We start from the raw sequence: 144179 nt of genomic DNA on the forward strand, positions 1-144179 counted from the left end.
CAGTAGTGGGTGTTGTGGCAACTGTTGGAAAGGAACAAACAGAAACAATCTCAATGAATGTGGGACCCTGTTCCTGCATTGGTGTCTCGGGAGTGTGAGGGTCAGGCTGAACACAGCTATGGGCTCAATTTTAAATCTCCTGGGTGCAGATGGCCTTGGGAATGGAACACTTGAACGACATCACTGGTTCCTGACACCTCCTTTTTATTCATTCCCGGAATATGGGAGTCACTGGATGGGCCTACATCTTCTGCCCCAGAACACTTCAACCCCAGGGCATCAATGTGGACTTCAACAGTTTCCTCATTTCCCCTTCGCCCACCTCACCCCAATTCCAAACTTCCAGCTCAGCACTGTCCCCGTGACTTGTCCTACCGGCCTATCTTCTTTTTCACCTATCCACTCCACCCTCCTCCCTGACCGATCACCTTCATCCATTGTACTCTATGCTACTTTCTCCCCACCCCCACCCTCCTCTCATTTGTCTCTCCACCCTTCAGGCTCTCTGCTTTTGCCTGTAACGTCGATTTTACTGCACCTTGCATGCTGCCTGAACTGCTGTGCTTTTCCAACACCACTAATTCAGGGCCTACATTTATTGCCTGTCCCTAATTGCCCTTGAGAAGGTGATGGTGAGCTGCCTTCTTGAACCCACATTTCCTGGAGGGACCCTTTTGATAAGGTCCCTCAGAACAGGCTCATGGGTAAAATTAAAGCACCTGTGGTAAGGGGGGAGTATATTGACACGTGTTGGGAATGGGTTGACAGACGGGAAACAGGGAGTTGGAATAAATCACGAAAACAGAATCTGCTGGAAAAGTTCAGCGAATGTGGAAGCAGCTGTGGAGAGAAATCAAAGTTAATGTTTTGGGTTTGGTGATTCTTCCTCTGAACGGATGGGATCAGGGAATAATATCGGTTTATACACAGAAGTTCGGGTGGGGGGAAGGGGGACCGGGGTAAACGATCGGTGGAATGGATCCCAAAGAGAGAGAAGAACAGTTGAGCAGACAGAGGAGTGGATAACAATCTGGCTGGGAGGGTGAGTAGCTGTCCATGCAGACTGTTAATGGTCGTGTGTAACAGCAGACTATGGTGTTTGGGGTAGGGGGATGGGACAAGGGGAGGTCAGGCCCTAAAATTATTGAATCACAAGCATCGCCGTGATTTTCAATGTTCCACAGATAGCTGCTCTCGTCATATCCCCCGATCCACACTTAGTGCCATGTGGTATCACATGGACATTCACAACCTTTCTCTCCAACATCTTGGCAACATTCTTGCTCAGGGATTCACCACTCCACACGTCCACTTCATCCTCGGGCTCATTTGCCACGGGAACCAGAAATGGTTTCTTTTCCTTTTGGTCATCAAGGCCCATAACTCAGGGATACCTCTGGCCTCCTGCAGCCTTCCAGCCCCTCCATTTCCCTCTGATTTCACCCCCTCCCCCAACCTTACCTCCTGCTGGGCATTCACCATCCTTTCTGATCTTCCACTCTCTGATGATGAACACTCTCTCCTCAGCAAAGTTCTCAGCTTTATACCTCTACGTCCCCACCTTAATGAATTTTGGGCAAGACATGATGTTGAACTCTTCTTCTGTTGTCATCTCCCATTTCTTTGGCCAAGAATTCTCTTCCCATTCTGGATGCCTCTTCACCCAGCTCCAACATTCTTCCTTCATCTGGATCCCTCTCTCAGGTATCCCATCTTTTCATTGAGAACTATCAACGTGACATTGGTCATTACAATGTCTCTGTGCCCCTCACCCAATCCAACCTAACCCCCTCCAAACTGACTGCACTCTGTACTTCGATCCAACCCTGACTTTGTTATTAAGCCTGCTGATAAGGGTGGTGTTGTTGTAGTGTGGCGTACTGACCTCCATGACACATCAGGCCATTGTATCGATGATAGTCACTGACCTCATTTCAATGTCCCCAAGCCACACAAAGCTCACTTCCACCTTCCAAACATCCACAAATAAGAGTGTCTGGGCAGACCCATTTGTTCAGCATGCTCCAGCCCACAGAACTCATCTCTTCCTACTTTGACTCAGTCTTTTCTGCCCTTGCCCAGTACCTGCCCATGTACATCCATGAATCCTCTGACACTTTACACCAGTTTTGGAATTTACAGATTGCAGGTTCCAGCCACTCCCCTTTGAACGTCCATCCCTCATCAGAATGGTCTCAGAGCTCTCCACCTCTTCCTGAAGCAAAGGCTTAAACTGCACCCTCCCTGCCTACCCCACCACCAACCTCCTCTACTTAGCCATGCTCCTCACCCTCTACAACCGATTTTTTAACTCCTCGAACTTTCTTCTGGGCAAAGGGGTGACCATGGTTACCTGCAAGGGCCCTACTTATGGCTTTCTCTGAAACATGGAACCATAGAAGACAGGAGCAGGAGGAGGCCATTCAGCCCTTCGAGCCTGCTCCGCCATTCCTCCAAATCACGGCTAATCCTCAGTCGCCTAATCCTGCTTTCTCCCCATAACCTTTGATCCCATTCCCCCCAAGTGTTACATCTAGCTGCCTCTTGTATACATTCAATGGATTGACATCAACTCCTTCCTGTGGTAATGAATCCCACAGGCTCACCACTCTGTGGGTGAACAAATGTCTCCTCATCAACATCCTAAATGGACCCCCGAATCCTCAGACTGTGATGCCCTGGTTCTGGACACCCACCATTGGGAACATCTTCCCTACATCTACCCTGTCTAGTCCTGTTAGAATTTTAAAAGTCTTTATAAGATTCTCCCCTCATTTGTGTGAACTCCAGTGAAAACAATCCCACCTGAGTCAATCTCTCCCCATTCATCAGTCCCACCATCCCCAGAATCAGCCTGGTAAACCTTCATTACACTCCCTCGACAACAAGAGCATCCTTCCTCAGAAAAGGAGACTAAAACTGTACACAATCTTCTCAGCGTGACCTCAGCAAGGCCCTGTATAACTATAACAACACATCCCTGCTCCTGGACTCGAAACCTCTCGCAATGAAGGCCCACATCCCATTTGCCTTCGTTACCGCCTGCTCCACCTGCAAGCTTACCTTCAGCAACTGGTGCACAAGGACACCCAGGTCCCACTGCACACTCCCCTCTCCCAGTTTACAGCCGTTCAGGTCATAATCTGTCTTCTTGTTTTTGCTTCCAAAGTGAATAACCTCACATTAACTGCACCCACCACTGATTTGCTCACACACCCAACCTATCCAGATCATGGTGAAGGGTCTCTGCATCCTCATAACAGTTCACCCTCCTACCCAACTTGGTATCATCTGCACACTTTGAGATGTTCCGTTTCCTTCCCTGATCCAGATCATTAATACATATTGGGAATAGCTGGGATCCTCGCACCGATCCCTGTGGCACCTCACTAGTTACTGCCTGCCAATGTGAAAAGGACCCGTTAATTCCTACTCGACATTTCCTCTCTGCCAACCAGTTTTCTATCCATCTCAATACACTTCCCCCAATCCCATGGCCTTTAATCTTGCACAATAATCTCTTATGTGGGACTTTGCCAACACTTTCTGAAAGCCTAAGTATACCACATTGACTTGCCCACCCCCCCTTGTCAATTCTACTAGTGACATCTTCACAGAATTCCAACAGCATGCTGACTCTGTCTGATTCTGTAACTGCTTCCTAAATGCTCCGCTATATAATCCTTGATAATGAATTTGGGAATTTTCCCCATCACCAATGTAAGGCTTCCTTGTCTATAAATCCCTGGTTTCTCTCTATCTCCCTTTTTCAATATTGGATTGATATTAGCTACCCTCCAATCTGCACGGACTTCTCCAGAGTCTATCAAATCCTGGAAGATGACCACCAATGCATCCAGTATTTCTACAGCCACTTCCTTAAATACACTGGGATGGAGATTATCAGGCCCTGGGGATTTATCCACCTTCAATCCCCTCAATACTCCCAGCTTCATTTCTCTACTAATATCAATCTCCCTCAGTTCTTCCCTCTCACTAAATCTTGCATTCTCCAACATATTCCTGGACTACTTGGAACATTCTTTTTTCCAGTCCTACTCCAGTCTCCACCCATAACTCTTTCTCCAACATATTGATGACACCATTGGTGCTGCTTCCCTCTCTCATCCAATCTTGCTTCCAATTTCCACCCCACATACACTTTCACTGGGTCTATCGCTGACTCCTCCCTTCATTTCCTCAACATCTCTGTTTCAATTTCTGGGGATAGACCGGCCACCAATATCCACTATAAACCCACTAACTCCCACACCTCTCTGGACTATACAGCCTCGCACCCTGCTTCCATCCTTCCAGCTCCTCCGTCTCTGTTGCATATGTCCCGATGAGGTCAACTTTGACAAGTGACCTTCTCCCTCAACTGACAGGGTCCTCAATCAGACCCAACTCATCTCCTCAACTTCCGCCCTCACACTCTGCCTTCCCTCCATCAACAGCGACAGGGTTCCCCATGTCCTTACCCACCATCCCATCCAGAAGATCATCAGCCGCCATTTCTGCCACCTCCAGTGAGATGCCACCACCAGACAGATTTTCCCCTCCTTCCCTTGTCTGTCTTCTGCAAGGACTGTTCCCAGTGACACACCCTGATCCACTCTGCCTTCACTCCCAACAGCCACCCACAGCCTCTCGGCACTCTCCTCTGCAACAGCCAAAGGTGTAACACCTGCCCATTTCCCTCCTCCCACCTCAGTATCCTAGAGCTGAAACACACCTACCAGGCGAAGTAGCGACAGTGATAGGAGAGTCAATGGTGAGAGGAACAGACTGGAGACTCCGTGGTTGCAAGCGAGACTCCCGGATGGTGTGTTGTCTCCTGAGGGCCAGGAATCGGGACATCTCGGATCGACTCTACAGGATTCTAATGGGGGAGGGAGAGCAGCCAGAAGTCATGGTACACATCAGTACCAATGACAAAACTGGGAAAAGGGATGAGGATGTGAAAAGTGATGATAGAGAGTTCGGCTGGAAGCTAGTAGGCAGAACAAGCAGAGTAGAAATCTCAGGATTGCGACCAGTGCCAGGGGCTAATGAGGTGAGGAACAGGGAACGAGTGCAGGGCTGGTGTAGGAGGGAGGGCTTCAGATTTGTCGACCATCGATATACCTTCTGGGGAAGGTGGGACCTGTACAAGGTTTTGTAGACCTCAATCAGGTCCACCCTCAATCTCCATCTTTCGAATGAAAATAATCCGACTCGACTCAACCTCTATTCGTAGCTAGCACCATCCATACCTGGCAACATCCTGGTGAACCTCCTCCGCACCCTCTCCAAAGCTTCCACATCCTTTTGGTAACGTGGCGACCAGAAAAGTATGCAGTATTCCAAATGTGGCCAAACCAAAGTCATATACCACTGGAAAGTGACCTGCCAACTCTTGTACTCAACACCCCATTAATGGTAGTTGTCTTTTTCCTTGGATGGGAAATTTCAGGACTAGGAAGCACATTGTTAAGGTGACAGGAGAGAGGTTTACAGAAGACTCTTGTCATGGGAGATACACAAACAAAATGGCCTAAAGTTGCAATCAATGAAGCCAAAACTTCAGAGAAAGCCATTGAAAGACTGAGGGAGATACTTGTGAGGTTTGTTTACCCAGAACAACTTGTTAGTGATCATGGTCCACCATTTTTATCACAAGAGTTTATGGATGAGCTGAAGTCGAATAAAGTTCAATATATCTGACCAACATTTCCTCATCCAGCCACTCAAACATGGTTTGGCAGGAAGATTTGTTCAGACCTTCCTTAAAGATAAACATTCCTTCAAGGTAATTCCAAACCAAGAATCACTTTCCAAAAGACTGAGATAAATTTTGTCAGCATACTAAAGCACAGCATTAATTCAAGATCCACAAGTCATTGAACTGAAGAGAGACCTGGATATACCAGAGGACAGAGCAGTAACTGAAGCATCTCAGGGCGACAGTACCTTAGTAGAGAATACCATCAACTTGTCTAAACCTCAGAACATTCAGTCAACTCAGGAACAGACAACAGATGATGTTCCTCACACACTCAAAACACTTGAGATTAAGATTTGGAGGTGCCAGTGTTGGACTGGGATGTACAAAGTTAACAATCACACAACACCAGGTTACAGTCTATCAGGTTTATTTGGAATCATTAGCTTTTGGAGCGCTGCTCCTTCATTAGGTAGTTGTCAACAGTCCTTTATATTGGGGAGACAGAACGCCTCCTTCCAGAACACTTCAGAGAACAACTCCATGATACCTGCACTAACCAAACCCACCGCTCCGTGGCCAAACACTTCAACTCCTCCTCTCACACAGCAAAGGACATGCAGGTCCTGGGCCCCGCCCATCGTCCATCGTCACACCCTAACCACCCGACACCTGGAGGAAGAATGCCTCATACATTGCCTTGAGACCCTCCAACCCCACAACATCAACATGGATTTCACCAGTTTCCTCATTTCCCCTCCCCCCACCTTATCCCAGATCCAACTTTCCAACTTGGCACCACTCTCATGACCTGTTCTACCTGTCTATCTTCCTTGCCACCTATCCCATCCATCCTCCCCTCTGACCTATCCCCATTACCCCCACCTCTATCTATCTATCACAATCTCAGCTCCCTTTCCCCCAGCCCTACCCCCCCGTCCCATTTACCACATCACCCCATCGGCTTTCAGCCTCATTCCTGATGAAAGGCTTTTGCCTGAAGCATTGATTCTCCTGCTCCTTGGATGCTGCCTGACCTGCTGTGCTTTTCCAGCACCACACTCTCGACTCTGATCTCCAGCATCCGCAGTCCTTAGTTTTGCCAAATCAAACATCTATCCCTAACCTCAACAAACATCATGTCCCTCTCCTCGGGGAATACTCATCCCTCTCCTCGGGGAATACTCATATAAAGTACTTGTTAAGAATCTCTCTCCCACTTTCTCAGATTCTATGCATATCTTTCCTCCTTTATCCTTGTGTGGGCCAACCCTTTCCCTAGTTACCCTCCTGCTCTTTATATACGAATAAAAGGTGTTGGGATTTCCCTTAACCCTGTTTGATAAGATATTTTATGACCCATTTTAGCCCTCTTAACTCTTCATTTCAGATTGGTCCTACTTTCCCGATATTCTTCCAAAGCTTTGTCTGTTTTCAGTCCCCAAGACCTTAAGTATGCTTCCCTTTTCCTCTAAGCTAGTCTTATTCATTTCACCTGCCATCCATAGTTCCCTAATCTTGCCATTTCTATCCCTCATTTTCACAGGAACATATCTGTCCTGAACTCTCATCAACCTCTCTTTAAAAGCCTCCCTCATATCGAATGTGCATTTCCCTTCAAACTGCTGCTCCCAATCCACATTCCCAGCTCCTGCCGAATTTTGCCATAGTTGGTCTTTCCCCAGTTTAGTATTGTTACTTTAGGACCACTCTCGTCTTTATCCATGAGTATTCTAAAACTTATGGAATGGTGTTCAGTATTCCCAAGGTAATCCCCTACTGAAACTTCAACCACCCAGCCGGGCTCATACCCCAAAAGTAGGTCCAGTATGGCCCCGTCCCACACTGGGGCCATACATACTGCTCTGGAAAATCCTCCTGAATGGTCCTCACACATTCTGGGATACTTAGTTACCAGTAGTGCCCTTCCCTCAACCACGTCTCAGTAACAGGAATAACATGACACTCCCAGGGACTAATCCAAGCCCGACATTCATCCCCTGTACCTACTACATTTCTCACATTAAAACAAATGCACCTCTGAGCACCAGTCCCTTTGCGTTCATCATCTGCTCCCTGCCTACTCTTCCCTGAGTCATGCTGACTTCATTGTCTATTTCCTTACAGGTTTTAATTACTACCTCCTTCCTGTCCGGCCCATGTGGAGACCATCCAATTTGTAATAGTCCCACCTCCCCCAGAACCGGTCCTAATGTCCCAAAGATCTGAACCCCTCCCTCTTGCACCATCTCTCAAGCCACACATTCATCCTGTCTATTCTTTCATTTCTACTCTGACCAGCACGTGGCACTGGTGCCAATCCTGAGATTACTACCCCTGAGATCCTATTTTTAACTTGGTTCCTAACTCCCTAAACTCTGCTTGTCGGACCTCATCCCATTTATTACCTGTATCATTGGTGCCTATGTGCACCACGACAGCTGCCTGTTCACCCTCCCCCTTCAGAATGTCTTCCAGCTGAACTGACACATCCCTGACCCGTGCACCTGGGAGGCAACATAACATTCGGGAGTCTCATTTTGGACCACAGAAATGCCTAGCTACTCCCCTTACAATTGAATCCCCGATGACTATAGCCCTTCCACTCTCTTTCCCACCTTTCTGAACAGTAGAGCCAGCCACGGTGCCATGGACCAGGTTACTGTTGCCTTCCCCTGGTGAGCCATCTCCCCTAACCGTATCCAAATTGGTGAACCTGCTTTGGAGGGAGATGACCACAGGGCACACCTGCACTGCCTTCCTGCTCTGTCTCTGCCTTTTGGTCACCCATTCCCTTTCTCCCTCAGTAATTCTAATTTGCGGTATGGCCATTTCACTAAATGTTCTATCCATGACCCCCCTCAGCATCGCGGATCCATCAGCAGCTCCAGAGCCATCATGTGGTCTAACACAAGCTGCAACTGGACTCACTTCCTGCACATAAAGGAGTCAGGAACATCAGCCGTGTCCCTGAGCTCCCACATTCAACAAGAGCAACAGAACATGGATCTGAGATCGCTTGCTATTTTTTATCTTAAACTTCACTTAATCACTTGGGCGGCACGGTGGCACAGTGGTTAGCACTGCTGCCTCACAGCGCCAGAGACCCGGGTTCAATTCCCGCCTCAGGCGACTGACTGTGTGGAGTTTGCACGTTCTCCCCGTGTCTGCGTGGGTTTCCTCCGGGTGCTCCGGTTTCCTCCCACACTCCAAAGATGTGCAGGTCAGGTGAATTGGCCATGCTAAATTGCCCGTAGTGTTAGGTAAGGGGTAGATGTAGATGTAGGGGTATGGGTGGGTTACGCTTCGGCGGGGCGGTGTGGACTTGTTGGGCCGAAGGGCCTGTTTCCACACTGTAAGTAATCTAATCTAAAGTAATCTAATCTAACTGTCACCTCAAATAATAGATAAACAAACTAAAACCGTTTTACCAATTGCACAACTTTAAATTTAACTCCCTTTGCCTCTCCTCGGCCCATTGCCTATTAAAATCCCTTTATACTCTGAGGTAACCTTCGCTGTCCACTACACCTCCAATTTTGGTGTCATCTGCAAACCTGCTAACTGCATCCTCTATGTTCATATCCAAATTGGTTCCATCCACACTAACCCCATTTCCCTGCACTTGGCCCATATCCTTCTAACCCTTTCCTATCCATATATTTGTCCTAGTACCTTTTAAATGTTGTTAATGTCCCCACTTCAACCACTTCCGCTGGCAACTCATTCCATATGCGTACCACCCTCTGTGCAAAATCATTGCCCCTCAGGTTCCCTTTTATCCTTTGCCCTCTCACCTTAAACTGATGCCCTCTAGTCCTTGATTCCCCAGCCCTGGGTAAAAGACTCAGTGCATTCACCCTAACCATGCCTCTCATGGTATGAATAAACTTCCATAAGAACCCCTACAGTCTCCTCCTGCTGGAAAGAAAAAAGCCTGAGCTTATCCAATCTCTCCGTCTAATTCAGACGCTTGGGTCCTGGCAACATCCTTGTAAATTTCTTCTGCACTCTTTCCAGTTTAGTAACATCCTTCCTGTAGTAAGGTGACCAAAACTGAACACAATCCTCCAAGTGCAGCCCCACCCATGTCCCGCATAACTGCAACATAACTTTCCAACTTCTATACTCCGTGCCCTGACTGACTACAATCCTGAAGGCCCTACCATTCACCATGAAACTCCTACATGGATTTGATTTTCCATAATGTAAGACCTCTCACTTATCTGTACTAAACTCCATTTGCCATTCCTTGGCCCACTTCCCCAGCTGATCAAGGTCCTGCTGCAATTTCTGATAACCTTCCTCACTGTCCATGATACCTCCTATTTTAGTCTCATCAGCAAACTTACTAATCATGCCTTGTACATTCTCATCCAAATCATTGATATCGATAACAAACAGCAATGGGCCCAGCACTGACCCCTGAGGCACTGCCCTAGTCACAGGCCTCTAGTCTGACAAGCATCCTTCCATTATTACCCCCTGCTTCCTCCTATCAAGCCAATTGTGGATCTAATTTGCTGGCTCTCCCAGGATCCCATGCGATCCAACCTTCCAAAGCAGCCAACCACATGGAATCTTATCAAAGGCCTTCCTGAAATCCATATAGAATACATCGGCTGCCTTGCTCTCATCAACCTTACTGGTCACTTTGTCAAAGAACTCGAATAAATTTGGGAGGCATGATCTCCCACACACAAAGCCATGCTGTCTAATCCAAATCAAACCCTTTCTAAACAGATGTTAACCTTATTGGTCTGTAGTTCCCAGGCTTTTCATTGCAGCCCTTCCTGAATAAGGTCACAACACTCACTCCCCTCCAGTCTTCTGGGACCTCACCCGTGGCTAATGATGATGTCAAAATATCAGCCAGGGCCCTCGCAATTTATTAGGAGAAAGTGAGGAATGCAGATGCTGGAGATCAGAGCTGAAAAATGTGTTGCTGGAAAAGCGCAGCAGGTCAGGCAGCATCCAAGGAGCAGGAGAATCAATGTTTCGGGCATGAACCCTTCTTCAGGAAGGGCTGCAATGTATTCTCTCGCCTCTTGCAGCATTCCTGGATTGATAGGACCAGAAGACTTAGAGAACATAGAACAATACAGCGCAGAACAGGCCCTTGAGGATTTGAGCTATCGGGAGAGATTGAATGGGCTGGGGCTGTGTCGGACGCTGAGGGTCACATTATGGAAGTTTATATAGTTATGAGGCACATGGATAGGATAAATAGGCAAAGTCTTTCCCCTGAGGTCAGGGAGTCCAGAACTAGTTATGGCTGTCTATAAAACATGGAACCATAGAAGACACGGGCAGGAGGAGGCCATTCAGCCCTTCAAGCCTGCTCCACCACTCCTCCCAATCACGGCTGATTGTCCAACTCTGTCGCCTAATCCTGCTTTCTCCCCATAACCTTTGATCCTGTACAAGGTTTTGTAGACCTCAATCAGGTCCACCCTCAATCTCCATCTTTCCAATGAAAATAATCCGACTCGACTCAACCTCAGGGAGGAAAGGGTCGTGTGAGGGAGCCGTGGTTTAATAAGGAGTTGGAATCCCTTGTTAAATGGAAGAGGGCGGCCTTTGTAAAGATGAGGCGTGAAGGTTCAATAGGGGCGATTGAGAGTTATAAGGTAGCCCGGAAGGACCTGAAGAGAGAGCTAAGAGCAGCAAGGAGGGGACATGAAAGGTCCTTAGTTGGTAGGATTAGGGAAAACCCTAAGGCTTTCTATAGGTATGTTAGGAATAAAAGAATGACTAGGGAAGGAATAGGTCCAATCAAGGATAGTATTGGGAAGTTGCGTGTGGAGGCTGAAGAGATTGGGGAGGCACTGAATGAATACTTTTCGTCAGTATTCACTCAGGAACAGGACATTGTTGTCGATATGAATACTGAGGCACGAATAAGTAGAATGGATGGCTTTGAGATATGTAGAGAAGAGGTGTTGGAAATTCTGGCAAGGGTGAAAATAGATAAGTCCCCTGGGCCTGATGGCATTTATCCTAGGATTCTCTGGGAAGCAAGGGAGGAGATTGTAGAGCCATTGGCCTTGATTTTTGTGTCCTCTTTGTCTACAGGAGTAGTGCCAGAGGACTGGAGGCTAGCAAACGTGGTTCCCTTGTTCAAGAAGGGGAGTAGGGATAATCCTAGTAACTATAGGCCAGTGAGTCTCACTTCTGTTGTGGGCAAAGTCTTAGAGAGAATTGTAAGGGATAGGATTTATGCACATCTGGATAAGAATGATGTGATCAAGGATAGTCAGCATGGTTTTGTGAAGGGCAGGTCGTGTCTCACAAACCTTACTGAATTCTTTGAGAAGGTGACTAAGGAGGTAGATGAGGGGAAAGCGGTAGATGTGGTATATATGGATTTTAGTAAGGCGTTTGATAAGGTCCCCCATGGTAGGCTACTGCAGAAAATACAGAGATATGGCATTGAGGGTGAGTTGGAGGTTTGGATTAGGAATTGGCTGGCTGGAAGAAGACAGAGGGTAGTAGTTGATGGCAAAGGTTCATCTTGGAGTGTCGTCACTAGCGGTGTTCCGCAAGGATCTGTTTTGGGACCATTGCTGTTTGTCATTTTTATAAATGACCTGGAGGAAGGGTTAGAAGGTTGGGTGAGCAAGTTTGCAGATGATACGAAAGTCGGAGGAGTTGTAGACAGTGAGGAAGGATGTGGCAGGTTACAGCGGGATATAGAGAAGCTGCAGAGCTGGGCAGAAAGGTGGCAAATGGAGTTCAATGTAGCTAAGTGTGAGGTGATTCACTTTGGTAAGAGTAATAAAAAGATGGATTACTGGGCTAATGGTCGGATACTTGGTAGTGTGGAAGAGCAGAGGGATCTTGGTGTCCATGTACACAGCTCTCTGAAAGTTGCCACCCAGGAAAATAGTGCAGTGAAGAAGGCATATGGCGTACTGGCTTTTATTGGTAGAGGAATTGAATTCCGGAGTCCTGAGGTCATGCTGCAGTTGTATAAGACTCTGGTGCGGCCGCATCTGGAATATTGTGTGCAGTTTTGGTCGCCATACTATAGGAAGGATGTGGAGGCACTGGAACGGGTACAGAGGAAGTTTACCAGGATGTTGCCTGGTATGGTAGGATGATCCTATGAGGAAAGGCTGAGGCACTTGGGGTTGTTTTCATTGGAGAAAAGAAGGTTTAGGGGTGACTTGATAGAGGTGTACAAGATGATTAGGGGGTTAGATAGGGTTGACAGTGAGAACCTTTTTCCACGTATGGAGTCAGCTATTACAAGGGGGCATAGCTTTAAATTAACGGGGGGGAGATATAGGACTGATGTTAGGGGTAGGTTCTTCAATCAGCGAGTCGTAAGTTCATGGAATGCCCTGCCAGTAGCAGTAGTGGACTCTCCCTCTTTATGGGTATTTAAGCGGGCATTGGATAGGTATATGGAGGATAGTGGGTTAGTGTAGGTTAGGTGGGCTTTGATCGGCGCAACATCGAGGGCCGAAGGGCCTGTACTGCGCTGTATTCTTCTATATGTTCTATGTTCTATGTTCTATGTTCTATGTTCTCTATTCGTAGCTAGCACCATCCATACCAGGCAACATCCTGGTGAACCTCCTCTGCACCCTCTCCAAAGCATCCACATCCTTTTGGTAATGTGGTGACCAGAAAAGTATGCAGTATTCCAAATGTGGCCGAACCAAAGTCATATACCACTGGAAAGTGACCTGCCAACTCTTGTACTCAACACCCCGTTAATGGTAGTTGTCTTTTTCCTAGGATGGGAAATTTCAGGACTAGGAAGCACATTGTTAAGGTGACAGGAGAGACGTTTACAGAAGACTCTTGTAACGGGAGATACACAAACAAAATGGCCTGAAGTTGCAATTGATGAAGCCAAAACCTTCAGTCTACAGGATTCTAAATGGGGGAGGGAGAGCAGCCAGAAGTCATGGTATACATCAGTACCAATGACAAAACTGGGAAAAGGGATGAGGATGTGAAAAGTGATTATAGAGAGTTAGGCTGGAAGCTCGTAGGCAGAACAAGCAGAGTAGAAATCTTAGGATTGCGACCAGTGCCAGGGGCTAGTGAGGTGAGGAACAGGGAACGAGTGCAGGGCTGGTGTAGGAGGGAGGGCTTCAGATTTGTCGACCATCGAGATACCTTCTGGGGAAGGTGGGACCTGTACAAGGATGACGGGTTACACCTGACCTGAGGTGCACCAACATCCGGAGTAGGATGTTTGCTGGAACTCTTTGGGAGTTTGGTCGGGGTGTGGCAACCTGAGCTCTGGATCAGATGATGGAGAAGGTCGTGAACAGCCAGAGACAGAGAGCAGAGAGTCTGTGAGGAGGGGTAGACACTTGATCGGACAAAGATGCAGTCAGTGTGATGGGTTGAAGTGTGTCTATTTTAACGCAAGAAGTGTCAGGAATAAGGATGACAAACTGAGAGCATGCATCAGTACATAGAACTGTGATGTTGTGACCATTACGGAGACTTGGCTATCACAGGGACAGGAATAGTTGTTGGATGTTTCAAAAGGAATAGAGAGGGAGGTAAAAGAGGTGGAGGAGTAACATTGCTCATCAGGGACAGTATCACAGCTGCAGAGAGGGAGATCATTGAGGAGGGTTTGTCTACAGAGTCAGTATGGGTGGAAGTCAGAAACAGGAAAGGAGCAGGCACTTTATTGGGAGTTTTCTAAAGGCCCCCCAATACAACAAAGAGAACAACAACAAACATTACAGCACAGGAACAGGCTTCTTGCTATCCAGCCTGTCTATCCCTCTCACGGTTTTGTCGACCTCAATCAGGTCCACCCTCAGTCTCCATCTTTCGAATGAAAATAATCCGACTCGACTCAACCTCTATTCGTAGCTAGCACCATCCATACCTGGCAACATCCTGGTGAACCTCCTCTGCACCCTCTCCAAAGCATCCACATCCTTTTGGTAATGTGGCAACCAGAAAAGTATGCAGTATTCCAAATGTGGCCAAACCAAAGTCGTATACCACTGGAAAGTGACCTGCCAACTCTTGTACTCAACACCCCGTTAATGGTAGTTGTCTTTTTCCTAGGATGGGAAATTTCAGGACTATATAGATTAGATTACTTACAGATTAGATTAGATTACTTAGGGGTCACATTTTTAAGGTGACAGGAGAGAGGTTTGCAAAACACTCTTGTGAGGGGTGACCTTATGGAGATTTATAAAATCATGAGATGCATGGATAGGATAAATAGACAAAGTCTTTTCCTTGGGGTGGGGGAGTCCAGAACTAGAGGGCATAGGTTTAGGGTGAGAGGGGAAAGATAAAAAGAGACCTAAGGGGCAACGTTTTCACATAGAGGGTGGTATGTAGATTTCCATACACAATCAGGACTGGACAGACTCGATGCTGGGAGGGTGTTTCCCCAGGATGGGGAGACTAGAACCAGGGTCACAGTCTCAGGATACAGGGGAGACCATTTCGGTCTGAGATGAGGAATCAGTTCTTCACTCAAAGGGCAGGGAACGTGTGGAATTCTCTGTCACAGAAGGCCATGGAAAATATATGAGAGAGGGAGAGAGAGAGAGAATCAGAGAAATTTCCTCAATTTTAAAGGCTTCACAGGGTGGGGGGAGAAAAGGGAATGTGACATTTTGATTGAGGATTAGACATGATAATATTGAATGGTGCTGCAGGCTCGATGGGCCGAATGGCCTACTCCTGCTCCTTGTCTCGATGTTTCCCCAATACAGTTAGGGAGAGAGAGCCAGGGTTCTCACCCAAGGACACTGAGCAAGCACTGAGATGTTGTTGTGTGGACAATCTCTTCAACATTACACATGCTCTGCTTGAACTCCAGTTTTGAATCTGTCTGAAGTGGAGAGGGCCCTGTGAAAGTCTCATTGCCATTACCCAGCATTCCCCAGCCTGAGAATCCCAACATGCAATGGGCAGGAATAAACCATGAGACGACAGTGAGGACTGCAGATGCTGGTGATCAGAATCGAGAGTGTTGTGTCAGAAAAGCACAGCAGCTCAGGCAGCATCCGAGGAGCAGGAAAATCGTCATTTTGGCCAAAAGCCCTACATCACGAACCGCAGGGTGTAGATACAAATCAGTCATACATTCCCCAGACGGCAAAGACCATACACTGAAAGTATGGCATTTGAGAAGAGAAGATTACTTACCTGTTGTCTTTGCAATCGTAGCTGGAGCCTCTGTTGTGGGAATTGCAGTAGTGGGTGTTGTGGCAACTGTTGGAAAGGAACAAACAGAAACAATCTCAATGAATGTGGGACCCTGTTCCTGCATTGGTGTCTCGGGAGTGTGAGGGTCAGGCTGAACACAGCTATGGGCTCAATTTTAAATCTCCTGGGTGCAGATGGCCTTGGGAATGGAACACTTGAACGACATCACTGGTTCCTGACACCTCCTTTTTATTCATTCCCGGAATATGGGAGTCACTGGATGGGCCTACATCTTCTGCCCCAGAACACTTCAACCCCAGGGCATCAATGTGGACTTCAACAGTTTCCTCATTTCCCCTTCGCCCACCTCACCCCAATTCCAAACTTCCAGCTCAGCACTGTCCCCGTGACTTGTCCTACCGGCCTATCTTCTTTTTCACCTATCCACTCCACCCTCCTCCCTGACCGATCACCTTCATCCATTGTACTCTATGCTACTTTCTCCCCACCCCCACCCTCCTCTCATTTGTCTCTCCACCCTTCAGGCTCTCTGCTTTTGCCTGTAACGTCGATTTTACTGCACCTTGCATGCTGCCTGAACTGCTGTGCTTTTCCAACACCACTAATTCAGGGCCTACATTTATTGCCTGTCCCTAATTGCCCTTGAGAAGGTGATGGTGAGCTGCCTTCTTGAACCCACATTTCCTGGAGGGACCCTTTTGATAAGGTCCCTCAGAACAGGCTCATGGGTAAAATTAAAGCACCTGTGGTAAGGGGGGAGTATATTGACACGTGTTGGGAATGGGTTGACAGACGGGAAACAGGGAGTTGGAATAAATCACGAAAACAGAATCTGCTGGAAAAGTTCAGCGAATGTGGAAGCAGCTGTGGAGAGAAATCAAAGTTAATGTTTTGGGTTTGGTGATTCTTCCTCTGAACGGATGGGATCAGGGAATAATATCGGTTTATACACAGAAGTTCGGGTGGGGGGAAGGGGGACCGGGGTAAACGATCGGTGGAATGGATCCCAAAGAGAGAGAAGAACAGTTGAGCAGACAGAGGAGTGGATAACAATCTGGCTGGGAGGGTGAGTAGCTGTCCATGCAGACTGTTAATGGTCGTGTGTAACAGTAGACTATGGTGTTTGGGGTAGGGGGATGGGACAAGGGGAGGTCAGGCCCTAAAATTATTGAATCACAAGCATCGCCGTGATTTTCAATGTTCCACAGATAGCTGCTCTCGTCATATCCCCCGATCCACACTTAGTGCCATGTGGCATCACATGGACATTCACAACCTTTCTCTCCAACATCTTGGCAACATGCTTGCTCAGGGATTCACCACTCCGTATGTGGGATATAAGTAAAGCAGTGTTACTTCTGCAATCATAATTACTTATGCAAGGTAAATGAACTCACATCAGTTTCATCCAAGAGCTGAGTCAACAAGAATGAAAACTATGTGAAGGAAATACATAATTGCTTCTGCATGAGCTGAAAATGTGCCTGTAAAGCATGATAGATGTTACAGACAAATAGATAAGGTGCTGTGAGGGCAGGGGTTTACGCTAATACACCTGTACAAACAGGAGTTATAAGCATCTATTTCCCGCTTCTGCAAAAACAAGAACAAACCACAATCAAGATGTCATGAGGTCATAAGGTCATACAAGTGAGGGAAATGTATGGTAGTTGTGGGATATAGGTAAATAGTGTTACTTTTACAATCATAATTACTTATGCAAGATGAATGCACTCACACCAGCGTATAATTGTTTCATCCAAGAGCTGAGTCAACAAGAATGAAAACTATGTGGAGGAAATATATAATTGTTTTTGTATTCGCTAAAATGTGCATACAAGAATGAAACGTGCCTGCGAACAATGGTAGATGTTACAGACAAATAGATAAGATGTTGTGAGGATGGAGGTTAAGCCAGATACGCTTGTACAAGCAGGAGTTATAAGCACCTGTTTCCCACTTCTGCAAAAACACAAAAACAAACCCCAATTAAAAGATCATAAGGATCAATATGGTTGGGGAAAGGGAGGAAATATCACAGGTGGGGGAAGTAGATAATAGTGAAGGAGGATATACCTAACAATGGGCCAGAGCAGGATGTGGTGAAATGGCCGAGTAAAACTTATACTTTGTTATGCACAAGGCCGGATAAGGCAAGAGATAGACAATAGTAATGGGCACTGGGTTGGGAGTGATGAATCCTATATAAGGTATGTACTGGCTAAACTCTGGGTGCCCTATTCTAGGCACCACACTTGCAAGCGAATACTAAACATACTGATTGCTTCAGATCTTGTCTCGGACTGAAATTATTGAAGTGAGTGAGCTTTGTTTCAAACAGTCGTGAAGGAGGATATACCTAACAATGGACTACAGACGGAGGTGGTCAAACGGCCTTGTGAGGCCAGAAATAAGCATTTTGTCACAGACAAGGCCGGATAAGGCAAGAGATAAACAGGGGTAATGGGCGCCAGTCTTGGAGAAGTGGGAGATGTAAACAGGGGAGGAGCAATGGGAGGAGAGAAGGGAAACAAACTACATAAATTGTGTACTAATTGAATTCAGTGTGTGTGTGTGACTGCCATTGTACACAGTAGACACCACGCCTCGCTTGCAAGAGCATAATAAATGATACTACTGATTCAGATCTTGTCTCAGACTGAAATTATTGAAGTGAGTGAGCTTCGTTTCTCACTCCGCACGTCCACTTCATCCTCGGGCTCATTCGCCACGGGAACCAGAAATGGTTTCTTTTCCTTTTGGTCATCAAGGCCCATAACTCAGGGATACCTCTGGCCTCCTGCAGCCTTCCAGCCCCTCCATTTCCCTCTGATTTCACCCCCTCCCCCAACCTTACCTCCTGCTGGGCATTCACCATCCTTTCTGATCTTCCACTCTCTGATGATGAACACTCTCTCCTCAGCAAAGTTCTCAGCTTTATACCTCTACGTCCCCACCTTAATGAATTTTGGGCAAGACATGATGTTGAACTCTTCTTCTGTTGTCATCTCCCATTTCTTTGGCCAAGAATTCTCTTCCCATTCTGGATGCCTCTTCACCCAGCTCCAACATTCTTCCTTCATCTGGATCCCTCTCTCAGGTATCCCATCTTTTCATTGAGAACTATCAACGTGACATTGGTCATTACAATGTCTCTGTGCCCCTCACCCAATCCAACCTAACCCCCTCCAAACTGACTGCACTCTGTGCTTCGATCCAACCCTGACTTTGTTATTAAGCCTGCTGATAAGGGTGGTGTTGTTGTAGTGTGGCGTACTGACCTCCATGACACATCAGGCCATTGTATCGATGATAGTCACTGACCTCATTTCAATGTCCCCAAGCCACACAAAGCTCACTTCCACCTTCCAAACATCCACAAATAAGAGTGTCTGGGCAGACCCATTTGTTCAGCCTGCTCCAGCCCACAGAACTCATCTCTTCCTACCTTGACTCAGTCTTTTCTGCCCTCATCTAGTCCTGTTAGAATTTTAAAAGTCTTTATAAGATTCTCCCCTCATTTGTGTGAACTCCAGTGAAAACAATCCACCTGAGTCAATCTCTCCCCATTCATCAGTCCCACCATCCCCAGAATCAGCCTGGTAAACCTTCACTACACTCCCTCGACAGCAAGAGCATCCTTCCTCAGAAAAGGAGACTAAAACTGTACACAATATTCACAGTGTGACCTCAGCAAGGCCCTGTATAACTATAACAACACATCCCTGCTCCTGGACTCGAAACCTCTCGCAATGAAGGTCCACATCCCATTTGCCTTCGTTACCGCCTGCTCCACCTGCAAGCTTACCTTCAGCAACTGGTGCACAAGAACACCCAGGTCCCACTGCACACTCCCCTCTCCCAGTTTACAGCCGTTCAGGTCATAATCTGTCTTCTTGCTTTTGCTTCCAAAGTGAATAACCTCACATTAACTGCACCCACCACTGATTTGCTCACACACCCAACCTATCCAGATCATGCTGAAGGGTCTCTGCATCCTCATAACAGTTCACCCTCCTACCCAACTTGGTATCACCTGCACACTTTGAGATGTTCCGTTTCCTTCCCTGATCCAGATCATTAATACATATTGGGAATAGCTGGGATCCTCGCACCGATCCCTGTGGCACCTCACTAGTTACTGCCTGCCAATGTGAAAAGGACCCGTTAATTCCTACTCGACATTTCCTCTCTGCCAACCAGTTTTCTATCCATCTCAATACACTTCCCCCAATCCCATGGCCTTTAATCTTGCACAATAATCTCTTATGTGGGACTTTGCCAACACTTTCTGAAAGCCTAAGTATACCACATTGACTTGCCCACCCCCCCTTGTCAATTCTACTAGTGACATCTTCACAGAATTCCAACAGCATGCTGACTCTGTCTGATTCTGTAACTGCTTCCTAAATGCTCCGCTATATAATCCTTGATAATGAATTTGGGAATTTTCCCCATCACCAATGTAAGGCTTCCTTGTCTATAAATCCCTGGTTTCTCTCTATCTCCCTTTTTCAATATTGGATTGATATTAGCTACCCTCCAATCTGCACGGACTTCTCCAGAGTCTATCAAATCCTGGAAGATGACCACCAATGCATCCAGTATTTCTACAGCCACTTCCTTAAATACACTGGGATGGAGATTATCAGGCCCTGGGGATTTATCCACCTTCAATCCCCTCAATACTCCCAGCTTCATTTCTCTACTAATATCAATCTCCCTCAGTTCTTCCCTCTCACTAAATCTTGCATTCTCCAACATATTCCTGGACTACTTGGAACATTCTTTTTTCCAGTCCTACTCCAGTCTCCACCCATAACTCTTTCTCCAACATATTGATGACACCATTGGTGCTGCTTCCCTCTCTCATCCAATCTTGCTTCCAATTTCCACCCCACATACACTTTCACTGGGTCTATCGCTGACTCCTCCCTTCATTTCCTCAACATCTCTGTTTCAATTTCTGGGGATAGACCGGCCACCAATATCCACTATAAACCCACTAACTCCCACACCTCTCTGGACTATACAGCCTCGCACCCTGCTTCCATCCTTCCAGCTCCTCCGTCTCTGTTACGTATGTCCCTTTGACAAGCGACCTTCTCCCTCAACTGACAGGGTCCTCAATCAGACCCAACTCATCTCCTCAACTTCCGCCCTCACACTCTGCCTTCCCTCCATCAACAGCGACAGGGTTCCCCATGTCCTTACCCACCATCCCATCCAGAAGATCATCAGCTGCCATTTCTGCCACCTCCAGTGAGATGCCACCACCAGACAGATTTTCCCCTCCTTCCCTTGTCTGTCTTCTGCAAGGACTGTTCCCAGTGACACACCCTGATCCACTCTGCCTTCACTCCCAACAGCCACCCACAGCCTCTCGGCACTCTCCTCTGCAACAGCCAAAGGTGTAACACCTGCCCATTTCCCTCCCTCCCCTTGAGTATGCAAGGACCCAAACACACCTTCCAGCAGCACTTTACCTGCATTACACACAAAATCGTCTATTGTTTTTGCTGCCGACAATGTGGCCTCCTCTGCATTGGGAAATGAAGTGTAGACTGGGGGACCACTTTACACATCTCTGATGTTCTGATTGCAAAAAAGACCCTGCGCTTCCACTTGCCTACCATTTTAACACCCCAGCCTGTTCCCTGGCCAACATTTCCATCTCAGGCTTGCTGCAGTGCTCCAGGGAAGCTCAGCATTAGCTGGAAGAACAGCACCTCCTTTTCCACCTGAGGATTCTGCAGCCTTCTGGACTCAACATCAAGTTCAATAATTTTAGGGCCTGACCTCCCCTTGTCCCATCCCCCTACCCCAAACACCATAGTCTGCTGTTACACACGACCATTAACAGTTTGCATGGACAGCTACTCACCCTCCCAGCCAGATTGTTATCCACTCCTCTGTCTGCTCAACTGTTCTTCTCTCTCTTTGGGCTCCATCCCACCGATCATTTACCCCATTCCCTGCTCCCCCCACCCTAACGTCCGCATATAAACTGACGGTTTCCCTGATACCATCAGTTCAGAGGAAAGGTCACTGGACCCAAAATATTCACTCTGATTTCTCTCCACAGATGCTGCCAGACCTACTGAGCTTTTCTAGCAACTTGTGTTTTTCTTTAATGTATTCACTAGAGTTTGATTTGAACACTCTAACAGGGTTGGACAGGCTTGATGCTGTAGAATGAGAATGACCAATGGGAAACAAAGCTGCAAGGTAACATCGGAGGGGGTGGATTCAACTGAATTGAAAAATATGAAAAAAATGAAAAGGAAGGAGAACTCAGGAGAGGTTATTAAAGTCTCCACCACACAAAACAGGACAGAGTCTTTGGAAAGGGTTAGGAATCAAACTCCAAACACACCAGGATAAACAAATAACAATCAGAAGAGGGACGGTCAATACAGGACTGAATGTGTTATATCTGAATGTGCACAGTATACAAAATAAGGTAAATGAGCTTGTAGCACAAATCAAAATTGGTAGGTATGATGTGGTGGGCATCACAGAGACGTGGCTGCAAGAGGATCAGGACTGGGAGCTAAATACCCCAGGATATACATCCTATCGAAAAGACAGGAAGGTGAGCAGAGGAGGTGGGGTTGCTTTATGAGTAAAAAATGAAATTAAATCAACAGTGAGAATTGAACTCGGGTCAGATGATGTTGAGTGTGTGTGGATAGAGTTAAGGAATTGCACAAGTAAGAAAACATAGAACAGTACAGCAGGGTACAGGCCCTTCAGCCCGTGATGTTGTGCAGGCCTTTATTCCTACCCTAAGATCAAACTAACATACATTCCCTTCATTGTACTATCTTCCATGTGCCTATCCTATGCTTAAATGTTCCTAATGTATCTGACTCTACTATCACTGTTGGCAGTGCATTCTATGCACTGACCATTCCCTGGGTAACGATCCATCTCTGATATCTCCTCTGAACATTCCTATAATCACCCTAAAATTATGTCCCCTCATGATAGCCATTTCTGACCTGGAAAATAAAACTCTCTGGCTATCCACTCTATCTTGTATATCTCCATCACATCACCGCTGAGCCTTCTTCACTCAAATGAGAAAAGCCCTTGCTCCCCCAACCTCTCTTCATAAGCCATGCCCTCCAGTCCAGGCAACATCCTGGTAAATCTCCTCTGCACCCTCTCTATAGCTTCCACATCCTTACTATAATAAGGTGACCAGAACTGAACCTAATATTCCAAGTGTGGTCTAAATTTGACTGTATAGAACTGCAGCACAACCTTGCAGCTCTTAAACTTAATCCCCCTGCTAATGAAAGCCAACACACCATATTCCTTCTTAACAATCCTATCAAATTAGATGGCAACTTTGAGGGATCTATGGACATAGACCCCAACATCCCTCTGGGCCAGCCAATTCTATATCCAGACAGCCAGATTTCCCTGTATCCCGTGCCTCCTTACTTTCTGAATGAGCTTCCCAAATGCCTTGTCAAATGTCTTGCTGAAACCAATGTACACCACATCCACTGCTCTACCTTCATCAACATGTTTTGTCACATCCTCAAAAATTCAATAAGGTTTCTGCCCCTCACAAAGCCATGCTGACTATCTCTAATCACACTATGGTTTTCCAAGTAATCATAAATCCTGTCTCTCAGAATCCTCTCCATTACTTTGCTCATCACTGAGGTAAGACTGACGGGCCTTTAATTCCCAGGGTTATCCTGTTCCCTTTCTTCAACAAGGGAATAACATTTGCCACCCTCCAATCATCTGGTACTATTCCAGTGGACAGTAAGAATGCAAAGATCATTGCCAAAGGCACAGTAACCTCATCTCTCTCTCTTCCTGTAGAAACCTAGAGCATGTCCTTTCTGGCCTGGGGGTTTATCTATCCTTACATTTTTCAACATTTTCAGCACATCCTCCTTCCTAATATCAACCTGTTCTAGTATATTAGTCTGTTTCATCTGCCCTCACAAATGACAAAGTCCTTCTCACTAGTGAATACTGAAGCAAAATCTCCCTGACTTCCTCCGACCCCAGACACAAGTTCCCTCCACTATCCCTGATCGGCTCTGCCTTCAATTTGGCTATCCTCTTGTTCCTCACATGTGTGGATTGCCTTAGGAGTTTCCTTAACCATACCTGCTAAAGTTTTCTCATGCCTCCTTCTAGCTCTCCTCAGTCCATTCTTCAGTTCCTTCCTGGTTGCCTTGTAACCCTCTAGAGCCCTGTCTGATCCCTGCCTCCTCAACCTTAAGTAAGCTTCCTTCTTCCTCTTGACTTGATGTTCCACATCCCTTGTCACCCAAGGTTCCTTCACCTTACCATCCCTTCCTTGCCTCAGTGGGACAAACCCATCCAGCACTATCAGCAAATGCTCCCTAAACAATCTCCACATTTTTGTTGTACATTTTCCTGAGAACATCTGTTCTCAATTTGGGCATCCCAGTTCCTGCCTAATGGCATTGTAATTTCCCCTCCCCCAATTAAATACTTTCCCAAACTGTCTGTTTCTATCCCTCTCCATGAGTATAGTAAAGGTCAGGGAGTTGTGATCACTAACACTGAAATATTGTCCCACTGAGAGATCTGACACTTGACCTGGTTCGTTGCCATGCACCAAATCTAATATGGCCTCCTGTCTAGTCAAAAAGGCAAAACTGAGGACTGCAGATGCTAGAGATCAGAGTTATGATTAGAGTGGTGCTGGAAAAACACAGCAGGTCAGGCAGCATCCAAGGAGCAGGAAAGTCGATGTTTCAGGCAGGAGCCTTCATCAGGAATAAGGCTGGAAGCCTCAGGGGTGGAGAGATAAATGGGAGGAGGGGAGGTGGGGCTGGGGAGAAGGTAGCTAAGAATGTAACAGGTGGTTGGGAGTGGGGATGGAGGTGATAGGTTGGAGAGGAGGGTGGAGCGGACAGGTGGGAAGGAAGATTGACAGGTGGTACAGGTCATGAGGATGGTGCTAAACTGGCAGGATGGAACTGGGGAAAGATGGGGGGAGGGCAGATGAGGAAACTGATGAAATCCACATTGATGCCCTGAGGCTGAAGTGATCCGAGGTGGAATATGAGGTGTTCTTCCTCCAGGTATCGGGCGGTGAGGGAGTGGCAGTGGAGGAGGCCCAGGACCTGCATATCCTCGGCAGAGTGGGAGGGGGAGTTGAAATGTTGGGCCACGGGGCGATGGGGTTGATTGGTACGGGTGTCCCGGAGATGTTCCCTAAAGCACTCTGCGAGAAGGTGTCCAGTCACCTCAGTGTAAAGGAGACTGCAGCAGGAGCAATGGATACAATAAATTACATTTATAGAGTCATAGAGATGTACAGCATGGAAACAGACCCTTCGGTCCAACCCGTCCATGCCGACCAGATATCCCAACCCAATCTAGTCCCACCTGCCAGCACCTGGCCCATATCCCTCCAAACCCTTCCTATTCATATACCCATCCAAATGCCTCTTAAATGTACCAACCTCCACCACTTCCTCTGGCAGCTCATTCCATACCCATACACCTTATGTGTGATAACGTTGTCCCTTAGGTCTCTTTTATATCTTTCCACTCTCACCCTAAACCTATGCCCTCTAGCTCTGGACTCCCTGACCGGATGGATATTTATCCTATCCATGCCCCTCATAATTTTGTAAACCTCTACAAGGTCACCCCTCAGCCTCCGACACTCCAGGGAAAACAGCCCCAGCCTGTTCAGCCTCTCCCTATAACTCAAACCGTCCAACCATGGCAACATCCTTGTAAATCTTTTCTGAACCCTTTCAAGTTGCACAACATCTTTCCGATAGGAAGGAGACCAGAATTGCACGCAATATTCCAACAGTGGCCTAACCAATGTCCTGGATACAGCCGCAACATGACCTCCCAACTCCTGTTCTATATACTCTGACCAATAAAGGAAAGCATACCAAACACCTTCGTCACTATCCTATCTACCTGCGACTCCACTTTCAAGGAGCTATGAACCTACACTCCAAGGTCTCTTTGTTCAGCAACACTCCCAAGGACCTTACCATTAAGTGTATAAGTCGTGCTAAGATTTGCTTTCCCAAACTGCAGCACCTCGCATTTATCTGAATTAAACTCCATCTGCCACTTCTCAGCCCATTGGCCCATCTGGTCCAGATCCTGTTGTAATCTAAGGTAACCCTCTTCCCTGTCCACTACACCTCCAATTTTGGTGTCATCTGCAAACTTACTAAATGTACCTCTTATGCTCGCATCCAAATCATTTATGTAAATGACAAAAAGTAGAGGGCCCAGCACCGATCCTTGTGGCACTCCACTGGTCACAGGCCTCCAGGCTGAAAAACAACCCTCCACCACCACCCTCTGTCTTTTACCTTTGAGCCAGTTCTGTATCCAAATGGCTAGTTCTCCCTGTATTCCATGAGATCTAACCTTGCTAACCAGTCTCCCATGGGGAACCTTGTCAAACGCCTTACTGAAGTCAATATAGACCCCATCTACTGTTCTGCCCTCATCAATTCTTTTGATTACTATTCAAAAAACTCAGTCAAATTTGTGGAAGTGCAGGTGAAACTTTGATGGATATGGAAGGCTCCTTTAGGGCCTTGGATGGAGGTGAGGGAGGAGGTGTGGGCACAGGTTTTACAATTCCTGCGTAGGAGGGGAAGGTGCCAGGATGGGAGGGTGGGTTGTTGGGGGTCATGGACCTGACCAGGTGATCACGGAGGGAACGGTCTTTGCGGAAGGCGGAAAGGAGTGGGGAGGGAAATATATCCCTGGTGGTGGGGTCTGTTTGGAGGTGGCGGAAATGTCGGCAGATGATTTGGTTTATGCAAAGGTTGGTAGGGTGGAAGGTGAGGACCAGGGGTTTCTGCTCTTGTTATGGTTGGAGGGGTGGGGTCTGAGGGCGGACGTGCGGGATGTTGACGAGATGCGTTGAAGGGCATCCTCAACCACATGGGAAGGGAAATTGCGGTCTTTAAAGACGGAGACCACCTGGTGTGTCCTGTGGTGGAACTGGTCCTCCTGGGAGGACGAGGCGGTGGAATTGAGAATATGGGATGGCATTTTTGCAGGAGGTAGGGTGGGAAGAGATGTAATCCAGGTAGCTGTGGGAGTTGGAGGGTTTGTAAAAATTGTCGGTGTTGAGTCAGTCATTGTTGATGGAGATGGAGAGGTCCAGGAAGGGGAGGGAGGTGTCAGAGATGGTCAAGGTGAATTTAAGGTCAGGGTGGAATGTGTTGGTGAAGTTGATAACAGCTCAATCTCCTTGAGGGAGCACGACGTGGCGCCAATGCAGTCATCAATGTAGCGGAGGAAGAGGTGGGGAGTGGTGCTGGTGTAACTACGGAAGATCGACTGTTCTACGTAGCCAACAAAGAGACAGGCATAGCTGGGGCCCATACGTGTGCCCATGGCTACTCCTTTCGCTTGGAGGAAGTGGGAGGATTCGAAGGAGAAATTGTTAAGGGTGAGGATCAGTTCGGCCAAACGAATGAGAGCGTCGTGGAAGGGTACTGTTGGGGACGTCTGGAGAGGAAAAACGGAGGGCTTGGAGGTGGAGGGCATGGGTGGTGTCTCAAATGTATGTGGGGAGTTCCTGGACTGGGAGGGGCGGGGGGGGTAGGACAGTATCAAGGTAGGTGGAGCTGAGCTCGGTGGGGCAGGAGCAGGCTGAGACAAACCATTATTTTCCAGACCATACAGAACCTCACCAACTTCAGGAGATCTCCCAACCACAGCTTCCAACCTCATAGTCTGGGAACCCTGCACTGCCCGGTTCTACCTCCTTCCCAAGATCCACAAGCCTGACCACCCCGGCCGACCCATTGTCTCAGCATGCTCCTGCCCCACCGAACTCATCTCTACCTACCTCGACACTGTCCTATCCCCCCTAGTCCAGGAACTCCCCACATACGTTCGAGACACCACCCACGCCCTCCACCTCCTCCAAGACTTCTAATTCCCTGGTGCCCAGAGCCTCACCTTCACCATAGACATGCAGTCCCTCCACACCTCCATCTGCTAAGACCAGGGCCCCCCCAGTCCTCCATTTCTTCCTCTCCTGACATCCCCAACAGTACCCTTCCACCGACACTCTCATTCGTTTGGCCGAACTGGTCTTCACCCTTAACAATTTCTCTTTTGAATCCTCCCACTTACTCCAGACCAAAGGGGTAGCCATGGGCACACGTATGGGCCCCAGCTATGCCTGTCTCTTTGTTGGCTACGTAGAGCAGTCGAACTCCCGTAGTTTTACCAGCACCACTCCCCACCTCTTCCTCTGCTACATTGATGACTGCATTGGCGCCACCTCGTGCTCCCGCGAGGAGGTTGAGCAATTCATCAACTTCACCAACACATTCCAACCTGACCTTAAATTGACCTGGACCATCTCTGACACCTCCCTCCCCTTCCTGGACTCTCCATTTCCATTAATGACGACCGACTTGACACTGACATTTTTTACAAACCCACTGACTCCCACAGCTACCTGGATTACACCTCTTCCCACCCTACCTCTTGCAAAAATGCTATTCTGTATTCCTAATTCCTCCGCATCTGCCACATCTGCTCCCAGGAGGACCAGTTCCACCACAGAACACACCAGATGGCCTCCTTCTTTAGAGACTGTAATTTCCCTTCACATGTGTTGAAGATGCCCTCCAGTGCATCTCATCCACATCCCTCACCTCTGCCCTCAAACACCACCCTCCAACTGTAACAAAGATAGAACCCCCCTAGTCCTCACTTTCCATCCTACCAACCTTTGCATAAACCGCATCATCCACTGATATTTCTTCCACCGACAAACAGACCTACCACCAGGGATATGTTTCCCTCCCCACCGCTATCCCCTTTTCGCAAAAACAGTTCCCTCCATGACTAACTGGTCAGGTCCACGACCCCACCCTCACCTCCTCCCCCCCGCCAAACAACCCTCCCAGCACTTTCCCCTGCCACCGCAGGAATTGCAAAACCTGCGCCCACACGTCCTCCCTCACCTCCATCCAAGGCCCTAAAGGGGCCTTCCACATCCATCAAAGTTTTACCTGCACATCCACTAATATCATTTATTGTATCCGTTGCTCCCGATGCGGTCTCCTCTACATTGGGGAGATTGGAAGCCTCCTAGCAGAGTGCTTTAGGGAACATCTCCGGGACACCCGCACCAATCAACCACACCGCCCCATGGCCCAACATTTCAACTCCCCCTCCCACTCTGCTGGCCCCCTCCACCGCCACTCCCTCACCACCTGACGCCTGGAGGAAGAATGCTTCATCTTCCGTCTCGGAACACTTCAACCCCGGGGCATCAATGTGGACTTCAACAGTTTCCTCACTTCCCCTCCCCCCACTTTATCCCAGTTCCAACCTTCCAGCTCAGCACCATCCTCATGACCTGTCCTACCTGCCAATCTTCCTTCCCACCTATCTGCTCTACCCTCCTCTCTGACCTATCACCTTCATCCCCACCTCCAGCCACCTATTACACTGTTAGCTACCTTCTCCCCAGCCCCACCCCCCTCACCATTTATCTCTCCACCCAGGAGGCTCCCAGCGTCATTCCTGATGAAGGGCTCCTGCCCGAAATGTTGATTTTCCTGGTCCTTGGATGCTGCCTGACCAGCACCTCTCTAATCTTTACTCCTGTGTAGTCGACCTATCTACATATTGAGTCAGGAACCCTTCCTGAACACACCTGAGAATATCTGCTCCAACCAAATGATTAAACTATGGATGTTCCAATCAATATTTGGGAAGTTAAAGTCACCCATGAAAACCACCCAGTTACTTCCGCATCTTTCCAAATATCTGCCTCCCAATCTGCTCCTCCGTGTCTCTGTTGCTATGGAGGGGGTCTGTAGAAAACCACAATGGGAGTTATCCACAAGCCTCCAAACAGTAGTTCAGGAGCTGGGGCATAGGATCCACCAGGAGATAGAAAAGGGGTGTAAGAATGGCAAAGTTACAGAGATCATGGGGATTTCAATATGCAGGTGGACTGGGAAAATCCGGTTAGTAGTGGATCACAAGTTAAGGAATTTGCAGAATGTCTATAAGATGGCTTCTTGGAACATTGTGGTGGAGCCACCCACTAGGGAACAGGGAATTGTGAATTGACTGTTGTGCAATATGACAGACTTGATAAGGGAGCTTAAGGTGAACGAACCCTTAAGAGGCAGTGACCATAACATAATAGAATGTACTCTGCAGATGGAGAGGGAGAAAATAGAATTACAGCTGAATAAAGGCAACGACAGAAGCATGAGGGAGGAGGTGGGTAGAAATGACTGGGAGAGAAGCCTAGCAGGAAAGACAGTGGAACAGCAATGGCAGGAGTTTCTGAGGATATTTCAGGAAACGCAGCAAAAATTCATCCCTGGGAAAAAGAAGCATACGAAAGAGAGGAGGAGGCAACCATGGCTGGCTGGGGAGGTCAGGGACAACAGAAGAGCAAAAAAGAAAAGCAGAAATGTGGTGAAGGGCAGTGAGAAACCATAGGATTGGGAAGCTTACAAAGACCAACAGAGGGCAATGAAGAAAGAAACAAGGAGAGAGGAGATTAAGTATGAGGATAAACTGGCCAGTAATATTAGGAAAGATTGTAAGAGTTCCTTTATTTATATAAAGGGCAAAAGAGAGGCAAAAGTGGAGATTGGGCAGCTGGGAAATGATGCTGGAGAGGAAGTAATGGGGAACAAAGAAATGGCTGAGGAGCTGAATAGGTATTTTGTGTCAGTCTTTACGGTGGAAGACATGAGTCATATCCCAAACACTCAAGCGAGTCAGGGGGGCGGGGGCAGAGATGAATACAACAGCCATCTCCAAGGAGAAGGTGCTAGAAAAACTGAATGATCTGAAAATGGATAAATCACGTGGACCTGATGGACTACATCACAGAGTTCTAAAGCTGAAGAGATTGCAGAGGCGTTTGTGGTAATCTTTCAGGAATCACTGGAGTCAGGGAGGATCCCAGAGGACTGGAAAATCATTAATGTAACCCCCATTTCAGAATGGAGCAAGGCAAAAGATGGGAAATGATAGGCTGATTAGCCTGACCTCACTCATTGATAAGATCCTGGAATCCATTGTGAAGGATGAGATTTCTGAATACTTGGATGTGCATGGTAAAATAGGGCAAAGTCAGCATGGTTTCATCAAGGGGAGGCCATGCCTGACAAATCTACTAGAATTCTTTGAGGAAGTAACAAGCAGGTTAGACCAAGGGGGAGGTGTGGGGGCGGGGGGGTCGATGGATATTATCTACCTAGACTTCAAGAAGGCCTTTGATAAGGTGCACCACAGGAGGTTGCTGAGTAAGGTAAGGGCCCATGGTGACAGAGGCAAGGTGCTAGCATAGATAGAAGCCTGGCTGTCTGGCAGAAAGCAGAGAGTAGGATAAAAGGGTCCTTCTCAGGATGGCAGCTGGTGACAAGTGGTGTTCCACAAGACTCAGTGTTGGGATCAGAACTTTTCACTTTATACATTAACGGTCTAGGTGAAGAAACTGTGGGCATTCTGGCTAAGTTTGCAGATGGTACAAAGATAATTAGAGGGACAGGTAGCATTGAGGAGGTGGGGAGGTTGCAGAAGGATTTGGACAGGTTAGGAGAGTGGGCAAAATGGCAGATGGAATACAACGTGGGAAAATGGGAGGTCATGCAGTTTGGTAAGAAGAATAGAGGCATGGACTGTTTTCTAACTGGAGAGAAAATTCAGAAGACTGAAGTGCAAAGGGACTTGGGAGTTTGAATCCAGGATTCTCTCAACATAAACTTGTAGATTGAGTCAATAGTTAGGAATGTTGTTATTCATCTTGAAGAGAATCAAATGCAAAACTGGAATGTAATTCTAAGGTTTTATAAGGATCTGGTCAGACCATATTTAGAGTATTGAGGGCAGTTTTGGGTCCCATATCTCAGGATGGATGTATTGGCCTGGTGTGAGTCCTGAGGAGGTTTGGGAAAACGATCGCAGGGATGAAAGGCTGACTATATGAGGAAGGTTTATACTCAATGGAGTTTTAAAGCATGATGGGGGATCTAATTGAAACGTACAGAATACTGAAAATGGCCTGGACAGAGTGGGTGTTGGGAAGATGTTTCTATTGGTCGGAGAGACTCGGACCCGAGGGCACAGCCTGAGAGGAAAGGGAAGAGCTTTTAGAACAGAGATAAGGAGAAACTTCTTCAGTCAGAGAGCGGTGAAGTGATGGAATACATTGGCACAGAATGCGGTGGAGGTCAGGTCATTCAGTAAATTTAAAATGGACATAGGTAGATTCTAGAATGCCAAGGGGATCAAAGGTTACAGGGAGAAGTGGGAAAATTGGGTTGAAAAGCCTATCAGCAATATTGAAAGATGGAGCATAGGAAATGGAGCATAGGATTTCTGCTCCTGTGCCTTATGGTCATATGTTGGGAGGGTGTTCTTCGGGATGGGGAGACCAGAAGCAGGGTAACAGTCTCAGGATACAGAGTAGACCGTTTTGGACTGAGTTGACCAATCAGTTCTTCACTCAAAGGACAGGAAACATGTGGAATTTTCTGTCACAGAAGATAGTGGAAGACAAGACACTTAAAATATATGAGAGAGACAGAGAGAGACAGAGAGGGAGAGAGAGAGAGAGAGAGAGAGAGAGAGAGAGAGAGACAGACAGACAGACAGAGATAGAGACAGAGAGAGAGAGAAACAAAGAGAGAGAGAAATTTTCTTGATTTTAAAGGCTTCAAGGGTTGTGGGGAGAATAGCAAATGTGACATTTTGATTGAGGACGAGACATGATGATATTGAATGATGCAGCAGGCGCAAAAGACCGAATGTTTAGATCAGGGTGGTGCTGGAAAAACACAGCAGGTCAGGCAGCTTCCGAGGAGCAGGAAAATCGACGTTTCGGGCAAAAGCCCTTCATCAGGAATAGAGGCAGGAAGCCTACAGGATGGAAAGAAAAATCGGAGGGGGGGTGGAGCTGGGGGCAAGGTAGTAAGGATGGAGGTGATAGGCCCGAGGGGAGGGTGGAGTGGATAGGTGAGAAAGGAGATTGGCAGGTAGGACAGGGCTGAGCTGGAAGGTTGGAACTAGGGTGAGGTGGGGGAAGGGGAAATGAGGAAGCTGTTGAAGTCCACATTGATGCCCTGGGGTTGAAGTGTTCTGAGGCGGACGATGAGGTGTTCTTGCTCCAGGTGTCTGGGGGTGAGGGAGCGGCGGTGAAGGAGGCTCAGGACCTCCATGTCCTCGGCAGAGTGGGAGGGGGAGTTGAAATGTTGGGTCACGGGGCGGTGTGGTTGATTGGTGCGGGTGTCCCAGAGATGTTCCCTAAAGTGCTCTACGAGGAGGCGCCCAGTCTCCCCAATGTAGAGGAGACCACATCGGGAGCAACGGATACAATAAATGATATTAGTGGATGTGCAGGTGAAACTTTGATGGATGTGGAAGGCTCCTTTAGGGCCTTGGATGGAGGTGAGGGAGGAGGTGTGGGCACAGGTTTTACAGTTCCTGCGGTGGCAGGGGAAGGTGCCAGGATGGGAGGGTGGGTCGTAGGGGGGTGTGGACCTGACCAGGTATTCCAAATGGCCTAATCCTGCTCCTTGTCTGGATGTTTCCCCGTTTTTATTCAGTTAGGGAGAGAGAGCCAGGGTCTCACCCAGACACACTGAGCGAGCACTGAGATGTTGTTGTGTGGTAATCTCTTTAACATTACACGTGCTCTGCTTGAACTCCAGTTTTGAATCTGTCTGAAGTGGAGAGGGCCCTGTGAAAGTCTCATTGCCATTACCCAGCATTCCCCAGCCTGAGAATCCCAACATGCAATGGGCAGGAATAAACCATGAGACGACAGTGAGGACTGCAGATGCTGGTGATCAGAATCGAGAGTGTTGTGTCAGAAAAGCACAGCAGCTCAGGCAGCATCCGAGGAGCAGGAAAATCATCATTTTGGCCAAAAGCCCTACATCACGAACCGCAGGGTGTGGATACAAATCATTCATACATTCTCCAGACGGCAAAGACCATACACTGAAAGTATGACATTTGGGAAGAGTAGATTACTAACCTGTTGTCTTTGCAATCGTAGCTGGAGCCTCTGTTGTGGGAATTGCAGTAGTGGGTGTTGTGGCAACTGTTGGAAAGGAACAAACAGAAACAATCTCAATGAATGTGGGACCCTGTTCCTGCATTGGTGCCTCGGGAGTGTGAGGGTCAGGCTGATCGCAGCTATGGGCTCAATTTTAAATCTCCTTGTTGCAGGTGGCCTTGGGAATGGAACACTTGAACGGCATCACTGGTTCCTGACACCTTTTTATTCATTCCGGAATATGGGAGTCACTGGATGGGCCTACATCTTCCGCCCCGGAACACTTCAACCCCAGGGCATCAATGTGGACTTCAACAGTTTCCTCATTTCCCCTTCGCCCACCTCACCCCAATTCCAAACTTCCAGCTCAGCACTGTCCCCGTGACCTGTCCTACCGGCCTATCTTCTTTTTCACCGACCCACTCCACCATCCTTTGGGGCGTCAGATGGAGGGGGGGGGGGGGGGGGGGGGAGGACTGTGAATTGTGAGGGAGGGGCAAGGAGCCTTCAAGGTGATTTCAACAAGTTGAGTGAGTGAGGGAACACATGGTAGATGCAGGACAACATGGTTCAATATGGAGTTAGACACTTCAGTGTGGAAATCAGAAAGGAAGGGAATTATTTAAACACTGATACCTTGGGAAGTCTGGATGGACAAAGGGGGCCCTTGGGCACCAATTAATGACAGTAGACAGCTAGGCACAGCCAAGCAATGAGGAAGGTAAATTGTATATTGTCCTTCAGTGCAAGAGGATCTGGGTTCAGAGGTCAGGATGTCTTGCTGCAGTTATACAGGTCCTTGGGGAGTTGCCTAACCCCTCCCCCCCCCCCCCCCCCCCCCCCCCCCAGCTATGAGAGACCTGCTGTAGAGGGAGTGCAGGATACTGAGGATGGTAGGACGGTCCCATGAAGAGAGATTGGTTCAACTAGCCCTGTATTCAATGGGGTCTGATTTAAACACATAAATGGGGCTGGACAGACTCGATGCTGGGAGGGTGTTTCCCCGGGGTGGGGAGACTAGAACCAGGGTCACAGTCTCAGGATACAGGGGAGACCATTTCGGCTCTTCATTCAAAGGGCAGGGAACGTGTGGAATTCTCTGTTGTAGAACGCTTTGGAGGACAGTGCACTGAAAATATATGAGAGAGAGAGGGGGAAAATTTTCTTGATTTTAAAAGACTTCAAGTGGTTTATGGAGAAAAGGGAATTTGACATTGTGCTTTAATTGAGAGCTGATGGTATTGAATTGTGCAGCAGGCACGAAAGGACTTATGGCCTACTCCTGCTCCTTGTCTGGATATATCTCCTGGGTCAAGATTAGAGTAGTGTGAGAAAGGCACAGCAGGTCAGGCAGCATCCAAGGAGCAGGAAAATAGACGGTTCGGGAAAGGCCCCTCATCAGGAATAAAGGCAGGAAGGCTCCAGGGTGGAGAGATAAAGGGGTCGGGGGGTTGGGGCTGAGGAGAATGTAGCAAAGAGTTGAAGAGCTTCAGAGCAGAGAAGATGACCTGGGTGGTCGCAGTGAGAGAGAGACTCACTGAGATTCTTTTGGAGTGAGGAGGAGAACTTCTTCTTTAAGAGGATTCACAGTAAGGTTAAAATTAACGACGGAAAAGTGAGGACTGCAGATGCTCGGGATTAGAGTCAAGATTAGAAAAGCACAGCAGGTCAGGCAGCTTCCGAGGAGCAGCAAAATCAACGTTCCGGGCAAAAGCCATTCATCTGGAATGAAGTCAGGGAGCCCCTGGGGTCGAGAGATAAATGGGAAGGGTATGGGGGTGGGGAGAAAGTAGCAAAGAATACAATAGGTGGATTGAGGTGGGGATGAAGGTGAGAGGTCAGAGAGAAGGGTGAAGCAGATAGGTGGGAAGGAAGATTGGCAGGTAGGACTGGTCATGAGGGCGGTCCTGAGCTGGAACATTGGTTTAGTATGCCGAATGTTTCTCCAATGCAGTTGGGGAGAGAGAGCCAGGATCTCACCCAGACATACTGAGCGAGCACTGAGATGTTATTGTGTGGACAATCTCTTCAACATTACACGTGCTCTGCTTGAACTCCAGTTTTGAATCTGTCTGAAGTAGAGAGTGCCCTGTGAAAGTCTCATTGCCATTACCCATCATTCCCCAGACTGAGAATCCCAACATGCAATGGGCAGGAATAAAACATAACCCTGGGTGTGGAAAGGCATCATTCATACATTCCCCATACAGCAAAGCCCATTGACTGAATGTATATGACATTTGAGAGGTTTGTTGGAGAAGATTACTAACCTGTTGTCTCTTCAGTCGTAGCTGGAGCCTCTGTTGTGGGAATTGTAGTCGTGGGTGTTGTGGCAACTGTTGGAAAGGAACAAACAGAAACAATCTCAATGAATGTGGGACCCTGTTCCTGCATTGGTGTCTCGGGAGTGTGAGGGTCAGGCTGATCACAGCTATGGGCTCAATTTTAAATCTCCTGGGTGCAGGTGGCCTTGGGAATGGAACACTTGAACGACATCACTGGTTCCTGACACCTCCTTTTTATTCATTCCCGGGATATGGGGGTCACTGGATGGGCCTGCATTTATTGCCTGTCCCTAATTGCCCTTGAGAAGGTGATGGTGAGCTGCCTTCTTGAACCCACATTTCCTGGAGGGACCCTTTTGATAAGGTCCCTCAGAACAGGCTCATGGGTAAAATTAAAGCACCTGTGGTAAGGGGGGAGTATATTGACACGTGTTGGGAATGGGTTGACAGACGGGAAACAGGGAGTTGGAATAATTGGGTCTTTGTCAGAGTGGCAGCCAGTGCCTGGTGGGGTACCACCTGGATCTCTGCTTGGCACCAGCTATTCACAATATATGCACATGACCTGGATAGGGGAACCAATTAAAACATTTCCAGTTTCACTGACAACACAAAACTGGGGGGGGGGGGGGGGACTGTGAATTGTGAGGAAGGGGCAAGGAGGCTTCAAGGTGATTTCAACAAGTTGAGTGAGTGAGGGAACACATGGCAGATGCAGGACAACATGGTTCAATATGGAGTTAGACACTTCAGTGTGGAAATCAGAAAGGAAGGGAATTATTTAAACACTGATACCTTGGGAAGTCTGGATGGACAAAGGGGGCCCTTGGGCACCAATTATTGACAGTAGACAGCGAGGCACAGTCAAGCTGTGGAAGTAAATTGTATATTGTCCTTCAGTGCAAGTTGATCTGGGTTCAGAGGTCGGAATGTCTTGCTGCAGTTATACAGGGCCTTGGGGAGAGCACAGCTGGAGGGTTGTGTGCAGGGTTGCCCACTCCCCCAGCTATGAGAGGACAGTCCTGCTGTAGAGGGAGTGCAGGTAGGGTCACTAGTCTGATACTGAGGATGGCAGGACGGTCCCATGAGGAGAGATTGGTTCAATTGGCCCTGTATTCAGTGGGGTCTGATTTAAACACATGAACAGGGTTTGGCAGACTCGATGCTGGGAGGGTGTTTCCTGGGTTGGGGAGACTAAAAGGGAGAGAGAGACAGATAGAGAGAACTTTTATTGAATTTAATGGCTTCAAACGTTCTGGGGAGAAAAGTGAATGTGAGGTTTTGATTGTGGAGAAGACATGATGATATTGAATGGTACAGCAGGCTCGAGAGGCCGAATGGCCTACTCCTGCTCCTTGTCTGGCTGTTTCCCCAATGCAGTTAGGGAGAGAGAGCCAGGGTTCTCACCCAGACACACTGAGTGGGCACTGAGATGTTGTTGTGTGGACAATCTCTTCAACGTTACACGTGCTCTGCTTGAACTCTCGTTTTGAATCTGTCTGAATTGGAATGCCCTGTGAAGACAATAGACGATAGGTGCAGGAGTATGACATTCTGCCCTTTGAGCCTGCACCACCATTCACTATGATCATGGCTGATCATCCTCAATCAGTATCTTGTCCCCATAATCCTTGATTCCATTATCCTTAAGAGCTCTATCCAACTCTTTCTTGAAAGTATCCAGAGACTTGGCCTCCACAGCCTTCTGGGCAGAGTATTCCATACACCCACCACTCTCTGGGTGAAGAAGTTTCTCCTCAACTCTGTTCTAAGTGGCCTACCCCTTATTTTTAAATGATGTCCTCTGGATCGGGACTCACCCATCAGCAGAAACATACTTCCTGCCTCCAGAGTGTCCAATCCAAGAAGAATCTTATATGTTTCAATCAGATCCCCTCTCAGTCTTCTAAACTTAAGCCTGACCACCCTGGCCGACCCATTGTCTCAGCATGCTCCTGCCCCACTGAACTCATCTCTACTTACCTCGACACTGTCCTATCCCCCCTAGTCCAGGAACTCCCCACATACGTTCGAGACACCACCCACGCTCTCCACCTCCTCCAAGACTTCCGTTTCCCCTGCCCCCAACACCTCATCTTCACCATGGATATCCAATCCCTCTACACCTCCATCCGCCATGACCAGGGCCTCAAAGCCCTCTGTTTTTTCCTCTCCAGACGTCCCCAACAGTACCCTTCAAACGACACTCTCATTCGTTTGGCCGAATTGGTCCTCACCCTTAACAATTTCTCCTTTGAATCCTCCCACTTCCTCCAGACCAAAGGGGTAGCCATGGGCACACGTATGGGCCCCAGCTATGCCTGTCTCTTTGTTGGCTATGTAGAACAGTTGATCTTCCATAATTACACCGGCACCACTCCCCACCTCTTCCTCCGCTACATTGATGACTGCATTGGCGCCACCTCGGGCTCCCGCGAGGAGGTTGAGCAATTCATCAACTTCACCAACACATTCCACCCTGACCTTAAATTTACCTGGACCATCTCTGGCACCTCTCTCCCCTTCCTGGACCTCTCCATCTCTATTAATGACGACCAACTTGACACTGACAGTTTTTACAAACCCACCGACTCCCACAGCTACCTGGATTACACCTCTTCCCACCCTACCTCTTGCAAAAATGCCATCCCGTATTCCCAATTCCTCCGCCGGATCTGCTCCCAGGAGGACCAGTTCCACCACAGAACACACCAGATGGCCTCCTTCTTTAGAGACCGCAATTTCCCTTCCCACGTGGTTAAAGATGCCCTCCAACGCATCTCGTCCACATCCCGCACCTCCGCCCTCAGACCCCACCCCTCCAACAGGAACAAGGACAGAACGCCCCTGGTGCTCACCTTCCACCCTACCAACCTTCGCATAAACCAAATCATCCGCCGACATTTCTGCCACCTCCAAACAGACCCCACCACCAGGGATATATTTCCCTCCCCACCCCTTCCCGCCTTCCGCAAAGACCCTGGTCAGGTCCACGCCCCCCTACAACCCACCCTCCCATCCTGGCACCTTCCCCTGCCACCGCAGGAAATGTAAAACCTGCGCCCACACCTCCTCCCTCAACTCTATCCAAGGCCCTAAAGGAGCCTTCCACATCCATCAAAGTTTTACCTGCACATCCACTAATATCATTTATAGTATCCGTTGCTCCCGATGTGGTCTCTTCTACATTGGAGAGACTGGGCGCCTCCTAGCAGAGCACTTTGGGGAACATCTCCGGGACACCCCCACCAATCAACCACACTGCCCCGTGGCCCAACATTTCAACTCCCCCTCACACTCTGCCGAGGACATGGAGGTCCTGGGCCTCCTTCACCGCCCTCCCTCACCACCAGACGCCTGGAGGAAGAACGCCTCATCTTCCACCTCGGAACACTTCAACCTCAGGGCATCAATGTGGACTTCAATAGTTTCCTCATTTCCCCTTCCCCCACCTCACCCTAGTTCTAAACTTCCAGCTCAGTAACTGTCCCCATGACTTGTCCGGACTTGTCCTACCTGCCTATCTTCTTTTCCACATATCCACTCCACCCTCTCCTCCTTGACCTATCACCTTGATCCCCTCCCCCACTCACCCATTGTACTCTATGCTACTTTCTCCCCACCCCCACCCTCCTCTAGCTTATCTCTCCACGCTTCAGGCTCACTGCCTTTATTCCTGATGAAGGGCTTTTGCCCGAAACGTCGATTTCGAAGCTTCTTGGATGCTGCCTGAACTGCTGTGCTCTTCCAGCACCACTAATCCAGAATTAAGCATATATAAACCCAGTTGCTCCAATGTTTCAGTGTAAGATAGTCCCACCATTCTGGGAATTGACCTCGTGAACCTACGCTGCACTCCCTCAATAGCCAGAATGCCTTTCCTCAAGTTTGGAGACCAGAACTGCACACAATACTCCAGGTGTGGTCTCACCAGGGCCCTGTACAGCTGCAGAAGAACCTCTTTGCTTCTATATTCAATCCCTCTTGTTATGAAGGCCAGCATGCTTTTAGCCTTCTTCACTACCTGCTGTACCTGCATGCTTACCTTCATTGACTGGTGTACAAGAACATCCAGATCTCTCTGTACTGCCCCTTTACCAAAATTGATTCCATTTTGGTAGTAATCTGCCTTCCTGTTCTTGCCACCAAAGTGGATAACCATATATTTATCCATATTAAACTGCATCTGCTATGTATCCGTCCACTCACCTAGCCTGTCCAGGTCACCCTGTATTCTCCTAACATCCTCCTCACATTTCATCCTGCTCCCAGCTTTGTGTCATCAGCAAATTTGCTAATGTTACTATTAATACCATCATCTATATCATTAATGTATATTGTAAAAGGGTGCGGTCCCAGCACTGATCCCTGCTGTACCCCCTGGTCACCACCTGCCTTTCTGAAAGGGAGCCGTTTATCACTACTCTTTGTTTCCTGTCAGCCAACCAACTTTGAATCTATGTCAGTATTTTGCCCCCAATAACATGCACCCTAATTTTGCTCACTCACCTCCTATGTGGGACTTTATCAAAGGCTTTCTGAGAGTCCAAGTACACTACATCCACTGGATCTCCCTTGTCCATCTTCAGAGTTACAATAGACAATAGACAATAGACAATAGGTGCAGGAGTAGGCCATTCTGCCCTTTGAGCCTGCACCACCATTCAATATGATCATGGCTGATCATCCTTAATCAGTATGCTGTTCCTGCCTTATCTCCATAACCCTTGATTCCACAATCCATGAGAGCTCTATCCAACTCTTTCTTAAACGAATCCAGAGACTGGGCCTCCACTGCCCTCTGGGGCAGAGCATTCCACACAGCCACCACTCTCTGGGTGAAGAAGTTTTTCCTCATCTCTGTCCTAAATGGTCTACCCCGTATTTTTAAGCTATGTCCTCTGGTTCGGCACTCACCCATCAGCGGAAACCTGTTTCCTGCCTCCAGAGTGTCCAATCCTTTAATAATCTTATATGTCTCAATCAGATCCCCTCTCAGTCTTCTAAACTCAAGGGTATACAAGCCCAGTCGCTCCAATCTTTCAGCGTAAGGTAGTCCCGCCATTCCAGGAATTCACCTCGTGAACCTACGCTGCACTCCCTCAATAGCCAGAATGTCTTTCTTCAAATTTGGAGAACAGAACTGTACACAGTACTCCATGTGTGGTCTCACCAGGGCCCTATACAGCTGCAGAAGAACCTGCAGAAGAACCTCTTTGCTTCTATACTCAATCCTTCTTGTTATGAAGGCCAGCATGCTATTAGCCTTCTTCACTACCTGCTGTACCTGCATGCTTACCTTCATTGACTGCTGTACAAGAACACCCAGATCTCTTTGTACTGCCCCTTACCCTAACTTGACTCCACATATGTAGTGATCAGCCTTCCTGTTCTTGCCACCAAAGTGGATAACCATACATTTATCCACATTAAACTGCATCTGCCATGCCTCTGATTACTCACCTAACCTGTCCAGGTCACCCTGTAATCTCCTAACATCCTCATCACATTTCACCCTGCCATCCAGCTTAGTATCATCAGCAAATTTGCTAATGTTACTATTAATACCATCTTCTATATCATTAATATATATTGTAAAAAGCTGCGGTCCCAGTGCTGATCCCTGCGGTACCCCACTGGTCACTGCCTGCCATTCCGAAATGGAGCTGTTTATCACTACTCTTTGTTTCCTATCAGCCAACCAACTTTCAATCCAAGTCAGTACTTTGCCCCTAATACCATGCACCCTAATTTTACTCACTAACCTCCTATGTGGGACTTTATCAAAAGCTTTCTGAAAGTCCAGGTACACTACATCTACTGGATCTCCCTCGTCCATCTTCAGAGTTACATCCTCAAAAGATTCCAGAAGATTAGTCAAGCATGATTTCCCCTTCATAAATCCATGCTGACTCTGACATATCCTGTTACTATTATCCAAATGTATCGTAATTTCATCCTTTATAATAGACTCCAGCATCTTTCCCACCACTGAGGTCAGACTAAGTGGTCGAAAATTTCCTGCTTTCTCTCTCCCCCCCTTTCTTAAAAAGTGGGACAATATTAGTCACCCTCCAATCCACAGGAACTGATCCTGAATCTATCGAACTCTGGAAAATAATCACCAACGCATCCACGATTTCTCGAGCCACCTCCTTCAGTACCCTAAGATGTAGACCATTAGGCCCCGGGGACTTATCAACCTTCAGACCTAACAGTCTCTCCAACACCGATTCCTGGGAAATATAAATTCCCTTCAGTTCAGGTCCTTCAGCCACTCTTACCTCAGGGAGATTGCTTGTGTCTTCCCCAGTGAACACAGATCTGAAGTACCAATTCAACTCTTCTCTCCTTTCTTTGTTTCCCGTAATATATTCCTCTTTTTCTGTCTTCAAGGGCCCAATTTTAGTCTTAACCATTTTTTTGCCTTTCACATACCTAAAAAAACTTTTACTATCCTCCTTTATATTATTGAGGAGAGAGTGAGGACTGCAGATGCTGGAGATCAGAGCTGAAAAATTCTTCAGGAATGAAGAAGGGTTTATGCCCGAAACGTCGATTCTCCTGTTCCTTGGATGCTGCCTGACCTGCTGTGCTTTTCCAGCAACACATTTTCAGCTCCTTTATATTATTGACCAGTTTACCTTCGTACCTCATTTTTTTCTGTTTATTTCCTTCTTCATAATCGTCTGTTGTTCTTTAAAAGCTTCCCAGTCCTCCGTTTTCCCACTTATCTTTGCTATGTTATACTTTTTCTCTTTTGACTTTATATGGTCCTTAACTTCCCTCGTCAGCCATGGCCACCCATGCCTCCTCCTGGGATCTTTCTTCCTTTTTGGAATGAACTGATCTTGCAACTTCTGCATTACACACAGAAATATCCGCCATTGTTCCTCCACTGTCATCCCTGCTAAGGTATTGCACCATTGAACTTTGGCCAGTTGCTCCCTCATAGCTCCATAGTTCCCTTTATTCAACTGAAATATTGTCACTTCCAATTGTACCCTCTCCCTCTCAAATTGCAGATTTAAACTTATTGTATTATGGTCACTACTTCCCAATGGCTCCTTCACTTTGAGGTCCCTGACCAATCCTGTTCGTTACACAATACCAGATCCAGAATTCCCTTCTCCCTGGTCAGCTCCAGCATCAGTTGTTCTAAGAATCCATCTCTGAGGCACTCCACAAAGTCTTTTTCTTGAGATCCAGTACCATCCTGATTCTCCCAGTCTACCTGCATGTTGAAATCCCCCATTACAACTGTAGTAACATCTTTGCGACAGGCCAATTTCAGCTCCTGATTCAACTTACACACTACATCCAGGCTACTGTTTGGGGGCCTGTAGATAACTCCCAAGGGGGTGTTTTTACCCTTAGTATTTCTCAGCTCTATCCAGACTGATTCTACATCCCCTGATTCTAGATCCCCCCACGCAAGTGACTGAATATCATCCCTTACCAATATGGCCACCCCACCCCCTCTGTCCGTCAGTCTGTCCTTACGATAGCACATGTAGCCTTGAATATTCATTTCCCAGGCCCTGTCCACTTGAAGCCACGTCTCAGTTATCCCCACAATATTGTATCTGCCAATTTCCAAAAGAGCCTCTAGCTCACCCATCTTATTTCTAATACTTTGTGCATTCATGTATCGTATTTTTAATTTGTTACTGCCCTCACCCTTCCCATCAACTCTTATTTCACTCAACCTCACAGCATGATCCCTTTCTGAGTTTTCTGCCTCATTGATACAGTTGTCTTTCTTGACCTCCCTTGTTCTAACTTTCCCTCCAATTTCCTTATTAGACATCCAGTTTGTACCCCCCCCCCCACCTCCCCGCTACTTAGTGTAAACGTAGCTGTGTTGCAGTAGCAAACCTGCCTGCCAGAATGCTGGTCCCCCACCTATTAAGGTGCAAACCGTCTCTCTTGTATAATTTATCCTTACCACAAAACATACCCCAGTGATCCAAGAATTTAAATCCTTGCTTCCTGACCAGTTCCCCAACCACACGTTCAAGTCCATTATCTCCCTGTTTCTGGCCTCACCAGCCCGAGGAACTGGAAGCAAACCAGAGATAACCACCTTTGACGTCCTGCTTTTCAGCCTTCTTCCTAGTTCTCCAAAGTCCCGCTGTAGTATGTTCCTCCTCTTTTTCCCGACATCATTTGTGCCGACGTGTACCACCACCACTGGCTCTTCACCTTCGTCCTTGAGGATTTCCTGCACTCTGTCTGTGATGTCTTTAACCCTGGCATCAGGAAGGCAACACACCATCCTTAAGTCCCGTCTGCTGCCACAAAAGCCCCGGTCAGTTCCTCTCACTATTGAGTCCCCTATTACCACGGCTCTGTGCGATGTCCGACTCTTCCGCTCTATCTCCACACCAACTTTTGATTGACAGACCTGGCCGCCTCGTGGACTGGCAGTGTCATCTGTCTCTACTGTTTCCAAAAGTTACATCCTCAAAAAATTCCAGAAGATTAGTCAAGCATGATTTCCCCTTCATAAATCCATGCTGACTCTGACCTATCCTGTTACTGTTATCCAGATGTGTTGCAATTTCATCCTTTATAATTGACTCAAGCATTTTTCCCACCACTGAGGTCAGACTAACTGGTCTATAATTTCCTGCTTTCTCTCTTTCTCCTTTCTTAAAAAGTGGGACAACATTAGCCAGCCTCCAATCCGCAGGAACTGATCCTGAATTTATCGAACATTGGAAAATGATCACCAATACATCCACGATTTCCCGAGCCACCTCCTTCAGTACCCTGGGATGTAGACCATCAGACCCCGGGGATTTATCAGCCTTCAGGTCTAACAGTCTCTCCAACACCATTTCCTGCCTAATATAAATTCCCTTCAGTTCAGGTCCTTCAGCCACTGTTACATCTGGGAGATTGCTTGTGTCTTCCCCAGTGAAGACAGATTTAAAGTACCAATTCAATTCTTCTGCCATTTCTTTGTTCCTGTAATAAATTCCCCCATTTCTGTCTTCAAGGGCCCAATTTTAGTCTTAACCATTTTTTTTTCTTTTCACATACCTAAAAAAACGTTTACTACCCTCCTTTATACTTTTGGTCAGTTTACCTTCGTACCTTATTTTTTCTCTGCGTATTTCCTTCTGAGTAATCCTCTGTTGTTGTTTGAAAGCTTCCCAGTCCTCCGTTTTCCCACTCATCTTTGCTATGTTATACTTTTTCCCTTTTGTCTTTATATCGTCCTTAACTTCCCTCGTCAGTCATGGCCACCCCTGCCTCCCCTTCCTTTTTGGAATGAACTGATCCTGCATCTTCTGCATTATACCCAGAAATACCTGCCATTGTTCCTCCACTGTCATCCCTGCTAAGGTATTGCACCATTGAACTTTGACCAGCTCCTCCCTCATAGCCCCATAGTTCCCTTTATTCAACAGAAATATTGTCACTTCCGATTCTACCCTGTCCAGATTGAAGCTTATTGTATTGTGGTCACTACCTCCTAATGGCTCCTTCACTTCGAGGTCCGTGACCAATCCTGTTCATTACACAACACCAGATCCAGAATTCCCTTCTCCCTGGTAGGTTCCAGCACCAGCTGTTCTAAGAATCCATCTCAGAGGCACTCCACAAACTCCCTTTCTTGAGGTCCAATACCATCCTGATTCTCCCAGTCTACCTGCATGTTGAAATCCCCCATAACAACTGTAGTAATATCTTTGCGACAGGCCAATTTCAGCTCCTGATTCAACTTACACACTACATCCAGGCTACTGTTTGGGGGCCTGTAGATAACTCCCATTAGGGTCTTTCTACCCTTAGTCTTTCTCAGCTCTATCCAGACTGACTCTACATCCCCTGATTCTAGATCCCCCCACGCAAGGGACTGAATATCATCCCTTACCAACAAGGCCACCCCACCCCCTCTGCCCGTCAGTCTGTCCTTACGATAGCACGTATAGCCTTGAATATTCATTTCCCAGGCCCTGTCCCCATGAAGCCACGTCTCAGTTATCCCCACAATATCGTATCTGCCAATTTCCAAATGAGCCTCAAGCTCATTCACCTTATTTATAATATTTTTAATTTGCTACTGCACTCACCCTTCCTATCAATCCCGATTTCACTTGACCTTACGGCATGATCCTCTTTTGAGTTTTCTGCTGCATTGATTCTGCTGTCTTTCTTGACTTCTCTTGTTCTAACTTTCCCTTTAACTTTCCCTTAAAACTTCCAGTTTGTCCCCTCCCCCCCTCTATTTAGTTTAAATGCAGCTGTGTTGCAGTAGCAAATCTGCCTGCCAGAATGCTGGTCCCCCACCTATTAAGGTCCAACCCGTCCTTCTTGTATAATTTATCCTTATCGCTGAACATACCCCAGTGATCCAAGAATTTAAATCCTTGCTTCCTGCACCAGTTCCCCAGCCACACATTCAAGTCCATTATCTCCCTGTTCCTGGTCCTCTCCAGCCCGAGGAACTGGAAACAAACCGGAGATAACCACCCTGGACGTCCTGCTTTTCAGCCGCCTTCCGAGTTCTCCGAAGTCCCGCTGTAGAATGTCCCTCCTCTTCTTCCCGAAGTCATTTGTGCCGACATGTACCACTATGTCTGGCACTTCACCTTCGTCCTTGAGGAATTCCTGCACTCTGTCTGTGATGTCCATAATCCTGGCACCAGGAAGGCAACACACCATCTCAAATCCCACCTGCTGCCACAGAAACTCCTCTCAGTCTTTCTCACAATGGAGTCCCCTATTACCACGGCTCTGTGTTATGTCTGACTCCTCAGCTCTGCCTCCACTCCAATTTCTGATTGGCAGACCTGACGTCTGTCTCTACGGTTTCCAAGAGATTCAAGCTGTTCCTGACAGGTACTTCTCCCGGGATCTCTTGCACTTGTCTCATCTCTGTCTTCCTCATCGTCTTCTCCCTTCTACTCTCTTCTGATATGCTGGGTGTAATAACCTTGCTGAAGGTCCTGTCCACAAAGATCGCGTTCTCTTGGATGAGCCTGAGGTCATCTCGTTCTTCCTTCAGTGCTGCAATATGCTCTGTCAGAAGCTGAACGTGTACACACTTTCCACAGTTATACGAGCCAGCTACACCAGAGTCCCTGACCTCCCACATCATACACGTAGTACATTGAATCAGCATGGCAGTCATGTCTTCACCCTCTTCAACTGTGGTCTAATCACTTCTCTCAACTTCTTTGTCCAAGACTCCTGAGCCAAAAACCTGCCCTTTTCTCAACAGACACTTCCCTCGACCCCCGGGTTTTGCTGCAAGTCTATGGACTTTTAATTTAGGTTAGAGGAGGCCCTACTGTGTAGGACCTGAGGCCTAGAACAAACCTACTCAAATAACACTCACCCACCTTCCCAACAGCCTCTGCACTCCAACTTCACCCCCTCCCAGCTCCCGCCGCTCTCTGCTGCAAAAAATCTATGAAAGTCTCATTGCCATTACCCATCATTCCCCAGACTGAGAATCCCAACATGCAATGGGCAGGAATAAAACACAACCCTGGGTGTGGAACGACATCATTCATACATTCCCCATACAGCAAAGCCCATTGACTGAATGTATATGACATTTGAGAGGTTTGTTGGAGAAGATTACTAACCTGTTGTCTCTTCAGTCGTAGCTGGAGCCTCTGTTGTGGGAATTGTAGTCGTGGGTGTTGTGGCAACTGTTGGAAAGGAACAAACAGAAACAATCTCAATGAATGTGGGACCCTGCTCCTGCATTGGTGTCTCGGGAGTGTGAGGGTCAGGTTGATCACAGCTATGGGCTCAATTTTAAATCTCCTGGGTGCAGATGGCCTTGGGAATGGAACACTTGAACGACATCACTGGTTCCTGACACCTCCTTTTTATTCATTCCCGGGATATGGGGGTCACTGGATGGGCCTGCATTTATTGCCTGTCCCTAATTGCCCTTGAGAAGGTGATGATGAGCTGCCTTCTTGAACCCACATTTCCTGGAGGGACCCTTTTGATAAGGTCCCTCAGAACAGGCTCATGGGTAAAATTAAAGCACCTGTGGTAAGGGGGGAGGATATTGACACGTGTTGGGAATGGGTTGACAGACGGGAAACAGGGAGTTGGAATAATTGGGTCTTTGTCAGAGTGGCAGCCAGTGCCTGGTGGGGTACCACCTGGATCTCTGCTTGGCACCAGCTATTCACAATATATGCACATGACCTGGATGGGGGAACCAATTACAACATTTCCAATTTCACTGACAACACAAAACTGGGGGGGGGGGACTGTGAGGAAGGGGCAAGGAGGCTTCAAGGTGATTTCAACAAGTTGAGTGAGTGAAGGAACACATGGCAGATGCAGGACAACATGGTTCAATATGGAGTTAGACACTTCAGTGTGGAAATCAGAAAGGAAGGGAATTATTTAAACACTGATACCTTGGGAAGTCTGGATGGACAGAGGGGGACTTTGGGCACGAGTTAATGACAGTAGACAGCTAGGCACAGCCAAGCAATGAGGAAGGTAAATTGTATATTGTCCTTCAGTGCAAGAGGATCTGGATTCAGAGGTCGGGATGTCTTGCTGCAGTTATACAGGACCTTGGGGAGAGCACAGCTGGAGGGTTGTGTGCAGGGTTGCCTACCCCCCCAGCTATGAGAGGACAGACCTGCTGTAGTGGGAGTGCAGGGAGGGTCACTAGTCTGATACTGAGGATGGCAGGACGGTCCCATGAGGAGGGATTGGTTCACCTGGCCCTGTATTCAGTGGGGTCTGATTTAAACACACAAACGGGGCTGGACAGACTCACTGCTGGGAGGGTGTTTCCCCGGGGTGGGGAGACTAGAACCAGGGTCACAGTCTCAAGATACAGGGGAGACCGCTTCAGTCTGAGATGAGGAATCAGTTCTTCACCCAAAGGGCAGGGAACGTGTGGAATTCTCTGTCACAGAAGGCCATAGTGGACAAGATACTGAAAATACACTAGAGAGAGAGAGAGAGAAATTTCCTCAATTTTAAAAGCTTCAAGGGGTGTGGCTTCATTGGGAATGTGACATTTTGATTGAGGACTAGACATGATGATATTGAATGGTACAGCAGGCTCGAAAGGCCGAATGGCCTACTCCTGCTCTTTGTCTGGATGTTTCCCCAATACAGTTAGGGAGAGAGAGCCAGGGTTCTCACCCAGACACACTGAGCGAGCACTGAGATGTTGTTGTGTGGACAATCTCTTCAACATTACACATGCTCTGCTTGAACTCCAGTTTTGAATCTGTCTGAAGTGGAGAGTGCCCTGTGAAAGTCTCATTGCCATTACCCATCATTCCCCAGACTGAGAATCCCAACATGCAATGGGCAGGAATAAAACATAACCCTGGGTGTGGAAAGACATCATTTATTCATTCCCCATATGGCAAAGCCCATTGACTGAATGTGTGTGACATTTGAGAGGTTTGTTGGAGAAGATTACTAACCTGTTGTCTCTTCAGTCGTTGTCGGAGCCTCTGTTGTGGGAATTGTAGTAGTGGGTGTTGTGGCAACTGTTGGAAAGGAACAAACAGAAACAATCTCAATGAATGTGGGACCCTGTTCCTGCATTGGTGTCTCGGGAGTGTGAGGGTCAGGCTGATCACAGCTATGGCCTCAATTTTAAATCTCCTGGGTGCAGATGGCCTTGGGAATGGAACACTTGAACGACATCACTGGTTCCTGACACCTCCTTTTTATTCATTCCCGGGATATGGGGGGTCACTGGATGGGCCTACATTTATTGCCTGTCCTAATTGCCCTTGAGAAGGTGATGGTGAGCTGCCTTCTTGAACCCACATTTCCTGGAGGGACCCTTTTGATAAGGTCCCTCAGAACAGGCTCATGGGTAAAATTAAAGCACCTGTGGTAAGGGGGAGTATATTGACACGTGTTGGGAATGGGTTGACAGTTGAAATAATTGGGTCTTTCTTGGAGTGGCTAGGTGCTGGGAGGCTGTTTCCCCTGGTTGGGGAGACTAGAACCAGTGTCACAGTCTCAGGATCCAGGGGAGACCATTTCGGTCTGAGATGAGGAATCTGTTGTTCACTCAAAGGGCAGGGAACGTGTGAAATTGTCTGTCATGGAACGCAATGGAGGACAAGGTACTGAATATATACGAGAGCGCAAAAAAGAGAGAGAGGCAGAGTGAGAGGGAGAGAAATAAATTTCCTTGTTTTTGAAGACTTCAAGTGGTGTGGGGAGAATTGGAAATGTTGCATTTTGATTGAGACATGAGGATATTGAATGGTGCAGCAAGCTCGATGGGCCGAATGGCCTCCTCCTGCAGTTTGGGAGATGGAGCCATTATTTTCACCTCACAGCACTGAACGGGCTCTGAGATACTGCTGTCTGACACAGAAGTGTATTTGTCCAGTTACTGCCTTTGCTTTTCAAGGTCATGTGTCTCTGGACATTGGAGTGTGTCCAGGAAAAGGTATCACAGAGCGAAATTCCCAGCTGACCTTGTGGGGGAGGAACCTGTGTGGGGGAGCTCACGGCACAGGAATAGACAAGGGCATCGTTTATACTGTGTAACCTTGCTGTAAGTCTACAGTCATGAGGAGAGTTGTTCTTTCTTGATTATATATGCGTCATTGAGATCTGTCTCAAGATTAATTTTTAAAATCATAAGCCATAATTACTAAATCACAGCTTGGAGCACTTTTTTTTAGAGCAATAAGGTGGTGCGAGTTTCTGCGTTTGTAGATTGTGAAAGAGCAAGGATGGCCTTTAGTAGAGTGATGTACCCTTCCTGTAAGCTGTGGGTTTTCAGGTAATCATATTCCTGATGATTATGTCTGCAGGAAGTGTCTTTAGTTGTGGATCCTATCAGATTGCATGGATCTGTTGGAGCAGTTTGATGCAGTAAGGAATTTACAGAGTGCAAAGGGGTATGATGGATAGCAGTTACAGGAAGGGAGAAAAGCTGCAGATACAATCAGGTAGATGGGTTACTGCCAAGAAAGATAGGAGAGGGAGGCTGGTACTGCAGGAGTCTTCTGTGGCTATCCCCACTTCAAACAAGAATGCTACTTTGCAAAACGTATGAGATGATGCACTCTCAGGGGAATGTAACACGACCAACCAAGTTTCTTGTACAAAGTTGAGCTTTGATGTATCGAGGGAGGTGTCAGGTTCCAAGCAATTGTTTCTGTGACCAGCAGAGAAAGATCAGAATGGTGTGTTGTTTCCCTGGTGCCAGGATCAAGGATGTCTCAGAGAGGGTGCAGAATGTTCTCACGGGGGAGAGGGGCCAGCAGGAGGTCATTGTCCACATTGGAACCAATGACATTGGAAGGGAAAGGGTGGAGATTCTGAAGGGAGAATATAGAAAGTTCAGCAGGAATTTAAAAAAAGAGGTCCTCGAGGGTAGTAATATTGAGATTACTCCCAGTGCTATGAGCTAGTGAGGGCAGGAATAGAAGGATCAAGCAGATGGATGCATGGCTGAGGGGCTGGTGCAGTAGAGAAGGATTCACATTTTTGGATCAATGGAATCTCTTCTGGGGTAGAAGTGAGTTGGACAAGAAGGATAGATTGCACCTGTATTGGGAGGGGAGTAATATACTGGCAGGGAAATTTGCTCAAGCTGTTTAGGAAGATATAAACTAGTAAGGTGGGGCAGGTGGGACCCAGGGAGATAGTGAGCAAAGAGATCAATCTGAGACTGGTACAGTCAGGAAAAGAAGCGAGTCAACAGTCAGGGCAGGCAGGGACAAAGCAGAGAACAAGGTAGGACTGATAAATTAACCTGCATTTATTTCAATGCAAGAGGCCTAACAGGGAAGGCAGATTAACTCAGGGCATGGTTAGGAACATGGGACTGGGATAGAACGGAGAGCATAGAACATAACATAGAATAATACAGCGCAGAACAGACTCTTCAGCCCTCGATGTTGTGCCAACCTGTGAGGTAATCTAAGCCCATCCCCCTAAACTATCCCATCATCATCCATGTGCTTATCCAAGGCTTGTTTAAATCTCCCTAATGTGGCTGAGTTAACTACATCGGCAGGTAGGGCATTCCAAGCCCTTACCACTCTCTGAGTAAAGAACCGACCTCTGACCTCTGTCTTGAATCTATCACCTCTCAATTTGTAGTTATGTCCCGTCGTACAAGCTGACGTCATCAACCTAGGAAAAGGACTCTCACTGTCTACCCTATCTTATCCTACGTTAGTTGTATGTCTCTATTAAATCCCCCCTTAGCCTTCTTCTTTCCAATGAGAACAGACCCAAGTCTCTCAGCCTTTCCTCATAAGACCTTCCCTCCAGACCAGGCAATATCCTGGTAAATCTCCTCTGCACCTTTTCCAATGCTTCCACATTCTTCCTGTAATGGGGCAATCAGAACTGTACACAATATTCCAAGTGAGGCCGCACTAGTGTTTTGTATAGTTGCAGCATGATATTGCGGTTCCGGAACTCAATCCCCCTACCAATGAAACCTAACACACCATATACCTTCATAACAGCACTATCCACAGGTGGTAACTTTCAGGGATCTTTGTAAATGGACTCCAAGATCCCTCTGCACATCCACACTACCAAGAATCTTTCCATTGACCCAGTACTCTGCCTTCCTGTTATTCTTCCCAAAGTGAATCACCTCACATTTAGCTGCATTGAACTCCATTTGCCACCTCTCAGCCCAATTCTGCAGTTTATCCAAGTCCCCCTGTAACCTGTAACATTCTTCTAAACTGTCCACTACTCCACTGACTTTAGTGTCGTCTGCAAATTTACTAACCCATCCACCTATGCCTGCGTCCAAGTCATTTAAAACAGTGACAAATAGCAGTGTTCCCAAAATCGATCCTTGTGGCACACCACTAGTAACCAGACTCCAGGCTGAATATTATAGCAATTACAGACTTTTTGTTTAGATTAGATTCCCTACATTATGGAAACAGGCAATTCGGCCCAACAAGTCCACACCGACCCTTCAAAGAGCTCACCCAGATGCATACTCCCACATTTATTCCTGACTAATGCCCCTAACACTATTGGCAATTTAGCATGGCCAATTCACCTGACTTGCACATCGTTGGACTGTGGAAAGAGACGGGAGCAAACCCATGCAGTCATGGGCAGAATGCGCAAACTCCACACAGACAGTTGCCCAAGGCAGGAATCAAACCCAGGTCTCTGGTGCTGTAAGGCAGCAGTGCTCACCAATGAGTCACCATGCTGCCATGTCTCTGGGAGGGACATGACTGGCAGTTTAATGTTCCAGGGTACAAATGCTATCAAAAGCATAGAAAGCGGAACAACAGAGCAGGGGGCATTGTGTTTTTGACAATGGATAGCATTACAGCTGTCCTTCTGGAGGATATTCCTGGGAATGCATCCAGGAAAGTTATTTGTGTCGAACTGAGAGATAAGACAGGGATGATCACATTATTGGGATTTTTGAATCCCTAATAGTCAGAGGAAAAGTGAGAAACAAACTTGTCAGGAGTTCTCAGCTATCTGTCAGAATTATAGGGTGGTTGTGGTAGGGGATTTTAACTTTCCAAACTTGCCATAGTGTTAAAGATTCACATAGAGAGGAATTTGTCAAGTGTATACAAGACAATTTTCTGATTCAGTATGTGGATGTACCTACTAGAGAAGGTGCAAAACTTGACCTACTCTTGGGAAATAAGGCAGGGCAGGTGAATGAGGTGTCAGTGGGGGAGCACTTTGGAGCCAGTGACCATAATTCTATTAGATTTAAAATAGTGATGGAAAAGGATAGACCAGATCTAAATGTTAAAGTTCTAATTTGCAGGAATTTTGCCAATTTTGACAGTATTAGGCAAGAACTTAAAAGCTGATTGGAGGCAGATGTTCACAGATAAAGGGACAGCTGGAATATGGGAAGCCTTCAGAAATGAGATAACAAGAATCCAGAGAAAGTATATTCCTGTCAGGGTGAAAGGGAAGGCTGGTAGGTATAGGGAATGCTGGACTACTAAAGAAATAGAGGGTTTGGTTAAGAAAAAGAAGGAAGCATATGTCAGGTATAGACAGGATTGATCGAGTGAATCCTTAGAAGAGTATAAAGAAAGTAGGAGTATACTTAAGAGGGAAATCAGGAGGGCAAAACGAGGACATGAGGTAGCTTTGGCAAATAGGGTTAAGGTGAATCCAAAGGGTTTTTACAAATACATTAAGGACAAAAGGGTAACAAGGGAGAGAATAGGGCCCTTCAAAGATCAGCAAGGTGGCCTTTCTGTGGAGCTGCAGGAGATGGGGGAGATGTTAAACAAGTATTTTGCATGAGGGTTTGCTGTGAAGAAGGACATGGAAGGTATAGAATATAAGGAAATAGAAGGTGACATCTTGGAAAATGTCCATATTACAGAGGAGGAGGTGCTGGATGTCTTGAAACGGTTAAAGGTGGATAAATCCCCAAGACCTGATCAGGTGTACCCGAGAACTCTGGGGGAAGCTAGAGAAGTGATTGCTGGGCCTCTTGCTGAGATATTTGTATCATCGATAGTCACAGGTGAGGTGCTGGAAGACTGGAGGTTGGCTAACAAGATGCCATTATTTCCGAAAAGTGGGAAGGAAAAACCAGGGATCAACAGACTGGTGAGCCTGACAAGTTGTGAACAAGTTGTTGGAGGGAATCCTGAGGGATTGGATTTACATGTATTTGAACAAAGAACAAAGAACAAAGAATAAAGAAAATCTACAGCCCAGAAACAGGCCCTTCGACCCTCCAAGCCTGAGTCAATCCAAATCCACTGTCTAAACCTATCGCTCAATTCCTAAGCATCTGTATCCCTCTGCTCCCCACCTCCTCGTGCATCTGTCCAGGCACACCTTAAATGAATCTACCCTGCCTTCCTCGACTACCTCTGCTGGCAATGCGTTCCAGGCACCCACCACTCTCTGTGTAAAGTACTTGCCACATGTATCCCCCTTAAACTTTTCACCTCTCACCTTTTAAACACATGACCTTTTGGTTATTGAATCCCTCACCCTGGGAAAAAGCTTATCTCTATCTACCCTGTCTATACCCTTCAAGATTTTGTAAACCTCAATCAAGTTCCTCCCCCATCTCCTTTTTTCTAAGGAAAACAATCCTAACCTACTCAACCTCTCTTCATAGCTAGCACCTTCCATACCAGGCAACATCCTCGTAAACCTCCTCTGCACCCTCTCCAAAGCATCCACATCCTTTTGGTAATGTGGCGACCAGAACTGTACACAGTATTCTAAATGCAGCCAAACCAAAGTCTTGTCCAATTTTAACATGACCTGTCAGCTCTTATACTCAATACCCCACCCGATGAAGGCAAGCATACTAAATGTCTTATTGATCACTCTATCCACCTGTGCAGCAACCTTCAGGGTACAATGGATGTGAACTCCCAGATCTCTCTGCTCATCAACTTTTCCCAAGGCTTTTCCATTTATAGTATAGCTTTCTCGAGAATTAGACTTCCCAAAATGCATCACCTCACATTTGCCTGGATTGAACTCCATCTGCCACTTCTCCGCCCAACTCTCCAGTCTATCTATATCATCCTGTATTAAGAACTCTAAGTTGGAACAGCATGATCTCCCCCACACAAAACCATGTTGTTTATCACTGATAAGGCCATTCTTTTCGAAATATAAATAAATTTTATCCTGTATTCCTATGCTTTCTGCTACTTCACTAATCTTCATGTCATCTGCAAATTTGCTGATCATACCAACAGTGACCTCTTCCAGATCATTTATGTATATCACAAACAACAGTGGCCCCAATACTGACCCCTGTGGAACACCACTGGTCACCTTTCTCCATTTCGAGAAACTCCCTTCAACGACTAATCTCTGTCTCCTGTAGCTCAACCAGTTCTTTATCCACCTGCTAGAACACCCTGCACACCATGTGACTTTACTTTCTCCATTAGATAGCAATGGGGAACCTTATCAAACGCCTTACTAAAGTCCATGTATATGACATCAACAGCCCTTCCTTCATCACTTTCTCAAAGAACTCTATTAAGTTGGTAAGGCACGACCTCCCCCACACAAAACCATTTTGTCTATCACTGATAAGCCCATTCCTTTCCAAATATAAATAGATTTTATCCCTCAGTACCTTCTCCAGCAACTTTCCCACCACCGACATCAGGCTCACTGGTCTGTAGTTACCCGGAATATTCCTACTACCCTTCTTGTACAGGAGGACAAATGAGCAACCTTCCAATCTTCTGGACTTCACCTGTGTTTAAGAATGCAATAATGACATCTGTCAGGGCAAGGAATGGCAAGGACTGATTCGGGATAGTCAACATGGCTTTGTGTATGGAAAACCATGTCTCACAAAATTGATAAGAGTTTTTTGAAGAAGTAACAAAGAGAATTGATGAGGGCAGAGTGGTGGACTTGACCTATATGGATTTCAGTCAGGTGTTTGACAAGGTTCCTCATGGGAGACTGGTGAGCAAGGTTAGATCTTACGGAATACAGGGCAAACTAGCCATTTGGAGACAGAACTGGCTCAAAGGTAGAAGACAGAGGGTGGTGGTGGAGGGTTGTTTTTCAGACTGGAGGCCTGTGACCACTGGAGTGCCACAAGGATCGGTGCTGGGTCCACTACTTTTCATTATTTATATAAATGATTTGGATGTCACCATAGGAGATATAGAACAAAGAACTGTACAGCACACGATGTTGTGATGAGCATTAATCTTAATCTAAGACCAACCTAACCTACACACCCCACAATTTACTGCCGTCCATGTGCTTGTCCAGCAGCCGCTTCAATGTCCCTAATGTCCCTGACTCTACTCCCACCGCTGGCAGTGCATTCCACACACCCACCACTCTCAGTGTAAAGAACCTACCTCTACATCTCCCCTATAACTTCCTCCAATCACCATAAAATTATGACCCCTCGTGACAGCCATTTCTGCCCTGGAGAAAAGTCTCTGGCGACCTACTCTATCAATGCCTCTCATTACCTTGTACACCTCTATCAAGTCACCTCTCTTCCTTCTTCTCTCCGAGCTCACTCAAACCTCTCTTCATAAGCCATGCCCTCCAGTCCAGGCAGCATCCTGGTAAATCTCCTCTGCATCCTCTATCAAGCATCCTCATACTTCCTATAATGAGGTGACCAGGACTGGGCGTAATATTCCAAGGGTGGTCTAACCAGAGTTTTATAAAGCTGCAGCAAAACCTCGCAGCTCTTAAACTCAATCCCCCTGTTAATGAAAACTAAAACACCATACACCTTCTTAACAACCCTATCAACTTGGGTAGCAGCTTTGAGGGATCTATGGATGTGAACCCTGAGATCCCACTATTCCTCCACACTGCCAAGAATTCTGTCTTTAGCCCTGTAGAACATAGAACATAGAACATAGAACATAGAACATAGAACAATACAGCACAGAACAGGCCCTTCGGCCCACGATGTTGTGCCGAACTTCTATCCTAGATTAAGCACCCATCCATGTACCTATCCAAATGCCGCTTAAAGGTCGCCAATGAATCTGACTCTACCACTCCCTCGGGCAGCGCATTCCATGCCCCCACCACTCTCTGGGTAAAGAACCCACCCCTGACATCTCCCCTATACCTTCCACCCTTCACCTTAAATTTATGTCCCCTTGTAACACTCTGTTGTACCCGGGGAAAAAGTTTCTGACTGTCTACTCTATCTATTCCTCTGATCATCTTATAAACCTCTATCAAGTCACCCCTCATCCTTCGCCGTTCCAACGAGAAAAGGCCGAGAACTCTCAACCTATCCTCGTACGACCTACTCTCCATTCCAGGCAACATCCTGGTAAATCTTCTCTGCACCCTCTCCAAAGCTTCCACATCTTTCCTAAAGTGAGGCGACCAGAACTGCACACAGTACTCCAAATGTGGCCTAACCAAAGTCCTGTACAGCTGCAACATCACCTCACGACTCTTGAATTCAATACCTCTGCTAATGAACGATAATACTCCATAGGCCTTCTTACAAACTCTATCCACCTGAGTGGCAACCTTCAAAGATCTATGTACATAGACCCCAAGATCCCTCTGTTCCTCCACCTGACCAAGAACCCTACCATTAACCCTGTATTCCGCATTCTTATTTGTTCTTCCAAAATGGACAACCTCACACTTGGCAGGGTTGAACTCCATCTGCCACTCCTCAGCCCAGCTCTGCATCATATCTAAGTCCCTCTGCAGCCGACAACAGCCCTCCTCACTGTCCACAACTCCACCTATCTTTGTATCATCTGCAAATTTACTGACCCACCCTTCGACTCCCTCCTCTAAGTCATTAATAAAAATTACAAACAGCAGAGGACCCAGAACTGATCCCTGCGGAACTCCACTTGTAACTGGACTCCATGCTGAATATTTACCATCTACCACCACTCTCTGACTTCGACCGGTTAGCCAGTTTTCTATCCAATTGGCCAAATTTCCCTCTATCTCATGCCTCCTGACTTTCCGCATAAGCCTACCATGGGGAACCTTATCAAATGCCTTACTAAAATCCATGTACACTACATCCACTGCTCTACCCTCATCCACATGCTTGGTCACCTCCTCAAAGAATTTAATAAGACTTGTAAGGCAAGACCTACCCTTCACAAATCCGTGCTGGCTGTCCCTAATCAAGCAGTGTCTTTCCAGATACTCGTAAATCCTATCCCTCAGTACCCTTTCCATTACTTTGCCTACCACAGAAGTAAGACTAACTGGCCTGTAATTCCCGGGGTTATCCCTATTCCCTTTTTTGAACAGGGGCACAACATTCGCTACTCTCCAGTCCCCTGGTACCACCCCAGTTGCCAGTGAAGACGAGAAGATCATTGCCAACGGTACTGCAATTTCCTCTCTTGCTTCCCACATAATCCTAGGATATATCCCGTCAGGCCCGGGGGACTTGTCTATCCTCAAGTTGTTCAAAATATCCAACACATCTTCCTTCCTAACAGGTATCTCTTCTAGCTTATCAGTCCGTTTCACACTCTCCTCTTCAACAATACGGTCCCTCTCATTCGTAAATACTGAAGAGAAGTACTTGTTCAAGACCTCTCCTATCTCTTCCGACTCAATACACAGTCTCCCACCACTGTCCTTGATCGGACCTACCCTCGTTCTCGTCATTCTCAGGTTTCTCACATACGCATAGAATGCCTTGGGGTTATCCTTGATCCTATCCGCCAGGGATTTTTCATGCCCTCTCTTAGCTCTCCTAATCCCTTTCTTCAGGTCCCTTCTGGCTATCCTGTATCCCTCCACTGCTCTGTCTGAACCTTGTTTCCTCAACCTTATGTAAGCCTCCTTCTTCCTCTTTACTAGACATTCAACCTCCCTCGTCAACCAAGGCTCCCTCACACGACCATTTCTTTCCTGCCTGATAGGTACATACATATCAAGGACACATCGTATCTGCTCCTTGAAAAAGTCCCACATTTCCACCACATCCTTCCCTGACAGCCTATGCTCCCAACGTATGCTCCTCAAATCCTGTCTTACAGCATCGTAATTTCCCTTCCCCCAATTGTAAAAACTTCTTTGTTGTGCGCACCTATCTCTCTCCATAACCAAGGTGAAAGTCACAGAATTGTGGTCGCCATCACCAAAATGTTCACCCACTAACAAGCCCACCACTTGTCCCGGTTCATTACCGAGTACCAAATCCAATATGGCCTCCCCTCTGGTTGGACAATCTACATACTGCGTTAGAAAAGCTTCCTGGACACACTGCACAAACACCGCCCCATCCAATCTACTTGATCTAAAGAGCTTCCAATCAATATTTGGGAAGTTGAAGTCGCCCATGACTACGACCCTGTGACTTCTGCACCTTTCCAAAATCTGTTTCCCAATCTGTTTCTCCACATCTCTGCTGCTATTGGGGGGCCTATAATAAACACCCAACAAGGTGACTGCACCTTTCCTATTTCTGTACTCAGCATTCATATTCAACCTTCCGAAATGAATCACTTCACATTTATCTGGTTTGAACTCCATCTGCCACTTCTCAGCCCAGCTTTGCATCCCGTCATTATCTTTTGTAGCCTGCAATAGCCCTCGACATTACCTACAACACCACCAGTCTTTGTGTCATCGGCAAACTTACTAACCCATCCTTCCACTTTCTCATCAACTCATTTATAAAAACTACATAGAGCAGAGGCCCAAGAACAGAGCCCTGCGGGACATCACTGGTCACCGACGTCCGGGCGCAGTACTTTCCATCCACTACCACTCGCTGTCTTCGTTCGGCCAGCCAATTCTGTATCCAGACAGCCAAATTTCCCTGTATCCCATACCTCCAAACTTTCTGAATGAGCCAACCGTGGGGAACCTTATCAAATGCTTTACTGAAATCCAAATTCACCACATCCACTACTCAACCTTCATCAACTTGTCTTGTGAGATCCTCAAAGAACTCAGTAATGTTTGTGAGGCATGACCTAGCCCTCACAAAGCTATGCTGACTCTCTTTCACCAAACTATGTTTATCCAAATAGTTTTCCAAATCCTATCTCTCAGAGTCCTTTCCAGAACCTTGCTTACCACAGACGTAAGACTAACTGGTCTGTAATTCCCAGGGATTTCCCTAATCCCTTGAACATAGGAACAACATTCGCCTCCCTCCAATCATCCGGTACTACTCCCATGGAGAGGGAGGATGCAAAGATCATCGCCAGAGGCACAGCAACCTCATTCCTCACTTCCTGTAGTAACCAGAGATATATCTGGTCCGGTCCCGGGGACTTAACTAACTTGATGCTCCCCAGAATTTCCAGAACATCCATTTTGTTAATATCAATCTGTTCAAGCCTATTAAGCATATAACTCAGCAGGGGAATGAGAAGCAAAATTGTAGTTCCAGTGTCCAGGAGGTGAGACTAGTGAGGTCAGAAATGAGTTTTGAAGGTCGCAAGAGTTCACCGGCAAGCAAGGAGGTGGTTTGGAGTGTGTCCACTTCAACACCAGGAATAACCATCCAGAATATGGTGGGTGATCTTGCAGCATGGGTTGGTACCTGGGACCTCAATATTGTGGCCATTTCAAAGACATGGGTAGAGCAGGGACAGGAATGGTTGTTGCAGGTTCCAGGATTTAGATGTCTCAGTAAGATCAGAGAAGGTGGTAAAAAAGGGGGAGTGTGGCATTGTTAGTTAAGGACAGTATTATGGTGACAGAAAGGATGTTTGCAGACTTGTCTACTGAGGTAGTATGGGCTGAGGTTAGAAACAGGAATGGATAGTTTTCTATAGGCCTCTGAATAGTTCCAGAGATGTAGAGGAAAGGAGAGTAAAGATAATTCTGGATTGGAGACAGAATAATAGAGTCATTGTAATGGGGGACTTTAACTTTCCAAATATTGACTGTAAATACAACAGCTCGAGGAGTTTAGATGGGTCAGTGTTTGTCCAATGTGTGCAGGAGGGTTTCCTGACACAGTATGTAGACAGGCCAACAAGGGGGCGAGGTCACATTGAACTTGGTACTGGGTAATGAACCCGGACAGGTGTTAGATTTGGAGGTAGGTGAGCACTTTGGTGATAGCGATCACAATTCTGTTATATTTACTTTAACAATGGAAAGGGGTAGGGATATAATACAGGACAAGAGTTATTGCTGGGGGAAAGGCAATAAGTGATTAAGAAGGATTTAGGATGTATCAGATGGGGAAGGAAGCTGCATGGGATGGGCACAATTGAAATTTGGAGCTCATTCAAGGAACAGCTACTGCAAGTCCTTGATAAGTATGAACTTGTCAGGCAGGAAGTGGTTGAGCCAGGGAGCCGTGGTTTACTAAAGAGGTTGAATCTCTTGTCAAGAGGAAGAAGAAGGCGTATGTTAGGATGAGACGTGAAGGCTCAGTTAGGGCACTTGAGAGTTACAGGTTAGCCAGGAAGGACCTAAAGGGAGAGCTAAGAAGAGCCAGGAGGGAACGTGAGAAGTCATTGGAAAATAGGAACAAGGAAAACCCTAAGGCTTTCTACAGGTATATCAGGACTAAAAGAATGACTGGAGAAAGATTAGCACCAATCAAGGATAGTAACAAGAAGTTGTGTGTGGAGTCAGGGGAGATAGGGGAAGCAAAGGGAATACTTAGATACAGGCTCCGATACCAGACGGGGTTGAGGTTCACAAGGGGGAGGTGTTAGCAATTCTGGAAAGTATGAAAATACTAAGTCCCCTGGGCCGGATGCAGAAAAGTGTGAGGTGATTCACTTTGGAAGGAGCAACAGGACTAAAGAGAACTGGGCTAATGGTAAGATTCTTGGTAGTGTGGATGAGCAGAGAGATCCCGGTGTCCATGTAAATAAATCCCTGAAAGTTGCCACCCAGGTTGAAAGGGCTGTTAAGAAAGCATACAGTGCATTAGCTTTTATTGGGAGAGGGATTGAGTTTTGGAGCCATGAGGTCATGCGACAGCTGTACAAAACTCTGGTGCGGCTGCATTTGGAGTATTGTGTACAGTTCTAGTCACCACATTATAGGAAGGATATAGAAGCTTTGGAAAGGATTCAAAGGAGATTTACTGGGATGTTGCCTGGTAGTGAGGGAAGGTCTTATAAGGAAAGACTGAGGGACTTGAGGCTGTTTTCTATAGAGAGTAGAAGGTTGAGAGGTGACTTAATTGAGTGCAAAAGATAATCAGATGGTTAGATAGGATGGACATTGAGAGCCTTTTTCCTCAGATGGCGATGACTAGGACAAGGGGACATAGCTTTAAATTGAGGGGTGATAGATATCAGACAGATGTCAGAGGTAGGTTCTTTAGTCAGAAAGCAGTAAGGGTTTGGAATGCACTGCCTGCAACAGTTGTAGACTCGCCAATTTTAATGGCATTTAAATAGTCATTGGATAGTCAAATGAACAAAAATGGAATGGTGTTGGACAGATATGCTTTAGATTGCTTCCACAGATCGGCACAACATCAGGGCTGTAATGTTCAATGTACTATGTTCTACTAACCTGGTATGGTCAGTAAGTTTGCAGATTAACCAAAATTTGAGATGGAGTGGACAATGGAGAAGGGACAATGGAGCAAAACCAATGTAGTGTACAAAATCCCATGCAAGGACTGCACAAAACACTACATCGGACAAACAGGAAGACAGTTAACGATCCGTATACACGAACACCAACTAGCCACGAAACGACACGACCAGCTATCCTTCGTAGCCACACACACAGACGACAAGCAACATGAATTCGACTGGGACAACACTACCATTATAGGGCAAGCCAAACAGAGAACAGCCAGGGAATTCCTAGAGGCATGGCACTCATCCACAGACTCTATCAACAAACACATCGACCTGGACCCAATATACCGGCCACTGCAGCGGATAGCTGGAACTGACAACCGGAAGCGGCAGAGACAGGCCACTATAAATGCCGGAGGAAACAGCACAGAAGCGCTTCACAGGAGGCTCCCAAGCACTGAGGATGTCACCTAGACAGGAGACGAAACGTTTGCAAGACAAATTCCCAGCTCGGCGAACAGAACCACAACAATGAGCACCTGAGCTACAAATCTTCCCCCAAACTTTGAAGGGTACCTTAGAGTACGATGATCAGATGGGCCAATGGGCTGAGGAGTGGCAGATGGAGTTTAATTTAGATAAATGTGAGGTGCCGCATTTTGGAAAAGCAATTCAGAGCAGGTCTTAGACATTAATGGAGAAGGTCCTGGTGAGTGTTGCTGAACAAAGAGACCTTGGAGTGCAGGTTCATAGCTCCTTGAAAGTGGAGTCGCAGGTAGATAGGATAGTGAAGAAGGCATTTGGTATGCTTTCTTTTATTGGTCAGAATATTGAGTACAGGAGTTGGGTGGTTATGTTGCAGCTGTCAAGGACATTGGTTAGGCCACTTTTGAAATAATATGTGCAATTCTGGTCTCCCTCAGAAGGATGTTGTGAAACTTGAAAATGTACAGAAAAGATTGACAAGGATGTAGCCAGGGTTGGATGGTTTAAGCTACAAGGAGAGGCTGAATAGGCTGGGATCACTTTCCCTGGAGCATCGGAGGCAGGGAGTGACTGCAGAGAGGTTTATAAGATGATGAGGGTGATGAATAGGATACATCGACATGATCTTTCCCTGGGATGGGGGAGTCCAGAGTCTAGGGCAGAGATTTTGGGGTGAAAAAGGAAAAATTTAAACAAGATCTAAGGAGCGACATTTTAACACCGAGGGTGGTGCGTATATGGAATGAGCTGCCAGAGGAAGTGGTCAAGGCTGGTACAATTGTAACATTTAAAAGGTATCTGGATGGGCATATGAATAGGAAGGGTTTGGAAGGATATGAGGCCAAGAGTGTGGTGCTGGAAAAGCACAGCCGCTTATCTACACTGCCAAGAATCTTACCATTTGCCCAGTACACTTTATTCCTTCCAAAATGAATCACCTGACTCTTTTCCACATTAAACTCCAGGTGCCACCTCCCAGCTCAGCTCTGCAGCTTATTTAACTCCCTCTGCAATATTCTTCTGCACTATCCACAACTCCACCAACTTTTGTGTCATCAGTAAATTTCCTAACCCATCCTTCTATGCCTTCATCTAGGTGATTTATAAAAAGGAGTTAGAGAATTGATGTTTCAGGCATAAGCACTCCATCAGGAATGAGGCTTGTGGGTCAGGGTTGAGAGGTAAAAGGTTGGGGGGGTGTGTAGCTGGGAAAGCAATAGGGAATGGCCATTTCGGTATGTTGATAGGGGTGGGGAGGGAAACATATCTCCCCACTAGGACTCCCTGGGAGGGTGGTGGAGTCTGTTTGCAGCTGGTGGAGCAGAATGGGATGTATGTGGAGGTTGTTGGGATGGAAAGTGAGGATAGGGAGGTTCTGTCCTTGTGGACATCGGAAGGGTGGGGTTCAAAGGCAGCAGTGAATGAAGTGGAGTGGACGCACTGGATGGCATCATCAACCACGTGGGAAGGGAAGCTGCGATCGTGGAAGAAGGAGGGACTTTCAGAGTTGGAATTGGTCTTCCTGGGAACAGATACAGCGAAGGCGGAGGGCAAATGGGACGACATTAACTTAGGCTATCTGGTCAGCATGGTTAAATTGGACAGAAAGTTCTGTTTGGGTGTTGGTACATCTCTGTGATTCCATAACTCTATTACTCTATGTTATTGTGTGGAAAATCTCTTCAACATTACACATGCTCTGCTTGAACTCCAGTTTTGAATCTGTCTGAAGTGGAGAGGGCCCTGTGAAAGTCTCATTACCATTACCCATCATTCCCCAGACTGAGAATCCCAACATGCAATGGGCAGGAATAAAACACAACCCTGGCTGTGGAAAGACATCATTCATACATTCCCCATACAGCAAAGACCATTGACTGAATTATTATGAGAACATTTGAGAGGTTTGTTGGGGAAGATTCCTAACCTGTTGTCTCTTCAGTAGTTGTCAGAGCCTCTGTTGTGGGAATTGTAGTAGTGGGTGTTGTGGCAACTGTTGGAAAGGAACAAACAGAAACAATCTCAATGAATGTGGGACCCTGTTCCTGCATTGGTGTCTCGGGAGTGTGAGGGTCAGGCTGATCACAGCTATGGCCTCAATTTTAAATCTCCTGGGTGCAGATGGCCTTGGGAATGGAACACTTGAACGACATCACAGGTTCCTGACACCTCCTTTTTATTCATTCCCGGGATATGGGGGTCACTGGATGGGCCTACATTTATTGCCTGTCCCTAATTGCCCTTGAGAAGGTGATGGTGAGCTGCCTTCTTGAACCCACATTTCCTGGAGGGACCCTTTTGATAAGGTCCCTCAGAACAGGCTCATGGGTAAAATTAAAGCACCTGTGGTAAGGGGGGAGGATATTGACACGTGTTGGGAATGGGTTGACAGACGGGAAACAGGGAGTTGGAATAATTGGGTCTTTGTCGGAGTGGCAGCCAGTGACTGGTGGGGTACCACCTGGATCTCTGCTTGGCACCAGCTAGTCACAATATAAGCACATGACCTGGATGGGGGAACCAATTACAACATTTCCAATTTCACTGACAACACAAAACTGGGGGGTTGGGGGAAGGTGGGGGGGACTGTGAATTGTGAGGAAGGGGCAAGGAGGCTTCAGGGTGATTTCAACAAGTTGAGTGAGTGAGGGAACACATGGCAGATGCAGGACAACATGGTTCAATATTGAGTTAGACACTTCAGTGTGGAAATCAGAAAGGAAGGGAATTATTTAAACACTGATACCTTGGGAAGTCTGGATGTACAAAGGGGGACTTTGGGCACCAATTCATGACAGTAGACAGCTAGGCACAGCCAAGCAATGAGGAAGGTAAAATGTATATTATCCTTTAGTACAAGAGGATCTGGGGTCAGAGGTCAGGATGTCTTGCTGCAATGATACAGGGCCTTGGGGAGAGCACAGCTGGAGGGTTGTGTGCAGGGTTGCCCACCCCCTCCCCCAAGCTATGAGAGGACAGTCCTGCTGTAGTGGGAGTGCAGGGAGGGTCACTCGTCTGATACTGAGGATGGCAGGACGGTCCCATGAGGAGAGATTGGCTCACCTGGCCCTGTATTCAGTGGAGTCTCAGGCAACTGTCTGTGTAGAGTTTGCACATTCTGTTGTGGTTCTGTTCGCCGAGATGGGAATTTGTCTTGCAAACGTTTCGTCCCCTGTCGAGGTGACATCCTCAGTGCTCGGGAGCCTCCTGTGAAGCGCTTCTGTGCTGTTTCCTCCGGCATTTATAGTGGCCTGTCTCTGCCGCTTCCGGTTGTCAGTTCGAGCTATCCACTGTAGTGGCCGGTATATTGGGTCCAGGTCGATGTGTTTGTTGATAGAATCTGTGGATGAGTGCCATGCCTCTAGGAATTCCCTGGCTGTTCTCTGTTTGGCTTGACCTATAATGGTAGTGTTGTCCCAGTCGAATTCATGTTGCTTGTCGTCTGTGTGTGTGGCTGCTAAGGATAGCTGGTCGTATCGTTTCGTGGCTAGTTGGTGTTCGTGTATACGGATCGTTAACTGTCTTCCTGTTTGTCCGATGTAGTGTTTTCTGCAGTCCTTGCATGGGATTTTGTACACTACATTGGTTTTGCTCATGTTGGGTATCGGGTCCTTCGTTCTGGTGAGTTGTTGTCTGAGCATGGCTGTTGGTTTGTGTGCTGTTATGAGTCCTAGTGGTCGCAGTAGTCTGGCTGTCAGTTCGGAAATGCTCCTGATGAATGGTAGTGTGGCTAGTCCTTTGGGTTGCGGCATGTCCTCGTTCCGTTGTCTCTCCCTTCGGCATCTGTTGATGAAATTGCGAGGGTATCCGTTTTTGGCGAATACATTGTATAGGTGTTCCTCTTCCTCTTTTTGTAGTTCTGGTGTGCTGCAGTGTGTTGTGGCCCTTTTGAATAGTGTCCTGATGCAACTTCGTTTGTGTGTGTTGGGGTGGTTGCTTTCATAGTTTAGGACTTGGTCTGTGTGTGTGGCTTTCTTGTAAACCTTTGTGGTGAATTCTCCGTTCGGTATCACATCTAGGAATGGGAGTTGGTTGTCCTTTTCTTCCTCTCTCGTGAATCAGATTCCTGTGAGTGTGGTGTTGATGATCTGGTGTGTGTTCTCTATTTCTGTGTTTTTAATTATTACAAAGGTGTCATCCACATATCTGACCCAGAGTTTGGGTTGAATTTGCGGTAAGACTGTTTTCTAACTTTTGCATTACTGCTTCTGCTATGAGTCCAGAGATCGGTGAGCCCATGGGTGTTCCGTTGATTTGTTCGTATATCTGGTTGTTGAATGTGAAGTGTGTTGTGAGGCACAAGTCCAGTAGTTTAAGTATGCCATCTTTGTTGATAGGTTCAACGTCCTGTTGTCTGTTATGTCTGTCCAGCAGGTTGGCTATTGTTTCTCTGGCTAGGGTTTTGTCGATGGAGGTGAACAGTGCACATTCTCCCCGTGTCTGCGTGGGTTTCCTCTGGGTGCTCCGATTTCCTCCCATAGTACAAAAATGTGCAGGTTAGGTGAATTGGCCATGCTAAATTGCCCGTAGTGTTAGGTGCAGGGGTAAATGTAGGGGATTGGGTCTGGGTGGGTGCGGTTTGGTGGGTTGGTGTGGACTTGTTGGGCCGAAGGGTCAGTTTCCACACTGTAATCTAATCTAAACACACAAACGGAGCTGGACAGACTCGATGCTGGGAATATTTTTCCCCAGGTTGGGGAGACTAGAACCAGGGTCACAGTCTCGGGATACAGGGTACATTAGAACATGACAGTGCAGTACGGGTCCTTCATTCCTCAACATTGTGCCCACCCGTGAAACCAATCTGAAGCCCATCTGACCTGAACAATTCTATTTTCGTTCATATGACTATCCAATGACTGTTTAAATGCCATTAAAGTTGGTGAGTCAACTACTGTTGCACGCAGTGCATTCAACTCACCTACTACTCTCTGAGTAAAGAAACTACCTCAGAAATCTGTCCTGTATCTACAACCGCTCAATTCAAAGCTCTGTCCCCTCATCCTAGTCATCACCAGCTGAGGAAAAAGGTTCTCACTGTCCATCCTATCTAACCCTCTGATTATCTTATGCATCTCAATTAAGTCACCTCCCAACCTTCTACTCTCGAAATAAAACAGCCTCAAGTTCCTCAGCTTTTCCTTGTAAGACCTTCCCTCCATACCAGGCAACATCCTGGTAAATAGGGAACTATGGAGCTATGAGGGAGGAGCTGGTCAAAGTTCAATGGTGCAATACCCTAGCAGGGATGACAGTGGAGGAACAATGGTGGATATTTCTGGGTAGAATGCTGAAGATACAGAATCAGTTCATTCCAAAAAGGAAGAAAGATCCTAGGAGGAGGCAGGGGTGGCCGTGGCTGATGAGGGAAGTTAAGGACCATATAAAGTCAAAAGAGAAAAAGTATAACATAGCAAAGATGAGTGAGAAATCAGAGGACTGGGAAGCTTTTAAAGAAAAACAGAGGATTACTAAGAAGGAAATATCCAGAGAAAAAATGAGGTACGAAGGTAAACTGGCCAAAAATATAAAGGAGGATAGTAAAGGCATTTTTAGGTATGTGAAAGGCAAAAAAATGGTTAAGACTAAAATTGGGCCCTTGAAGACAGAAACAGGGGAATATATTACGGGGAACAAAGAAATGGCAGAAGAGTTGAATTGGTACTTCAGATCTGTGTTCACTGGGGAAGACACAAGCAATCTCCCTGAGGTAACAGTGGCTGAAGGACCTGAACTGAAGGGAATTTATATTTGCCAGGAATCGGTGTTAGAGAGACTATTAGGTCTGAAGGTTGATAAGTCTCCGGGACCTGATGGTCTACATCCCAGGGTACTGAAGGAGGTGGCTCGAGAAATCGTGGATGCGTTGGTGATTATTTTCCAGAGTTCGATAGATTCAGGATCAGTTTCTGCGGATTGGAGGGTGACTAATGTTATACCACTTTTTAAGAAAGGAGCAAGAGAGAAAGCAGGAAATTATAGACCAGTCAGTCTGACCTCAGTGGTGGGAAAAATGCTGGAGTCAATTATAAAGGATGAAATTACGACATATCTGGATAGTAGTAACAGGATAGGTCAGGGTCAGCATGGATTTATGAAGGGGAAATCATGCTTGACTAATCTTCTGGAATTTTTTGAGGATGTAACTCTGAAGATGGATGAGGGAGATCCAGTGGATGTAGTGTACCTGGACTGTCAGAAAGCCTTTGATAAAGTCCCACATCGGAGGTTAGTGAGCACAATTAGGGTGCATGGTATTGGGGGCAAAATACTGATTTGGATTGAAAATTGGTTGGTTGACAGGAAACAAAGAGTAGTGATAAACAGCTCCCTTTCAGAATGGCCAGTGGGGTACCGCAGGAATCAGTGCTAGGACTGCAGCTTCTTACAACATATATTAACGATATGGATGATGGTATTAATAGTAACATTAGCAAATTTGCTGATGATACAAAGCTGGGTGGCAGGCTGAAATGTGAGGAGGATGTTAGGAGATTACAGGGTGACCTGGACAGGTTAGGTGAGTGGTCAGATGCATGGCAGATGCAGTTTAATATGGATAAATGTCTGGTTATCCACTTTGGTGGCAAGAACAGGAAGGCAGATTACTACCTAAGTGGAGTCAAGTTAGGGAAAGGGGCCGAACAGAGAGATCTGGGTGTTCTTGTACACCAGTCAATAAAGGTAAGCATGCAGGTACAGCAGGTTGTGAAGAAGGCTAATAGCATGCTGGCCTTCATAAGAAGAGGCATTGAGTATAGAAGCAAAGAGGTTCTTCTGCAGATGTACAGGGCCCTAGTGAGACCACACCTGGAGTTCTGGAATCCAAATTTGAGGAAAGACATTCTGGTTATTGAGGGAGTGCAGCGTAGGTTCACGAGGTCAATTCCTGGAATAGCGGGACTATGTTACACTGAAAGATTGGAGCGACTGGGCTTGGACACCCTTGAGTTTAGAAGACTGAGAGGGGATCTGATTGAGACGTATAAGATTATTAAAGGATTGGACACTCTGGAGGCAGGAAACATGTTTCCGCTGATGGGTAAGTCCCGAACCAGAGGACACAGCTTAAAAATAAGGGGTAGGCCATTTAGGACAGAGATGAGTTGAAACTTCTTCACTAAGAGAGTGGTGGGTGTATGGAATGGTCTGCCCCAGAGGGCAGTGGAGGCCCAGTCTCTGGATTCGTTTAAGAAAGAGATGGATAGAGCTCTCAAGGATTGTGGAATCAAGGGTTATGGAGATAAGGCAGGAACAAGATACTGATTGAGGATGATCAGCCATGATCATAATGAATGGTGGTGCAGGCTCAAAGGGCAGAATGGCCTACTCCTGCACCTATTGTCTATTGTCTATTGTCTAAATCTCCTCTGGACCCTTCCAAAGCTTCCACATCCTTCCTGTGATGCCGTGACCAGAACTGTACACAATTCTCCAAGTGCAGTCGCACCAGAGTTTTGTACAGCTGCAGCATGACCTCGTGGCTCTGAAACTCAATCCTTCTACTAATTAAAGCGAACACACCATATGCCTTCTAAACAATCCTGGGTGGCAACTTCCAGGGATCTATGCACATAGACATCGAGATCTCTCTGCTCATCGACACAACCAAAAACCTCCCATTAACCCAGTAATCTGCAACCCTGTAGCTCCTTCCAAAGTGAATCACCTCACACTTTTCCACATTAAACTCCTTTTGCCACCTCTCAGCCCAGCTCTGCAGCTTATCTGTGTCCCTCTGTAACCTGCAACATCCTTTGGCATTATTCACAAATCTACCAACAAAACTGCAAATTTACTAACCCATCCTTCTATGCCCCATCTCGGTCATTTATAAAAACGCTCTGGCCCCAAAACCGATCCTTGTGGTATACCACTAGTAACTGAGCTCCAGGATGAACATTTCCCATCAACCACCACCCTCTGTCTTCCTTCAACAAGCCAATGTCTGATCCAAATCACTAAATCACCTGCAATCCCATGCCTCTGTATTTTGTGCAGTAGTGTCCTTAGTGGGGAGATTAATGGGAAACCTTATTCAACGCCTTACTGAAATCCATAAACACCAGATCAACTTTTTTACCCTCATCCACCTGTTTGGTCACCATCTGAAAGAACTCAATAAGTTTTGTGAGGCACGACCTACCCTTCACAAAACCGCCTTTACTATCTCGAATCAAACTATTCCTCTCTGGATGATTATAAATCTGATCTCTTATAGCCTTTTCCAACATTTTACCCACAACCGAAGTAAGGCTGACTGGTCTACCCTCATTCACATATTTGGTCACCATCTCAAAGAGCTCAGTTCATCATTTATACATTCCCCATATGGCAAAGCCCATTGACTGAATGTATATGACATTTGAGAGGTTTGTTGGGGAAGATTACTAACCTGTTGTCTCTTCAGTCGTTGTCGGAGCCTCTGTTGTGGGAATTGTAGTAGTGGGTGTTGTGGCAACTGTTGGAAAGGAACAAACAGAAACAATCTCAATGAATGTGGGACCCTGTTCCTGCATTGGTGTCTCGGGAGTGTGAGGGTCAGGCTGATCACAGCTATGGCCTCAATTTTAAATCTCCTGGGTGCAGATGGCCTTGGGAATGGAACACTTGAACGACATCACTGGTTCCTGACACCTCCTTTTTATTCATTCCCGGGATATGGGGGGTCACTGGATGGGCCTACATTTATTGCCTGTCCCTAATTGCCCTTGAGAAGGTGATGGTGAGCTGCCTTCTTGAACCCACATTTCCTGGAGGGACCCTTTTGATAAGGTCCCTCAGAACAGGCTCATGGGTAAAATTAAAGCACCTGTGGTAAGGGGGGAGTATATTGACACGTGTTGGGAATGGGTTGACAGACGGGAAACAGGGAGTTGGAATAATTGGGTTTTTGTCGGAGTGGCAGCCAGTGCCTGGTGGGGTACCACCTGGATCTCTGCTTGGCACCAGCTAGTCACAATATATGCACATGACCTGGATGGGGGAGAAAGTGAGGACTGCAGATGCTGGAGATCAGAGCTGAAAATGTGTTGTTGGAAAAGCGCAGCACGTCAGGCAGATTCCAAAGAGCAGGAGAATCGACGTTTCCGGCATGAGCCCTTCTTCAGGAATGAGGAAAGTGTGTCCAGCAGGCTAAGATAAAAGGTAGGGAGGAGGGACTTGGGGGAGGGGCGTTGGGAATGCGATAGGTGGAGAGAGGTCAAGGTGAGGGTGATAGGCCGGAGTGGGGTGGGGGCGGAGAGGTCAGGAAGAGGGGAACCAATTACAACATTTTCAATTTCACTGACAACACAAAACTGGGGAGGACGGGGGGGGAGGACTGTGAATTGTGAGGGAGGGGCAAGGAGGCTTCAAGGTGATTTCAACAAGTTGAGTGAGTGAGGGAACACATGGTAGATGCAGGACAACATGGTTCAATATGGAGTTAGACACTTCAGTGTGAAAATCAGAAAGGAAGGGAATTATTTAAACACTGATACCTTGGGATACCTTGCCCCCCGCCACCACACCCCCCCCCCTCCCCCCCGCCCCCCCCCCCCCTCAGCTATGAGAGGACAGTCCTGCTGTAGTGGGAGTGCAGGGAGGGTCACTAGTCTGATACTGAGGATGGCAGGACGGTCCCATGAGGAGAGATTCGCTCACCCGGCTCTGTATTCAGTGGGGTCGCATTTAAACACACGAATGGGGCTGTACAGATTAGAATGGGTGGCACTGTGGTTCAGTGGTTAGCACTGTTGCCTCACAGCACCAGGGATCTGGGTTTGATTCCAGCCGTGGATGACAGTGTGCAGTTTGCACATTCTCCCCGTGTCTGTGTGGGTTTCCTCTGGGTGCTCCGGTCTCCTCCCACAGTCCAAAGATGTGCAGGTCAGGTGAATTGGCCATTCTAATTTGCCTATCGTGCATTAGTCAGAGGGAAATGGGTCTGGGTGGGTTACTATTTGGAGGGTCAGTGTGGACTGGTTGGGCCGAAGGGCCTGTTTCCACACTGTAGGGAACCTAAGCTAGAATCTAGGAGAATGTTTCTCCTGGTTGGGGAGACTAGAACCAGGGTCACAGTCTCAGGATACAGGGGAGACCATCTCAGTCTGAGATGAGGAATCAGCTCTTCACTCAAAGGGCAGGAAACGTGTGGAATTCTCTGTCACAGAAGGCCGTGGACGACAAGGCACTGAAACTCTATGAGAGGGGAGAGAGACAGAGAGAGTCATTTCTGCAATTTTAAAGGATTCAAGCGGTGTGGGGTGAAAAGGGAATGTGACAGTTTGATTGAGGATAACACATGATGGTATTGAGTGGTGCAGCAAACTCGAGAGGCCAAATGGCCTACTTGTGCTCCTTGTCTGGATGTTTCCCCAATGCAGTTAGGGAGAGAGAGCCAGGGTTCTCACCCAGTGATACTGAGCGAGCACTGAGATGTTGTTTGGACAATCTCTTCAACATTACAGCACAACACTGGCCTTTCTACCCTCAATGTTGCGCTGACCTGTGGAACCACTCTGAAGCCCATTTATCCTACACCTGAACAATTCCATTTTCATCCATTTAACTATCCAGTCACCATTTAAATGTTCTTCAGTTGGCGAGGCTACTACTGTTCTACACCTGACTACTCTCTGAGTAACAAAACTACACTTGACATCTGTCCTGATATCACTCCTCAGTTTAAAGCTATGTCCTCTTGTGCTAGCCATCACCATCTGAGGAAAAACTATCTAACCCTCTGATTACCTTATATGTCTCAACTAAGTCACCTCTCAAACTTCTTCTCTCTAATGAAAACAGCCTCAAGTCCCTCAGCCTTTCCTCACAGTAATGTCCCTCCATACCAGGCAACATCCTGGTAAATCTCCTCTGCACCCTTTCCAAACTTCCATATCCTTCCTATAATGCAGTGACCAGAATCGTTCACAATACTCCAAGTGCGGCCACCCCAGAGTTTTGTACAGCTGCAGCATGACCTCATGGCTCCGAAACTCAATCCCTCTACCGATAAAAGCTAATACACTGTTTGCCTTAGTAACAACCCTATCACCTGGGTGGCAACTTTCTAGGATCTATTTACATGGACACCAAGCTCTCTCAGTTCATTGACACCACCATGCATTTTACCATTAGCCCAGTAATCTTCATTCCTGTTTCTCCTTCTAAGGAAATCACCTCACTCATTTCTGCATTAAACTTGACTTGCCACCTCTCAGCCCAGCTCTGCAGCTTATCTGTGTGTCTACCTCAACGCCAGGTGTATCCAGAATAAAATAGGTGAGCTTGCAGCATGGATAGGTACCTGGGACTTCGATGCTGTGGTCATTTCGGAGACATGGATAGAGCAGGGTGAGGAATGGATTTTGCAGGTTCCAGGATTTAGATCTTTCATTAAGGACAGGGAGGGTGGTAAAAGAGGGGGAGGTGTAGCTTTGTTAGTCAAGGACAGTCCAAAGGTATCTGAAAGAACCTTTGACGAGGGCTCGTCCACTGAGGTAGTGTGGGCTGAGGTTAGAAACAGGAGAGGAGAGGTCACACTGCTGGGAGTTTTTTATAGGCCTCCGCAAAGTTCCAGGGAGGTGGAAGAGAGGATTGGGATATCGATTCTGGGTAGGAGTGAAAGGAACAGAGTGGTCATTATGGGGGATTTTAACTTCCCCAACATTCAGTAGAAATGCTATAACTCTGGTACGTCGAATGGATCAGTTTATGTCCAATGTGTGCAGGAGGGTTTCCTGACACAGTGTGTCGAAGGGCCGACAAGAGGGGAGGCCACACTGGATCTGGTGCTTGGGAATGACCCAGGCCAGGTGTTTGATTTAGTTGTAAGTGAGCACTTTGGAGAGAGTGACCATAATTTGGTTATGTTTAGTTTAGCGATGGAAAGGGATAGGAGCATGCCATAGGACAAGAGCTATCGATGGGGAAAAGACAATTATAATGTGATTAGGCAAGAATTAGGAGGCATAGAATGGGGTAGCAAAATGCCCAGGATGGGCACAATCGAAATGTGGAGCTGGTTTCAGGAACAGATATTGCGTGTCCTTGATAGGTATGTCCCTGTCAGGCAGGGAGGAAGTGATAAGGTAAGGGAACCGTGGTTTACTACAGAAATTGTATCTCTTGTTAAGTGGAAGAAGAAGGCTCATGTGGCATTGAGACGAGATGGTTCAGATGAGGAGATAGAGAGTTAGAGTACCAGGAAGGATTTAAAGCAAGAGTTAAGAACAGCAAGGAGGGGACACGAGCAGTCTTTAGCAAATAGAATAAAGGACAACCCTAAAGCTATAGTTTGTGAGGGATAAAAGGATGACTAGGGTAGGAATAGGGCCAGTCAAAGACAGGAGTGGAAAGTTGTGTGTGGACCCTGTGGAGATCGGAGAGGTGCTAAATGAATATTTCTCATCTCTTTTCACTCAGGAAAAGGAGAACATTGTAGAGGAGAAGACTGAGATACTGGCTATTAGACTTGAAAGGATCGAGGTTAGTAAGGAGGAGGTGTTATCAATTCTGGAAGGAGTGAAAGTAGATAAGTCCCCTGGGCTGGATGGGATTTATCCGAAGATTCTCTGGGAAGATAGGAAGGAGATAGCAGAGCCTTTGGCTTTGATCTTAGAGTCATCATTGTCTCCAGGTTTAGTACCAGAGGACTGGAGGATTGTAAATGTTGTGCCATTGTTCATGAAGGGCAGTAGAGATGACCCAGGTAATTATAGACCAGTGAGCCTTATGTCTGCCGTAGGAAACATTCTGGAGAGAATTATAAGAGGTAGGATTTATAATCATCTGACAAGCAACAATTATATTGGATATAGTCAACATAGATTCGTTAAGGGCAGGTTGTGTCTCACAAACCTCATTGAGTTTTTGAGAAGGTGACCAAACATTGAGTTGGGATATCTGGTTGGCAAAGACGGGTTAGACCGAAGGGTCTGTTTCTGTGCTGTACATCTCTATGACTGTATGACTCTATGTGGATGAGGGTAGGGCAGTTGACGTGGTGTACATGGACTTCAGCAAAGTCTTTGATAAAGTTCCACATGGTTGGCTGTTGGAGAAAATGCAGAGGCCTGGGTTTGAAGGTGATTTAGCAGTTTGGATTAGAAACTGGCTTTCTGAAAGAAGACAGTGAGTGGTGGTTGATGGAAAATATTCAGCCTGGAGTCCGGTTACCAGTGGTGTTCCACAAGGGTCTGTTTTGGGACCACTGCTGTTTGTCATTTTTATAAACAACTTAGACGCAGGCATAGGTGGATGGGTTAGTAAATTTGCAGATGACACTAAAGTCAGTGGAGTAGTAGACAGGTTGGAAGAGTGTTACAGGTTGCAGGGGGACTGAGATAAACTGCAGAATTGGGCTGAGAGGTGGCAAATGGAGTTCAATGCAGCTAAATGTGAGGTGATGCACTTTTGAAAGAATAACAGGAAGGTAGAGTACTGGGTCAATGGAAAGATTCTTGGTAGTGTGGATGTGCAGAGGTATTTTGGTGTCCATGTACATAGATCCCTGAAAGTTGCCACCCAGGTTGTTAAGAAGGCATACAGTGTGTTAGGTTTCATTGGTAGAGGGATTGAGTTCCAGAGCTGCGATGTCATGCTGCAACTATACAAAACCCTAGTGCGGCCGCACTTGGAATATTGTGTACAGTTCTGGTCGACCCATTACAGGAAGGATGTGGAAGCTTTGGAAAAGGTGCGGAGGGGATTTACCAGGATGTTGCCTGGTCTGAAGGGAAGGTCTTATGAGGAAAGACTGTGGGACTTGGGTCTGTTCTCATTGGAAAGAATAGAGACATGTAAGATGAACACAGGATAAGATAGGGTCGACTGTGAGACTCTTTTTCCTGGGAAGATGATGTCAGCTTGTACAAGGGGGCATAGCTGCAAATTGAGAGATGATAGATTTAAGAGAGATATCAGAGGCAGGTTCTTTACACAGAGAGTGGTAAGGGCTTGGAATGCCCTACCAGCTAATGTAGTCAATTCAGCCACATTAGGGGCATTTGAACAGTCCTTTGATAAGCACATGGATGATGATGGGATAGTATGGGGGGACGGGCTTAGATTAGTTCACAGGTCGGTGCAACAGGGCCTGTTCTGTGCTGTACTGTTCTATGTTATCTATGTCGCTCTGTAACCTGGAACATCCTTTGGCACTATCCACAACTTTACCGATCTTCGTGTCATTTGCAAATTTACTAACCCATCCTTCCGCACCTTCATCTAGGTCATTTATAGAAATGACAAACAGCAGTTGCCCCAAAAGACATCCTTGTGGTACAATTAACTGAAAGCCATGTTGAACATTTCCCATCGACCACCACCCTCTGTCTTCTTTCAGCTAATCAATTTCTGATCCAAACTGCTAAATCCCCCTCTATCCCATGCCTCTATTTTCTGCAATATCCTACTGTGGGGAACCTTATCAAACACCTTACTGAAATCCATATACACCACATTAACCACTTTACCCTCATCTACATAGAACATAGAAGAATACAGCGCAGTACAGGCCCTTCGGCCGTCGATGTTGCGCCGATCAATGCCCACCTAACCTACACTAACCCACTATCCTCCATATACCTATCCAATGCCCGCTTAAATACCCATAAAGAGGGAGAGTCCACCACTGCTACTGGCAGGGCATTCCATGAACGTACGACTCGCTGAGTGAAGAACCTACCCCTAACATCAGTCCTATATCTACCCCCCCTTAATTTAAAGCTATGCCCCTTTGTAATAGCTGACTCCATACATGGAAAAAGGTTCTCACTGTCAACCCGATCTAACCCCCTAATCATCTTGTACACCTCTATCAAGTCACCCCTAAACCTTCTTTTCTCCAATGAAAACAACCCCAAGTGCCTCAGCCTTTCCTCATAGGATCTTCCTACCATACCAGGCAACATCCTGGTAAACTTCCTCTGCACCCGTTCCAGTGCCTCCACATCCTTCCTATAGTATCGCGACCAAAACTGCACACAATATTCCAGATGCGACCGCATGACCTCAGGACTCCGGGACTCAATTCCTCTACCAATAAAAGCCAGTACGCCATATGCCTTCTTCACTGCACTATTTACCTGGGTGGCAACTTTCAGAGATCTGTGTACATGGACACCAAGATCCCTCTGCTCTTCCACACTACCAAGTATCCGACCATTAGCCCAGTACCCATCTTTTTGTTACTCTTACCAAAGTGAATCACTTCACACTTAGCTACATTGAACTCCATTTGCCACCTTTCTGCCCAGCTCTGCAGCTTCTCTATATCCCGCTGTAACCTGCCACATCCTTCCTCACTGTCTACAACTCCTCCAACTTTCGTATCATCCGCCAACTTGCTCACCCAACCTTCTAACCCTTCCTCCAGGTCGTTTATAAAAATGACAAACAGCAATGGTCCCAAAACAGATCCTTGCGGAACACCGCTAGTGACGGCACTCCAAGATGAACCTTTGCCATCAACTACTACCCTCTGTCTTCTTCCAGCCAGCCAATTCCTAATCCAAACCTCCAACTCACCCTCAATGCCATATCTCTGTATTTTCTGCAGTAGCCTACCATGGGGGACCTTATCAAACGCCTTACTAAAATGCATATACACCACATCTATCGCTTTCCCCTCATCTACCTCCTTAGTCACCTTCTCAAAGAATTCAATAAGGTTTGTGAGGCACGATCTGCCCTTCACAAAACCATGCTGACTATCCTTGATCACATTATTCTTATCCAGATGTGCATAAATCCTATCCCTTACAATTCTCTCTAAGACTTTGCCCACAACAGAAGTGAGACTCACTGGCCTATAGTTACTAGGATTATCCCTACTCCCCTTCTTGAACAAGGGAACCACGTTTGCTAGCCTCCAGTCCTCTGGCACTACTCCTGTAGACAAAGAGGACACAAAAATCAAGGCCAATGGCTCTGCAATCTCCTCCCTTGCTTCCCAGAGAATCCTCGGATAAATGCTATCAGGCCCAGGGGACTTATCTATTTTCACCCTTGCCAGAATTTCCAACACCTCTTCTCTACATATCTCAAAGCCATCCATTCTACTTATTCGTGCCTCAGTATTCGTATCGACAACAATGTCCTGTTCCTGAGTGAACCTGTTTGGTCACGATCTCAAAGAACTCAACAAGGCTTATGAGGTACGACCTACCCTTCACAAAACCGTGTTGACTATGCCTAATCAATTTTTTCCTTTCTTGATGATTATAAATCCTATCTTTTTTAACCTTTTCCAACATTTTACCCACAACCGAAGTAAGGCTCACTGATCTGTAATTACCAGGGTTGTCTCTCCACCCCTTCATGAACAAGGGGACAACATTTTCTATCCTCCAGTCTCCTGGCACTATTCCTGTGGACAATGACGACAGAAAAATCAAAGCCAAAGGCTCTGCAATCAACTCCCTGGCTTCCCAGTGAATCCTTGGACAAATTCCATCCATTTTCACGTTTTCCAGAATGGTTGACAACTCCTCCTTTTGAACCTCATCCGGTTTAGTCGGAGAGATTGTATCTCAATATTCTCCTCGACAACATTGCCCTTTTCCACTGTGAATACTGATGACAAGTATTCATTTCGTGCTTCCCCATCTCCACGGACTCAACGCCCAACTTCCCACTACTATTTGATCGCATCCTCAAAATTCGTCTATTCCTGACATCCCAATAGAAAGCTTCAGAGTCAATATTCATTCAATATGGAATGGGTTGACAGATGGGAAACAGGGAGTTGGAATAATTGGGTCTTTGTCAGAGTGGCAGCCAGTGAATGGTGGGGTTCCACCTGGATCTCTGCTTGGCACCAGGTATTCACAATATATGCACATGACCTGGATGGGGGAACCAATTACAACATTTCCAATTTCACTGACAACACAAAACTGGGGGGTTGGGGGGGGGGGGGGGGGGAGGGGGGGGGCAACTGTGAATTGTGAGGAAGGGGCAAGGAGGCTTCAAGGTGAGTGAGGGAACACATGGCAGATGCAGGACAACATGGTTTAATATGGAGTTAGACACTTCAGTGTGGAAATCAGAAAGGAAGGGAATTATTTAAACACTGATACCTTGGGAAGTCTGGATGGACAAAGGGGGACTTTGGGCACCAATTAATGACAGTAGACAGCTGGGCACAGCCAAGCAATGAGGAAGGTAAATTGTATATTGTCCTTCAGTGCAAGAGGATCTGGGTTCAGAGGTCGGGATGCCTTGCTGCAGTTATACAGGGCCTTGGGGAGAGCACAGCTGAAGGTTGTGTGCAGGGTTGCCCCCGCCCCCCCAGCTATGAGAGGACAGTCCTGCTGTAGTGGGAGTGCAGGGAGGGTCACTAGTCTGATACTGAGGATGGCAGGACGGTCCCATGAGGAGAGATTGGTTCACCTGGCCTTGTATTCAGTGGGGTCTGATTAAAACACACAGTCAGCACTGGACAGACTCGATGCTGGGAGGGTGTTTCCCCGTGTTGGGGAGACTAAGTGAGAGAGAGAGAAACAGATAGAGAGAAATCTACTTGATTTTAAAGGCTTCAAACGGTGTGGGGAGAAAAGGGAATGTGACATTTTGATTGAGGATGAGACATGATGGTATTGAATGGTATAGCAGCCTCGAAATGTCGAATGGCCTAACCCTGCTCCTTGTCTGGATGTTTCCCCAATACAGTTAGGGAGAGAGAGCCAGGGTTCTCACCCAGACACACTGAGTGAGCACTGAGATGTTGTTATGTGGACAATCTCTTCAACATTACACGTGCTCTGCTTGAATTCCAGTTTTGAATCTGTCTGAAGTGGAGAGTGGCCTGTGAAAGTCTCATTGCCATTACCCATCATTCCCCAGACTGAGAATCCCAACATGCAATGGGCAGGAATAAAACATAACCCTGGGTGTGGAAAGACATCATTCATACATTCCCCATACAGCAAAGACCATTGACTGAATTATTATGACATTTGAGAGGTTTGTTGGGGAAGATTACTAACCTGTTGTCTCTTCAGTCGTTGTCGGAGCCTCTGTTGTGGGAATTGTAGTAGTGGGTGTTGTGGCAACTGTTGGAAAGGAACAAACAGAAACAATCTCAATGAATGTGGGACCCTGTTCCTGCATTGGTGTCTCGGGAGTGTGAGGGTCAGGCTGATCACAGCTATGGGCTCAATTTTAAATCTCCTGGGTGCAGATGGCCTTGGGAATGGAACACTTGAACGACATCACTGGTTCCTGACACCTCCTTTTTATTCATTCCCGGCATATGGAGGTCACTGGATGGGCCTACATTTATTGCCTGTCCCTAATTGCCCTTGAGAAGGTGATGGTGAGCTGCCTTCTTGAACCCACATTTCCTGGAGGGACCCTTTTGATAAGGTCCCACAGAACAGGCTCATGGGTAAAATTAAAGCACCTGTGGTAAGGGGGGAGGATATTGACACGTGTTGGGAATGGGTTGACAGACGGGAAACAGGGAGTTGGAATAATTGGGTCTTTGTCAGAGTGGCAGCCAGTGCCTGGTGGGGTACCACCTGGATCTCTGCTTGGCACCAGCTATTCACAATATATGCACATGACCTGGATGGGGGAACCAATTACAGCATTTCCAATTTCACTGACAACACAAAACTGGGGGGTTGGGGGAAGGTGGGGGGGACTGTGAATTGTGAGGAAGGGGCAAGGAGGCTTCAAGGTGTTTTCAACAAGTTGAGTGAGTGAGGAAACACATGGCAGATGCAGGACAACATGGTTCAATATGGAGTTAGACACTTCAGTGTGAAATTCAGAAAGAAGGGAATTATTTAAACACTGATACCTTGGGAAGTCTGGATGTACAAAGGGGGCCCTTGGGCACCAATTAATGACAGTAGACAGCTAGGCACCGCCAAGCAATGAGGAAGGTAAATTGTATATTGCCCTTCAGTGCAAGAGGTTCTGGGTTCAGAGGTCGGGATGTCTCGCTGCAGTTATACAGGGCTTTGGGGAGACCACAGCTGGAGGGTTGTGTGCAGGGTTGTGCGGTTTGGCGGGTTGGTGTGGACTTGTTGGGCCGAAGGGTCAGTTTCCACACTGTAATCTAATCTAAACACACAAACGGAGCTGGACAGACTCGATGCTGGGAATATTTTTCCCCAGGTTGGGGAGACTAGAACCAGGGTCACAGTCTCGGGATACAGGGTACATTAGAACATGACAGTGCAGTACGGATCCTTCATTCCTCAACATTGTGCCCACCCGTGAAACCAATCTGAAGCCCATCTGACCTGAACAATTCTATTTTCGTTCATATGACTATCCAATGACTGTTTAAATGCCATTAAAGTTGGTGAGTCAACTACTGTTGCACGCAGTGCATTCAACTCACCTACTACTCTCTGAGTAAAGAAACTACCTCAGAAATCTGTCCTGTATCTACAACCGCTCAATTCAAAGCTCTGTCCCCTCATCCTAGTCATCACCAGCTGAGGAAAAAGGTTCTCACTGTCCATCCTATCTAACCCTCTGATTATCTTATGCATCTCAATTAAGTCACCTCCCAACCTTCTACTCTCGAAATAAAACAGCCTCAAGTTCCTCAGCTTTTCCTTGTCAGACCTTCCCTCCATACCAGGCAACATCCTGGTAAATAGGGAACTATGGAGCTATGAGGGAGGAGCTGGTCAAAGTTCAATGGTGCAATACCCTAGCAGGGATGACAGTGGAGGAACAATGGTGGATATTTCTGGGTAGAATGCTGAAGATACAGAATCAGTTCATTCCAAAAAGGAAGAAAGATCCTAGGAGGAGGCAGGGGTGGCCGTGGCTGATGAGGGAAGTTAAGGACCATATAAAGTCAAAAGAGAAAAAGTATAACATAGCAAAGATGAGTGAGAAATCAGAGGACTGGGAAGCTTTTAAAGAAAAACAGAGGATTACTAAGAAGGAAATATCCAGAGAAAAAATGAGGTACGAAGGTAAACTGGCCAAAAATATAAAGGAGGATAGTAAAGGCATTTTTAGGTATGTGAAAGGCAAAAAAATGGTTAAGACTAAAATTGGGCCCTTGAAGACAGAAACAGGGGAATATATTACGGGGAACAAAGAAATGGCAGAAGAGTTGAATTGGTACTTCAGATCTGTGTTCACTGGGGAAGACACAAGCAATCTCCCTGAGGTAACAGTGGCTGAAGGACCTGAACTGAAGGGAATTTATATTTGCCAGGAATCGGTGTTAGAGAGACTATTAGGTCTGAAGGTTGATAAGTCTCCGGGACCTGATGGTCTACATCCCAGGGTACTGAAGGAGGTGGCTCGAGAAATCGTGGATGCGTTGGTGATTATTTTCCAGAGTTCGATAGATTCAGGATCAGTTTCTGCGGATTGGAGGGTGACTAATGTTATACCACTTTTTAAGAAAGGAGCAAGAGAGAAAGCAGGAAATTATAGACCAGTCAGTCTGACCTCAGTGGTGGGAAAAATGCTGGAGTCAATTATAAAGGATGAAATTACGACATATCTGGATAGTAGTAACAGGATAGGTCAGGGTCAGCATGGATTTATGAAGGGGAAATCATGCTTGACTAATCTTCTGGAATTTTTTGAGGATGTAACTCTGAAGATGGATGAGGGAGATCCAGTGGATGTAGTGTACCTGGACTGTCAGAAAGCCTTTGATAAAGTCCCACATCGGAGGTTAGTGAGCACAATTAGGGTGCATGGTATTGGGGGCAAAATACTGATTTGGATTGAAAATTGGTTGGTTGACAGGAAACAAAGAGTAGTGATAAACAGCTCCCTTTCAGAATGGCCAGTGGGGTACCGCAGGAATCAGTGCTAGGACTGCAGCTTCTTACAACATATATTAACGATATGGATGATGGTATTAATAGTAACATTAGCAAATTTGCTGATGATACAAAGCTGGGTGGCAGGCTGAAATGTGAGGAGGATGTTAGGAGATTACAGGGTGACCTGGACAGGTTAGGTGAGTGGTCAGATGCATGGCAGATGCAGTTTAATATGGATAAATGTCTGGTTATCCACTTTGGTGGCAAGAACAGGAAGGCAGATTACTACCTAAGTGGAGTCAAGTTAGGGAAAGGGGCCGAACAGAGAGATCTGGGTGTTCTTGTACACCAGTCAATAAAGGTAAGCATGCAGGTACAGCAGGTTGTGAAGAAGGCTAATAGCATGCTGGCCTTCATAAGAAGAGGCATTGAGTATAGAAGCAAAGAGGTTCTTCTGCAGATGTACAGGGCCCTAGTGAGACCACACCTGGAGTTCTGGAATCCAAATTTGAGGAAAGACATTCTGGTTATTGAGGGAGTGCAGCGTAGGTTCACGAGGTCAATTCCTGGAATAGCGGGACTATGTTACGCTGAAAGATTGGAGCGACTGGGCTTGGACACCCTTGAGTTTAGAAGACTGAGAGGGGATCTGATTGAGACGTATAAGATTATTAAAGGATTGGACACTCTGGAGGCAGGAAACATGTTTCCGCTGATGGGTAAGTCCCGAACCAGAGGACACAGCTTAAAAATAAGGGGTAGGCCATTTAGGACAGAGATGAGTTGAAACTTCTTCACTAAGAGAGTGGTGGGTGTATGGAATGGTCTGCCCCAGAGGGCAGTGGAGGCCCAGTCTCTGGATTCGTTTAAGAAAGAGATGGATAGAGCTCTCAAGGATTGTGGAATCAAGGGTTATGGAGATAAGGCAGGAACAAGATACTGATTGAGGATGATCAGCCATGATCATAATGAATGGTGGTGCAGGCTCAAAGGGCAGAATGGCCTACTCCTGCACCTATTGTCTATTGTCTATTGTCTAAATCTCCTCTGGACCCTTCCAAAGCTTCCACATCCTTCCTGTGATGCCGTGACCAGAACTGTACACAATTCTCCAAGTGCAGTCGCACCAGAGTTTTGTACAGCTGCAGCATGACCTCGTGGCTCTGAAACTCAATCCTTCTACTAATTAAAGCGAACACACCATATGCCTTCTAAACAATCCTGGGTGGCAACTTCCAGGGATCTATGCACATAGACATCGAGATCTCTCTGCTCATCGACACAACCAAAAACCTCCCATTAACCCAGTAATCTGCAACCCTGTAGCTCCTTCCAAAGTGAATCACCTCACACTTTTCCACATTAAACTCCTTTTGCCACCTCTCAGCCCAGCTCTGCAGCTTATCTGTGTCCCTCTGTAACCTGCAACATCCTTTGGCATTATTCACAAATCTACCAACAAAACTGCAAATTTACTAACCCATCCTTCTATGCCCCATCTCGGTCATTTATAAAAACGCTCTGGCCCCAAAACCGATCCTTGTGGTATACCACTAGTAACTGAGCTCCAGGATGAACATTTCCCATCAACCACCACCCTCTGTCTTCCTTCAACAAGCCAATGTCTGATCCAAATCACTAAATCACCTGCAATCCCATGCCTCTGTATTTTGTGCAGTAGTGTCCTTAGTGGGGAGATTAATGGGAAACCTTATTCAACGCCTTACTGAAATCCATAAACACCAGATCAACTTTTTTACCCTCATCCACCTGTTTGGTCACCATCTGAAAGAACTCAATAAGTTTTGTGAGGCACGACCTACCCTTCACAAAACCGCCTTTACTATCTCGAATCAAACTATTCCTCTCTGGATGATTATAAATCTGATCTCTTATAGCCTTTTCCAACATTTTACCCACAACCGAAGTAAGGCTGACTGGTCTACCCTCATTCACATATTTGGTCACCATCTCAAAGAGCTCAGTTCATCATTTATACATTCCCCATATGGCAAAGCCCATTGACTGAATGTATATGACATTTGAGAGGTTTGTTGGGGAAGATTACTAACCTGTTGTCTCTTCAGTCGTTGTCGGAGCCTCTGTTGTGGGAATTGTAGTAGTGGGTGTTGTGGCAACTGTTGGAAAGGAACAAACAGAAACAATCTCAATGAATGTGGGACCCTGTTCCTGCATTGGTGTCTCGGGAGTGTGAGGGTCAGGCTGATCACAGCTATGGGGTCAATATTAAATCTCCTGGGTGCAGATGGCCTTGGGAATGGAACACTTGAACGACATCACTGGTTCCTGACACCTCCTTTTTATTCATTCCCGGGATATGGGGGGTCACTGGATGGGCCTACATTTATTGCCTGTCCCTAATTGCCCTTGAGAAGGTGATGGTGAGCTGCCTTCTTGAACCCACATTTCCTGGAGGGACCCTTTTGATAAGGTCCCTCAGAACAGGCTCATGGGTAAAATTAAAGCACCTGTGGTAAGGGGGGAGTATATTGACACGTGTTGGGAATGGGTTGACAGACGGGAAACAGGGAGTTGGAATAATTGGGTTTTTGTCGGAGTGGCAGCCAGTGCCTGGTGGGGTACCACCTGGATCTCTGCTTGGCACCAGCTAGTCACAATATATGCACATGACCTGGATGGGGGAGAAAGTGAGGACTGCAGATGCTGGAGATCAGAGCTGAAAATGTGTTGTTGGAAAAGCGCAGCACGTCAGGCAGATTCCAAAGAGCAGGAGAATCGACGTTTCCGGCATGAGCCCTTCTTCAGGAATGAGGAAAGTGTGTCCAGCAGGCTAAGATAAAAGGTAGGGAGGAGGGACTTGGGGGAGGGGCGTTGGGAATGCGATAGGTGGAGAGAGGTCAAGGTGAGGGTGATAGGCCGGAGTGGGGTGGGGGCGGAGAGGTCAGGAAGAGGGGAACCAATTACAACATTTTCAATTTCACTGACAACACAAAACTGGGGAGGACGGGGGGGGAGGACTGTGAATTGTGAGGGAGGGGCAAGGAGGCTTCAAGGTGATTTCAACAAGTTGAGTGAGTGAGGGAACACATGGTAGATGCAGGACAACATGGTTCAATATGGAGTTAGACACTTCAGTGTGAAAATCAGAAAGGAAGGGAATTATTTAAACACTGATACCTTGGGATACCTTGCCCCCCGCCACCACACCCCCCCCCCCTCCCCCCCGCCCCCCCCCCCTCAGCTATGAGAGGACAGTCCTGCTGTAGTGGGAGTGCAGGGAGGGTCACTAGTCTGATACTGAGGATGGCAGGACGGTCCCATGAGGAGAGATTCGCTCACCCGGCTCTACATTCAGTGGGGTCGCATTTAAACACACGAATGGGGCTGTACAGATTAGAATGGGTGGCACTGTGGTTCAGTGGTTAGCACTGTTGCCTCACAGCACCAGGGATCTGGGTTTGATTCCAGCCGTGGATGACAGTGTGCAGTTTGCACATTCTCCCCGTGTCTGTGTGGGTTTCCTCTGGGTGCTCCGGTCTCCTCCCACAGTCCAAAGATGTGCAGGTCAGGTGAATTGGCCATTCTAATTTGCCTATCGTGCATTAGTCAGAGGGAAATGGGTCTGGGTGGGTTACTATTTGGAGGGTCAGTGTGGACTGGTTGGGCCGAAGGGCCTGTTTCCACACTGTAGGGAACCTAAGCTAGAATCTAGGAGAATGTTTCTCCTGGTTGGGGAGACTAGAACCAGGGTCACAGTCTCAGGATACAGGGGAGACCATCTCAGTCTGAGATGAGGAATCAGCTCTTCACTCAAAGGGCAGGAAACGTGTGGAATTCTCTGTCACAGAAGGCCGTGGACGACAAGGCACTGAAACTCTATGAGAGGGGAGAGAGACAGAGAGAGTCATTTCTGCAATTTTAAAGGATTCAAGCGGTGTGGGGTGAAAAGGGAATGTGACAGTTTGATTGAGGATAACACATGATGGTATTGAGTGGTGCAGCAAACTCGAGAGGCCAAATGGCCTACTTGTGCTCCTTGTCTGGATGTTTCCCCAATGCAGTTAGGGAGAGAGAGCCAGGGTTCTCACCCAGTGATACTGAGCGAGCACTGAGATGTTGTTTGGACAATCTCTTCAACATTACAGCACAACACTGGCCTTTCTACCCTCAATGTTGCGCTGACCTGTGGAACCACTCTGAAGCCCATTTATCCTACACCTGAACAATTCCATTTTCATCCATTTAACTATCCAGTCACCATTTAAATGTTCTTCAGTTGGCGAGGCTACTACTGTTCTACACCTGACTACTCTCTGAGTAACAAAACTACACTTGACATCTGTCCTGATATCACTCCTCAGTTTAAAGCTATGTCCTCTTGTGCTAGCCATCACCATCTGAGGAAAAACTATCTAACCCTCTGATTACCTTATATGTCTCAACTAAGTCACCTCTCAAACTTCTTCTCTCTAATGAAAACAGCCTCAAGTCCCTCAGCCTTTCCTCACAGTAATGTCCCTCCATACCAGGCAACATCCTGGTAAATCTCCTCTGCACCCTTTCCAAACTTCCATATCCTTCCTATAATGCAGTGACCAGAATCGTTCACAATACTCCAAGTGCGGCCACCCCAGAGTTTTGTACAGCTGCAGCATGACCTCATGGCTCCGAAACTCAATCCCTCTACCGATAAAAGCTAATACACTGTTTGCCTTAGTAACAACCCTATCACCTGGGTGGCAACTTTCTAGGATCTATTTACATGGACACCAAGCTCTCTCAGTTCATTGACACCACCATGCATTTTACCATTAGCCCAGTAATCTTCATTCCTGTTTCTCCTTCTAAGGAAATCACCTCACTCATTTCTGCATTAAACTTGACTTGCCACCTCTCAGCCCAGCTCTGCAGCTTATCTGTGTGTCTACCTCAACGCCAGGTGTATCCAGAATAAAATAGGTGAGCTTGCAGCATGGATAGGTACCTGGGACTTCGATGCTGTGGTCATTTCGGAGACATGGATAGAGCAGGGTGAGGAATGGATTTTGCAGGTTCCAGGATTTAGATCTTTCATTAAGGACAGGGAGGGTGGTAAAAGAGGGGGAGGTGTAGCTTTGTTAGTCAAGGACAGTCCAAAGGTATCTGAAAGAACCTTTGACGAGGGCTCGTCCACTGAGGTAGTGTGGGCTGAGGTTAGAAACAGGAGAGGAGAGGTCACACTGCTGGGAGTTTTTTATAGGCCTCCGCAAAGTTCCAGGGAGGTGGAAGAGAGGATTGGGATATCGATTCTGGGTAGGAGTGAAAGGAACAGAGTGGTCATTATGGGGGATTTTAACTTCCCCAACATTCAGTAGAAATGCTATAACTCTGGTACGTCGAATGGATCAGTTTATGTCCAATGTGTGCAGGAGGGTTTCCTGACACAGTGTGTCGAAGGGCCGACAAGAGGGGAGGCCACACTGGATCTGGTGCTTGGGAATGACCCAGGCCAGGTGTTTGATTTAGTTGTAAGTGAGCACTTTGGAGAGAGTGACCATAATTTGGTTATGTTTAGTTTAGCGATGGAAAGGGATAGGAGCATGCCATAGGACAAGAGCTATCGATGGGGAAAAGACAATTATAATGTGATTAGGCAAGAATTAGGAGGCATAGAATGGGGTAGCAAAATGCCCAGGATGGGCACAATCGAAATGTGGAGCTGGTTTCAGGAACAGATATTGCGTGTCCTTGATAGGTATGTCCCTGTCAGGCAGGGAGGAAGTGATAAGGTAAGGGAACCGTGGTTTACTACAGAAATTGTATCTCTTGTTAAGTGGAAGAAGAAGGCTCATGTGGCATTGAGACGAGATGGTTCAGATGAGGAGATAGAGAGTTAGAGTACCAGGAAGGATTTAAAGCAAGAGTTAAGAACAGCAAGGAGGGGACACGAGCAGTCTTTAGCAAATAGAATAAAGGACAACCCTAAAGCTATAGTTTGTGAGGGATAAAAGGATGACTAGGGTAGGAATAGGGCCAGTCAAAGACAGGAGTGGAAAGTTGTGTGTGGACCCTGTGGAGATCGGAGAGGTGCTAAATGAATATTTCTCATCTCTTTTCACTCAGGAAAAGGAGAACATTGTAGAGGAGAAGACTGAGATACTGGCTATTAGACTTGAAAGGATCGAGGTTAGTAAGGAGGAGGTGTTATCAATTCTGGAAGGAGTGAAAGTAGATAAGTCCCCTGGGCTGGATGGGATTTATCCGAAGATTCTCTGGGAAGATAGGAAGGAGATAGCAGAGCCTTTGGCTTTGATCTTAGAGTCATCATTGTCTCCAGGTTTAGTACCAGAGGACTGGAGGATTGTAAATGTTGTGCCATTGTTCATGAAGGGCAGTAGAGATGACCCAGGTAATTATAGACCAGTGAGCCTTATGTCTGCCGTAGGAAACATTCTGGAGAGAATTATAAGAGGTAGGATTTATAATCATCTGACAAGCAACAATTATATTGGATATAGTCAACATAGATTTGTTAAGGGCAGGTTGTGTCTCACAAACCTCATTGAGTTTTTGAGAAGGTGACCAAACATTGAGTTGGGATATCTGGTTGGCAAAGACGGGTTAGACCGAAGGGTCTGTTTCTGTGCTGTACATCTCTATGACTGTATGACTCTATGTGGATGAGGGTAGGGCAGTTGACGTGGTGTACATGGACTTCAGCAAAGTCTTTGATAAAGTTCCACATGGTTGGCTGTTGGAGAAAATGCAGAGGCCTGGGTTTGAAGGTGATTTAGCAGTTTGGATTAGAAACTGGCTTTCTGAAAGAAGACAGTGAGTGGTGGTTGATGGAAAATATTCAGCCTGGAGTCCGGTTACCAGTGGTGTTCCACAAGGGTCTGTTTTGGGACCACTGCTGTTTGTCATTTTTATAAACAACTTAGACGCAGGCATAGGTGGATGGGTTAGTAAATTTGCAGATGACACTAAAGTCAGTGGAGTAGTAGACAGGTTGGAAGAGTGTTACAGGTTGCAGGGGGACTGAGATAAACTGCAGAATTGGGCTGAGAGGTGGCAAATGGAGTTCAATGCAGCTAAATGTGAGGTGATGCACTTTTGAAAGAATAACAGGAAGGTAGAGTACTGGGTCAATGGAAAGATTCTTGGTAGTGTGGATGTGCAGAGGTATTTTGGTGTCCATGTACATAGATCCCTGAAAGTTGCCACCCAGGTTGTTAAGAAGGCATACAGTGTGTTAGGTTTCATTGGTAGAGGGATTGAGTTCCAGAGCTGCGATGTCATGCTGCAACTATACAAAACCCTAGTGCGGCCGCACTTGGAATATTGTGTACAGTTCTGGTCGACCCATTACAGGAAGGATGTGGAAGCTTTGGAAAAGGTGCGGAGGGGATTTACCAGGATGTTGCCTGGTCTGAAGGGAAGGTCTTATGAGGAAAGACTGTGGGACTTGGGTCTGTTCTCATTGGAAAGAATAGAGACATGTAAGATGAACACAGGATAAGATAGGGTCGACTGTGAGACTCTTTTTCCTGGGAAGATGATGTCAGCTTGTACAAGGGGGCATAGCTGCAAATTGAGAGATGATAGATTTAAGAGAGATATCAGAGGCAGGTTCTTTACACAGAGAGTGGTAAGGGCTTGGAATGCCCTACCAGCTAATGTAGTCAATTCAGCCACATTAGGGGCATTTGAACAGTCCTTTGATAAGCACATGGATGATGATGGGATAGTATGGGGGGACGGGCTTAGATTAGTTCACAGGTCGGTGCAACAGGGCCTGTTCTGTGCTGTACTGTTCTATGTTATCTATGTCGCTCTGTAACCTGGAACATCCTTTGGCACTATCCACAACTTTACCGATCTTCGTGTCATTTGCAAATTTACTAACCCATCCTTCCGCACCTTCATCTAGGTCATTTATAGAAATGACAAACAGCAGTTGCCCCAAAAGACATCCTTGTGGTACAATTAACTGAAAGCCATGTTGAACATTTCCCATCGACCACCACCCTCTGTCTTCTTTCAGCTAATCAATTTCTGATCCAAACTGCTAAATCCCCCTCTATCCCATGCCTCTATTTTCTGCAATATCCTACTGTGGGGAACCTTATCAAACACCTTACTGAAATCCATATACACCACATTAACCACTTTACCCTCATCTACATAGAACATAGAAGAATACAGCGCAGTACAGGCCCTTCGGCCGTCGATGTTGCGCCGATCAATGCCCACCTAACCTACACTAACCCACTATCCTCCATATACCTATCCAATGCCCGCTTAAATACCCATAAAGAGGGAGAGTCCACCACTGCTACTGGCAGGGCATTCCATGAACGTACGACTCGCTGAGTGAAGAACCTACCCCTAACATCAGTCCTATATCTACCCCCCCTTAATTTAAAGCTATGCCCCTTTGTAATAGCTGACTCCATACATGGAAAAAGGTTCTCACTGTCAACCCGATCTAACCCCCTAATCATCTTGTACACCTCTATCAAGTCACCCCTAAACCTTCTTTTCTCCAATGAAAACAACCCCAAGTGCCTCAGCCTTTCCTCATAGGATCTTCCTACCATACCAGGCAACATCCTGGTAAACTTCCTCTGCACCCGTTCCAGTGCCTCCACATCCTTCCTATAGTATCGCGACCAAAACTGCACACAATATTCCAGATGCGACCGCATGACCTCAGGACTCCGGGACTCAATTCCTCTACCAATAAAAGCCAGTACGCCATATGCCTTCTTCACTGCACTATTTACCTGGGTGGCAACTTTCAGAGATCTGTGTACATGGACACCAAGATCCCTCTGCTCTTCCACACTACCAAGTATCCGACCATTAGCCCAGTACCCATCTTTTTGTTACTCTTACCAAAGTGAATCACTTCACACTTAGCTACATTGAACTCCATTTGCCACCTTTCTGCCCAGCTCTGCAGCTTCTCTATATCCCGCTGTAACCTGCCACATCCTTCCTCACTGTCTACAACTCCTCCAACTTTCGTATCATCCGCCAACTTGCTCACCCAACCTTCTAACCCTTCCTCCAGGTCGTTTATAAAAATGACAAACAGCAATGGTCCCAAAACAGATCCTTGCGGAACACCGCTAGTGACGGCACTCCAAGATGAACCTTTGCCATCAACTACTACCCTCTGTCTTCTTCCAGCCAGCCAATTCCTAATCCAAACCTCCAACTCACCCTCAATGCCATATCTCTGTATTTTCTGCAGTAGCCTACCATGGGGGACCTTATCAAACGCCTTACTAAAATGCATATACACCACATCTATCGCTTTCCCCTCATCTACCTCCTTAGTCACCTTCTCAAAGAATTCAATAAGGTTTGTGAGGCACGATCTGCCCTTCACAAAACCATGCTGACTATCCTTGATCACATTATTCTTATCCAGATGTGCATAAATCCTATCCCTTACAATTCTCTCTAAGACTTTGCCCACAACAGAAGTGAGACTCACTGGCCTATAGTTACTAGGATTATCCCTACTCCCCTTCTTGAACAAGGGAACCACGTTTGCTAGCCTCCAGTCCTCTGGCACTACTCCTGTAGACAAAGAGGACACAAAAATCAAGGCCAATGGCTCTGCAATCTCCTCCCTTGCTTCCCAGAGAATCCTCGGATAAATGCTATCAGGCCCAGGGGACTTATCTATTTTCACCCTTGCCAGAATTTCCAACACCTCTTCTCTACATATCTCAAAGCCATCCATTCTACTTATTCGTGCCTCAGTATTCGTATCGACAACAATGTCCTGTTCCTGAGTGAACCTGTTTGGTCACGATCTCAAAGAACTCAACAAGGCTTATGAGGTACGACCTACCCTTCACAAAACCGTGTTGACTATGCCTAATCAATTTTTTCCTTTCTTGATGATTATAAATCCTATCTTTTTTAACCTTTTCCAACATTTTACCCACAACCGAAGTAAGGCTCACTGATCTGTAATTACCAGGGTTGTCTCTCCACCCCTTCATGAACAAGGGGACAACATTTTCTATCCTCCAGTCTCCTGGCACTATTCCTGTGGACAATGACGACAGAAAAATCAAAGCCAAAGGCTCTGCAATCAACTCCCTGGCTTCCCAGTGAATCCTTGGACAAATTCCATCCATTTTCACGTTTTCCAGAATGGTTGACAACTCCTCCTTTTGAACCTCATCCGGTTTAGTCGGAGAGATTGTATCTCAATATTCTCCTCGACAACATTGCCCTTTTCCACTGTGAATACTGATGACAAGTATTCATTTCGTGCTTCCCCATCTCCACGGACTCAACGCCCAACTTCCCACTACTATTTGATCGCATCCTCAAAATTCGTCTATTCCTGACATCCCAATAGAAAGCTTCAGAGTCAATATTCATTCAATATGGAATGGGTTGACAGATGGGAAACAGGGAGTTGGAATAATTGGGTCTTTGTCAGAGTGGCAGCCAGTGAATGGTGGGGTTCCACCTGGATCTCTGCTTGGCACCAGGTATTCACAATATATGCACATGACCTGGATGGGGGAACCAATTACAACATTTCCAATTTCACTGACAACACAAAACTGGGGGGTTGGGGGGGGGGCAACTGTGAATTGTGAGGAAGGGGCAAGGAGGCTTCAAGGTGAGTGAGGGAACACATGGCAGATGCAGGACAACATGGTTTAATATGGAGTTAGACACTTCAGTGTGGAAATCAGAAAGGAAGGGAATTATTTAAACACTGATACCTTGGGAAGTCTGGATGGACAAAGGGGGACTTTGGGCACCAATTAATGACAGTAGACAGCTGGGCACAGCCAAGCAATGAGGAAGGTAAATTGTATATTGTCCTTCAGTGCAAGAGGATCTGGGTTCAGAGGTCGGGATGCCTTGCTGCAGTTATACAGGGCCTTGGGGAGAGCACAGCTGAAGGTTGTGTGCAGGGTTGCCCCCGCCCCCCCAGCTATGAGAGGACAGTCCTGCTGTAGTGGGAGTGCAGGGAGGGTCACTAGTCTGATACTGAGGATGGCAGGACGGTCCCATGAGGAGAGATTGGTTCACCTGGCCTTGTATTCAGTGGGGTCTGATTAAAACACACAGTCAGCACTGGACAGACTCGATGCTGGGAGGGTGTTTCCCCGTGTTGGGGAGACTAAGTGAGAGAGAGAGAAACAGATAGAGAGAAATCTACTTGATTTTAAAGGCTTCAAACGGTGTGGGGAGAAAAGGGAATGTGACATTTTGATTGAGGATGAGACATGATGGTATTGAATGGTATAGCAGCCTCGAAATGTCGAATGGCCTAACCCTGCTCCTTGTCTGGATGTTTCCCCAATACAGTTAGGGAGAGAGAGCCAGGGTTCTCACCCAGACACACTGAGTGAGCACTGAGATGTTGTTATGTGGACAATCTCTTCAACATTACACGTGCTCTGCTTGAATTCCAGTTTTGAATCTGTCTGAAGTGGAGAGTGGCCTGTGAAAGTCTCATTGCCATTACCCATCATTCCCCAGACTGAGAATCCCAACATGCAATGGGCAGGAATAAAACATAACCCTGGGTGTGGAAAGACATCATTCATACATTCCCCATACAGCAAAGACCATTGACTGAATTATTATGACATTTGAGAGGTTTGTTGGGGAAGATTACTAACCTGTTGTCTCTTCAGTCGTTGTCGGAGCCTCTGTTGTGGGAATTGTAGTAGTGGGTGTTGTGGCAACTGTTGGAAAGGAACAAACAGAAACAATCTCAATGAATGTGGGACCCTGTTCCTGCATTGGTGTCTCGGGAGTGTGAGGGTCAGGCTGATCACAGCTATGGGCTCAATTTTAAATCTCCTGGGTGCAGATGGCCTTGGGAATGGAACACTTGAACGACATCACTGGTTCCTGACACCTCCTTTTTATTCATTCCCGGCATATGGAGGTCACTGGATGGGCCTACATTTATTGCCTGTCCCTAATTGCCCTTGAGAAGGTGATGGTGAGCTGCCTTCTTGAACCCACATTTCCTGGAGGGACCCTTTTGATAAGGTCCCACAGAACAGGCTCATGGGTAAAATTAAAGCACCTGTGGTAAGGGGGGAGGATATTGACACGTGTTGGGAATGGGTTGACAGACGGGAAACAGGGAGTTGGAATAATTGGGTCTTTGTCAGAGTGGCAGCCAGTGCCTGGTGGGGTACCACCTGGATCTCTGCTTGGCACCAGCTATTCACAATATATGCACATGACCTGGATGGGGGAACCAATTACAGCATTTCCAATTTCACTGACAACACAAAACTGGGGGGTTGGGGGAAGGTGGGGGGGACTGTGAATTGTGAGGAAGGGGCAAGGAGGCTTCAAGGTGTTTTCAACAAGTTGAGTGAGTGAGGAAACACATGGCAGATGCAGGACAACATGGTTCAATATGGAGTTAGACACTTCAGTGTGAAATTCAGAAAGAAGGGAATTATTTAAACACTGATACCTTGGGAAGTCTGGATGTACAAAGGGGGCCCTTGGGCACCAATTAATGACAGTAGACAGCTAGGCACCGCCAAGCAATGAGGAAGGTAAATTGTATATTGCCCTTCAGTGCAAGAGGTTCTGGGTTCAGAGGTCGGGATGTCTCGCTGCAGTTATACAGGGCTTTGGGGAGACCACAGCTGGAGGGTTGTGTGCAGGGTTGTGCGGTTTGGCGGGTTGGTGTGGACTTGTTGGGCCGAAGGGTCAGTTTCCACACTGTAATCTAATCTAAACACACAAACGGAGCTGGACAGACTCGATGCTGGGAATATTTTTCCCCAGGTTGGGGAGACTAGAACCAGGGTCACAGTCTCGGGATACAGGGTACATTAGAACATGACAGTGCAGTACGGATCCTTCATTCCTCAACATTGTGCCCACCCGTGAAACCAATCTGAAGCCCATCTGACCTGAACAATTCTATTTTCGTTCATATGACTATCCAATGACTGTTTAAATGCCATTAAAGTTGGTGAGTCAACTACTGTTGCACGCAGTGCATTCAACTCACCTACTACTCTCTGAGTAAAGAAACTACCTCAGAAATCTGTCCTGTATCTACAACCGCTCAATTCAAAGCTCTGTCCCCTCATCCTAGTCATCACCAGCTGAGGAAAAAGGTTCTCACTGTCCATCCTATCTAACCCTCTGATTATCTTATGCATCTCAATTAAGTCACCTCCCAACCTTCTACTCTCGAAATAAAACAGCCTCAAGTTCCTCAGCTTTTCCTTGTAAGACCTTCCCTCCATACCAGGCAACATCCTGGTAAATAGGGAACTATGGAGCTATGAGGGAGGAGCTGGTCAAAGTTCAATGGTGCAATACCCTAGCAGGGATGACAGTGGAGGAACAATGGTGGATATTTCTGGGTAGAATGCTGAAGATACAGAATCAGTTCATTCCAAAAAGGAAGAAAGATCCTAGGAGGAGGCAGGGGTGGCCGTGGCTGATGAGGGAAGTTAAGGACCATATAAAGTCAAAAGAGAAAAAGTATAACATAGCAAAGATGAGTGAGAAATCAGAGGACTGGGAAGCTTTTAAAGAAAAACAGAGGATTACTAAGAAGGAAATATCCAGAGAAAAAATGAGGTACGAAGGTAAACTGGCCAAAAATATAAAGGAGGATAGTAAAGGCATTTTTAGGTATGTGAAAGGCAAAAAAATGGTTAAGACTAAAATTGGGCCCTTGAAGACAGAAACAGGGGAATATATTACGGGGAACAAAGAAATGGCAGAAGAGTTGAATTGGTACTTCAGATCTGTGTTCACTGGGGAAGACACAAGCAATCTCCCTGAGGTAACAGTGGCTGAAGGACCTGAACTGAAGGGAATTTATATTTGCCAGGAATCGGTGTTAGAGAGACTATTAGGTCTGAAGGTTGATAAGTCTCCGGGACCTGATGGTCTACATCCCAGGGTACTGAAGGAGGTGGCTCGAGAAATCGTGGATGCGTTGGTGATTAATTTCCAGAGTTCGATAGATTCAGGATCAGTTTCTGCGGATTGGAGGGTGACTAATTTTTTTTTTTTAGATTAGATTACTTACATTGTGGAAACAGGCCCTTCGGCCCCACAAGTCCACACCGCCCCGCCGAAGCGTAACCCACCCATACCCCTACATCTACCCCTTACCTAACACTACGGGCAATTTAGCATGGCCAATTCACCTGACCTGCACATCTTTGGACTGTGGGAGGAAACCGGACCACCCGGAGGAAACCCACGCAGACACGGGGAGAACGTGCAAACTCCACACAGAGAGTCGCCTGAGGCGGGAATTGAACCCGGGTCTCTGGCGCTGTGAGGCAGCAGTGCTAACCACTGTGCCACCGTGCCGCCCACAAATGTTATACCACTTTTTAAGAAAGGAGCAAGAGAGAAAGCAGGAAATTATAGACCAGTTAGTCTGACCTCAGTGGTGGGAAAAATGCTGGAGTCAATTATAAAGGATGAAATTACGACATATCTGGAGAGCAGTAACAGGATAGGTCAGAGTCAGCATGGATTTATGAAGGGGAAATCATGCTTGACTAATCTTCTGGAATCCTTTGAGGATGTAACTCTGAAGATGGACAAGGGAGATCCAGTAGATGTAGTGTACCTGGACTTTCAGAAAGCCTTTGATAAAGTCCCACATCGGAGGTTAGTGAGCACAATTAGGGTGCATGGTATTGGGGGAAAAATACTAATTTGGATTGAAAATTGGTTGGTTGACAGGAAACAAAGAGTAGTGATAAACAGCTCCCTTTCAGAATGGCCAGTGGGGTACCGCAGGAATCAGTGCTAGGACCGCAGCTTTTTACAATATATATTAATGATATAGGTGATGGTATTAATAGTAACATTAGCAAATTTGCTGATGATACAAAGCTGGGTGGCAGGGTGAAATGTGAGGAGGATGTTAGGAGATTACAGGGTGACCTGGACAGGTTAGGTGAGTGGTCAGATGCATGGCAGATGCAGATTAATGTGGATAAATGTATGGTTATCCACTTTGGTGGCAAGAACAGGAAGGCAGATTACTACCTAAGTGAAGTCAAGTTAGGGAAAGGGGCCGAACAGAGAGATCTGGGTGTTCTTGTACACCAGTCAATAAAGGTAAGCATGCAGGTACAGCAGGTTGTGAAGAAGGCTAATAGCATGCTGGCCTTCATAACAAGAGGCATTGAGTATCGAAGCAAAGAGGTTCTTCTGCAGCTGTACAGGGCCCTGGCGGGACCACACCTGGAGGACAGTGTGCAGTTCTGGTCTCCAAATTTGAGGAAAGACATTCAGGCTATTGAGGGAGTGCAGCGTAGGTTCATGAGGTCAATTCCTGGAATGGCGGGACAATCTAACACTGAAAGTTTGGAGAGACTGGGCTTGTATACCCTTGAGTTTAGAAGATTGAGAGGGGATCTGATTGAGACGTATAAGATTATGAAAGGATTGGACACTCTGGAGGCAGGAAACATGTTTCCGCTGATGGGTGAATGCCGAACCAGAGGACACGGACCAAAAATAAGGGGTAGGCCATTTAGGACAGAGATGGGTTGAGACTTCTTCACTAAGAGAGTGGTGGCTGTGTGGAATGCTCTGCCCCAGAAGGCAGTGGAGGCCCAGTCTCTGGATTCATTTAAGAAAGAGATGGATAGTGATTGTGGAATCAAGGGTTATGGAGATAAGACAGGAACAAGATACTGATTGAGGATGATCAGCCATGATCATAATGAATGGTGGTGCAGGCTCAAAGGGCAGAATGGCCTACTCCTGCACCTATTGTCTATTGTCTATTGTCTAAATCTCCTCTGGACCCTTCCAAAGCTTCCACATCCTTCCTGTGATGCCGTGACCAGAACTGTACACAATTCTCCAAGTGCAGTCGCACCAGAGTTTTGTACAGCTGCAGCATGACCTCGTGGCTCTGAAACTCAATCCTTCTACTAATTAAAGCGAACACACCATATGCCTTCTAAACAATCCTGGGTGGCAACTTCCAGGGATCTATGCACATAGACATCGAGATCTCTCTGCTCATCGACACTACCAAAAACCTCCCATTAACCCAGTAATCTGCAACCCTGTAGCTCCTTCCAAAGTGAATCACCTCACACTTTTCCACATTAAACTCCTTTTGCCACCTCTCAGCCCAGCTCTGCAGCTTATCTGTGTCCCTCTGTAACCTGCAACATCCTTTGGCATTGTCCACAAATCTACCAACTTTCATGTCATCTGCAAATTTACTAACCCATCCTTCTATGCCCCATCTCGGTCATTTATAAAAACGCTCTGGCCCCAAAACCGATCCTTGTGGTATACCACTAGTAACTGAGCTCCAGGATGAACATTTCCCATCAACCACCACCCTCTGTCTTCCTTCAGCAAGCCAATGTCTGATCCAAATCACTAAATCACCCGCAATCCCATGCCTGTGTATCTTGTGCAGTAGTGTCCTTAGTGGGGAGATTAATGGGAAACCTTATTCAACGCCTTACTGAAATCCATAAACACCAGATCAACTTTTTTACCCTCATCCACCTGTTTGGTCACCATCTGAAAGAACTCAATAAGTTTTGTGAGGCACGACCTACCCTTCACAAAACCGCCTTTACTATCTCGAATCAAACTATTCCTCTCTGGATGATTATAAATCTGATCTCTTATAGCCTTTTCCAACATTTTACCCACAACCGAAGTAAGGCTGACTGGTCTACCCTCATTCACATATTTGGTCACCATCTCAAAGAGCTCAGTTCATCATTTATACATTCCCCATACAGCAAAGACCATTGACTGAATGTATATGACATTTGAGAGGTTTGTTGGGGAAGATTACTAACCTGTTGTCTCTTCAGTCGTTGTCGGAGCCTCTGTTGTGGGAATTGTAGTAGTGGGTGTTGTGGCAACTGTTGGAAAGGAACAAACAGAAACAATCTCAATGAATGTGGGACCCTGTTCCTGCATTGGTGTCTCGGGAGTGTGAGGGTCAGGCTGATCGCAGCTATGGGGTCAATATTAAATCTCCTGGGTGCAGATGGCCTTGGGAATGGAACACTTGAACGACATCACTGGTTCCTGACACCTCCTTTTTATTCATTCCCGGGATATGGGGGTCACTGGATGGGCCTACATTTATTGCCTGTCCCTAATTGCCCTTGAGAAGGTGATGGTGAGCTGCCTTCTTGAACCCACATTTCCTGGAGGGACCCTTTTGATAAGGTCCCTCAGAACAGGCTCATGGGTAAAATTAAAGCACCTGTGGTAAGGGGGGAGTATATTGACACGTGTTGGGAATGGGTTGACAGACGGGAAACAGGGAGTTGGAATAATTGGGTCTTTGTCGGAGTGGCAGCCAGTGACTGGTGGGGTACCACCTGGATCTCTGCTTGGCACCAGCTATTCACAATATATGCACATGACCTGGATGGGGGAACCAATTACAACATTTCCAATTTCACTGACAACACAAAACTGGGGGGGACGGGGAGGGGGGGCGACTATGAATTGTGAGGAAGGGGCAAGGAGGCTTCAAGGTGATTTCAACAAGTTGAGTGAGTGAGGCAACACATGGCAGATGCAGGACAACATGGTTCAATATGGAGTTAGACACTTCCGGGTGGAAATCAGAAAGGAAGGGAATTATTTAAACACTGATACCTTGGGAAGTCTGGATGTAGAAAGGGGGACTTTGGGCACCAATTAATGACAGTAGACAGCTAGGCACAGCCAAGCAATGAGGAAGGTAAATCGTATATTGTCCTTTCGTGCAAGAGGATCTGGGTTCAGAGGTCAGGATTTCTGGCTGCAGTGATACAGGACCTTGGGAGAGCACAGCTGGAGGGTTGTGTGCAGGGTTGCCCACCTCCCCAGCTATGAGAGGACAGACCTGCTGTAGTGGGAGTGCAGGGAGGGTCACTAGTCTGATACTGAGGATGGCAGGACGGTCCCATGAGGAGAGTTTGGTTCACCTGGCCTTGTATTCAGTGGGGTCTGATGTAAACACACAGTCAGCACTGGACAGACTCGATGCTGGGAGGGTGTTTCCCCGTGTTGGGGAGACTAAGTGAGAGAGAGAGAAACAGACAGAGAGAAATCTACTTGATTTTAAAGGCTTCAAACGGTGTGGGGAGAAAAGGGAATGTGACATTTTGATTGAGGATTAGACATGATGATATTGAATGGAACAGCAGCCTCGAAATGTCGAATGGCCTAACCCTGCTCCTTGTCTGGATGTTTCCCCAATGCAGTTGGGGAGAGAGAGCCAGGGTTCCCACCCAGACACACTGAGTGAGCACTGAGATGTTATTGTGTGGACAATCTCTTCAACATTACACGTGCTCTGCTTGAACTCCAGTTTTGAATCTGTCTGAAGTGGAGAGGGCCCTGTGAAAGTCTCATTGCCATTACCCATCATTCCCCAGACTGAGAATCCCAACATCCAATGGGCAGGAATAAAACACAACCCTGGGTGTGGAAAGACATCATTCATACATTCCCCATATGGCAAAGCCCATTGACTGAATGTATATAACATTTGAGAGGTTTGTTGGAGAAGATAACTAACCTGTTGTCTCTTCAGTCGTTGTCGGAGCCTCTGTTGTGGGAATTGTAGTAGTGGGTGTTGTGGCAACTGTTGGAAAGGAACAAACAGAAACAATCTCAATGAATGTGGGACCCTGTTCCTGCATTGGTGTCTCGGGAGTGTGAGGGTCAGACTGATCACAGCTATGGCCTCAATTTTAAATCTCATGGGTGTAGGTGGCCTTGGGAATGGAACACTTGAACGACATCACTGGTTCCTGACACCTCCTTTTTATTCATTCCCGGGATATGGGGGTCACTGGATGGGCCTACATTTATTGCCTGTCCCTAATTGCCCTTGAGAAGGTGATGGTGAGCTGCCTTCTTGAACCCACATTTCCTGGAGGGACCCTTTTGATAAGGTCCCACAGAACAGGCTCATGGGTAAAATTAAAGCACCTGTGGTAAGGGGGGAGGATATTGACACGTGTTGGGAATGGGTTGACAGACGGGAAACAGGGAGTTGGAATAATTGGGTCTTTGTCAGAGTGGCAGCCAGTGACTGGTGGGGTACCACCTGGATCTCTGCTTGGCACCAGCTATTCACAATATATGCACATGACCTGGATGGGGGAACCAATTACAACATTTCCAATTTCACTGACAACACAAAACTGGGGGGTTGGGGGAAGGTGGGGGGGACTGTGAATTGTGAGGAAGGGGCAAGGAGGCTTCAAGGTGATTTCAACAAGTTGAATGAGTGAGGGAACACATGGCAGATGCAGGACAACATGGTTTAATATGGAGTTTGACACTTCAGTGTGGAAATCAGAAAGGAAGGGAATTATTTAAACACTTGATACCTTGGGAAGTCTGGATGTCCAAAGGGGGCCCTTGGGCACCAATTAATGACAGGAGACAGCTAGGCACAGCCAAGCAATGAGGAAGATAAATTGTATATTGTCCTTCAGTGCAAGAGGATCTGGGTTCAGAGGTCAGGATGTCTTGCTGCAGTTGTACAGGTCCTTGGGGAGTTGCCCACCCCCGCCCCAGCTATGAGAGACCTGCTGTAGACGGAGTGCTGGATACTGAGGATGGTAGGACGGTCCCATGAAGAGAGATTGGTTCAACTAGCCCTGTATTCAATAAGGTCTGATTTAAACACACAAATGGGGCTGGACAGACTCGATGCTGGGAGGGTGTTTCCCCGGGGTGGGGAGACTAGTACCAGGGTCACAGTCTCAGGATACAGGGGAGACCATTTCGGCTCTTCATTCAAAGGTCAGGGAACATGTGGAATTCTCTGTCGTAGAACACTTTGGAGGAAAATGCACTGAAAATATATGAGAGAGAGAGGGGGAAAATTTTCTTGATTTTAAAAGACTTCAGGTGGTTTATGGAGAAAAGGGAATTTGACATTGTGCTTTAATTGAGAGCTGATGGTATTGGAATTGTGCAGCAGGCACGAAAGGACTTATGGCCTACTCCTGCTCCTTGTCTGGATATATCTCCTGGGTCAAGATTAGAGTAGTGTGAGAAAGGCACAGCAGGTCAGGCAGCATCCAAGGAGCAGGAAAATAGACGGTTCAGGAAAGGCCCCTCATCAGGAATAAAGGCAGGAAGGCTCCAGGGTGGAGAGATAAAGGGGTCGGGGGGTTGGAGCTGAGGAGAATGTAGCAAAGAGTTGAAGAGCTTCAGAGCAGAGGAGATGACCTGGGTGGTTGCAGTGAGAGAGAGACTCACTGAGATTCTTGTGGAGAGAGGAGGTGAACTTCTTCTTTAAGAGGATTCACAGTAAGGTTAAAATTAACGACGGAAAAGTGAGGACTGCAGATGCTCAGGATTAGAGTCAAGATTAGAAAAGCACAGCAGGTCAGGCAGCTTCCGAGGAGCAGCAAAATCAACGTTCCGGGCAAAAGTCGTTCATCTGGAATGAAGTCAGGGAGCCCCTGGGGTAGAGAGATAAATGGGAAGGGTATGGGGGTGGGGAGAAAGTATCAAAGAATACAATAGGTGGATTGAGGTGGGGATGAAGGTGAGAGGTCAGAGAGAAGGGTGAAGCAGATAGGTGGGAAGGAAGATTGGCAGGTAGGACTGGTCATGAGGGCGGTCCTGAGCTAGAACATTGGTTTAGTATGCCGAATGTTTCTCCAATGCAGTTGGGGAGAGAGAGCCAGGATCTCACCCAGACACACTGAGCGAGCACTGAGATGTTATTGTGTGGACAATCTCTTCAACATTACACATGCTCTGCTTGAACTCCAGTTTTGAATCTGTCTGAAGTAGAGAGTGCCCTGTGAAAGTCTCATTGCCATTACCCATCATTCCCCAGACTGAGAATCCCAACATGCAATGGGCAGGAATAAAACACAACCCTGGGTGTGGAAAGACATCATTCATACATTCCCCATACAGCAAAGACCATTGACTGAATTATTATGAAAACATTTGAGAGGTTTGTTGGGGAAGATTCCTAACCTGTTGTCTCTTCAGTCGTTGTCGGAGCCTCTGTTGTGGGAATTGTAGTAGTGGGTGTTGTGGCAACTGTTGGAAAGGAACAAACAGAAACAATCTCAATGAATGTGGTACCCTGTTCCTGCATTGGTGTCTCGGGAGTGTGAGGGTCAGGCTGATCACAGCTATGGGCTCAATTTTAAATCTCCTGGGTGCAGATGGCCTTGGGAATGGAACACTTGAACAACATCACTGGTTCCTGACACCTCCTTTTTATTCATTCCCGGGATATGGGGGTCACTGGATGGGCCTACATTTATTGCCTGTCCCTAATTGCCCTTGAGAAGGTGATGGTGAGCTGCCTTCTTGAACCCACATTTCCTGGAGGGACCCTTTTGATAAGGTCCCTCAGAACAGGCTCATGGGTAAAATTAAAGCACCTGTGGTAAGGGGGGAGGATATTGACACGTGTTGGGAATGGGTTGACAGACGGGAAACAGGGAGTTGGAATAATTGGGTCTTTGTCAGAGTGGCAGCCAGTGACTGGTGGGGTACCACCTGGATCTCTGCTTGGCACCAGCTATTCACAATATATGCACATGACCTGGATGGGGGAACCAATTACAACATTTCCAATTTCACTGACAACACAAAACTTGGGGGGAGGGGGGACTGTGAATTGTGAGGAAGGGGCAAGGAGGCTTCAAGGTGTTTTCAACAAGTTGAGTGAGTGAGGGAACACATGGCAGATGCAGGACAACATGGTTCAATATGGAGTTAGACACTTCAGTGTGGAAATCAGAAAGGAAGGGAATTATTTAAACACTGATACCTTGGGAAGTCTGGATGGACAAAGGGGGCCCTTGGGCACCAATTAATGACAGGAGACAGCTAGGAACAAGCAATGAGGAAGGTAATTTGTATATTGCCCTTCAGTGCAAGAGGATCTGGGTTCAGAGGTCGGGATGTCTTGCTACAGTTATACAGAGCCTTGGGGAGAGCACAGCTGGATAGTTGTGTGCAGGGTTGCCCCCACCCCCCTCCCCCAGCTATGAGCGGATAGACCTGCTGTAGAGGGAGTGCAGGGAGGGTCACCAGTCTGATACTGAGGATGGCAGGACGGTCCCATGAGGAGAGATTGGCTCATCTGGCCCTGTATTCAGTGGGGTCTGATTTAAACACACAAACGGGGCTGGACAGACTCAGTGGTGGGAGGGTGTTTCCCCGTGTTGGGGAGACTAGAACCAGGGTTACAGTCTCAGGATACAGCGGAGACCATTTCGGTCTGAGATGAGGAATCAGATCTTCACTCAAAGGGCAAGCAATGTGTGGAATTCTCTGTGGCTGTGGTGGACAAAGCATTGAATATTTTTGAGTTAGAGAGAGAGAGAGAGAGGAATTACCTTGATTTTAAAGGCTTCAAGGCGTGTGGGGAGAAAAGGGAATGTGACATTTTGATTGAGGATTAGACATGATGATATTGAATGGCACAGCAGGCTCGAAAGGTCAAATGGCCTACTCCTGCTCCTTGTCTGGATGTTTCCCCAATGCAGTTAGGGAGAGAGAGCCAGGGTTCTCACCCAGACACACTGAGCGGGCACTGAGATGTTGTTTATGAACATAAAACAGAGAACATCACAGCACAGTACAGGCCCTTCAACCCCGAATGGCCTCCTCCTGCAGTTCGGGAGATGGAGCCATTATTTTCACCTCGCAGCACTGACCGAGCTCTGAGATACTGCTGTCTGACACAGAAGTGTATTTGTCCAGTTACTGCCTTTGCTTTTCAAGGTCATGTGTCTCTGGACATTGGAGTGTGTCCAGGAAAAGGTATCGCAGAGCGAAATTCCCAGCTGACCTTGTGGGGGAGGAACCTGTGTGGGGGAGCTCACGGCACAGGAATAGACAAGGGCATCGTTTATACTGTGTAACCTTGCTGTAAGTCTACAGTCATGAGGAGAGTTGTTCTTTCTTGATTATATATGCTTCATTGAGATCTGTCTCATGACTACATTTGAAAAATACAGCCTTAATTTAGCCTGGAGCAGTGTTTTTTTAGAGCAATAAGATGGTGCTATTTTCTGTTGAAATCTGAGGTAACCCTCTTCACTGTCCACTACACCTCCAATTTTGGTCTAATCTGCAAACTTACTAACTGTACCTCTTATGCTCACATCCAAATCATGTATATAAATGATGAAAAGTAGTGGACCAAGTACTGAACATTGTGCACTCCACTGGTCACAGGCCTGAAAAACAACCCTCTACCACCACCCTCTGTCTTCTACCTTTCAGCCAGTTCTGTATCCAAATGGCTAGTTCTCCCTGTATTCCTTGAGATCTAACCTTACTAATCAGTCTCCCATGGGGAACCTTGTCGAAGTCCATACAGATCACATCTACCACTCCGCCCACATCAATCTTCTTTGTTACTTGTTCAAAAAACTCTATCAAGTTTATGAGACATGATTTCCCACACACAAAGCCATGTTGACCATCCCAAATCAGTCATTGCATTTCCAAATACATGTACATCCTGTCCCTCAGGATTCCCTCTGACAACTTGCCCACCACCGAGGTCAGGATTACTGGTCTATAGTTCCCTGGCTTGTCTTTACCGCCCTTCTTAAACAGTGGCACTATGTTAACCAACCTCCAGTCTTCGGCACCTCACCTGTGACTATTGATGATACAAATATCTCAGCAAGAGGCCCAGCAATCACTTCTCTAGCTTCCCCCAGAGTTCTTGCATACACCTGATCAGGTCCTGGGGATTTATCCATCTTTCTGCATTTCAAGACATCCAGCACTTCCTCCTCTGTATAATCTGGATATTTTGCAAGATGTCACCATCTATTTCCTTACAGTCTATATCTTCCATCTCCTTTTCCACAGTAAATACTGATACAAAATACTCGTTTAGTATCTCCCCCATTTTCTGTGGCTCCACACAAAGGCTGCCTTGCTGATCTCTGAGGGGCCCTATTCTCTCCCTAGTTATCCTTTTGTCCTTAATGTATTTGTAAAACCCTTTGGATTCTCCTTAACTCTATTTGCCAAAGATAACTCATATTCCCTTTTTGCCCTCCTGATTTCTCTCTTAAGTATACTTCTACTTCCTTTGTACTCTTCTAAGGATTCATTCAATCTTTCTTGTCTATACCTGACATATGCTTCCTTCTTTTTCTTAACCAACCCCTCAATTTCTTTCCTTGACCTTTCTGTCTCCATTTATGGCAATAATCTCTCCACTAATATCCATTAAAAAGCCCACTGACTCCCACAGCTATCGGGACTACAGCTCTTCTCACCCCACGTCCTGTAAGGACTCGATCCCTTTCTCTCAGCTCCTTCCCCTCCGCCGCATTTGTTCCGATGAGGCCACTTTCCAAAATGGTGCTCTTAATATGTGCTCCTTCTTCTCCAACCGTGGGCTTCCCACCTACAGTTATTGACAGGTCTCTCGACAGCGTGCAGTCCATCTCCCGTGCCATGACCCTCACCCCCTCCCTCCCCTCCCAGAACAAGGATAGGGTCCCTCTTGTTCTCACCTTTCACCCCACCAGCCTTCACATGCAAAGAATAATCCTCCGCCATTTTCGCCAACTCCAACACGACGCCACCACTAAATACATCTTCCCTTCCCTCCCGCTGTCTGCATTCCGCAGAGATCGTTCCCTCCGGGACACTCCTCCATCACACCTAACACCTCTCCCATCACACATGGCACCTTCCCATGCAATCACAGAAGGTGCAGCACCTGCCCCTTTACCTCTTCCATGATCACCACCCAAGGCCCCTAACACTCATTTCAGATTAAGCAGCGTTTCACTTGTACCTTTCAATTTGGTCTATTGCATTCGTTGCTCCCAATGAGGTCTCCTCTATATCGGAGAGACAAAACACCGACTGGGTGATCGCTTTGTTGAGCACCTTCGGTCTGTACACAATCAGGTCCCGGACCTTCCCGTGCCTTACCACTTCCACACCCAATCCTGTTCCCATACCCACACGTCTGTCCTTGGCCTGCTGCAATGTTCCAGTGAAGCTCAACACAAACTGGAGGCACGTTACAGCCTGCTGGTCTCAACTTTGAATTCAACAACTTCAGATCATTTTATTTCATTTATTTTATTTATTTTTAAATTTTTTTTCACTTTTTTCTTGACTGTCTCTCTTCCTCTCGCTCCCCACTCTCTCATCACCTTTTTCCTTTCCTCTTCCCCTTTTGCTACCCTTCTCCCCTGATTTCCATTTTGCCTCTGCTTCACCCCCTCCTCCCCCCCCATCCCCCAATCCCCCACATATTTGGTCACAAAGCACTGGCTTCAGCCTTGGTCATTCACAGAGATCTCCCTATAATCTCTCTATGCGCTGTCATTATCACCCCTTTATTGCTACCTTTACTTCTGGAGCCATGACTCACCTTCTCTCAGCCTCGTATAAATACCTCCCTATTTCTCCCCCTTTTTTAGCTTTGACAAAGAGTCAATTAGAGTCAGCTCTTTTCTCTCCTTACAGATGCTGCCAGACCTGCTGAGATTTTCCAGCATTTTCACTTTTGGTTTCAGATTCCAGCATCCGCAGTAATTTGCTTTTATCCTCAATTTCTTTCGTGATCCAGCATTCCCTAGTCCTGTCAGCCTTTCCTTTCCCCCTAACAGGAATATACTTTCTCTGGATTCTCATTATCTCATTTCTGATGGTTTCCCATTTTCCAGCCATCCCTTTACCTGCGAATATTTGCCCCCAGTCAGCTTTTGAAAGTTCTTGCCTATTGCCTTTCTCCAATTTAGAACTTCAACTTTTAGATCCGGCCTACCTTCCCTTGAGTCCATCGCCCCATACATTTTCCAAAACAGCATATTTGTTTGAAATGGGGAAAACCACAGAAGACTCTTGCACTGCCTGCCTCCCTCTCCTACCTTTTCTGACGGTAAGCCATTGACCTGACTGTATCTGTGGCTTTCCCCCTTTCTGATACCTGCCCATCTGCCACATCCCCTTGCTCTTGTTAATTCCTCACTGAGTCTTACTCAGTTCTTAAGATTCTCAGCGGAATATAGCACAAACAGCCAAGTTTCTGGTATTGAGACTGATTCTAATGCAATGAGGGGTACGTTGGGATCCAGAGATCAATTGTGCTAGGGGACTTTCTAGTCCGAGGCACAGACAGACGTTTCTGTGGCCAGCAGTGAGAAATCAGAATGGTGTGTTCTTTCCCTGGTACCAGGATCAAGGATGTCTCAGAGAGGGTGCAGAATGTTCTCACAGGGGAGAGGGGCCAGCAAGAGGTCATTGTCCACATTGGAACCAACGACATAGGAAGGGAAAAGGTTGAGATTCTGAAGGGAGATTACAGAGAGTTAGGCAGAAATTTAAAATGGAGGTCCTCAAGGGTAGTAATATGAGCTAGTAAGGGGAGGAATAGGAGGATCGAGCAGATGGATGTGAAGCTGAGCAGCTGGTGCAGGGGAGAAGTGTTCACATTTTTGGGTCTTCTGGGATAATAGTGACCTGTACAAGAAGGATAGATTGCACCTAAATTGGAAGGGGACTAATATACTGGCAGGGAAATTTGCTAGAACTGCTCAGAAGGGTATAAACTAGTAAGGTGGTGGTGGGGGGGGGGGGGATCCAGGGAGATAGCGAGAAAAGAGATCAATCTGAGACTGGTACAGTTGGGAACAGAAGCGAGTCAGTCAGGGTAGGCAGGGACAAAGCAGAGGACAAGTTAGGATTGATAAATTCAATTGCATTTACTTCAATACAAGAGGCCTAACAGGGAAGGCAGATGAACTCAGGGCATGGTTAGGAACATGGGACTGGGATATCATAGCAATTACAGAAACATGGCTCAGGGATGGACAGGACTGGCAGCTTAATGTTCCAGGATACAAATGCTACAGGAAGGATAGAAAGGGAGGCAAGAGAGGAGGGGGAGTGGCATTTTTGATAAGGGATAGCATTACAGCTGTGCTGAGGGAGGATATTCCCAGAATTACATCCAGGGAAATTACTTGGGTGGAACTGAGAAATAAGAAAGGGATGATCACCTTATTGGGATTGTATTATATATACTCCTAATAGTCAGCAGGAAATTGAGAAACAAATTTGTAAAGTGATCGCAACTATCTGTAAGAATAATAGGGTGGTTACGGTAGGGAATTTTAACTTTCAAAATCGGGACTGGGACTACCATTGGTGTTAAGGGTTTAGATGGAGAGGAATTTGTTCTGATTTAGTATGTGGATGTACCTACTAGAGAAGGTGCAAAATTTGACCTATTCTTGGGAAATTAGGCAGGGCAGGTGACTGAGGTGTCAGTGGGGGAGCACTTTGGGGCCAGTGACCATAATTCTATTCGTTTTAAAATAGTGATGGAAAAGGATAGACCAGATCTAAAAGTTGAAGTTCTAAATTGGAGAAAGGCTAATTTTGATGGTATTTGGCAAGAACCTTTGAAAGCTGATTGGAGACAGATGTTCACAGGTAAAGGGACGGCTGGAAAATGGGAAGCCTTCAGAAATGAGAGAACAAGAATCCAGAGAAAGTATATTCCTGTCAGGGTGAAAGGGAAGGCTGGTAGGGATAGGGAATGCTGGATGACTAAAGAAATAGAGGGTTTGGTTAAGAAAAAGAAGGAAGCATATATCAAGTATAGACAGGATAGAGTGAATGAATCCTTAGAAGAGTATAAAGGAAGTAGGAGTATACTTAAGAGAGAGATCAGGAGGGCAAAAAAGGAACATGGGATAACTTTAGAAAATAGGGTTAGGTGAATCCAAAGGGATTTTACAAATATATTAAGGACAAAAGGGTAACAAGGGAGAGAATAGGGCCCCTCAAAGATCAGCAAGGCTGCCTTTGTGTGGAGCTGCAGGAGATGGGGGAGATACTTAACGAATAGTTTGCATGAGGGTTTAACAAGGACAGGATGTATGTGGGAAATCATGTCTCACAAACTTGATAGAGTTTTTTGAAGAGGTAGCAAAGTGGATTGATGAGGGCAGAGTGGTAGATGTGATCTGTATGGACTTCAATAACGCGTTCGACAAGGTTCTCCATGGGAGACTGGTTAGCAAGGTTACATCAAATGCAATACAGGGAGAACTAGCCATTTCAATACAGAACTGGATGCAAGGCAGAAGACAGAGGGTGGTGGTGGAAGGTTGTTTTTCAGTCTGGAGGCCTGTGACCAGTGGAGTGCCACAAGGATCGGTGCTGGGCCCTCTACTTTTCGTCAATTATATACAGAGGTATCTTGGTTATCCGAAAGACAGGGGCAGGCTGCATTTGGTTCAGTTGATCGAATTCCGGATAATTGAATGCTGGATGACGTAGTTTAGCCGAGCATCAGGACCTTGCAATTTGCCAGATAATGTGATATTCAGATAATCGAATGCTGGATAATCGATGTTCCCCTGTAAAGGATTTGGATGTGAACATAGGAGATATAGAACATCGAAAAATATCGCATAGTACAGGACCTTTGACCCACGATGTTGTGCCAAGTATATATCTTAATCTAAGACCAACCTAACCTACACACCCCACAATTTACTGCCGTTCATGTGCTTGTCCAGCAGTCGCTTCAATGTCCCTAATGTCCCTGACTCTACTCCCAACGCTGGCAGTGCATTCCACACACCCACCACTCTCGGTGTAAAGAACCTACCTCTACATCTCCCCTATAACTTCCTCCAATCACCATAAAATTATACTCCCTTGTGACAGCCATTTCTGCTCTGGAGAAAAGTCTCTGGGGACCTACTCTATCGGTGCCTCTCAATACTTTGTACATCTCTTTCAAAGGAACCTCTTTTCCTTCTTCTCTTGAGTGTGGAAAGTCCTAGCTCCCTCAACCTCTCTTCATAAGCCATGCCCTCCAGTCCAGGCAGCATCCTGGTAAATCTCCTCTGCATCCTCTCTCAAGCATCCTCATACTTCCTATAATGAGGTGACCAGGACTGAGCGTAATATTCCAAGGGTGGTCTAACCAGAGTTTTATAAAGCTGTAGCAAAACCTCGCAGCTCTTAAACTCAATCCCCCTGTTAATGAAACCAAAGCACCACACACCTTCTTAACAAGCCTATCAACTTGGGTGGCAGCTTTGAGGGATCTATGGATGTGAACCCTGAGATCCCACTATTCCTCCACACTGCCAAGAATTCTGTCTTTAGCCCTGTACTCAGCATTCATATTCAACCTTCCGAAATGAATCACTTCACATTTATCTGGTTTGAACTCCATCTGCCACTTCTCAGCCCAGCTTTGCATCCTGTAGCCTGCAATAGCCCTCGACACTACCTACAACACCACCAGCCTTTGTGTCATCGGCAAACTTACTAACCCATCCTTCCACTTTCTCATCAACTCATTTATAAAAACTACATAGAGCAGAGGCCCAAGAACAGAGCCCTGCGGGACATCACTGGTCACCGACGTCCGGGCGCAGTACTTTCCATCCACTACCACTCGCTGTCTTCGTTCGGCCAGCCAATTCTGTATCCAGACAGCCAAATTTCCCTGTATCCCATACCTCCAAACTTTCTGAATGAGGCTGCCATGGGGAACTTCTCAAACACACCACATCCGTTGCTTGACCCATCATTCCCCATACTGAGAATCCCAACATGCAATGGGCAGGAATAAAACATAACCCTGGGTGTGGAAAGACATCATTCATACATTCCCCATACAGCAAAGACAATTGACTGAATGTGTATGATGACATTTGAGAGGTTTGTTGGGGAAGATTACTAACCTGTTGTCTCTTCAGTCGTTGTCGGAGCCTCTGTTGTGGGAATTGTAGTAGTGGGTGTTGTGGCAACTGTTGGAAAGGAACAAACAGAAACAATCTTAATGAATGTGGGACCCGGTTCCTGCATTGGTGTCTCGGGAGTGTGAGGGTCAGGCTGATCACAGCTATGGCCTCAATTTTAAATCTCCTGGGTGCAGATGGCCTTGGGAATGGAACACTTGAACGACATCACTGGTTCCTGACACCTCCTTTTTATTCATTCCCGGGATATGGGGGTCACTGGGTGGGCCTACATTTATTGCCTGTCCCTAATTGCCCTTGAGAAGGTGATGGTGTGCTGCCTTCTTGATCCCACATTTCCTGGAGGGACCCTTTTGATAAGGTCCCACAGAACAGGCTCATGGGTAAAATTAAAGCACCTGTGGTAAGGGGGGAGGATATTGACACGTGTTGGGAATGGGTTGACAGACGGGAAACAGGGAGTTGGAATAATTGGGTCTTTGTCGGAGTGGCAGCCAGTGACTGGTGGGGTACCACCTGGATCTCTGCTTGGCACCAGCTATTCACAATATATGCACATGACCTGGATGGGGGAACCAATTACAGCATTTCCAATTTCACTGACAACACAAAACTGGGGGGGGGGGACTGTGAATTGTGAGGAAGGGGCAAGGAGGCTTCAAGGTGATTTCAACAAGTTGAGTGAGTGAGGGAACACATGGCAGATGCAGGACAACATGGTTCAATATGGAGTGAGACACTTCAGTGTGGAAATCAGAAAGGAAGGGAATTATTTAAACACTGATACCTTGGGAAGTCTGGATGGACAAAGGGAGTCCTTGGGCACCAATTAATGACAGTAGACAGCTCGGCACAGCCAAGCAATGAGGAAGGTAAATTGTATATTGCCCTTCAGTGCAAGAGGATCTGGGTTCAGAGGTCAGGATGTCTTGCTGCAGTGATACAGGGCCTTGGGGAGAGCACAGCTGGAGGGTTGTGTGCAGGGTTGCCCCCGCCCCCCCCAGCTATGAGAGGACAGTCCTGCTGTAGAGGGAGTGCAGGGAGGGTCACTATTCTCATACTGAGGATGGCAGGATGGTCCCATGAGGAGAGATTGGCTCACCTGGCCCTGTATTCAGTGGGGTCTGATTTAAACACACGAACGGGGCTGGACAGACTCGAAGCTGGGAGGGTGTTTCCCCGTGTTGGGGAGACTAGAACCAGGGTCACAGTCTCAGGATACAGGGGAGATCATTTCGGTCTGAGATGAGGAATCAGTTATTCACTCAAAGGGCAGGGAATGTGTGGAATTCTCTGTCACAGAAGGCCGTGGTGGACAAAGCATTGAATATTTATGAGATGGAGAGAGAGAGAGAGGAATTACCTTGATTTTAAAGGCTTCAAGGCGTATGGGGAGAAAAGGGAATGCAACATTTTGATTGAGGATTAGACATGATGATATTGAATGGTGCTGCAGGCTCGAAAGGCCGAATGGCCTACTCCTGCTCCTTGTCTGGATGTTTCCCCAATGCAGTTAGGGAGAGAGAGCCAGGGTTCTCACCCAGACACACTGAGTGAGCACTGAGATGTTGTTGTGTGGACAATCTCTTCAACATTACACATGCTCTGCTTGAACTCCAGTTTTGAATCTGTCTGAAGTGGAGAGGGCCCCTTGAAAGTCTCATTACCATTACCCATCATTCCCCAGACTGAGAATCCCAACATGCAATGGGCAGGAATAAAACATAACCCTGAGTGTGGAAAGACATCATTCATACATTCCCCATACAGCAAAGACCATTGACTGAATGTGTGTGACATTTGAGAGGTTGGTTGGGGAACCTTACTAACCTGTTTTCTCTCGTCTCGGATGGATTCTTCTCCAATTTGTTGTTGTAGGAAGAGTTGTAGCTGTTGGAAAGGAACAAACAGAAACAATCTCAATGAATGTGGGACCCTGTTCCTGCATTGGTGTCTCGGGAGTGTGAGGGTCAGGCTGAGATTAGCCTTGTTGGAGATCAGAGTCTCTCAGGACAGTCTGTGTCACCCTCATTCAGAGACTATGCCGATCTCAGTGCAATCCTTCCCAACACAGTGGAGCAGAATGTTCCCAATCCCTCTGAGTCTGTGGGATACTCAGTGGTGTGTCTGAAACACTGGGCCAGCCGTTCCCAATCCCTATGAGTCTGTGGGACACTCAGTGATGTGTCTGAAACACTGGGCCAGCTGTTCCCAATCCCTCTGAGTCTGTGGGACACTCAGTGGTGTGTCTGAAACACTGGGCCAGCTGTTCCCAGTCCCTATGAGTCTGTGCGACACTCAGTGGTGGGTCTGAAACACTGGGCCAGCTGTTCCCAATCCCTCTGAGTCTGTGGGACACTCAGTGGTGTGTCTGAAACACTGGGCCAGCTGTTCCCAATCCCTATGAGACTGTGGGACACTCAGTGGTGTGTCTGAAACACTGGGCCACCTGTTCCCAATCCCTCTGAGTCTGTGGGACACTCAGTGGTGGGCCTGAAACACTGGGCCAGCTGTTCCCAATCCCTATGAGACTGTGGGACACTCAGTGGTGGGTCTGAAACACTGGGCCTGCTGTTCCCAATCCCTATGAGACTGTGGACACTCAGTGGTGGGTCTGAAACACTGGGCCAGCTGTTCCCAGTCCCTATGAGTCTGTGGGACACTCAGTGGTGGGTCTGAAACACTGGGCCAGCTGTTATCAATCCCTATGAGTCTGTGGGACACTCAGTGGTGTGTCTGAAACACTGGGCCAGCTGTTCCCAGTCCCTATCAGTCTGTGGGACACTCAGTGGTGTGTCTGAAACACTGGGCCAGCTGTTCCCAATTCCTATGAGTCTGTGGGACACTCAGTGGTGTGTCTGAAACACTGGGCCAGCTGTTCCCAATCCCTATGAGTCTGTGGGACACACAGTGGTGTGTCTGAAACACTGGGCCACCTGTTCCCAATCCCTCTGAGTCTGTGGGACACTCAGTGGTGTGTCTGAAACACTGGGTCAGCTGTTCCCAATCCCTCTGAGTCTGTGGGACACTCAGTGGTGGGTCTGAAACACTGGGCCAGCTGTTCCCAATCCCTATGAGTCTGTGGGACACTCAGTGGTGGGTCTGAAACACTGGGCTAGCTGTTCCCAATCCCGATGAGTCTGTGGGACACTCAGTGGTGGGTCTGAAACACTGAACCAGCTGTTCCCAATCCCTATGAGTCTGTGGGACACTCAGTGGTGTGTCTGAAACACTGGGCCAGCTGTTCCAAATCCCTATGAGTCTGTGGGACACTCAGTGGTGGGTCTGAAACAGTGGGCCAGCTGTTCCCAATCCCAATGAGTCTGTGGGACACTCAGTGGTGGGTCTCAAACACTGGGCCAGCTGTTCCAAATCCCTATGAGTCTGTGGGACACTCAGTGGTGTGTCTGAAACAGTGGGCCAGCTGTTCCCAATCCCAATGAGTCTGTGGGACACTCAGTGGTGGGTCTCAAACACTGGGCCAGCTGTTCCCAATCCCTATAAGTCTAAGGGAGACTCAGTGGTGGGTCTGAAACACTGGGCCAGCTGTTCCCAATCCCTATGAGTCTGTGGGACACTCCGTGGTGGGTCTGAAACACTGGGCCAGCTGTTCCCAATCACTCTGAGTCTGTGGGACACTCAGTGGTGGGTCTCAAACACTGGGCCAGCTGTTCCCAATCCCTATGAGTCTGTGGGACACTCCGTGGTGGGTCTGAAACATTGGGCCAGCTGTTATCAATCCCTATGAGTCTGTGGGACACTCAGTGGTGTGTCTGAAACACTGGGCCAGCTGTTCCCAGTCCCTATCAGTCTGTGGGACACTCAGTGGTGTGTCTGAAACACTGGGCCAGCTGTTCCCAATCCCTCTGAGTCTGTGGGACACTCAGTGGTGTGTCTGAAACACTGGGCCAGCTGTTCACAATCCCTATGAGTTTGTGGGACACTCAGTGGTGTGTCTCAAACACAGGGCCAGCTGTTCCCAATCCCTATGAGTCTGTGGGACACCCAGTGGTGGGTCTGAAACACTGGGCCAGCTATTCCCAATCCCTCTGAATCTGTGGGACACTCAGTGGTGTGTCTGAAACACTGGGCCAACTGTTCCCAATCCCTATGAGTCTGTGGGACACTCAGTGGTGGGTCTGAAACACTGGGCCAGCTGTTCCCAATCCCTATGAGTCTGTGGGACACTCAGTGGTGTGTCTGAAACACTGGGCCAGCAGTTCCCAATCCCTATGAGTCTGTGGGACACTCAGTGGTGGGTCTGAAACACTGGGCCAGCTGTTCCCAATCCCTATGAGTCTGTGGGACACTCAGTGATGTGTCTGAAACACTGGGCCAGCTGTTCCCAATCCCCCTGAGTCTGTGGGACACTCAGTGGTGTAACTGAAACACTGGGCCAGCTGTTACCAATCCCTATGAGTCTTTGGGACACTCAGTGGTGTGTCTGAAACACTGGGCCAGCTGTTCCCAATCCCTATGAGTCTGTGGGACACTCAGTGGTGGGTCTGAAACACTGGGCCAGCTGTTCCCAATCCCTATGAGTCTGTGGGACACTCAGTGGTGGGTCTGAAACACTGGGCCAGCTGTTCCCAATCCCTATGAGTCTGTGGGACACTCAGTGGTGTGTCTCAAACACTGGGCCAGCTGTTCCCAATCCCTCTGAGTCTGTGGGACACTCAGTGGTGGGTCTGAAACAATGGGCCAGCTGTTCCCAATTCCTCTGAGTCTGTGGGACACTCAGTGGTGGGTCTGAAACACTGGGCCAGCTGTTCCCAATCCCTATGAGCCTGTGGGACACTCAGTGGTGGGCCTGAAACACTGGGCCAGCTGTTACCAATCCCTATGAGTCTGTGGGACACTCAGTGGTGGGTCTGAAACACTGGGCCAGCTGTTCCCAATCCCTCTGAGTCTGTGGGACACTCAGTGGTGGGTCTGAAACACTGGGCCAGCTGTTCCCAATCCCTATGAGCCTGTGGGACACTCAGTGGTGGGTCTCAAACACAGGGCCAGCTGTTCCCAATCCCTCTGAGTCTGTGGGACACTCAGTTGTGGGTCTGAAACACTGGGCCAGCTGTTCCCAATCCCCATGAGCCTGTGGGACACTCAGTGGTGGGTCTGAAACACTGGGACAGCTGTTCCCAATGCCTCTGAATCTGTGGGACACTCAGTGGTGGGTCTGAAACACTGGGCCAGCTGTTCCCAATCCCTATGAGCCTGTGGGACACTCAGTGGTGGGTCTGAAACACTGGGCCAGCTGTTCCCAATCCCTCAGAGTCTGTGGGACACTCAGTGGTGTGTCTGAAACACTGTGCCATCTGTTCCCAATCCCTATGAGTCTGTGGGACACTCCGTGGTGGGTCTGAAACAGTGGGCCAGCTGTTCCCAATCCCAAGGGGGCATAGTTTTAAATTAGGGGGGTTAGATATAAGACTGATGTTAGGGGTAGGTTCTTCACTCAGCGTATCGTAAGTTCATGGAATGCCCTGCCAGTAGCAGTAGTGGACTCTCCCTCTTTATGGGTATTTAAGCGGGCATTGGATAGGTATATGGAGGATAGTGGGTTAGTGTAGGTTAGGTGGGCTTTGATCGGCGCAACATCGAGGGCCGAAGGGCCTGTACTGCGCTGTAATGTTCTATGTTCTATGTTCTATGTTCTATGAGACTGTGGGACACTCAGTGGTGGGTCTGAAACACTGGGCTAGCTGTTCCCAATCGCTATGAGTCTGTGGGACACTCAGTGGTGGGTCTGAAACACTGGGCCAGCTGTTCCCAATCGCTATGAGTCTGTGGGACACTCAGTGGTGGGTCTGAAACACTGGGCCAGCTGTTCCCAATCCCTATGAGTGTGTGGGACACTCAGTGGTGTGTCTTAAACACTGGGCCAGCTGCTCCCAATTCCTATGAGTCTGTGGGACACTCAGTGGTGTGTCTTAAACACTGGGCCAGCTGTTCCCAATCCCTATGAGTCTGTGGGACACTCAGTGGTGGGTCTGAAAAACTGGGCCAGCTGTTCCCAATCCCTCTGAGTCTGCGGGACACTCAGTGGTGGGTCTGAAACACTGGGCCAGCTGTTCCCAATCCCTATGAGTCTGTGGGACACTCAGTGGTGGGTCTGAAACACTGGGCCAGCTGTTCCCAATCCCTATGAGTCTGTGGGACACTCAGTGGTGGGTCTGAAACACTGGGCCAGCTGTTCCCAATCCCTATGAGTCTGTGGGACACTCAGTGGTGTGTCTGAAACACTGGGCCCGCTGTTCACCGTCCCTCTGAGTCTGTGGGACACTCAGTGGTGGGTCTGAAACACAGGGCCAGCTGTTCCCAATCCCTATGAGTCTGTGGGACACTCAGTGGTGTGTCTGAAACACTGGGCCAGCTGTTCCCAATCCCCCTGAGTCTGCGGGACACTCAGTGGTGTAACTGAAACACTGGGCCAGCTGCTCCCAATTCCTATGAGTCTGTGGGACACTCAGTGGTGTGTCTGAAACACTGGGCCCGCTGTTCACCGTCCCTCTGAGTCTGTGGGACACTCAGTGGTGGGTCTGAAACACTGGGCCAGCTGTTCCCAATCCCTATGAGTCTGTGGGACACTCAGTGGTGTGTCTGAAACACTGGGCCCGCTGTTCACCGTCCCTCTGAGTCTGTGGGACACTCAGTGGTGGGTCTGAAACACTGGGCCAGCTGTTCCCAATCCCTATGAGCCTGTGGGACACTCAGTGGTGGGTCTGAAACACTGGGCTAGCTGTTCCCAATCCCGATGAGTCTGTGGGACACTCAGTGGTGGGTTTGAAACATTGGGCCAGCTGTTCCCAATCCCTATGAGTCTGTGGGACACTCATTGGTGTGTCTGAAACACTGGGCCAGCTGTTCCCAATCCCAATGAGTCTGTGGGACACTCAGTGGTGGGTCTCAAACACTCGGTCAGCTGTTCCCAATCCCTATAAGTCTAAGGGACACTCAGTGGTGGGTCTCAAACACTGGGCCAGCTGTTCCCAATCCCTATGAGTCTGTGGGACACTCAGTGGTGGGTCCGAAACAATGGGCCAGCTGTTCCCAATCCCTATGAGTCTGTGGGACACTCAGTGGTGGGTCTGAAACACTGGGCCAGCTGTTCCCAATCCCAATGTGTCTGTGGGACACTCAGTGGTGGGTCTCAAACACTGGGTCAGCTGTTCCCAATCCCTTTAAGTCTAAGGGACACTCAGTGGTGGGTCTGAAACACTGGGCCAGCTGTTCCCAATCCCTATGAGTCTGTGGGACAGTCAGTGGTGGGTCCGAAACAATGGGCCAGCTGTTCCCAATCCCTATGAGTCTGTGGGACACTCAGTGGTGGGTCCGAAACAATGGGCCAGCTGTTCCCAATCCCTCTGAGCCTGTGGGACACTAAGTGGTGTGTCTGAAACACTGGGCCAGCTGTTCCCAATCCCTCTGAGTCTGTGGGACACTCAGTGGTGGGTCCGAAACAATGGGCCAGCTGTTCCCAATCCCTCTGAGTCTGTGGGACACTCCGTGGTGGGTCTGAAACACTGGGCCAGCTGTTCCCAATCCCTCTGAGCCTGTGGGACACTCAGTGGTGGGCCTGAAACACTGGGCCAGCTGTTCCCACTCCCTCTGAGTCTGTGGGACACTCAGTTGTGTGTCTGAAACACTGGGCCAGCTGTTCCCAATCCCTCTGAGTCTGTGGGACACTCAGTGGTGTGTCTGAAACACTGGGCCAGCTGTTCACCGTCCCTCTGAGTCTGTGGGACACTCAGTGGTGTGTCTGAAACACTGAGCCAGCTGTTCCCAATCCCTCTGAGTCTGTGGGAGACTCAGTGGTGTGTCTGAAACATTGGGCCAGCTGTTCCCAATCCCTATGAGTCTGTGGGACACTCAGTGGTGTGTCTGAAACACTGGGCCAGCTGTTCCCAGTCCCTATCAGTCTGTGGGACACTCAGTGGTGGGTCTGAAGCACTGGGCCAGCTGTTCCCAATCCCTATGAGTCTGTGGGACACTCAGTGGTGTGTCTGAAACACTGGGCCAGCTGCTCCCAATCCCTCTGAATCTGTGGGACACTCAGTGGTGGGTCTGAAGCACTGGGCCAGCTGCTCCCAATCCCTATGAGTGTGTGGGACACTCAGTGGTGTGTCTGAAACACTGGGCCAGCTGTTCCCAGTCCCTATGAGTCAATGGGACACTCAGGGGTGTGTCTGAAACACTGGGCCAGCTGTTCCCAATCGCTATGAGTCTGTGGGACACTCAGTGGTGGGTCTGAAGCACTGGGCCAGCTGCTCCCAATCCCTATGAGTGTATGGGACACTCAGTGGTGTGTCTTAAACACTGGGCCAGCTGTTCCCAATCCCTATGAGTCTGTGGGACACTCAGTGGTGGGTCTGAAACACTGGGCCAGCTGTTCCCAATCCCTATGAGTCTGTGGGACATTCAGTGGTGGGTCTGAAACACTGGGCCAGCTGTTCCCAATCCCTATGAGCCTGTGGGACACTCAGTGATGTGTCTTAAACACTGGGCCAGCTGTTCCCAATCCCTATGAGTCAATGGGACACTCAGGGGTGTGTCTGAAACACTGGGCCAGCTGTTCCCAATCGCTATGAGTCTGTGGGACACTCAGTGGTGGGTCTGAAACACTGGGCCAGCTGTTCCCAATCCCTATGAGTCTGTGGGACACTCAGTGGTGGGTCTGAAACACTGGGCCAGCTGTTCCCAATCCCTATGAGTCTGTGGGACACTCAGTGGTGTGTCTGAAACACTGGGCCAGCTGTTCCCAATCCCTATGAGTCTGTGGGACACTCAGTGGTGGGACTGAAACACTGGGCCAGCTGTTCCCAATCCCTATGAGTCTGTGGGACACTCAGTGGTGGGTCTGAAACACTGAACCAGCTGCTGCTGCCACATCCTCCTGGTCTGTTCCAGTGGAAGGTCATTAAAACGCTGCTGCAGAGTTTGCTGCAGTGTCCAGGGACTCCACCTCTCTCCACTCCCCCCACCCCTTGTCCCCCCAGCCCCGTGTGAGCCGGAAGCCTCTCCAGGGATCTGCTTCCTGTGCTCTGTATCCACCGACGTGGAGCGGACCGAGAAAGCAGCTCATCCCCACCTTCTCCAGGACAACCCGGGCTGGGTCATAGATGTTGGCCCAGCCAGTGGCACTGCCAGGCTGCCATGGCCAGAGCAAGTTCAAGGTTCAGAGTGACCTCCTCCTGCTGGAGATTTCTGTGTTTGTCTGTTCATTCTGCAGGAGGAGTTCACACTCTCTCCAATCACTAACTCTCTTGGTCAAAGCATCAAACAAAACCTCCTTCTCCACTCACCAACATCTCTCAGTTATAACCTTATCAATTGTCTACTTCAGTGAAAAAGCTCAGCTCCTTGATGACTGTTTGATTTACTCAGCGGACATGGGTGTTGCTGGCTGCCCGTCTCTAGCTGCCTTTGAGAAGTGGTGCTGCGCTGGTATTTTGAACTGATTCCAGTCCAAGTGCTGTCGGTATTACCAACAATGCCATTGGGAGAAAATTCCAGGAATTTCAGCTCGCGACAGTTAATAAATGACAATAAATTTCCCAGTCAAGATGGTGAGTGTCTTGGAGGAGACCTTGCAGGGGCCAGTGTTCCCATGTAACTGCTGCCCTTGTACTGTGTGCTTTGTGAAGGCACCATCACCAGAAATGCTTTGGTGTGTTTCTGCAGTACATCTTAAACCAATGAGAAATAGAAATAGGAATCGGCCATTCGGCCCTTGATCCTGCTGCATCATTGAATAGGATCATGGCTCGAACATAGAACATTACAGTGCGGTACAAACCCTTCAGTCCTCGATATTACACCAACCTGCGGAACCAATCTGAAGCCCATCTATCCCACACTATTCCATTTTCATCCATAGTTTTCAAAGCTCTCATTGGGAATTTCGAAGGGTGGGAATGGAGGTTTGGGCAGTTGATTGTTCCTCCTGCAGAATGTGGGAGGTAAGGGTCACCACTAGTGTCCCTGCTGGCTACATCTGTGGGAAATGAATGGTTGGTGTGTTGCCTCCCAGGTACCAGGGTTCGTGATGTCTCAGATCATGTTTTTGGGATCCTTGAGGGGGAGGGGGAGCAGCCCCAAGTTGTTGTCCACATAGGCACTAACGACATAGGTAGGAAAAGGGATGGGGATTTAAGGCAGAAATTCAGCGAGCTAGGGTGGAAGCTTAGAGCGAGAACAAACAGAGTTGTTATCTCTGGTATGTTGCCCATGCCACGTACTAACGAGACGAGAAATAGGGACAGAGAGGAGTTGAACACGTGGCTATAGGGATGGTGCAGGAGGGAGGGATTCAGATACCTGGATATTGGGACTCATTCTGGAGTAAGTGGGACCTCTACAAATCGGATGATCTTCACTTGAGCCAGAGGGGTACCAATATTCTGGGGGGGGATATTTGCGAATGGTCTTGGAAAGGGGATAAACTGATTCCACAGGGGGATGAAAACCCAAATTGTCGTTCGAGTATACAGGAGATTGAGATTAGTGAGGTCAGAAATGAGGTTTCAAGGTCACAAGAGTTCACCAGCAAGCAGGAAGGTGAAGTGTGTCTACTTCAACACCAGGAGCATCCAGAATAAGGTGGGTGAACTTGCAGCATGGGTTGGTACCTGGGACTTCGATGTTGTGGCCATTTCAGAGACATGGATAGAGCAGGGTCAGGAATGGATGTTGCAGGTTCCGGGATTTAGATGTTTCAGTAAGATCAGGGGAGGTGGTAAAAGAGGGGGAGGTTAGCATTGTTAGTTAAGGACAGCGTTACGGTGACGGAAAGGATGTCTGAGGACTCATCTACTGAGGTAGTATGGGCTGGGGTTAGAAACAGGAAAGGAGAGGTCACCCTGTTGGGAGTTTTCTCTTGGTCTCTGCATAGTTCCCGAGATGTAGAGGAAAGGATAGCAAAAATGATTCTGGACAGGAGCGAGAGTAACAGGGGAGTTGTTACGGGGACTTTAACTTTCCAAATATTGACTGAAAATACTATAATTCAAGTACGTTGGATGGGTCAGTTATTGTCCAATATGTGCAGGAGAGTTTCCTAAAACAGTATGTAGACAGGCCAACAAGGGGTGAGGCCACTTTGGATTTGGTACTGGGTAATGAACCCGGCCAGGTGTTAGATTTGGAGGTAGGTGAGCACATTGGTGATAGCAATCACAATTCGGTTATGTTTACTTTAGCAATGGAAAGGGATAGGAGTATTTAAATTCCTTGAGGTTGGCAAGTCTACGACTGTTGCAGGCAGACCATTCCATGGCCCTACTACTCTCTGAGTAAAGAAACTACCTTTGCCATCTGAACTTGGGCTGCTCCCCCTCAAGGATCTCAAAAACACAATCCGAGACATCATGAACCTTGACACCTGGGAGGCAACACACCAACCGTGAGTCTCTCATTCCCACAGAACCTCCTATCTGTCCCCCTAACTATGGAGTCCCCAGTGACTAATGCCCTGCTCCTCTTCCCCCCTTCCCCTCGGAGCAACAGGGACAGACTCTGTGCCAGAGACCTGTACCCCATTGCTTACCCCTGGTAAGTCCCCCCCAACAGTATCCAAAACAGTATACATGTTATTGAGGGGAACGGCCACAGGGGATCCCTGCACTGCCTGCTGGTTCCCTTTCTGTCCCCTGACTGTAACCCCATCTGCCTTTTTCTTGTACCTGAGGAGTGACTACCTCCCTGTAACTCCTCTCAATAACCCCCTGCACCTCCCGAATGATCTGAAGTTCATCCAGCTCCAGCTCCAGTTCTCTAACGTGGTTTTTGAGGAGCTGGAGTTGGGTTCATTTCCCACAGATGTAGCCAGCAGGGACACTAGTGGTGACCCTTACCTCCCACATTCTGCAGGAGGAACATTCAACTGCCCTAACCTCCATTCCCACCATTCTAAATTCCCAAAGGGACTGTAGAAAAATAAAGAATAAAACAAACTAGTTACTGAACCAATCCGGTGCATGGAACCTTCAGTTTCAGTTCGAGGAGGTGGATAGGGGTGAGTCACTACCTAAGTAGTGTTTCGGGTAAAGCAACCACCCAAATATATTACTTCACTTACTCAGCAGTCCCGTGTCTGCTCCTGCTCAGTATGCTCTCTGCCTATTCACGAGGTCAATGTACATCATTTTAAATTTCCCTTCCCAGCAGGCCCCTAGTCCTCACTGTCGCTCCTCCCTCTGCTGCTGCTACTGGCAAAATGGCTGATCTAGCATTCCTCACACCCACTTTCCTGCCCTTTCCTTTTAACCCTTGATTCCCTGCCTGATCAAGAATCTATCGCAACCTTAAATATATACAAGGACTGTGCCCCTGGAACCGCCTGTGCCAGTGAGTTCCATAGAACATAGAACATAGAACATAGAACATAGAAGAATACAGCGCAGTACAGGCCCTTCGGCCCTCGATGTTGCGCCGATCAAAGCCCACCTAACCTACACTAACCCACTATCCTCCATATACCTATCCAATGCCCGCTTAAATACCCATAAAGAGGGAGAGTCCACCACTGCTACTGGCAGGGCATTCCATGAACTTACGATTCGCTGAGTGAAGAACCTACCCCTAACATCAGTCCTATATCTACCCCCCCTTAATTTAAAGCTATGCCCCCTTGTAATCGCTGACTCCATACGTGGAAAAAGGTTCTCACTGTCAACCCTATCTAATCCCCTAATCATCTTGTACACCTCTATCAAGTCACCCCTAAACCTTCTTTTCTCCAATGAAAACAACCCCAAGTGCCTCAGCCTTTCCTCATAGGATCTTCCTACCATATCAGGCAACATCCTGGTAAACTTCCTCTGCACCCGTTCCAGTGCCTCCACATCCTTCCTATAGTATGGCGACCAAAACTGCACACAATATTCCAGATGCGGCTGCACCAGAGTCTTATACAACTGCAGCATGACCTCAGGACTCGGGAACTCAATTCCACTACCAATAAAAGCCAGTACGCCATATGCCTTCTTCACTGCACTATTTACCTGGGTGGCAACTTTCAGAGATCTGTGTACATGGACACCAAGATCCCTCTGCTCTTCCACACTACCAAGTATCCGACCATTAGCCCAGTACCCCATCTTTTTATTACTCTTACCAAAGTGAATCACCTCACACTTAGCTACATTGAACTCCATTTGCCACCTTTCTGCCCAGCTCTGCAGCTTCTCTATATCCCACTGTAACCTGCCACATCCTTCCTCACTGTCTACAACTCCTCCGACTTTCGTATCATCCGCAAACTTGCTCACCCAACCTTCTAACCCTTCCTCCAGGTCGTTTATAAAAATGACAAACAGCAATGGTCCCAAAACAGATCCTTGCGGAACACCGCTAGTGACGGCACTCCAAGATGAACCTTTACCATCAACTACTACCCTCTGTCTTCTTCCAGCCAGCCAATTCCTAATCCAAACCTCCAACTCACCCTCAATGCCATATCTCTGTATTTTCTGCAGTAGCCTACCATGGGGGACCTTATCAAACGCCTTACTAAAATCCATATATACCACATCTACCGCTTTCCCCTCATCTACCTCCTTAGTCACCTTCTCAAAGAATTCAATAAGGTTTGTGAGGCACGACCTGCCCTTCACAAAACCATGCTGACTATCCTTGATCACATTATTCTTATCCAGATTGTGAAGGAGCAAAAATGGCCTTTGCAGTGATATGTACTTCTTGTCAGATGTGGGAGTTTAAAGAGAGTTTAAGGGTTACTGCGGATTATATCTGCCATAAATGCTGTTGGATGCGAATCTTATCAGATTGAGTGGATCGGTTGGAGAGACAGATAGAAGCGATGAGGAATTTGCAGCAACAACAGTATGTGATGGATGGCAGTTATAGTAAGGGGGGGAAGTCTCAGATACAGTCACATGGATGGGTTAACTCCAGGAAGGGTAAGAGAGGTAGGCACCTAATGCAGGAGTCTTTTGTGGATATACCCATTTCAAACAGGTATGCTGTTTTGGAAAATGTAGGGGGTGATGGATTCTCAGGGGAACGTAGCACGAACAGCCAAGTTTCTGGTATTGAGACTGGCTCTAATGCAATGAGGGGTACATCAGCTTCCAAGAGAACAATTATGTGAGGTGATTCGGTAGTCAGAGGTACAGACAGACGTTTCTGTGGCCAGCAGGGAAAAAGGAGAATGGTGTGTTGTTTCCCTGGTGCCAGGATCAAGGATGTCTCAGAGAGGGTGCAGAGTGTTCTCACAGGGGAGAGGGGCCAGCAGGAGGTCATTGTCCACATTGGAACCAACAACATAGGAAGGTTGAGATTCTGAAGGGAGATTACAGAGAGTTAGGCAGAAATTTAAAAAGGAGGTCCTCAAGGGTAGTAATATCTAGATTACTCCCAGTGCTACAAGCTAGTGAGGGCAGGAATAGGAGGATAGAGCAGATGAATGCATGGCTGAGGAGCTGGTGTGTGGAGAAGGATTCACATTTTTGGATCATTGGAATCTCTTTTGGGATAGAAGTGACCTGTACAAGAAGGATAGATTGCACCTAAATTGGAAGGGGACTAATATACTGGCAGGGACATTTGCTGGAACTGCTCGGGAGGATTTAAACTAGTAAGGTGGGGGGTTTGGGAACCAGGAAGATAGTGAGGAAAGAGATCGATCTGAGACTGGTACAGTTGAGAACAGAAGTGAGTCAAACAGCCAGGGCAGGCAGGGACAAGGTTGGACTAATAAATTAAACTGCATTTATTTCAATGCAAGGGGCCTAACAGGGAAGGCAGATGAACTCAGGGCATGGTTAGGAACATGGGATTGGGATATCAGAGCAATTACAGAAACATGGCTCAGGGATGGGCAGGACTGGCAGCTTAATGTTCCAGGATACAAATGCTACAGGAAGGATAGAAAGGGAGGCAAGAGAGGAGGGGGAGTGGCATTTTTGATAAGGGATAACATTACAGCTGTGCTGAGGGAGGATATTCCTGGAAATAAATCCAGGGAAGTTATTTGGGTGGAACTGAGAAATAAGAAAGGGATGATCACCTTATTGGGATTTTATTATATATACTCCTAATAGTCAGAAGGAAATTGAGAAACAAACTTGTAAGGAGATCTCAGCTATCTTAAGAATAATAGGGTATTTTAACTTTCCAAACATCGACTGGGACTGCCATAGTGTTAATGGTTTAGATGGAGAGGAATTTATTAGCTGTGTACAAGATAATTTTCTGATTCGGTACGTGGATGTACCAACTAGAGAAGGTGCAAAACTTGACCTACTCTTGGGAAATAAGGCAGGGCAGGTGACTGCGGTGTCAGTGGGGGAGCACTTTGGGGCCAGCGACCTTAATTCTATTAGATTTAAAATATTGATGGAAAAGGATAGACCAGATCGAAATGTTGAAGTTCTAAATTGGAGAAAGGCCAATTTTGATGGTATTAGGCAAGAACCTTTGAAAGCTGATTGGAGACAGATGTTCACAGGTAAAGGGACGGCTGGAGAATGGGAAGCCTTCAGAAATGAGAGAACAAGAATCCAGAGAAAGTATATTCCTGTCAGGGTGAAAGGGAAGGCTGGTAGGTATAGGGAATGCTGGTTGACTAAAGAAATGGAGGGTTTGGTTAAGAAAAAGAAGGAAGCATATGTCAGGTATAGACAGGATAGATCGGGTGAATCCTTAGAAGAGTATAAAGGAAGTCAGAGTATACTTAAGAGGGAAATCAGGAAGGCAAAACAGGGACATGAGATAGCTTTGGCAAGTCGAATTAAGGAGAATCCAAAGGGTTTTTACAAATATATTAAGGACAAAAGGGTAACTAGGGAGAGAATAGGGCCCCTCAAAGATCAGCAAGGCGGCCTTTGTGTGGAACCACAGAAAATGGGGGAGATGCTAAATGAATATTTTGCATCAGTATTTACTGTGGAAAAGGATATTGAAGATATAGACTGTAACGAAATAGATGGTGACATCTTGCAAAATGTCCAGATTACAGAGGAGGAAGTGCTGGATGTCTTGAAATGGTTAAAAGTGGATAAATCCCCATGACCTGATCAGGTGTACCCGAGAACTCTGGGGGAAGCTAGAGAAGTGATTGCTGGGCCTCTTGCTGAGATATTTGTATCATCGATAGTCACAGGTGAGGTGCCAAAGACTGGAGGTTGGCGAACGTGGTGCCACTGTTTAAGAAGGGTGGTAAGGACAAGCCAGGGAACATATAGACCGGTGAGCCTGACATCGGTAGTGGGCAAATTGTTGGAGGGAATCCTGAGGGACAGGATATACAAGTATTTGGAAATGCAAGGACTGATTAGGGATAGTCAACATGGCTTTGTGTGTGGGAAATCATGTCTCACAAACTTGATTGAGTTTTTTGAAGAAGTAACAAAGAAGATTGATGAGGGCAGATCAGTAGATGTGATCTATATGGACTTCAGTAAGGCGTTCGACAAGGTTCCCCATGGGAGACTGGTTAGCAAGGTTAGATCTCATGGAATACAGGGAGAACTAGCCATTTGGATACAGAACTGGCTCAAAGGTAGAAGACAGAGGGTGGTGGCGGAGGGTTGTTTTTCAGACTGGAGGCGGAGTGCCACAAGGATCGGTGCTGGGTCCTCTACTTTTTGTCATTTACATAAATGATTTGGATGTGAGCATAAGAGGTACAGTTAGTAAGTTTGCAGATGACACCAAAATTGGAGGTGTAGTGAACAGAGAAGAGGGTTACCTCAGATTACAACAGCATCTGGACCAGATGGGCCAATGGGCTGAGAAGTGGCAGATGGAGTTTAATTCAGATAAATGCAAGGTGCTGCATTTTGGGAAAGCAAATCTTAGCTGGACGTATATACTTAATGGTAAGGTCCTAGGGAGTGTTGCTGAACAAAGGGACCTTGGAGTGCAGGTTCATAGCTCCTTGAAAGTCGAGTCACAGGTAGATAGGATAGTGAAGAAGGTGTTTGGTGTGCTTTCCTTTATTGGTCAGAGTATTGAGTACAGGAGTTGGGAGGTCATGTTGCGGCTGTACAGGGACATTGGTTAGGCCACTGTTGAAATATTGCGTGCAAATCTGGTCTCCTTCCTATCAGAAAGATGTTGTGAAACTTGAAAGGGTTCAGAAAAGATTTACAAGGATGTTGCCAGGGTTGGAGGATCTGAGCTACAGGGAGAGGCTGAACAGGCTGGGGCTGTTTTCCCTGGAGCGTCGGAGGCTGAGGAGTGACCTTATAGAGGTTTACAAAATTATGAGGGGCATGGATAGGGTAATTAGACCAAGTCTTTTCCCTGGGGTTGGGGAGTCCAGAACTAGAGGTTTTCGGGTGAGAGGGGAAAGATATAAAAGAGACCTAAGGGGCAACCTTTTCACGCAGACAGTGGTACGTGTATGGAATGAGCTGCCAGAGGATGTGGTGGAGGCTGGTACAACTGCAACATTTAAGAGGATGGGTATATGAATAGGAAGGGTTTGGAGGGATATGGGCCAGGTGCTGGCAGGTGGGACTAGATTGGGTTGGGATATCTGGTCGGCATGAACAGGTTGGACCAAAGGGTCTGTTTCCATACTGTACATCATCATGACTCTCATTAGTCAAACACGATTTCACTTTGAGAAAACCACACTGACTCTATATGATTAGATTTTGATTTTCCAAATCTTCTCTTATGACCTCCTTAATAAATGATTCCAATACTTTTCCAACAAATTATGTTTGGCTAATCAACCAATCTAGTTGTTTTGTCTCTCTTTTTGAACTGGGGTGTCACATTGGCGGTTTTCCAATCCTTATACTTCTGAACTCCAGGATTTTTGAAAAATAACAACTAATGGTTTCACTATCTCTGTAGCTCCTCTTTTAAGATGCTAGGATGCAAGCCATCAGGGCCAGGGGACTTATCTGCCTTTAGTCCTTTAGTGTGTCCACTGTGACCTATCTAGTGGTGGTCATGGTATTTAATTCCTCCCCCTTGATTTTTAGCAATAATGGGATATTCAAAGTATCTTCCAACATAAAGCCTGATGTAGAATATCTGTTTTAATCCATTGCCATCTCCTTGTCGGAAACTACATCTGTGTTTCATTTTCTGAGAGGCCTGTGTTCACTGTGATCTCTCTCTTCATTTTTATACATTTAAAGAAGTTCTTGTTGTCTGGTTGTATTTTCCCCTCTAATTTTGCCTTTGTAGTTCAGGCCCATGGCTTCAGATTGTTTCTCCTCACTGGGATGTCCTTTTGCTGAGAGTCATGAATGACCTCCTTTAATAGATGCCACTGCTGGCTTCCTGACATTGCTGCTAATCTATCTGACCAGTTCACTTCAGCTAACTCAATATTCATTTATTGCAATTCCCTTTATTTAAGGAAAGCACAGTTGTTTCTGACCCAAGTTTCTCATTCTCAAAGTGAATATTAAGAATTGATTATGCTATGATCACTACAGTCATAGAGTCATAGAGATGTACAGTATGGAAACAGACCCTTCGGTCCAACACGTCCATACCGACCAAATATCCCAACCCAGTCGAGTCCCACCTGCCAGCATACGGCCCATATCCCTCCAAACCCTTCCTATTCATATACCCATCCAAATGCCTCTTAAATGTTCCAATTATACCAGCCTCCACCACTTCCTCTGGCAGCTCATTCCATACACGTACCACCCTCTGTGTGAAAACGTTGCCCCTTAGGTCTCTTTTATATCTTTCCCCTCTCACCCTAAACCTTTGCCCTCTAGTTCTGGATTCACTGACCCCAGGGAAAAGACAATTGGCTGAGAAGTGGCAGATGGAATTTAATTCAGATAAATGCGAGGTACTGCATTTTGGGAAAGCAAATCTTAGCAGGACTTATACCCTTAATGGTAAGGTCCTAGGGAGTGTTGCTGAACAAAGAGACCTTGGAGTGTAGGTTCATAGCTCCTTGAAAGTGGAGTCGCAGGTAGATAGGATAGTGAAGAGGGCGTTTGGTATGCTTTCCTTTATTGGTCAGAGTATTGAGTACAGGAGTTGGGAGGTCATGTTGCGGCTGTACAGGGACACTTTTGGAATATTGCGTGCAATTCTGGTCTTCCTATTGGAAAGATGTTGTGAAACTTGAAAGGGTTCAGAAAAGATTTACAAGGATGTTGCCAGGGTTGGAGGATCTGAGCTACAGGGAGAGGCTGAACAGGCTGGGGCTGTTTTCCCTGGAGCGTCGGAGGCTGAGGGGTGACCTTATTGAGGTTTACAAAATTATGAGGTTTACAAAATTATTGTAAACCTCTATAAGGTCACCCCTCAGCCTCCAATGCTCCAGGGAAAACAGCCCCAGCCTGTTCAGCTTCTCCCTGTAGCTCAGATCCTCCAACCCTGGCAACATCCTTGTAAATCTTTTCTGAACCCTTTCAAGTTGCACAACATCTTTTCCTCAGGAAGGAGACCAGAATTGCACGCAATATTGCAACAGTGGCCTAACCAATGTCCTGTACAGCCGCAATATGACCTCCCAACTCCTGTACTCAATACTCTGACCAATAAAGGAAAGCATACCAAACACCTTCTTCACTATCCTATCTACCTGCGACTCCACTTTCAAGGAGCTATGAACCTGCACTCCAACGTCTCTTTGTTCAGCAACACACCCTAGGACCTTACCATTAAGTGTATAAGTCCTGCTAAGATTTGCTTTCCCAGAATGCAACACATCACATTTATCTGAATTAAACTCCATCTACCACTTCGCAGCCCATTGGCCCATCTGGTCCAGATCCTGTTGTAATCTAAGGTAACCCTCTTCCCTGTCCACTACACCTCCAATTTTGGTGTCATCTGCAAACTTACTAACTGTATTTCTTCTGCTCGCATCCAAATCATTTATGTAAATGACAAAAAGTAGAGGGCCCAGCACCGATCCTTGTGGCACTCCACTGGTCACAGGCCTCCAGTCTGAAAAACAACCCTCCCACACCACCCTCTGTCTTCTACCTTTGGGCTAGGTCTGTATCCAAATGGTTAGTTCTTCCTGCATTCCATGAGATCTGACCTTGCTCACCAGTCTCCCATGGGGAACCTTGTCAATCGCCTACTGCTCTGCCCTCATCAATCTTCTTTGTTACTTCTTCAAAAAACTCAATCACGTTTGTGAGACATGATTTCCCATGCACAAAGCCCTGTTGACTATCCCTAATCAGTCCTTGCCTTTCCAAATACATGTACATCTTGTCTCTCTCCTTTCAATAGGATCTTTTACTCTCAGGTTGTTTCTTGAACCTGCCTCATTACCCATTACCAGATCCAAGTCAGCCTGTTATTACTTAGTTCCATGACACATTGTTCTTGGAAACCACCCAGGAGAAAGTGAGGACTGCAGATGCTGGAGATCAGAGCTGAAAATGTGTTGCTGGAAAAGCACAGCAGGTTCGATTCTCCTGTTCCTTGGATGCTGCCTGACCTGCTGCGCTTTTCCAGCAACACATTTTCACTTCTTGGAAACCATCCCTATTTTTCCCATTTGCTTTCATTGTCTTAGCCACCTTTCCAATTTGATAAACCCAATCAACATGAAGTTTATGTCACCCAGAATTATTGCTTTATTTTCATGCTCCTGTTATTTATTGATTAATAGCTATTCTCCAAAAAGAGAAGACTCTTTGGGGCCTGAATTCTAGTCCTTCCAGTGTCATCTTTCTCCTGCTTGTTTTCTATCTCCACCTACATGGGCCACATCATCAGAACCGAGATCATCTCTGACAAATCTCCTCATTTCACCTCTACCACTTCATCCATGCCTCCTGTATTTCCAAAAGGTCAAATCTCCCCACACCAATCTTTGAGGTATGCATTTCCCACTTTAATCTTGTTGAACCTGAGCTAATTTGCTCATGGGTCAATTAGCAATCCAGAGGTTATTAACCTTTTGGTTCTGCTTTGTAATTTAGCCCCTAGGTGCTCATGTTCTCTCAGCAGAATCCCTTCCCTCTTTCTACCAATATATTTGATGCCTACATGGACCACAGTCGAAAGGTGTGGTGCTGGAAAAACACAGCAAGTCAGGCAGCATCCAGGGAGCAGGAAAGTCGAGGTTTCGGGCATAAGCCCTTCATCAGGAATGTTTTCTCCCGCTAACTGGATCTTTCCCCTCTCACTCCAGGTTCCTTTGCAGCCCAGATGAGAGATCCTGAACCCAGGCACCCAGGCAAGCAGCACAGCCTTTGGGACTCTCAATCCTGGCCACAGAGAACAGTGTCTATTCCCCGACTAGAGTTTAGATCAGTGCGGTGCTGGAAAAGCACAGCAGGTCAGGCAGCATCTGAGGAGCAGGAGAATCGACGTTTAAGGCAAAAGCCCTTCATCAGGTTTTTGCCCGAAACGTCGATTTTCCTGCTCTTTGGATGCTGCAGACCTGCTGTGCTTTTCCAGCACCACTCTAATCTAAACTCTGGTTTCCAGCATCTGCAGTCCTCACTTTTGCCTCGTCTATTTCCCGTCTATACTACCCGTGATTACATTTCTCTTTCCTCCCTGCTCTCGAATTCTTTTTAGTTACTCTTGGGATATAAGCACCTCTGACTAAGCCTAAGCACAATGCTGTGGGCCAGCTAAAGGCCAGCCCAGATAAGGATGATAGATGTCATTCCCATAGAAGGGCATTCGTGAACTCATTGGGTTTTCCTGCCAATCTAAAATAGCTTCATGTTTGTCTTAACTCCAGGGATTTCATTTAATTCAAATTCTACTCTCTGTCTTGGTGAGATTTGAACCTGGGTCCCCTGGATATTAGCTGAATTTATGATTAAAGAGTCATAGTGTATGGAAACAGGTCCTTTGGTCCAACTCATCCATGCCGACCAAGTTTCCTAAGCTGAACTATTCCCTCTTGCCTGTGTTTGGTCCATATCGCGATAAACCCTTCCTATCCATGGACCTATCAAAATGTCTTTTAAATGTTGCAACCGTACCTGAATCTATTATTTCCTCTGCCAGGTCATTCCATACACAACATCCTCTTTGTGAAAAAGATTACAGGTTCATCGAGTCATAGAGATGTACAACACGGAAACAGACCGTTCAATCAAACTCATCCATGCCGGTCAGATATCCTAATCTAATCCAGTCCCGTTTGCCAGCAATTGGCCCATATCCCTCTAAACCCTTCCTTTTCATGTACTCATCCAGATGCCTTTTAAATGTTGCCATTGTACCATCCTCCACCACTTCCTCTGGCAGCTCATTCCATACACGTACCATCCTCTGCATTGACCCTTAGATACCTTTGTAATCTTTCTTGTTTAGGGTGTAGGTTTGCTCGCTGAGCTGTAGGTTTGATATCCAGATGTTTCATTACCTGGCTAGGGTAACATCATCAGTGGTGACCTCCATCTTGAAGGTCACCACTGAGCAAACCTACACCCTAAACCTCAACCTGAGCTACAAACCTTCACAAACCTTGCAAGAATCTTTCTTTTCTTACCTTAAACCTATGCCCTCTAGTTTTGGACTCTCTCATGGCTATTTACCTTATTCATACTCCTCATGATCATGAGGTCACCCCTCAGCCTCTGACGCTCCAGAGAAAACTGCCCCAGCCTATTCAGCCACTCCCAAGAGTTTAAATCCTCCAACCCTGGCAACATCCTTGTAAATCTTTTCTGAACCTTTTCAAATTTCACAACATCCTTCCTCTAGTAAGAGATCAGACTTGAATGCAGTATTTCAAAAGTGGCCTAACCAAAGTCCCTGTGCAGCCACAACATGACTCCCAACTCCGATACTCAATGCACTGACCAATCAAGGAAACCATACTAAACACCTTCCTCACTATCCTATCTACCTGCAACTCCACTTTCAAGGAGCTATGAGCCTGCACTCCAAGATCTCAGCAACACTCCCTAGGTCCTTACCATTAAGTGATTTGCCTTTCCAAAATGCAGCACTTCTCATTTATCTAAATTAAACTCCATCTGCCACTCCTCGGCCCATTGGCCCATCTTATCCTGTTGTAATCTGAAGTAACTTTCTTCACTATGCACTGCACCTCCAATTTTGGTTTCATCTACAAACTTACTAACCATAACTCCTTTATATAGAGGAAACTTGATGTACACCTTACTGAAGTCCATGTAGATCATGTCTACCGCTCTGCCCTCATCAATCCTCTTCGTTACTCCTTCAAAACAGTCAAGTTTGTCAGACATAATTTCACACGACCAAAGCCATGTTGACTATTCCTAATCAGACCTTGCCTTTCCAAATATGTGTAAATCTTGTCCCTCATAAACCCCTCCAACAACTTGACCATCACCAACGTCAGGCTCACAAACCTGTAGTTCCCTGGCTTTTCCTTACCATCTTTCTTAAATCCATCATACACCTGCTTAAAACAACCAGCAAAGTTAGGGTCCCAGCTACTTTCTTAAAATGTATTGACAGGGTCTGGCCTAGTCCATTACAGACTGGGGGCTCCCTGTAGTACTTATTCAAGAGTTCTGATTTGGTGTCTCAGGGTCGTTGGACTCGAAGGCAGTGAGTGGGAGATATTAGTGAAATTTGCTCGAGGTGTTGAATTCGGTTGGTTTAAACAGTGCTCGGGATAGCAATGGCTCTTTCAGTCATCAAGAGGTTTCTGGGGGGGCGGAGAAGTAACCCTGGGGTTTTGCAAAAGATGGTTTAGGCCAAGCTGCTGGAATTGGCAGACAGGCTGGGGTTGGAGCTGCCTCCTTCTGTGAGGAAAGGGGAGAAAATTACAGCAATAGCTCAACACTTAAATTTGCTGGAAATATCATCAGAATCTTTAGAGATGGCTAAAGTTTAATTGAAAATGAAGCAGCTTGCGTTAGAGACAAAAGACAAAGAAAGGGCAACAGAAATGAAACCATCTGAATTGTGATTAAAACAGAGGAAACAGAAAAAAGAACAAACTGCTTTAGCAGCACAAAAAGAAAAAGAAGAAGCGAGAGAGAGAGAGAGAGAAAGAGAGAGAGAGGAAAAGAAGGAAGAGAGGGAGTTTAGACTTCAGAACTTGGATAGGAAAGTCAGCTGAAAAGGATGGATCTGAAGGCTGAAGGGAAGCTTAGTGAGGAAGCGAGTGAGGATGAGTAAACCCCTGGTGACCAAAGGCCCGGTGAGGATCTGTTTAAATATAACCAAGCATTGCCTAACTTTGATGAGAAGGATGTGGAAGCTGTTTTCATCTCATTTGAAAAGGTAGCTCAACAAATGCATTGGTCGCTGGCAGTGTGGGTTTTGTTGATCCAAACAAAAGTTAGTGAGGTACTTGCATCACTATCAGAGGAGGTGTCTGGGGAATATGAGGAGGTGAAAAAGCCATCTTAAGTCCATATGAGTTTGTACCAGAAACCTCCAGACAGCGTTTCAGCAATCTAAGGAGGGATCCTGGTCAAACTTATATTGATTTTGAAAGGACCAAACAAAGTAATTTTGAAAGGTGGACAAGGGCACTGAAAATAGAGCAAATCTATGATACGCTCAGATGATTATTTTTGAACTAGTGAGAACTCATGTGGAAGAGCAGAGAGTTAAAACGACAAGGTTAGCAGCTGAAATGGCTGATGATTATGAGTTGGTTCATAAATCAAAGTTTGGCTTCCAATATCAATTTCAATCCATGAGGGAGAGGAATTGGGGAAAAGAGAAATCCTCATGTTGAAAGGGAAAGGTAGATCTCGGTGAAGATCATAAGAATAACTTACCACAGGGGAAAAAGGAAACACCTGAGGGAAAATAGAAGTTAAAAAGTTCTGGTGTTTTCACTGCTATAAAGGAGGCGACATGAAATCACAGTGTTGGTGAGTTAGAAAAAGCACTGGGAAGCCAGATGTAAGAAAACGGGATAAGCCAGTGAATTCTGGAGTGGTTATGGAAAGCAGACTGTGGAGGCTAAAAAGCTGCACCAGAATGTATAACCTTTTTCTAAGGGGTATTTATGGGGATTGTTACAAGTATTTGGAACAGCATCATTACTTTGGGATAATCTGTTGTGTTTTCAGATCGGTTAAGGAGGAAGTGCCAGATCTTCTTAAACTGTATACCTGTAAAAGTAAAGCTTATTCATAAATGCCAGGCACAGCAGATAAAGAAGTTACAATATTAAGAGATACAAGATCATCTCAATCTATGATGTTGAAAGATGAGGAGATATGTACTTCTGAAGGACTACCTCCAGAAAAGATACTAGTAACGGGAATTCATGGTGAAATAAGGAGCGTTCAATTATGTAGAGTGAGGTTCGAATGACCATTGAAGAGTGGAGAGTTCATGGTAGAAGTACTGGACAAACTCTCAGCTCCAAGAACACAAATTGTCCTTGTTAATGATGTGGCTGGTTCACAGGTCGGAGTATTACCTCCTGTGGTTGAAAAGCAGTGGAATCTCAGGCAACTGAACTATTGCGAGACACATATCCTGGAATCTTTCCGACTAAGTGGTAACGCGGTCACAAAGTCACGAGTTGAAACAGGAGAGATCAAAGAGTACAGATAAGAAAGTTGAGGTGGTATTAGCAAAGACTCTGTTTGATCAGAATGTTGAGGCAAATTAGGAGCAGATGGATATAATCTATAGAAATCCTACAGGGTGGAAACAGACCCTTTGGCCCAACAGGTCGAAATGTAACCCACCAATACCCGTTCCCCTACCCTATTATCCTATGGTACACATATGGAATGAGCTGCCAGCGGAAGTGGTTGAAGTGGGGACATTAACAACATTTAAAAGGCATTTGGACAAATTACATGGATAGGAAAGGGTTAGAAGAATATGGGCCAAGTGCAAGGAAATGGGGTTAGTGTGGATGGACAGTTTGGTTGGCATGGACCAGTTTGGGCCAAAGGGCCTGTTCCTATGCTATTGGAGAAAATGAAGACTACAGGTGCTGGAGATCAGAGTTGAGAATGTGGTGCTGGAAAAGCACAGCAGGTCAGGCAGTATCGGAGGAGCAGGAGAATCAACGTTTCAGGCAAAACCCTTCATCCTGATTCCTGCCTCATCAACATTTTGCCCAAAATGTTGATTCTTCTGCTTCTCGGATGCTGTGCTTTTCCAGCATTATACTCTCGACTCAGTGCTATAGGACTGTATGGCTCTATGGACAGGAAAGGTTTGGGATTGGTCCAAACTCGGGCAAATGGGACTTGTTTAATTTGGGAAACCTGGTCATAGTGGACAGGTTGGAGCAAAGAGTCTGTTTCTGTGCTGTTGGACTCTACGGCTCATTGAGTGTACCCTGTGCTGCTCCTGGCATGCCCTCATGCACTCTTGATGGGGTCTGGAGTCAATGTTGAGGAATCCTAGAGAATCCCTCCCAACCCGTATCCCATTGTGTCTCCCCCTCTGCTGGGTCTGTTGTAGAGTCATAGAACTGCACAGCACACAAATAGACTGTTTGGTCCAACTTGTCCATGTTGATCAGATATCCTAAATTAATTCAGTCTCACTTACAAGCATTTGGCCCATATCCCTGTAAACCCTTCCTATTCATATATCCATCCAGATGCCTTTTAAATGTTGTAATTGTACCAGCCTCTACCACTTCCTCTGGCAGCTCATTCCACACATGCACCACCCTCTGGGTGAAAAAGTTTTCACTTAAGTCCCTTAAATTTTCCCACCTCACCCTAAACCTGTAGTTCTGGACTCTCCCCACCCCTGGAAAACACCTTGTCTATTTACCCTATCCACAGCCCTCATGATTTTATAAACCTCTCTAAGGTCACCCCTCAGTCTGTCCCGTCAGTGGGACAGGGCATATCCAGGGATGGTGATGGGGGGGTCTGGGACATGGTCTGTAAGGTATGATTCTGTCAGTATGACTATCTCAGCTGTTGCTCTCCCAGTTTTGGTGTTAGTGAGGGGGGGGCTTTGCAGGGTCGTCAGGGGCTGTTTCTGCTGCTGTTTTTCTGGTGCCTGGCTCGATGCCAGGTGATCTATCGGTTTCATTTCTTTGTTGAGACTTCACACTGATTGGTTCAAGCAAGGGGCTTGCTCGGCCATTTCACAGGGTAGCTGAGAGTCAGTCCCATCGCTGTGGGTCTGGAGTCACATGGAGGCCAGACCAGGTGAGGATGGCAGATTTCCTTCCCCTAAGGACACCAGTGAACCAGTTGAGTTTTTCTGACAATTGCCTGTGGTTTCACAATCATCACAAGACTCTTTGTTCCAGATTGAATATCTGCCATGGTAGGATTTGAACCCATGTCCCCAGTCCGTTTGGCTGTGGCTCACTGTGGATTACCAATTTGGTGACATTATCACTGCACCACCACCTCCCCTTTATCTTAGGATGGGGATAAATGCAGATTGACTTGACTCCATGACCTGCTTCCTCAGTTTACATGACAAGGAGCCCTTCAAACTGGTTGACTATGAACTGGTATGTTGCTCCAAATCAGCACTCACCTCATGTGTTTCCAGGAGGTGAAGGTGACTCTATTAAACCTTTCTGAATCTGCTTTGTGCTGGAGAAACATGTCCTTTGGAGTGCCCAGCAATAGGCTCGGGGTGTTGATGTTCCCTTTGTACTGGGTTAGGATCAGTAACAAATCGCCACAGACATTTTCTCACAGCCCAGGGAAGCAAATCCAACTTGGCCCAGCTAACGACAGTGGACAATTAGGGAGAAGGAACATTGAACACAGAACAATACAGCTCAGCAACAGGCCCTTCGGTCCACCATGTCTATGATGGCCATGACACGCTTCTGAATCAATCCCATCTGTCCCTACTTGGGCTGTTCATGAGTCGATCGAAATGCCTCTGAAATGTTGCTATCGTATCTGCTTCTGCAACCTCCCCATACAGCACGTACCAGACACATACCATCCTTTGATATCCTTCCTCACTCTCCATAACTCCACCAATTTTTGCGTCATCTGCAAATTTACTAACCAGAATGTGCATCCAAATCATTGAAATAAATTAGAAACAACAGATATCCCAGCACTGATCCTTGTAGAACATCCCTGGAGGGAAATCTCATGTCAGAAAAACACCCTTCCATTATTAAACTCTGCTTTCTATGGCCTAGCTGGTTTAGTATCCAACTTACCAAAATACCATGGATTTAAAAGAACCAAGAATAGTACAGCACAGGAAAAGACCCTTCGGTCCACCAAGACTGTACTTGCACATGATACCTGTCTAAATTAAAAACCTTTTGCCTCTACAGAGTCTGCATCTCTCTATTTCCTGCCTGTCAAGGTAACTCTAAAAATATTGCTATTATATCCGCCTCAACCATCTCCTCTGGCAGTACTTTTCAGGCCTCCCTCCGTACATAGAACACCACTGGGTCACAGATCCTTAGTCAAACACCTTTCCACCACGACTGTCTGTTTTCTATGACCAAGTCAGTTCTGTTTCCATCCAGTTCTGAGGAAGGAGCATTGGATCAGAAATGTTAACTCTGATTTCTCTTCACTGATTGTGCCAGACCTGCTGAGCTTTTCCAGTAATTTCTGTTTTTTTTCTGATTTATAGCATCTGCAGTTCTTTGAGTTTTTATTCTGTCTCCATCTTCCCAGCTCACCATGGATGCCATGTGAATTCCCCTTTTGCATCAGCCTGCCATGAGGGGCCTTGTCAAAGGCCTTACTGAATGTCTATCACCCTACTCCATCAAACATCTTCATCACTTCCTCAAAAAACTCAATCATGTTTCAGAGACAAGATCCACCCTGGAGGAAGCCATGCTGACTATCCCTAATACCTTCATTCTTTTCCAAATGTGCATAAGTCCTGAACCTGAGAATCTTCTCCAATAATTTCCCTACCACTGACTTGGAGCTCACCGCCCAATAATTTCCTGGGCTATCTCTGTTGCCGTTCTTGAACAAAGGACCTTGCCTGGGCTAAAGAGGATACAAAGAATTTTATCAAGGTCCTAGCAACCCCCTCCCTCAGTATCCTGCATAGATCTCATCGGGAGATGTGAGGACTACAGGTGCTGGAGATCAGAGTTGAAGAGTGTGGTGCTGGAAAAGCACACAAGGTCAGGCAGCATCCGATGAGCAGGAGAAGTGACCTTTCGGGTACAAACCTTCCTGATGAAGGGTTTTTGCTCAAAACGGTGACTCTCCTGCTCTTCAGATGCTGCTTGACTGGCTGTGCTTTTCCAGCACCACACTCGTCAACCTAGATCCTATCTGGCCCTGGGGACTTATCTACCATAATTTTTTTCAACTCCAGATCTCCTCCTTAATATTGACCTGCCCTAGAGTACCAACATCCCCCTCCCTAATCTTACCATCATCCATATCCTTGTCCTCGGTGAATCCCAATGCGAAGTATTCATTAAGACCACACTCACTTCCTCCAGCTCCAAACATAAATCTCCAATTTGTCCTTGACTGGGCCTACCCTTTCCCTATACTGGATTAGTGGTGCTGGAAGAGCACAGCAGTTCAGGCAGCATCCAACGAGCAGCGAAATCGACGTTTCGGGCAAAAGCCTTTCATCAGGAATAAAGGCAGTGAGCCTGAAGCATGGAGAGATAAGCTAGAGGAGGGTGGGGGTGGGGAGAGAGTAGCATAGAGTACAATGGGTGAGTGGGGGAGGAGATGAAGGTGATAGGTCAAGGAGGAGAGGGTGGAGTGGATAGGTGGAAAAGAAGATAGGCAGGTCGGACAAGTCAAGGAGACAGTAACTGAGCTGAAAGTTTAGAACTAGGGTGAGGTGGGGGAAGGGGAAATGAGGAAGCTGTTGAAGTCCACATTGATGCCCTGGGGTTGAAGTGTTCCGAGGTGGAAGATGAGGCGTTCTTCCTCCAGGCGTCTGGTGGTGAGGGAGCGGCAGTGAAGGAGGCCCAGGACCTCCATGTCCTCGGCAGAGTGTGAGGGGGAGTTGAAATGTTGGGCCACGGGGCGGTTTGGTTGATTGGTGCGGGTGTCCCGGAGATGTTCCCTAAAGCGCTCTGCTAGGAGGCACCCAGTCTCCCCAATGTAGAGGAGACTGCATCGGGAGCAACGGATACAATAAATGATATTGGTGGATGTGCAGGTGAAACTTTGATGGATGTGGAAGGCTCCTTTAGGGCCTTGGATAGAGGTGAGGGAGGAGGTGTGGACACAGGTTTTAC

The 144179-nt window shown here is 47.0% G+C and overlaps 1 protein-coding gene across 1 annotated transcript; it reads right to left on the bottom strand.

Annotated features, from left to right (window-relative positions):
* Nucleotides 1-36213: 36213 nt before the first annotated feature.
* On the bottom strand, nt 36214-115807 carry LOC140480783 (uncharacterized). The gene is made up of 15 exons (XM_072576161.1): nt 115729-115807; nt 114113-114178; nt 105369-105434; nt 102934-102999; nt 101210-101275; nt 96032-96097; nt 86471-86536; nt 81630-81695; nt 72050-72115; nt 65582-65647; nt 49657-49722; nt 47824-47889; nt 47040-47251; nt 37625-37731; nt 36214-36268 (listed from the first exon to the last, which is right to left on the bottom strand). The coding sequence occupies exons 1-15, from the start codon at nt 115805-115807 to the stop codon at nt 36214-36216; spliced, it is 1179 nt and encodes a 392-aa protein (XP_072432262.1).
* Nucleotides 115808-144179: the final 28372 nt, after the last annotated feature.

This window comes from Chiloscyllium punctatum, chromosome 1, assembly GCF_047496795.1.
Source record: "Chiloscyllium punctatum isolate Juve2018m chromosome 1, sChiPun1.3, whole genome shotgun sequence".
Classification (NCBI taxonomy): domain Eukaryota; kingdom Metazoa; phylum Chordata; class Chondrichthyes; order Orectolobiformes; family Hemiscylliidae; genus Chiloscyllium; species Chiloscyllium punctatum.

Bases quoted from the DNA above. Each gene is read 5' to 3' on its own strand.
- LOC140480783 (XM_072576161.1), bottom strand. From the start codon at position 115,807: ATGGGTAATGGTAATGAGACTTTCAAGGGGCCCTCTCCACTTCAGACA. The intron at 105,435-114,112 runs GTTAGTAATCTT...CCTTTCCAACAG, and splicing joins AACGACTGAAGAGACAACAG to TTGCCACAACACCCACTACT. The intron at 47,890-49,656 runs GTTAGTAATCTT...CCTTTCCAACAG, and splicing joins AACGACTGAAGAGACAACAG to TTGCCACAACACCCACGACT.